The 138,609-nt window shown below is 43.7% G+C and overlaps 6 protein-coding genes across 8 annotated transcripts in view; 4 read left to right on the forward strand and 2 right to left on the reverse strand.

The window, feature by feature from the left end:
• Positions 1-1,730: 1,730 nt before the first annotated feature.
• gopc (golgi-associated PDZ and coiled-coil motif containing) lies at positions 1,731-19,034 on the reverse strand. Of its 2 annotated transcripts, XM_061241755.1 has the most exons (9): positions 18,430-19,034; positions 12,386-12,541; positions 11,145-11,168; positions 7,464-7,639; positions 6,695-6,860; positions 6,384-6,479; positions 6,125-6,289; positions 5,005-5,173; positions 1,731-4,522 (listed from the first exon to the last, which is right to left on the reverse strand). In XM_061241755.1, exons 1-9 carry the CDS (start codon positions 18,700-18,702, stop codon positions 4,404-4,406), a joined length of 1,344 nt encoding a protein of 447 aa, XP_061097739.1. In that variant the 5' UTR covers positions 18,703-19,034; the 3' UTR covers positions 1,731-4,403. The 2 variants fall into 2 exon arrangements, with proteins under 2 accessions (XP_061097739.1, XP_061097740.1); XM_061241756.1 differs by lacking the exon at positions 11,145-11,168 and having other exon boundaries at positions 18,430-19,024.
• Positions 18,163-23,435, forward strand: LOC133128339 (nephrocan-like). The gene is made up of 3 exons (XM_061241754.1): positions 18,163-20,322; positions 21,266-22,167; positions 22,737-23,435. The coding sequence occupies exons 1-3, from the start codon at positions 20,128-20,130 to the stop codon at positions 23,161-23,163; spliced, it is 1,524 nt and encodes a 507-aa protein (XP_061097738.1). The 5' UTR covers positions 18,163-20,127; the 3' UTR covers positions 23,164-23,435.
• Positions 23,436-23,767: 332 nt separating this feature from the next.
• nus1 (NUS1 dehydrodolichyl diphosphate synthase subunit) lies at positions 23,768-35,819 on the forward strand. Its single transcript, XM_061244008.1, has 5 exons — positions 23,768-24,310; positions 26,129-26,260; positions 28,411-28,563; positions 29,821-29,920; positions 31,515-35,819. Exons 1-5 carry the CDS (start codon positions 23,947-23,949, stop codon positions 31,603-31,605), a joined length of 840 nt encoding a protein of 279 aa, XP_061099992.1. The 5' UTR covers positions 23,768-23,946; the 3' UTR covers positions 31,606-35,819.
• An 8,417-nt stretch (positions 35,820-44,236) lies between these two features.
• On the forward strand, positions 44,237-113,451 carry slc35f1 (solute carrier family 35 member F1). Its single transcript, XM_061243678.1, has 8 exons — positions 44,237-44,644; positions 78,289-78,464; positions 91,707-91,834; positions 95,786-95,945; positions 97,060-97,216; positions 98,555-98,607; positions 103,003-103,157; positions 113,227-113,451. The coding sequence occupies exons 1-8, from the start codon at positions 44,514-44,516 to the stop codon at positions 113,449-113,451; spliced, it is 1,185 nt and encodes a 394-aa protein (XP_061099662.1). The 5' UTR covers positions 44,237-44,513.
• Positions 113,452-118,253: 4,802 nt separating this feature from the next.
• si:dkeyp-114g9.1 (uncharacterized protein LOC555399 homolog) lies at positions 118,254-129,755 on the forward strand. Its single transcript, XM_061241793.1, has 8 exons — positions 118,254-118,535; positions 118,872-119,151; positions 119,466-119,588; positions 121,218-121,475; positions 123,396-123,487; positions 124,992-125,173; positions 126,822-126,991; positions 128,689-129,755. The coding sequence occupies exons 1-8, from the start codon at positions 118,254-118,256 to the stop codon at positions 128,868-128,870; spliced, it is 1,569 nt and encodes a 522-aa protein (XP_061097777.1). The 3' UTR covers positions 128,871-129,755.
• A 2,514-nt stretch (positions 129,756-132,269) lies between these two features.
• Positions 132,270-138,609, reverse strand: part of cep85l (centrosomal protein 85, like) — a 70,219-nt gene continuing 63,879 nt past the window's right edge. For both annotated transcript variants that reach the window (XM_061241792.1, XM_061241791.1), the window contains exons 12-13: positions 137,214-137,397; positions 132,270-134,961 (exon numbers count right to left, since the gene is read on the reverse strand). In XM_061241792.1, the coding sequence (XP_061097776.1) occupies positions 134,798-134,961; positions 137,214-137,397 (348 nt within the window). In that variant the 3' untranslated portion in view covers positions 132,270-134,797. The remainder of the gene's footprint in view (positions 134,962-137,213; positions 137,398-138,609) is intronic.

Raw genomic sequence — 138,609 nt, forward strand, 5'->3', positions numbered from 1 at the left:
GCTCTCGCGGGGGGTGGGGGTGGGTTGTTGTTGGTGGTTTCGAGCGTGTTGGGAGTCCTGAAATTCCAGTCCCACTGGAGAGCGGAGCAGGAAGTCACATGACGGCAGCTTGTGTGCGCGCTGGAATGTGGCGGATCGGTGTCAGTCGAGGAGCAGCTGATTCCCCCGCCGCACTGCTGCCCGTGCTCACCAGGTCCTCCCGTCCAGTAGGGGCAGCAGAGAGGCGGCGCTGATGGCCTGTTGGTGAGGGAGAGTGTGAGGAGGGGGTCCTGCAGATGAAGGTGATTTGGCGGTCAGCTCGGCGACTGAAAGGAAATGCTCCTGGCGGCGGTGTGGCTAGAAGGTGTGAGATCCTGGCCATGGGGCGGGGATTGGTCTTGTACTGTTAACACGAAGGTGTGGAGCATTGTTTCCCAGCACACTTCCGCTTGCTCAGGTTTCAGCTGTCCCATTACACTGCTTACACACACACACACACACACACGCACACACACACCCCCACACTCACTCACTCACTCGCACATACACACACACACACCCACACACTCTCTCTCACAAGCACACACACCACCACACACTCTCTCTCACACAGGCACACACTCTGTCTCACTCCCGCACGCACAAACTCACACACAGTGCAGGAGAGCTGAAACTGGAGTCAGTTCTGTCAAATACAAAAGAGAAGGGTGGTCCATCCATCTTGAGTTTTAGGCTCCTGGCTATTCAGCTTTTCCCTCAGAATTCCATTCATGTCTCGTCTTGCTTTAACACCTCTCTGCCCTGTGTGCGAGTTCAAGGGTCCGTCTCACTTCTGCTTCAACAGAGATGTTCTATTGCTAATTACAGTCATCACAAAATTAAATCTGGAATATATCATTGTCAAAGGAGACCCATGTTCAATTGATGATAATTGTCCTTGGGATGGGTTTATCATATTCGGTAACTATAGCAACCATATGAAGAGATTTTACCTAAAAGAAAAACCCATTCCCCCTCATTTGAATGAGAATCTTAAATTTACAAACCGGGTTTAATGCAGTCTGTTATTGTTTTTTTAAGTGTAACAAGCCTAAAATAGAGGCTAATGTGGCTGGCGCTGGAAAATGTTATTCAGTTTTAAACACCCACCTAACATCTGAACAATATCAGTGAAACATTGAAAAAGACACATGGCAATAGATAAAGTTAATTTATAGCTGGCGTACTAAGTCTTACATTTTTGGTTCAACAACTTTCAGAAAGCTCGGTGTGTAAATGAGAAGTTTATACCGCCCCCTGCTGTCCATCTTAAAGTAATGCAACTAGGATGTCATTGCACTGAAATGTAGACATTGTAAACCGACGTCCACTGAAGCTAGAACTGTGGAAATGTTTTCACTTTTATTAAATGTATTAATCGGTCATTATTGATAAATATTAGGAAGTAAAGCCTTTTTTTAGTCGGAAACCTATAGCAGCTGGTACTTTCCATTGTTGATGAAAAGCTTTGCCCAAGCCTACTCCAGTCTCATTTGGCAGCCATTCACTTTAAACCCTCATGGAACAGAATCCATTTATAGGGTCAATAGATCCACATGACTTGTGATAAAATGCTCGAGGCACACAAAGACAAAGCAGGGGAGAGGAAGCTCTCAGAACAGGCAACTAGAATAGCTGATGAGTGCCATTTCACAGTTCATTTTCAGGACCATCAACCAACTGAATTTGACAAACTGAACTGACCCCTTGAGCGCCATGTGGGCAAATAAGTTTATTCAAATGTTACATGTTATACATTTACTACAGATGTCGGCTATATAAGACATTTATACCAAATCTCTCAGGTCCAAGAAATATTTTGTGACATAAACCAATGCAAGGATGAAAAGGAAAAAAAGCGCTCCCCGAAAATAGTAAAAACCATGTACAAAAAAGGGCCTCTCTTTTTCCTTCAAGCAACGGCACTTGCGACAGGCGGTTGACGTGAACATTTTCAGTAACATGCAGTGGCTGTGTTCTTTTGAGGGGTGGACCGCCCATTGACATACACCCGTTACAGAACGGAAGGAGTCTTTGGGCACACGGCCAAGCGAAGAGTTTCAAATAGTGATCGAAGCGCAATGAAAACAAAAAAGGGGGGACGGGGAAGTCCTCGGTTTTAACAGTCCCTTAACTTATTTAAAAACTAACACGCCGCCCTTCCAAGAAGAGGCATGACTGACGATTGTCAATACCACCAACTCGATCTCCTCAGTTGGGGTATGTCAAATTAAATTAAATAAAAAAACGCCAATACTGCATATAGATTTCAGTGATAATATTGGCAAGTAACCCATAGATATTTTATATTGGCTAGTAACAAATCAATTTCTACAGTTATATTTATAATAGGAGCTAAGACAGGAGCTTGCAGAAAGTTATAATTTGCAACAACCCTTAGTGCATAATTACTGACATGGTGTTTTATTGCTGTTCACTCGAGTTTCCATATTTTGTATGTAGATGACGCATTTTGGTTCATTACACAATTAAAGCTGTTCCATCGCCCCGATATGTCAATTACGTTTGAAGTTGAAACAGATACACAGTGTAAGCAGCTCAGACTTTTCATAATAGTCATCTTTGGAACCTGAAAAGCAGGAATACCTTTTTTTTTTTTTTTTTTTGCTAGACCGCCACAGTAACCAACAGAACTTCAAAGAAGACGTTAAGATGCGCTTCGACAGGCCTCGATAGCATGCTATAGCTGCGAGCGAAAAATAACAAATAGTAGATGAAAGTCAAGCAGATAGGAAGGTGAGATGTGTCAGCTCAGGCCCTGGATACCTTAAAGCGCAAAGTATCACAGAAAGTTTATGAAGTGTAAAATGAAGGGGGAAAAATTGGCATCTTCACATTATGGACCTATGTATAGCGTTCATCATATCTTCCTGACGATAAGTAAAACGAATTACATATTGTGGTTTCTTTTTTCCCTCATTGTAATTTCCGGTTTGGGGTGATCTTTACAGTTTTGTATATCTACACACGGCGTGGAAGGCATCTGTAGGAACTATACATAAATACTGCATCATACAGTTACCTTATTTTATATTTTCCAAGTTGAAAGGAGTATTTGTTTAGAGGGGGAATACAGTAAATTCCATAGCATGCACATAATCGAGCACAGAAACTTAAGACATCGTGTGTTGCGACACTCCACTTATATACTCGTTTTTTTAACACTTTTCTAAGTATCAGTAGCTAGGTTTGTAGTGATGCACACACAAAACGTCCGTCCTGTGCTGAAAAGTGCTCAGAAACCGGAATCACAGCTTTCATCTGCCTCTTCTCTCCGTACGTACAGTATGACCACTGCAACCACTGAAGGCAATAACGAAACCGTGGCCTCACCAGTCTAACAGCAATGCACTTTTCACTTTGGGTCACTCACTTTCCTTTCGTCGGTGACTGTGTGCCAAAAAGTTGCTAATGAAAGCAGTTGGGTGTTTGACCCCACCCTACGTTCTGAACCAAAATGAAGAACTATGTGCACTGCAGTTGAAGTTTGATAGAGGCCCATATATGTGAATTTAATTTTCATTATTTTAAATGAAATTGTATGTGCAATATCCCCCCCAAGCCCACAAACTGGGAAATGTCGGCATGAATATTACTATGTAACAAACTCTCCCTTTCTGTCCAAAGTGTGTTTATATAGAAGTTGCATAATGGCTTCCTTTTGTTTCACAGTACCCCGACTGCTGGAGAAACATTTTGAAGTCTGTAGATCCGTTTAGAGAATAAAGTAGCTTATAGGCCTATCGTATAAGGGATGAGCGTAAAAGGAGGAGAAACACCATCTCAGAAAGTCTACAATTACAGGCGCGTAGACTACCTTTAAAGTATGTACAATATCTATGAACGGATTAATTGTTGCTATCTTCCGTAAATATTTAATTAACAGCAGGGCTATGTAGGTGCACTGAGGTACGATGCAATCTGGCCACATGACGCCTGTTGGGTCAGTCACCACACACAGATGCTACGAACAGAGGGGAGGAAAACAAAACAAAACGATGTAAACCGTTCTGAGACCAGGCCTGGAGAATCCTCTTCACAGTTCCGTGGGCCGAATCAAGCGCTCCTCTTCCAGCGACTCGAACGCAATCCGCGATCTCCGGTTCCTCTCGACGCGGAAACAAAAGAGGACGGGACGTGAATTCGACAGAGTTCCAAGTGTGTTTCCACGGCAACTGAGTAACATCATTCTCCCCTCCCCCGTCCATATCCGCCATGCATCCTCCAGTGCTTTTCCGATGCGGTTGGTTGTCACGTAGTACAAAACACTCGTTTACTAGACACGTATAGTCTTTCACCTCAACCTCCCCCACCAAAACCCCACCCCCGCGATCTCCTCCGCTGTCCTCCGCCCGTCCGTCCGTCTAAGAGGAACTCTCCGCAGACTCAGACGCTTTCTGGGCGCCTTCTTCCGACAGTGTTTCGCTGGAGGCCCCGGTGTCGCCGTTCTCCACCGCTGCGATGGCCGCGTTTTTCTCCAGCGCTTCAGGAGGCAAGAGAAGAGCGTCGTTTACTCCAGTGTCCAAACCCAATCCGCACCCTTTTTAGCCCTTTGAACAGTGGACTTTTCAAATAATGTCTACAATTACCAGTATCCGCAGTAGAATGTTTAGTTAATAGCTTCCGATTACCAGCAGTGATTGTTACATCAGCATTAGGATTTTCAGATAAGAACATTCTACATTTCTCATCACGCATTTGTGAACTCACGCCATTTTAAGGGTTAAAATGGATTGGAGTGTACTTGTGAGAACTGCTACATCTCAAAGCTGAAAGCAAAACACTTTCTGGCATTATACCCATTAGTTACAGAACAGAAGCCAATTTGTTTAAACACAGCGTATTATTATTAGATGCTACACTAACAGATATTCCTGTGCATTTTACCACACCGTTATGGTTTAAATGTGGCGGGGTCAGGCTGTAAGAGCGCGTTCCCGCGTTGCTACGGAAACGGCCGCTCACCTTGTAGCACCTCCCCCCTGCCGTTGTTCCGGCTGGCCCCCGAGCCCTCCTCCAGCTCGTCCAGGTACAGGCGGTAACGATGACCGCTGTCATCCTCGTACTCCACGTTCTCATCATCAGAGTCCACCTCAGGGGCCACGTACACCACCTCAAACTCGATCTCTCCCCTCTGGAGGCACACAGCAGAACAGACCAATGGCTTCCCATCGCCCTCTTCACAACAAAGTGTGAAAACAATGGCTCTCTGCCAAGCTGTCAAATATCCAATGGGAAGACTGACACTCAGAGGCATAAGGCGACATGAATGTCAGGATTCAATTCACTTTACATACATTTTTGCTCTGAATAGTGTGATTGAATGTTGTAAACATGCTTTTCTGATAGACCTGGGTCAATTTGGTTTCAAGTACTTTTTTTTTGTGCTCAATTGATCTTGCCTGGTACTATTGAGCCAACCAAGAGGACCAGAAGTCAGGGTTTGAACTTTCCAATACACCAGACAAGCACAGTAAAGCATAGAAAAGTATTTTAATCCAAACCCAAGTCTGCTTTCTGATAACTGTAAAACTGACAGCATTTCATAGGTATAGTGTTATTGCCTTTGCTCCTAGGCTGATTACAATGGGTGGCATTTAGGCTTTCAGAATCGTAAAAAAAGGTCTTTGCTACATGGTTAGCTGTTAACACAGCATGATGTATTTAGCAATAATGCCCGCTCTCTGTCTTGACTTCCCCCAAAAGTCTGCATGACTCACACTAACACTCACAGTTCTCTTTCATTTAATCTGTCTGGACCAGCTGACAGGGAGTGAGTGTGTCTGCGTGTGTACGACAATTATTACAGTTATTTAGCTGACTTTTATCCAAAGTGACTTGGGGCCATTTGAAACCAGGGCGGTTGATTGGACTATGCAGGGGCCAATTCCCCCTGGAGCAATGTGGGGCTAAGGGTCTTGCTCAAGGGCTCAACAGCTGCATAGATCTTATTACAGAAACTCTGGGGGTTGAACCATCAACCTACCAGGTCCCAGTCAAGTACCTTTGCCACTACGCTACAGGCTGCCCCAGTAGTGCTTATGTGCACTCTGGTCCACCACCAGGTAGGCTGAACCCTCCTCACCTGCTGTGACAGGATGGTCACCGCTTCCTTGTGCTTGGCATCGCGCAGGTTGATGCTGTTGACGGCCAAGATGGCGTCGCCCACGTGAAGCCCGCCGCAGCGTTCGGCCGGCTGGGCGGGGTGGATCTCCGAGATCAGGATGGGCACCCCGTGCTCCTTCCCTCCCTGAACGTCCCAAAATGGAGGAGGACAAAGAAATGAAAAATCAACCACCAAAACAACGAAGAAAAGCCCATAGGCTGATTGAGGCTCAGCTCACCGTGATGGAAATGCCAAGTCCTTCGTGGTCCTCTTTAGCCAACACTACTTTTCGGATCGGGCCAACTCCCTGGGTCTTCTTCAAAGCGTCCGATTCCTGAACACGGGGAACATCACGAAGGCCTGCTTTTAATTCGCTGTACTGAGAAACTACCCACAAAGTCCATGAAATATGTCTACAGCTGGATTAGAAAGCCCAAGGTACTTTCCTTCCATCAGTATTCACTGAGGAAAGGAAAGTACCTTGGACAATTATAAAATGAATGGAATTAAGGTGACGAGGTCATAGAGAAGAAGAACGATCCCACGTACATGTCCCACTGGTGAGGGCAGGGGCTTCTTGGGGTCATTGCGCCCCCTGCAGGCTCGGATGACTGTCTTGTGGCGGTGGAGGTGGATCTCGGCTTCCAGTTGGTTCCAGAGTTTGTCGTGGGCGGGCCCCTTCATGTCGCGCCCGAGTAACTGGATCTGCTGAACTCTGAGTGTGATACCAGGGCAGAGATCAGTCAGTGTCAATTCTGAACATGCAATAGATTCCTGACGAGTAACTGACAAATTCTTGTCTTGTGATCAGCCCATGAAAACAAGTCATTGATTATTTTTCTCCTCGCACTTGCAACGTGAACTTCAATCAATGGTGCAAGGTGGGAATTTCTTTTCAAAATGCATCGTTGATGGATCATGCATTCTATGATCCATTATGGCTGGATTAAACAACACTAAAATAAGGACACAATGTGGATAACTAACAGACTAGATTACTAAACATTTTAAAAGAAACACCTATTTTCACAATAGAATCCTCATTTCGTACAAGATCAATGATACATACATCACCGAAAGCTTGAGGAACAGGAAGCGGCTGACTTTAAGCTAGGGTTCCTCCTGAGATTTCTTCACATTGGGCAGTTTTTTCTTGCCGCTGTTTGAGGGTTTTTCTCCCCACTGGGGAGTTTTTAAACCTCATGTACTTTATTTGCTATTCTGGGGTTCTGGCACGGTGTTAGCCCGTTTGGCCCTTCTGTTACTTGGTGACAGTCCTGTGTAAAAGAGCTACAGTAATAAAGCTGAAGTGCTGTACCTCCCGGCCAGCTCTTTGTCCAGGTATTTGGCGGCCAGTCGCGCTCCGTACACCTCGGCCTGGAGCACGGCGATGTGCCGGCGCAGAGCATCGTTCTCCTTCCTGTTCAGCCTCACCTCCGCCTCCAACTTCACCTCCTTTATCTTCTCCTTCTTATTGGCCTCCAGCTCCCTCTCCTGTCACACACACACACACACACAGGCACACACAGGCACACACAGGCACACACAGACACGCGCAGACACGCGCAGACACGCGCAGATACACACACACGCGCAGATACACACACACGCGCAGATACACACACACAGACACACGCGCACACACACGCAGACACACGCGCACACAGACACACACGCACACACAGACAGACACACAGACACACAGATACACAGACACACAGACAGACAGACACACACAGACAGACACACACAGACACACACAGACACACACAGACACACGCGCACACAGAAACTATGTCAGGGTCTGCTGAAAACAGGAACTCGAGCCCCAGCCTTCAGTGCCAGTCAGCCTGGGATCCCGTCACACACAGTGAGCCGAGCCCAGGCCTGGGACCCAGCGCTGTCAGAGGGGCTCATGGAGTCCCTTCACATCAGCGTTCGAGCAAATCCGTCTGACAGCGGCACCACAGGGGAGGGGAGAGAGCACGAGGGGGGGGGGGCGCTCGACACAATCCTACAAGGCCTGGATTAGATGCCGGGCGCAGGAGAAGATCTACTCAGATGCCGCAGGCAGACAAGGACAGTTAACCGTTTCTGCGTCAGGTCAAACCAATTACCCATGAGCGCACTGCAAAAAACGACAGCAGGCAGATGCGAGTTCATCCAAACAGCCCCAAAACCATGTCCACAATTAGCACTGACTTTCAGGCTTGTATACCTGCATTAGGATTTTCTGGACATGTCTAGTATATGTTTTCTCCATCAAAGAGGCAGGGCCACATCAAAGAGGCGCAGTTACTCCATCTTACCACTAGAGGCTGCGTCCAAATCAAAGGGGCAGGGGGACCGAAATCTGACTGGCCTCGTTTGCAGTTCGCGAGTGGGTAGCCGATGATTAACTCTGGTCCGATGGTTTCATCAGAACACGTTTATTTATTCTAGGGGCTACGTGGCTTGCACATACAAAGAAGAAAAGTACATGCACTGCCGTGATTCATCACTGCTACTGAGAAATGTGCACATTCAGCACACATACCGAGCTGAGAGCAGCGTGTCAGCTAATAGCACACACATTCCAGGCAAATATTGAACGTCTGCACATCAATTTCTTATGTAACCTGTAGCGCACTCGCTACATATCTTCTTGGTGTTCTGATGAAAACACGGTTCACAACGGTTAGCCAGTTCTGAATCACTCCACAATTACTACACTATTCATGGTATGTTCCCAGTGCTAGTATTGTTGCTGGTTATCTTTTTTTTTTTGCAATTGGACAAAACAGTTCTGCAGGCAGAAGCATGCAAACCCACACACAAACTGACTTTGAGGAGGAATATGAAAACAGCATGAACCCACGGAGATGTAATGACGACATTTATATATGAGCACGAACGCAATTTGGGAAAATTATGTAAACTATGTCTGAGGCTGCTGAACGGGTGCAGTCTGCAGTAAAAGCAGAAATGAAAGCTGGTCACAAGCACAGGCGGATTGACCTAGACTACATGTCTGCGCTTGGACGACGCCATTATCTGACTGTGACCCGCACTGAGACTGTGGTCTGCAGCGGCGCGACGCGATTGGCTGCTTCTTCCCGGCAGGGTCCGGGTGGGGTTACCGAGGGTTTTAAGTTACCGGCACATTAGCGTGCTCTCCACAATGCGCCAAACGCCTGCAGGTGGCTTCCCATTCAGCCCAGGTAAGCAACAGAGAGACTTGTCTCTGAGGGGAAGTGGCATACTTCCGTTACCGCACGCCCAACTGGCTGGGCGTTAGGCCAGGTGAGTGCAGTGGTCTGGGTGGAGGAGGATTATGGTGTGTCAAAGGCCTGCATGGCTTTAGAAAATGAACAAATATGGAAAACTGCATATGCATTAAAAATATATTATTTTATATAATAATAAATAAATATAGATAATAAAATTGCTAATTTGGATAATTTCCTGTGAACCCCCGCCCCGCCCCTCCCTCTATAAATAAATAATGTGGTTACATAACCAGTGAATTCCTTGCCTCCTTAACTACACACATACCATAACACAATCAGCTTAGAATTACTTACAACCCCAAGGTTGCTAGCCACCAACTGTCAACAACAAAGGGAAATGAAACTCCTTTTATGTGACTGGATGACTTGCATGTAGACGGCAAGCTACAGATTTTTATTATGAATAATGTTCACAACGCACTATCATCAAACTCCTGTCTCCACTTGGTCTCTTTGGTACCGCAGGGACAACGACGGAAATAGGTCCTTGACTTTTTCCTTTTATCCCTGACACTGCTTTTATATTTGTTTTATACAAGTGTATTGCACTTAATGTCAAATAAATCAAATCTCAAATGTAGACCAGACAGCAAACAGAAAACCATAAGAGCAAAGTGCTATGCTGTCGTCTTATGAAGCATAACCAGTTAGCAAGCTAAAAGAGCTAGCTTTTGTACCATTCTTGATCACACAGAAGCAGACTCTCCATAAACAGTAAAAACATGTTTTACATTACATATATTTGTTAGATGCTTTTATCCAAACAACGTACAATAAGTGCAAATCGAAGGTCATTAAACAACTACAGAACACAGGTCAGTTAAGAAAGATCAGTTATCCATGAACACCAAGTCTAGTTCACTTGGTAAATATAGGATGTGAGGTTTCAGTCCAAAGAGGAATTGTTTAGAGCAGCAATAGTGAGGAAATGATGGTATATTACCATACAAATAAATACAAATCTAAGCAAAAAGGCCTGACAAACTGCTTTGTAACCATCAAAAGCAAACTGCCCCAATATGACACCTAATCCAGCCTTGTCATGCAATGATGAACTCATACATTGGCCTATTGGCCATTCCTTGTGGATCACAGAATATTGAATCACCGAAAACCCAATCCTAGCTAACAGCAGTTGTTAGTATTCATAAGAGAATGATTTGTATGTACAGAGAAATAGAAAACCAGATGCAGCGAAGTGAAAATGGATGTGGGCAGTATTCTACGTAAGGGAGATCCGTCAGAAAAGCTTACGAGTTCCGGGGCATGCAAAAACTCTCTGAAGCTCTTCAGACAGAATTGGAGTGAACACTTCAAAGGGTTAACGCAGTACCTTTGATCAGCTTCCATCTATGTTGAATCCGACTCCAGTTTCACTTATTCCACCATACGCATTCTATTAAACACTATGTACATTTCTTACATACCATTTAATTTTTTTTTTTTTTTTAAGAAGATGAATTAACACATTTATGAGTGAATCAACAGTCTGCAATTATACCCAAGGATTTCAGGATTTACACTATTAGTGCTGCACTATTTCCCCAAAACTGCGAGACAAGGACAACAAGATGAGCGCTGGTTCTACTTCTACCCCATAATGCCCCCCCGGTCTTGCACACGGAGCAGTTAGAGACGTGAAGGGGGGGGGGGAGGGGTGCGGGTTTTCGGAAGCGGGGAGACGGGCAGGAGATGCACTGACTGAGACTCGGGGTGACACTCAGACTTACCATCTCCTCCACGGAAGGGACAGACTTAGGGCAGGAGAAAAAAAAAACAGATGGGTCCAAGGTTAGAAGGTGAGCACCGGAATTACAGCCAAGCAGAGGAACACCCAGTCGTTTACGTAGCACACGCCTTATTAAAGCTTATTATTACAGCTTGTTACAGCTCATTGCAACTCACGGCCCCGTATCTAATCACACTAAATGTAAGCCTAAATAAATAATAATATATCATTTGGATGAGCTGTCCAGTCAGAACAGTAATCCACTGAAATGTTTGTTTTAAGCTGGGAATGTTATCAGCCAGTTAGTGGTCAGTATTTGGAAATCAATTTGTGCGTCACAGCAAACATACTAACATGACAGCCATGACTGCATAATGTAATCAGGTTGTTTTATCTCGGTCACACATTTCCCTTTTCATTCTCTGGAAAATTCACCTTTGGACCAGAACACACACTGCCAAGAATAAAACTTGAGTCACAGCCAAATCCTGTTTATGTGTGGTCTCAAAAATAACTTCTGAAGGTGCAATTTTTCAGTAAGCCTAGTTATTATATTTAGATGTTAAAAAGTGTTGAGCGTTGCTAGGTAATACAAGAATACAAGAAAACATAATGCCACCCACCACTGTTCTCACCCAAGTGTTCTGCTAAAAGCAAAAACGAGCAAAGGGAAATGTTTGTTTAGCACAGATCCGTTTCCATTCGATACTAGCTGAAAAGATTGGTTTAGCATCTCAGGCTGGGATTAAGACAAAGAGAGTGGGCTTATTCCAATTGCTTATTTAATCCTTTCTTGTCTCCTTGTGCCTCTCCTGACCTGGAAATAAATCAAGGTCCACCATCTTTAAGGACTTTCCAAGTCGTTAAATGTTCCTTGCAAGGAGCAAGGGGCTAGGAGGTCCCCAAAGAATTCTCGAGCAAGGATTATTTTAATTTTTTTAATTTGCGGCATATAAATGATTGAGCTGTGGATCCACCTCTCCCTATCTGCTACGTCTATAATTGATGTGGCTTCATACCGTCTTTTGAAAGAGCAAGGACATTCCCTTATTTACATTCTCGATTTCTCCGTCCTTGCGTGCTATCCTTGCTGATGGGTGAAGTTCGGAGCTTTGGAAAGGACGCAAGTAAACAAAGCAAGGAGGTAAAAATAAGTGATTGGAAAGAGCCCAGACGGAGGTGTAGCTGAAATAAGAGAAGAAGAAGTGAGTGTGTGTGTGTGTGTGTGTGTGTGATGCTCACCAGTTTGGCCTTGATGGATCCAGAGTCGGCGTCTTGGCCGTGCAGCTGGAGTTGGACGGCGTGCAGCTGCAGCAGCTGATCGTGGACCTCCTTCTCCACCACCACCTTCTCCGCCTGCACATCCGTCAGCTCCGACTTCAGGTCCACCACCTGGGCCTGGGGCACACGCAAGTTCAAAGGTCAAAGGCTACTTCTGTGGCATTACACAAACCTTGTGATGCCTATTCTCGCTTTTATTATTATTATTTTTTTACACACTGCAGATGCACAAGCAATCACACACTGCCCATGTCACCGGAGGAGAACCTGTTCCACTAATTTGAGGAGATTAATGTGCCTCAAATTGCCATTCTCCGTCCTGTCGTATTAATATTTGATGCCTTGTACCTGCTGATGCCTCCACTGAGCACAGCCTTACCGTGTAGCCTTACTCTACCCAGAGACCCGGGAAAGTAGAAACTGTGATTTGAGTCGAATCATTGATTTATTGAGCTAGGTAGTAGCACTGGGCAGCCGCACTGCACGGCCTGATGGACTCCCACCCACACTGAGCTCAACATGGCCTCCAGCATGACTCATCAGTCTCCAGCTCCTCTCCGCCCGCAGCCTCTCATTCATGCCGTTTAAAATGAACGGAGGCAGAGGAGCGATCTCTCGGAATCGACAGGAAACGAGGATGCTACGCGGGGAAAATAAATAACTCGGGGGGGGGGGGGGGGGGATTTAGAGAACAATGGTGCGACTAAATGGAATTACGCCGTCCGTCAAACGGGATATTAAAAGGACATAATGCGCAGTTTTGGTCTGGCTCCCATTTTGAAGATATGACTCACTCCAATACTTTCATGGCTATGTCCCCTCCATCTCTCCCACAATCCCTATATCAGGAATCATCAAATCTGGCCTTCAAATCCAAATCCAGCCCTGGTTTTCTGTTCTCCCAGGTACTTAGCACTATGGATTTGCCAGACTGTCTTCACACCTGACTCCCAGGTAAAGGGAGGGTGGAAAAGCAGCAGTTCTCAGACCACCAGGATCATGATTTCATGATCCCTGCTTTATAATCCTCCTTCACATCCTGTTTCATCCCCTGATCCTTCTCCCCTCTCCATTCACACCCTTATTTGTTCAGGAAGTGGGAAGTTTTTCTGCAGTCGGATTACGTAATGCCTCACAAGGAGTCAAACTGTTGTGGAGTCAATAGTCATGTTAAAATACAAAGGCAGAACAGAGTTCCGATGCATGGGAACATCAGAAATATAGACCAAAATCACAGAAATGGTCTTCAGTCGAACTGGTAAACTAACCCTGTTTAATGTTGTTTCTCCTCAAGCTCAGCATTGTCTGACATTAGTTGACAATGACAGAAGTATGACTATAAGCCACTGAATAAACCGCTGGACTAATGCATAAAACATGCTTCTGACTACATTTCTCCCCACTCATTAGTTCTGAATGGCAGAGCACCCAACCAGTAGGTGCTGAAAAGACACACACCTGCGACCCAAATTCAGACAGTGCTGCATTGCCAAAATTCAAGCAACCCTAGAGTTAATAAATTCGTATTACACCAACAAGAGACAAAGCCAAATTCAGGCAAAGCCAAGAATTTTTGAAGTGTTTCAGGACAGTAGCCATGGAAGGACCCTGCAGCTCAGAGAACAGAGACCTGACAGACCTGCTTAATCTCAGCAAGCATGTGGATGGTACGCCTATTATCTTCCCACAACAATGACTACAGAGGAAGTGCAAGATGGCAATTTAGCACAGTGCCTAACGGTCCTTCCTGAAAACAGCAGAGTATGCTGCAGAACAGGACTGTGGGGGAGGGTCACCTTGTAGGACACCTTAGCCTCTCGACAACAGCTGAGACAACCTCCATCTGTTTAAAGGATAAGGGGCGCATTGAGCAACTCCAGCAGACGCAGCGTTTCCAGTTCAGCTGCTGGCCTGGGCCTCGCCCAAAAGGTGCATCTGCCAACTCGGGGAGCCTCCCTGACGTTGACGAGGAGGGGCGTCTGGCAGCCGGGGCACTCTCCCACAGGAAAGAACGCTTACGGCGAAGAAGTCTGAACTGCCGGGGCGCATTCCAAACAGTTGCCTCACTCTCCCTAACCCCCTCGTTAACCCTTTAAGGGGTGAGGTCACAGATATGTGATTAGGATGTTCATCACTGAACATTCGAACGTTGATGTAATCAACGTGTAAGGACTAGAACTCCATTGAACTGTTGGCTAAGCACACTGACAGCATTGCGCCATTTCACTTGCACCATTTTTCTTTGGTTCTTCCCAACGGCTTTTTGAATGCAAACGGACCGGTCTGAAGGGACGAGATTAACCCCACTGATAAAGCTCCATTAGCACTGTGCATTAGAATAGGATGCATCTTTTGCCAGGGCCCCACGGAGCACATTACCGCGGCGGACCCCTGGGGAGGGGAGGAACGGAGAAGGGTCTGGCAACAACTGACGCGCCAAATGCTCCAACCCGTAGCGTAGGGGTGTGGGACAGCTGGAAGCGGGGGTGCCCCGGGTACGAGCCCCGCGACAGGCACACAGTAACAGGGGCGCTCTCTCATATCCACCATGTAGTAAATAGTTTCGGGAGCTGCACTGGTAACTCTAAGGTTGCTATGATTCTCTGCCCTCGAGCAAGGTACTTAACCTCAATTGCTTCAGTAAATATCCACCCATATAAATGGATTGTATATTAAAGTCCAATTCTGTGCAAGTTGCTATGTAAGATAAATAATAAATGCGAAGGTGTACCCTAATATCAATGAAACAGCAATCAGTACAGAGCATTCCGTGAAGCGTAGCCGTTTTGCAGACATTTTTACTTTACTCATTTGTTTGCACACTGGATTTCAATTTCCACTGCCACAATCACTGGTCGGTGAAAAAGACCACCCCATGTGTGTCTGTGTGTCTGTCTGTTAGGAGATAACCGCAAATTGCACGAAATGACTTGGCCGGCAACAGTTACAATTAACTCCAAGGAAGGATCAAGCCTCCATTTTAAGTCTACAGCGTAATTCACAAGGCATTCTTGCGCGATGCCCGAGGGAGATCCATTCATCTCAAACTGCCATTTAACAAGACTGCCTGTTAATGGGTGCTGACAGCAAGCGTTCTCTGGAATGCCCTTTAATTAAGAAAGATACCAAATGATTACATCAATATTTCAGCTTGCGTCTGCAATACGGAGTAACTGCGTCCCGGAGAACCGGCTCATCCCTGCCGCTCACAGACCGCGAGGACTGTGTGGCGAGCACTCTGCCGGCGAAGGCATCTTCCGAGTCTGTTGTTGTGGTGAGACAGCCTGCCTCTTTCACTCGGGTGTTGGCCTCCAGCCCAGGAATGTTCCTGAGGAGCTCAGGTGAGGGAGGAGGTGCGCCACCTCCAGGCTGAGGAGGTGCTTTCGCTCACCCCTTCACGGCGACAGTCCGACGAGCTCGGCTGGTTCAGCTGCCTCCCGACGCCTGCGAGGGGTTTCATCTCACAACAGCAGCGCAGGGTCCAAGCTTTCATAGCGACGGTCGCTGCAACAAGCGAGCAGTTGCTGCGCTCGTAAATGACACGGTGCGCTACTGTTCAGAAGCCATTTTGTCCGTGGCTCGCTTTCACATGCGCACGGGCGCGCTAGCACCTGTTATTTCGTCGCATATGTCAAAAGTCACCCCGAGTCTATGTGTGAGAAATCACAAGCCGTGGAGCGGCACACAAGCTCTGTACAGACTGCCGTCTGTGTAGTATCGCCTTGGCAAAGTTATTTGGGAAAATTAACATAATGCCATCTATTGAAAAAGAGCGTTCATTTTCTTTCAATAATGGAGTCATTCAGAAGGTTTTTTTTCTGTTCAATACTTCTGAGAGGAGATGAAGAAACCAGTCAAAAATACAAAAGGTTATTATTTCCCTCTTTATTTTTAGGGGTTGGTGACATTTGTGTGTACTGCAATCATTCCAAAGACATCTGGCCTTGTGCTACAGGCCTCAAGTTTGAAACCAAGGTCTATAGTGATAGCACCCTCTTTTACACTATTGCACAAAAGCAAAATGGGAAAGCAAAGTTTCCATATACATAAAAGAAGCAGATGAGCATATACTCATAAAGAAAACTTGGAACACATTTAATTTGTATAAGTAAATATTTCAACTTTCTTATCATTAAGCAGAGTCCAGAGAGCTTCAAAGTCAGCATTGCTTGTGGGTTTGGCTGGGTGAACTGATCAATAAAAAATAAATAATTAATAAAATAGTTTCAGAAGACAATGACTGCATTTTGAACCTGATATTTTAACTTAATTTAACCAAACGACAGCATCGGTGGCACTTGTTCATGTAGGCTATATTGCCTCATCATATTGTACATAATCCTAGTTTATCTGTCAAAACTGACAATCTTGTTTGAAGGCATTATCGGCCAAGAACGATCTGTGAACCCTACTGACTGTGCAGATTTACCGACACTGCCCACATCATGTGAAACGCGTAATTTTCCCATAAACATGCGAGTGTCCGCACAGGTCAGGGTGGCCGTGTAGCATAGCTAACGGTTAAGAAACTAGGGACTAACTCAAAAGTCTTATGTTCCAATTCCTAACTGGGCTGCTGTTGTTGTACCCTTGGGCAAGAAACTTAAGAAAGTTTAAGAAAAAGCTTGTATGTTCGAATATCAGGTGTGTAAGCCGCTCTGCTAAATGCTCAAATGTAGCTAATGCACTGCAAAGCACTGTTTCAGGGAATAGAACGGTTGGGGATGCATACTCCTGGCCTCCAATTTAAGGAAATGACCGCTCATTTATCATCAAGCGAAGATTTATTATATCGCCTATTCAAATATAACCTTATAAATATTGTTCCGTGAATAGTAAAAAGCTAAAACCTATATTTTAGATCTGCACAATGCTTACTATTTTACTTGTTTTAGGGACTGTGGCATCCAGGTCTAATGTAAGCAGTATATTACTTGCAGGTAAGGACATAGCCTAAGTGCACTGCAGTCAGACTCCAGCTCATCTACTGAAAGTGAGATTAGAACATGAAAAAATAATAATAATGTGTACTCTGAAAGTGGCAGAAGCACTCGGTTAAATTTTAGGTATAAGTTTTAGCATCTAATCTAATGTAATCATGAGCATCTAATAAAATAATCATAATGGCAATTATGATTATTCTTTAATGCAGTTCCTATATGCCGCAAAATGGCAGACAGTAGTACAGGCAACTAAGTGCTTCGATGTGGTATTGATTACTGTGTTACTGCCACTCTTACCAGGAATGGAAAGGCCTAGTTTGCTGTGTCAACAATACCCATTGACCAAGAGCACACCATCACTGCTGGTTTCATGGCACATGCGGGTATCAACTGTCCATAGATATCCATTACTAACTTAGTTTAACAAGTGAGCTGTAGACACTCAAGTCTGACACTCAAGTTCCACTACGACAGGTATGGTGTGTGGGTGTGTGTGAGACAGAGAGAGACAGAGTGAGTGAGTGATAAATAATAAGGGTAGCTACCAACATTCGTTTCCAATATATCGAAATTACATGTAACCTTGTCGCTGCATATATGAATGTCTAACGTTAGATGGACTGCTAAGACACTTACTAACAACATATAGTTATAGGTGCTCGGAGCTAGCTCAAAGCTGTAATGTTATACCTAACGCTCACGTAGCGCTAATGTCCACCCTGGCAAGCAAACTTTCAAGTTCCTGAATAGCTTATTTAGTCACGTCGCACTCACACACAGACAGGAAGAGATCTGTCAACGTGGAGCCTCGCTAGCTATATTGATTGTTGATTATCTGACATTGGCTGCTGCCGTACTATTGATTAGCGAGTAATGTTAGCTAGCTAGCTAACAAGTAAACATTTTATCTAATAAGGCTGCCTAATGCCTACTCTATCAATCTAGCAAGCGAAAAATAAAATCTATCTGGTCAAGTAATATGATATTTGATGACCTGTACAGTTAAAATTTTCGCGCTGATTTTACACTTAACGCAAATACAGAAAAATATTTGGGGCTCACCTCTAATTTGTGGTTAAGTTGGAAGATGGTTTGCGCTTTGTGGCAAAGCTGGGCAAAACAGGAGCTAAGACTTGTCATCTTTTGTCGGCCCTCATATGTGATGTCTGCTTGATCTGGGTCGATCTCACCAAGTAATAAATCCACGTCCACGAATGCCTTGTCAAACTCCTTCTCCAGAACCTCCAGCCATCGAAACATCGACATCCCAGTGCCAGAGCCGACGAGAGCCGTTCCCTGGGCAGCAGGAGAGACACCGCCGGCCGAAGCAGACATTTCAGACCGCGCAAGCAACCCGCTTTGCTACTTGTCAGATTACGACAGCGCTTGTTTCCCGATATTCTTTGTAAGCTAGCTACTTTTGTAATTCGGTAGCTTTTTCAGTTAAATAGAAGTGGGCACTTTAAAGGCCTGTTAGCGTTTGACAACGAGATCTATTTTTGAGATTCTGCCTTCGGCTTTCTGCGGACCAGGAAATTGGAAATCGGAGACTCCGGGATTGCAGACATCGACTACCACTGCCTGCCACACAGCTGGGCCCTTGTAGGCAAAAAGCAGCCGAGTGCGGAATTAATCGATCGAGAGGTGTCAAAACAAACCAAAGATTTCCTGCCATTGCATTGTCTTGCAATGGTGTTTTGCATTCTTCTTATTTGTGTAGGCCTACTCCTTTCCATTTGAGATAGAAAGAATAGACCTTCTTTAAAAATATTCCGTGCAAGTTTCCCCTTCCTATTTTTTCATGTGGACTCCTCCCTATGTCGGAACTCTGCTTCCTGGCAGGCATATTTTATTTTATAACAAGCTGAATGCAGACAGGTTGAACACAAATGATTGCCAATACATTTAGCTACATTTGTTCAATGAAAACATCTCATGATTATGAATTGTAGTTACGATTAAGATGTGCAGGCTTACTTGACTTTAACAATGTAATTTTACACTGAAAAATCATAAAATGATAGGACATGAACTATTGCCACTTTATAGTTTTACTGTTATATGTAGTATATAGAGGGACATAATATATTTTAATATATGCTGAAGTTCATAGCTTAAAAACAATGAAGATTTTGTTTTTTCCTGTTTGAATATGATAAATATAAGAGGCTGATGTGTTTATTTAGTTTGGTTAGTCTTCTACCACTGATATGTTGAGGCCTCTATCCACTCTTCCATGAGGTTAACTGAGACACTGGACCTCCCTTTGGTCCTTCTTCTGGAAGTTTATACCAATAAAGATGAGAAAATACTAGATACATAGAATACCTGGGTGAACCAAGGTTATCAACTTCCAGTAGACAATTGAAGGGCTGGTAATTCATCCACCTCAATATATTACGTTTGAAGTCATGGTGAAGTTAGTAATTTTAATCTAAAAAAAAACAAAACCAAAAAGACAGCACTTAAAGGACCTCCTTTATTGTTGAACTTAAGAGACAGCCAAGTATTGACAGGCAGAGGAAATTGCATTTGTTAAACAGAATGGGCAGTAAATTGTTTATCAGCAAGTTTCTCACGTCCACAAACAGAAGGGCAATCTATTACTATTTGTCAGTTCCTTGTCAGTGTCAAATGTTGTTTTTACGCAAGATAAAATCTCTGCCATTGTTCCAAACTTTGCAAAGAAAACCCACTCTCACCAACTAAGCAGACCTATTTAAGCGCCGGAGTCAATGCCTGACTTGCAGGAATTTCACAATGTGGTTTCTCTTGCTTTTAATTGGTGTATTAATGCAACCTTATGGCTACATTTGCAGCAATTCATGTCCAAAGAAATGTGTCTGTGAATATGCAAAATCAGTGCAGTGTTTCAGGGTGCAAGCTGTTCCTTCCGGAATTCCAAAAGATGCAAGGAAACTCAACTTGGGATACAACCATATCAAGGAGCTGAAGGTAAGGGCAAGGGCAGATAGGCTTTCTGTGGATCTATTGTGCAAATTAAGGCTGTTGCATTTACTGCAGGTTAAGTCACTTCAACTATACTATTACTTTTTTCTTAAAATAAATGTAATCTATGCAACTAAAAGTATTGATTTATAAGTTATGTGTTTTCATATTTGAAGTAATTTAAATATCGTGGAAAACCATGAAATGTACATATACCAAAATATAAATTGGTATATGTATAAGTTAAAGCACATTTCAGGTATCATGCAGATATCAATACAATGTTATTATTAATCCTGAGGTTTCACTATTCTGGATTAAATTAATTGATAGTGGGGATACGAATATAGTATTTTTCTGTATTTCCATTTCTCCCTTCTTGGAGAGTGTAGTTAAGATGAATCGTTAGATGACTGAAGAACTGTCATAAGCACAGAAGTTATTTATTTTTATTTTATTTTAAAATAATTATTTTATTTATACATTTAATTGTTTGGGGAGTGAGGGGGGGGGGGGGGGGGGGCATGTATTTGTCTATCTAAAATGCAGCCTAATCATGTTTAATTCATATGTGCATTTCAACCTGAATGTTATAAAATGCTATATGTTCTCAAAAGCCCTACAAATATACTAGCTAAGTAGCATAGATGTTAAGGCTTCCTCTGTTGTAAATTCTAATGGCCTGACATAAATATGCATGTGAAGACACATTTAAATCTATGTGCAATATATGAACTGCAAAAATATATACCTATTGTTTTATACTTGGATATTCTTTTAAATTATTGCACTACTGTGTTTGCACAAGATATCAGATCAGTCTGATATAAGATATTAGAGGTAACTTTCACAATGGTAGCTTGCAAAACTCGGCATTTATCACTCATTGCATATACGTATCATCTCTAACTATGGATTTGCTGCATAATGACTTCTTTGTGCATTTCAGACCAGGGATTTCCATGGTCTGAAGGGGCTGGAGGAAGTGATAGCGCCCTCCTGTGGAGTAGAGGTGGTAGAGGCCGGGGCATTCAGGGCCCAGGGGAGCATGAGAAGCCTGGAGCTACAGAAGAACAAGCTGAAACATGTGCCGCGTGGTCTTCCCCACAGTTTGGAGACTCTTAAACTGGCCAACAACCGGATCCAAGGCCTCCAGGAGTCTGCCTTTGAGGGCCTGAAACAGCTACGGGTACTGGACCTGCAGAACAACCTGATAACCAACCTGCGAGCCAGCGCTCTCTCCCCCCTCATAAAACTTGAGTACCTAAATCTGGATGGCAATAACATTGAGAATGTGCAGGGCTCTCTCAAACTGGCTCACCTGAACCTGCTGAGCCTGGCCAACAACAAGATTCCCTCTCTGTCTTCGGCCTTCTTCGCCTTGCTGCGGTCCCTGGCCACGGTGCGGCTGATGGGGAACGTCCTCGTCAGAGTCCCGCACGATCTCCCCCTGGCGCTGTCCTCCTTGAACCTGGACAGAAACCAGATACGTTCGCTGAGGAATCGGGAACTGGGCCACCTCCGCCACCTCGCTGCCCTCTCCGTGTCCCATAACAAGCTGGTGTCCGTGGACGGGGGCCTGCGTCTGCCCAACCTGACGGTTCTGGAGCTGTCGGGGAACCACCTCCGGACGCTGCCCAGCAGGGTGACCCCACGGCTGGAGAAACTGGACTGCGGGCAGAACTCCATCCAGGAGATCACCTATCAGCAACTCTCTGGGATGAGGCAGCTGAGGCACCTGTTCCTGGAGAACAACTCCATCCAACACTTTGAGGCCAACGCACTGAAGAACTGCATCCACCTCACCGACCTAGCCTTGGAGCAGAACCTCCTTCCAGCTATTCCAGATGGGTATGGGGAGCATAATTGCACTTACGATTCTCTTCACGTTGCAGTTGCTGAAAGTAGCAGTTGATTATATTGGATGTGAAATGAGAAGTTGAGTTTAATAGAATTTTAAGGGGAGGAATGTAAACTGCAGTGGGCTCACTAAAATCTCTGAAAGATGTTACAGTGCTCATGTATCATTCTAATTATGTACGGTCCAAGCAGAACCATATTCATACGATGAGTTTGCAGAGCTCTGAAAACTCATCTCAGTCTGCTTTTCAGGGCAGAGGAGGTGCGTGCATATGTGTGTGTGTGCATGTGTGTGTGTGTGTGTGTGTGTGTGTGTGTGTGTGTGTTTAAAGACAATATACCATGTTTTTAAACATTTATAAGCTTGTATCTTTTGTTAGAGAGAGGGGGGGGAATGTTGGAATGAGAAAATAAATAGATCCATGTCCTTCAAATAAGGCTGTTCTCCCTCTAAACCCGAGAAAGCTACATGGGCCAGCTAGAATTAAACAGTTTAAACGTGATTTAGTTTGTTTATTTTATGTTTGTTTGTTTGTGTGTTTGTTTCTTTACTACCCCAGTCTCCCTGAAACGTTGGTTCGTCTGGATTTGAAAGGGAACCGCATCGAAACGATCCGCGAGCAGGAGCTGATGTCTCTCAAGCGCCTCCAAGTGTTGAATCTCCGCAACAACAAGTTGTCCTCCCTTAGCCTGTCCGCAATGGAGCTGTTGCCAAGGCTGAGAAAGGTCTACTTGGATGGGAATCCCTGGAACTGTAGCTGTGAAATTATTCGGGTTAAGAGGAGACTTCTAGCCAGGAGGGTGGAGATTCGCACCGAATTGTGCAATGAGCCGATTCGTGCGCCAGGAGACGACTGGCGCGCGTTTCTCAGGGAGCAGGATAAGTGCGAAGAGTATATCCGGGAAACGGTTCTGGAGAATCAAGAAAAGAGCACTGTACAAATTGATCAAACAGACAATGAGGAATACTATGACTATGACTCTTAGCATATTACATGCATATTAAATATAGTCCTTTTAACAGTCTGTTGTATGTTTACATTTTTTTTTGTCATGGAATAATAAACAATTAAGTTTGGTTGTGAGCTGTGTAAGACGAAATGTTTTGCTGACCACATAGGATATACACAAGAAGCTCCATTGCGGTCCATAATCACAACGATCATTTTTCAGTTATTTCTACTTAATATACTGTTAAAATTGTTGTTTTATGTTTTTGCCATTTTCTGTAATGGCTCTTTTTAATCTACCTCTTCTTGTCTAATGTCTTAACAATTCCTAACATTAAATGATTTGTTGTTCATTATTTCTTCTGACTATCATTGATTTTTAAAACTCTTCATCCTTTGATGAGTTCCTTTGTTCCCCGTCACAACTACGGAGTAGGGAGTTTGTATAATTTCATCCACGGCAAGGAGTAATGTCATAACATCCCTGTTCTGAATTGGTTAATATTGTCTTCAATTTCTACACTAACACGGGCTGTCCTCCAGATGGCGACAATTCTGAACTGTATTTTCCTGCTAGCTCTGCCCCCTCTACGCACTTGGGCAGTACAACCTATCACCGAGCTCCATGTAATCATGTTAGTTCAAAGTTTAAAGGTAAGAAGGACGAAAAATGGCAGCCGGCAAACTGAGGTGTTGGCAGTGAATTGAATGGCTTATCCTCGAGTATATTTAGCTGCTAGCGCCCGTCTCTTTAAAAATTGGAATGCGGCATTGTGCGAATTCGTGATATATAAGAGTTTTTTGATTTAAGGAAGACTGTATGATGGCACTGGTGTACGAGTTCGTTTGGCGGATTTTGCATGCCCTCCTGCATCTACAACGAGTGCTCATCTCCTGGTTCCGAATCCGCCTGTGGAACTGGCGTCTCTGGAAGCGGGCTGTGGCGGCTCTGCTGGTGCCACTGGCGCTTGGTTTTCAGAACCACAAAAAACTAGGCACGTCTGCGGGCAAGCGGGGTCTCCGCCGAGTACGGTGGGGAGCAGACGGGAAATCTCTAGAGAAATTGCCGCTGCATGTCGGCTTGCTGATAGTGGAGGAGGAACTGCACTACACGGACATCGCCAACCTGGTCGTCTGGTGCATGGCCGTGGGAATCTCTTATGTTAGTGTTTACGATAATCAAGGTAAGCGCGATCACTGCGTTTAGGCGATATCTATTTGACCTGCATGCGATCCATATATTAAGACAGTTGTAGCATACTACTGTGGAAGTTGAAACTGAGCAGGAGGAAGTGCTGTCTGATGCGTATTAATTTGCAACATGCAGTCATGTGAGCTATAGCTAGAGCGGTACCCCTAATTCGATAAATAACACCAAGACGTTGAGTGATTAGTTAGCTACAGTATAACGCTCACTTTCATCGGCATCACAGGTTAAGAGTTATGTTTGTTTGGGGGCTACCAGTTAGCATATCTACTACAGTATTATTTCCTAGCCACTGGTTTATTTTTACCATATAAATCCCCATATATTTCACGGTCTGATCGTGGTTTTTAGCAAATTGCTAATCTTCGAAATTATGTATCACACAAGCTATGGTAATTAACTCTTGAACATGACTATTTTGTCTGATATCAGCAACCAGTGAAACTTGTCACTCCCGCCCCATAGTTAATTTTATAGCTAATAATTCAGCCTGTCCTACCAGATCCACCTTACTATCCGCTGTGATATATGGGTACGAACAAGGTGGTGTTATTGTATCGGTGCTGCGGGGGTCTTCCCGTCTGTACAATGCATAATTGGATCAGTAATTGGGATTATGAACGCAGGTGACCGTGTCCTCAGCCTTTCGCCTTTCACAAATGTAATACATCTTTAGGGTTAGGACACTCCAGGAATAGAGTTGCTTCCCGCTAAGTCTTCCTAGTCAAATGCCTTTGAATTTCGTGTCAGTAAGCATACGATGGCGTATCCGTTTCTGTTATACAATCCCACTATACCTCTCATGTTGAGACAATGAGTCCCCGGTGTTCCAATAGGTTTTCCATCCATCCAATCCTAAGTGTATTTTCTGTCCTTCAGAGATTTCATACTGTTCTGCTGTTGGACTGTTGTGTAAAATATGCCTGAAAGCATATGTAAAACTGTTTCCTCTACAAAAAAATACTAAATTCAATTGTTAAACTTATTTCTTAGGGTTTTGTGTAAAACTGTACTCTGAGACTGAGTATAATTTCTGTTGAAAAGTTGGTAGTTGGTAACCTTTGTGGAGAATTTCCCAATCTTATGAGGAAATGAGCTCAACGGACTGCGTGCTTTTAATGAAATCTGTGTTCTCCATACCATGTTAACTACATTGGTACAGTCTTTGCTACTTTTTAAAGTAGCATTGCAACATCTTCAAAGACCAGAAAATCACTGCTGAAAAAGGGTGTGAGTGCTTATGGAGAGCTGGGTCTGACACATAGACAGTCACAGCAGTGCATGTGTGAATTATTCACTCGGGACACGTATTTAAATTAAACTTCAGTTCCAAATTTGGGGGATGACTCATGTCTGGTGTGGGCAATTATACTTTAAAAAATATATAACTTTTTACAGAAAGATGCAAGTGCATCAGGTGATCAAATGACGTTGTACTTCACTCTGGGCAAGTCGGCCAAATTAACAAAAAAATCTTAATTTATGCAACATGTATGTATATAAACATAACTAATATGAAATATGCATTTAAAATGTTCTTGAGGTGGAGGAGTCATTGGCTGGGGATGGAATAAATCCTTAAAGAAACTTGCTGTCTGTCAGAGTTCAAGAGATTTTATTCAGATATATTCAAATGTATTCAAATTTGTGATGAAATGCAAACTCTCCTCAGTGGAACTCCAGGGCTGTTCGATCCCTACCTGCTTGATGTCTGCCTTTATTCCTGGCTCTTTTAAAGTCTGTCGTTTGCACTCCTGACGTGAATTACAGTCCAGAACGTCTGTGTTTTGCCAAGGTATCTTCAGAAGAAACAACTCCAGATTGATGGACGAAATCCTCAAGCAGCAACAGGATCTTCTGGGTCTTGACAGCACCAAGCACCCCGTTGAGTTTTTGAACAACAGAAATGAGAAACAAGACCATCAAGGTGGGTGGAGACATTACCCTCTGTGAAAGTAACATTACCTGCATGGTAAATGTTGTTGCTTTTGTGAGATAGCAGTACCTGGGGATATAACTCGGAGTGCGTTGCAGGTTGAGCCATTCAAACTATTACAAGAACCATTATAGAGTGGAAACCACCCACAGGTGGCTATACTAACCTGTTTCTAGTAAAACCTGGCAGGGCTCAGGCTACTTCACATTGGGAGTGGGATTTCCATCCCTGTACTTGACATTAGGTTGTACTCCCTGCTTGTGGGGCTTTCTGCCAAGTGTACGTATGTGAGCTCCAGTGGCCAGTGTCTCCAGAGGCAGGTTGAAGTAAATAAAGTCTCCAGTTGGGGGAGGTTTAAAGTAGCTTCTCTACTGTTTGAAAATGCGACCCTGCCCTGAAAGTGCTGCTACTCTACTGATCTAGTTTTTGCGGGTATTCCACAAAGCAGGATTACATCGTTCGCTTGAGTAAAACCTGGTGTGGCTTTTAAAAATATGTTTTATTATAACTTTAGTCCATGTTCCATGTTTATGAGGGTTATCAGGTTGAGCAATTATCCAGCTAACTCCTTAATCATGCTCACGATTGGCCTTCAGCTTTTTTGTGTTATGAATGGGGTTGGCCGCTCCAGTGTGGAACAGTTTACAGGATAGACTGAATTCACAACATCGCTCTAGTCAGGGGGCTTAGGTGGTTACCGAAAGGTTGGAGGTCATAGGAATGAGGCTTTTGAACAGGGATTTGAAGACTAGCGCTTCGAGGCTGCTTCTCCTATCAGTTGTGAAGCTTGTTTATCGGTTGTGAAGCTCTTGGCATACTGGTGGTCAAGAGATTTCATGTTTACCAGTTGGAGGGAGCCATCAACTGTTATTACATTAGTTTACAGTTATTTAGTTGACGCTTTTATCCAAAGCGATTTACTGTTGTTTAGACTAAGCAGAGGATGGTCCCCCTTGGAGTAATGTGGGGTTAAGTGCCTTGCTCAAGGGCCAAACAGCTGTGCAGATCTTATTGTGGCTACACCGGGACTTGAACCACCAACCTTCCGGGTACCTTAGCCACTAGGCAACAGGCTATTGAACACTGGCTAATTCGAATGGACTGTCGTCGGTTACTGTGGTCGGTTACAGTGTAGAGTCCGCCAGTGTGTTTGTTCATGTTAAAGACTGACAGCACATGTTAGGCTCCTCACAGGCTTGCTGGAGCCTGACGTTCATGAGCAAGAGGAACCTGTTGAGGTAGTTCAGACGTCTTGCACAAACTCCCTGGGAGTCTTCCCCTAGAGCCAAAACCGTCCATATCTCACTGGGCGGAGACGCCTAGAGGGAGTATATCGGTCGGACTGGCCTGGGAATTTTCAGGGATCTGTGTGGAGGAGTCTGTTGGAGGGAACAGGGTTGTCTGATCCTCACTTTGTGTCAAAGCAATGTGGTTACATCATCTGCTTGAGAATGTAATGCATGGAAATTACACATGTTGATCGGCGTTAGCGGCCCACTCTGAAATTTTGGTTGCTAGTAAAATGGTAATTGCTTACAAACAGCGAAAAGAAAAATATGTTAATTTAAAAAATACTGAGAGTCAACAGCACTATACAGCCAAATACCAGTATTGTTGGTCCTTTTCAAGGTGTTTCACATCCGTTTCTCCGGTTGTGCATATGCTATGTCACATGACCAGCCATGCTTAGTTTTTTCGACCCTGTGAAGGCAGTCCACGCGGGTTAATTAAGGAGCGCCGCGCGTTCTTACAAGTCGTCGGCATTTGAAGGCCTCTGACTAGCGCCTTGAGCGAATGAATGTTTCGAACAGCTCGCACACTCCGGGGCGTATGGACGAACAATGAGCACGAAGCCATGGCGGTCTCCTGTCTGTCATTAAGCATAAACAATCGGTTGCCCTGCGGATGTTTTCAATTCCGTATCTCCGGTGGTTTTTATCATTGGCACACACATCCAAGGAGCCCAGCAAATATTGTGCCAGTATCTCATTGTTGTTCGCCATTCTGTGTCTCTTGTCAGTTGCTGGAGTTGGAGCATTTTTTAATTAAAATTTTCTGGAGACCCTCTCTGGTGCAGATGATGATGACCAGAGGGCACAGGCAGTGGTTGACAGAGCTGTGTTATTGTCCCCTCCTGTCAGTGCTGTCGTGCCAGCCGGTGGTGAAGGCCTTGTCTCCCGACGACGGGAGGCCCAGCATCGTGAGGGCCGCCCAGGAGCTCTGCAAAGCCGTGGAGCAGAAGGAGAGGAGGGCCAAAGACATAGACGTCCACATGCTGGACTCCTTACTCAGGGGTAAGCCTCCCCAGCCTCCTGATATTCATCATCTCTGTCTGTTATTACATTACATTACTGGCATTTGACAGACGCTCTTATCCAGAGCGACGTACAGTTGATTAGACTAAGCAGGAGACAATCCTCCCCTGGAGCAATGCAGGGTTAAGGGCCTTGCTCAAGGGCCCAACGGCTGTGTGGATCTTATTGTGGCTACACCGGGATTTGAACCACCGACTTTGCGTGTCCCAGTCATTTACCTTAACCACTACGCTACACTACTGTTTTTCAGTATGTCTCGTATTGGGGAACATACCATTATGTTGCTTGTGTAGTAATTCCAAACGACCGTTTCATATTCAGTTTAATGTGCACAGTAAACAATAGCATTTAGCATCGTTAAAAATGTTTTTTTTCCAATTGTGTTATTCTGACCACAGTTATGACTCTCACGCTGCATGTTGGAGAGAGAGAGCAGTGCAATAAAATGGCTTCTTTCTATATCTTTTATTTTTTATTTTTTATGTGAAGTGCTAGATAAAGCCTGCTTTTAAGGTCACACTGAAACTTTCTTAAAAGACTTTAAGGCAGTGGTGTGTGATTAAAAGTCTCAGGTAATGAGAACTGAAGTCAGTTCTGTGCCAGATCGCTCGAGAACCACTAAACTCTTGTCAGGAGTCTTGGGTCCACCCCAGCCTGCACCAGAATTAATCACCCCGTAATGCGCATTAAAGTCCCAGGCTTCAGATCAAATATTTAGAAGGCCCCGTAAATCAAATCGATGCATTTGCAGAGCACTAATCTGAATATAACATCTCCCCTGCCGTTCAGATCAGCAGATTTCTCCTTCAAGGGTACGGCGAGGTAATATTGGAGATGGCAGTGGAATTATCCGTGCTTCTTGCAGGAAAATGTCTTTTTATGTACAGGTGTATAAACGCAGATTTTTTCTGGCGGCGTCTTCACCGGTAATGAGGGAAAGTGTCTAGTTTGTTTTCTTGCTTTCTCGGTGATATGCCCAGATGCCGCTGAACTGAGATAGAGAAGCTTCTGATCTTGCAGATTTAAAATTTCATTTAAAAATGGATGCATAGGAGCCTGCAATCAAAAGGATGTTTTCAGGGAGAAAAAGTAGTAATATGTAGTTTACTTCACAGCTTTCACTTTTCACTGAATAAATGTACAGTTTGTGCAGTTTATAAAAGTGCAATATTTATGGCTGAAATCATGTTACAATGCATTGTGGGAATTGTGGTTTTTGATGCTGTGTTCATACAGACTCGGTACACATACCGGACCCAGACCTTGTGCTGAAGTTTGGTCCAGTGGAGAGCACCTTGGGTTTTCTCCCGTGGCATATTCGGCTGTCTGAGTTCATGTGAGTCCACCTCCTCACCCCCCCCCCCCCGCTTTCCCAGAATTCCCTATTTAAACGAAGCTGCATCCCCAAACGCAGGCATGCACTATTGCAGGATCGGCTTTGCTCCAACGCGTTATTGCTTTATTTATTTCAGTCAGCCGCTTGCGCTGCTTGCATTTCTCACATGCATTTAAGAGGCCACACAAGTAATGCTGCTCTAGAGCTGGGCTCAAAAGCACAAGGGCACTGACCTACCTGAGGATAAACACAAACACACTTGATCTTCATTCCTGGCCCTGGAGAGCGGCAGGTTCTGCTGTTTTCACATTAATATCAGCAACCATTTCAGACCCAGAAAACCAGGTGAGGGCAGTTAACTGTGTAATCGACTGCTTTAATTGATCAATGAAGTGCCAAATAGCAACAAGAACCAGCAGGGTCTGCAGCTCTCCAGGACGGGGAGTGAAGATGGCCGCTTTAGGCAGTGAGGCTGTGTCTTCACTGCTTCATGCAGCAGCCAAAAGGCAAAAGACACAGTGTATATTGTCCTGTGCAGGGCACCATTGTTTAATATCATGGAAAACAGCTGCACTGACAGTCCGTTCTTTGAATCAGATGGCTCTGTAACATCCGTTAAACATGGGGGAATTCCCCACGGTCAGTGTAGCCTCCAGCTAGCTTGGGGAAGGAGGTCTGCCACTGGAGCTTGGCGGCAGGGAATGTGGGAATGCGTGCGTGTCCGCGCGTATGTGTGCGTGTGTGTCCATGGGCGATACATATGCATGTGATCAGTCATCCACATTTATATGCCCATATGTCTATCTGACAGTCTTATCTGTAGTTCACCTGCTTCGGGGAGAGACTGGGACAGAATGACAATGAGTCCTTTCTCCTTCTGCTCTGCCACCTGCCCTGAATGGCGTGTGAGTGTGTGCGTGCATGCGTGTACACGTGCACCTGTGCGTGTATCATCTCAGTTCATCTGTGTAGAATGTCTATGGCTCCAAATGATGGCGCATGTCTGAACCAGCATTTATGGTTACGGCTGTTTAGTGAGAATAATTGGTTACCACAGACACCAGAGTAGCTACACTGGCTCTCCAGGCCTGGTGACCCCTGTTTCTGTGCGATTACCCAATCACCCCCCGGTCCTTAAATGGAAGAGATGTGTAAGAGCTGAGAACAGTGTAGTGATCAGCTCCCCACAGTCCTATTCCGAAATACACGATTGGCCCACACATTGGCTTTTGGGCATTTCAAATTCGGAAAGAAAAAACTGCAGCCAAAAAACAGTTGAAATGTGCACGCGCCGAGTGGTCGGTATATAAATTATTCAGTTGTTGACATTATTGAAACTCGTTCCTCATATGACCACTAGAGGGCAGTGTCCAGCTAGTCGCACGTAGGCCGTTTCCAGGTTGCATCCTTTATCTCTTATAGCCAGGGAAGCGGATGAATTCACTCCAGGGTCACAGAGAGGGCAGGCGGGGTGAGGTGCCCGTGCAGCAGTGGTGGGAACACTGCGTTGTGCGGCATTTTAAACCGACGAACCTTCCCCCCCCCCCCCCCCCCCCACGCTGACGACCCCCCTGTCTTCTCTCTTTCCCTTCAGCTCCTTGCCTTCTCACACGGACGTCTCCTACGAGGACTTTTTCAGCGCCCTCCAGCGCTACTCTTCCTGCGAACAGAGGCAGGGGAAGTGAGAGCCTCTCTATGTTTACAAGCAACCAAGAACAAGCGCCTGCTGCCGCCCCCCGGTCCCCAAAACATCCCTCGGCCCTACCCCAACCTGTGTTTAATTTCAGCTCCTCAAAAAGAACGCAAGTGACGTCTCCGCCCCCCCACCCCAACCTCCCACCCTGTCAGAGCCCAGGTAACTGCCAACGAGGACGCCCACCTGCTGAAGGTTGAGAGACTTAGGTGACCAGGCCCCTGCCTGTTTAGAAAGCAGCAGCTTGAACGTACCTGAAATGACTTTATGGGATCTGCTGTATGCCCTTAACACGTTTTTGTGTCTGTCTGTAATTTAAGCAAAATGGTATTCAAAAGATCAAAATCCTATTTAAAAAAAAAAAAAAAAAAAACTAAAAAAAAGTCTCTGAACATAACGGTTTGTCGGAGAATGACACTTATCTGTCACATTAAAATAACACATCTGTCCGTGTCTGTCTGTCAAGACGGATCAAGTAAGCGCTGTGTAGAGCATCTATTTAGATAATTCTCAGTGGCCTGTGAGTCGATTCTGAATGTGGATATTTCTAGCATACACATCAATGTTTTTGTGTGGAAGTGGATGTGAGCTGATCTGTTCTGATCTGCCCAGCTTACCCAAAACATTCTCACCATGTTGCTGCCATGTAGTGGCAATGTTATAACCTTCACCAAACATTCCAGTAATGCTGTGAGAACATTTTGTGTTGGCTGGGGGTATTCTGCATGCATAGGATGCACTGTGAAATCGCAAGGTTGTGCAGTCATTCAGAGTGAGAGTAATACTGTGTCCTTATGTGTGTCTGTCTCTGTGTGCATGCGCATCTCCCCAGCCAGCGAGCTGCACCAATCTCCACTAAATCCTGGGACTCTAATCTAGAAGGCATCAAAATGGTTCCGTCCATGACATTTTCCACTACGCCCGTTTGAAATTATTAGAAACGCTGAAGGAATTTGCACAGGCAAAAGAGCTTAATATTAACAGATGTCAACTCCGGAATTTGTCTTTTTACAGCTTATAGGAGAGGGACATTACATTTCCAAATGGTTTAAGATAATTTCCATCAGATTTTCATTTAACATACGCTTAAAATTGGGTTGAATTATATTTGTATTTGATTACCAAAAAAATATTGCACTCAAACTGCATGATATTTCCATTGTTCGCTATATCTCAGTTTCAAGGCTCTAATTTCGGCTGCTAATTTCCAGTGTAGACGCTGGTTAATATGAGTCAGGATGTTATCTTTACGAGCTTCGCTCCTCCCGCTCCCTGTCGACGGTAATCAGTGCGAACATCCAATAAATGTTACTGGTGCCTCTACTGGCCAAAAACTGCTAATTGAGTTTAGATGGAACTCGTTTATGGTCTTTTTCATGTGAACATTGTTGTTTGTATTTCTGTGCCTACGGTGAGGGGAATTGACTGTATACAGTATTTTGCATTGCCATAAAATTGGGGATGTCAGCAGAAGTTTGCTTTGTGTTGTGCTCTGAATGCCCATCTATTTTGCAGTTTTATCAGTGGTCACATCTATGGCACCATAGCACTTAATCCTGGCTTGGCAATAAATGTGTACGTTTTATTGTGTCTTTTTAGTACTTGAAATCGGAAGCTCCTGGAAAAGTTAGCTTTTTTTAATGGCTAAGAAATGTATCATACCACGTGAAAGGACAGCAGAGTTTGGAGTTATTTAAAGCGTTGAACGGACCTCCTACAGCACGGGCTTGATGCTCCTTAGCCATCGGAAAAGGAGCGGTAATGCACTGTAATTGGCTCAGATCTGCAGGTGGGTCGTTTCTCCGTCCTGCATTTTCTACCAGAGGCTCCATGGGAGTGCCGTTCCTATTCACCGGCAATTTATTTATCGACGGCGATGAGAACGTTTCCCCGTTGCGCAACTGTCCAAGTACGGCTGAACCACCATCTGCAAATTGCCCGAACGACTGTGCCGCAAATAGTTTAATTTGACTCGAATTGAAAGCGTTCATCTGTTAAGACGTTTTCCCCCACACACAGTCCTGCTAGTTTGAACAGTTTACGACCGAAAATTTCATACATGCGTTTAAGTATTCAGCTCTCTGCTGATCAAAACTCCAGTTCTGTTAAAAGGCTGCAATATTCCCCATGTAGTGTATTTCTGGATTTAACATGACAAATTATGCAAAAGTAATGATAAATTGATATTTGTGGATTATGACTGTTGGTGTTGTTAAGAAATGCTGTTAGGAGGTCCTTTTATGCAGTGTGGGCTTGAATGATTTTACACACACAGCTCTCCTGACTGCTACACTACCATGGACAGAAGCTGCTTTACAGTTTGTTTGAGTTGTGCATCCTGTAATATAACTGCTTTTAATGCTGTAATATAATCAGTCCAACCACAACCTGTAATAACGCTGCTTTTCATAGATACCACAGATGAGTGTCATCATTTGGTAACCAAGCGAAACTGAGCCAAAGTCTTATTCAATTAAGCATATTGATGTGTTACTGCAGACCCCAGATATACCTGATCAATAGTTCAAATTGTGGCAGGATAGTTGTGATTAAACTTCCTATAGATTCATGTTATTAATTGTAATTCAAGGTCAGTACTGCATGAGACCCTAAAATCTCTGATGTTGGTACGTATTTCCAGTGAAGAGGTCCCTTGAATCTTCTAGCAGGAAAGATTTGTGTAAAATCTCAGTAAGCTGTTTCCATTTCATAAAGAACTTTTGATCTGCAAGGATTTTGTCAGCTCTAAGCTCCTTAGAAAATTTATTAGCACTGAGCATTTTGTCTGATTTTGAATGAATGTGGCATTTAAACTCTGACAGCCGTGGTTACGACTTTAGAAGATTATTCTGCATTACCATGAGCTCAGGTTAGACCAAACGGATCCCCATCTCCCCAAACTCATACACGCACGCACACACGCACGCACAGCCATTTTAGAAGATGATGACATTTCGGCTTTTCATGAGGAAAATGCAGCCTGGGGATTTTTTGTTTTTTGCTGAATGAGACTTCAGTCACATTTCTCTAATGACATAATGTTGGAAGAGTTTCTATTTCGAGGCATTGCCTCATATGCGTGATCTGTTTGCTACAGCTGGGTTCTGCAGACGTTCAGATGACCGGCTGTAGCTGACTTCACACATTTCCGAGGTAAAATGCTGTCATCAGATCTAAAAATAAGAAGAAAACGAGATATTTAATAGGTGCAAAAAATTTTTTTTTAAAGACACAAAACCGCTTTGTGATTGAGGACATGTTTTTCACTCTTGGCTTGGTTTAGGTGGAAAAAAAAAAAACAAGAAGATGCCAAATAAGTGAAGCCCTCAAATACATGCTGGGAAATGTCCTTGGCATCAGATGTGTATTACAGACTGAATAATCGTTCCCTTTTTTTATTTGATTCATTTTAAAAGACCATGATTTCTTTTATTTATTCATTTTTCTTCATAGCTGCAGATTTAGAGTGTACCGCATTATTCCATTTACACTTTTGTTACACTGTTGTTATCGCATGAAGCACTGAGACCTTTCTGCTCTTCACAGGAGTTAAGAACCCAGCCACCACTCAGCCCTCACAATTTAGCTACAAGCTGGTACATAAATTGTAAATAAAGGATGCAAGCACATTACGCAACGAAGATAATAGATGGGGCATGCTCAAATCTCGCGCTCGAGGCCGGCAGTACTGCTGGTTCTCATTTTTGCCCTCTAAGCAGGACTGATTTAAACCAGAGACACGAGGGGAGCGGAATCGCTAGCAAATCAGTGGCATTAATCGATCGTTTAACTATCTGGTAGGAAAAATATATTTTTAATACGGCTGGCCTCGAGGGCCCAATGTGAGTATCCCTGTAATAGATAATGAAGATGTTCTATTGTGAGATGCTCTCTCTTCACTGGGAATGTCTGCCCTTGATTCGAGTCTCGGCGTTGTGGGAGATAGCCGCGTAGCTCTCGTTCGCTTCAATCTAGTCAGCGGTGCCAAAACCAATGTCAGAATGGGGACGTCGCGTTGTGAATGTGTCTCTTTTTGTCTAGTGCTGACCCTGCAAACCCTGGCAAACCTGATGTTCATTTGTGTCCAACTGTAAATAATGTGTAGAAGGGTTTTTAAACTAAATTGAAGAGTCGACTCTATACGAATACCTGTGTACCTATTTTAAATGAACATGCTGATTAAAATGGGGAAAGAAATAGCTAAAACTCCTGTCTCCCTGTCTCTTTGTAACACCTTCAAGGTCATTAAAAAAGAAAGCTATGTGTGGGCCACTTTCAACCCTACTGTATCTGGGAATTAAAGTAAACTTTTGACCATTTTAATATGTTTGTTTTTGTTTTTCCGTAAGTTGAAGCTGAAGCCGCTCTTCAGCGTGCAGCCCATGGGAGCACAGCCTCCCACACTCCACTCAAACTGCAGATCCTTCAGTTACCTTTGTGTTTTTCCGCTCTGCATTTCAGTCTCATTGAAATAGTCTGAACAGCTGTAGAACCCTACCTAACAAAAATCCCTGGCCTTATCTGCAGCCCCTCCCCCCCCCCCCCCCCACACACGCACACGCTTTCTATCACAGTATAACACCCCACGGTTGACCCCCACAGAGTAGTTCAGGCAAGATGATTGGATTCCCCACTGACAAATGATCCAGAAGATGCTGTAGATTGGCTCACTTCTCCTTCTCTCACTCACTCGCTTGCTTGAAAAGATAAGGACTCGGATCTATCACAGAAGAAAGAGAAGGCAAAGAAGAGAGAGACACCATGTTGAAGTAAAGAGACAGACTAGGAAAAGAATGCATGATTTGTGCTTATAAATCTGCACATACCTCTCTCGTTCGACTAGAACCAAAACAAGAAACATGAGATGACAATAAATGTATGATAATTAAGCTCTTGTTCTCAATACAATATAACCCACCGGTTGATCTTTGCTCCAGTATTGCCAGTTTAACAGTGAGAAGCATGGGGAATTCCACCCCTTGGCATTTCCAGAGTTTATTCTTTATTATTTGTTAATAAAGAAAAATGGGAAATTTAAGCAACCCAAAACAAAAAGTAATTACTAAAATTGCACATGAAGCAATCTATTCCACAACTCCAAAGTCAATAGAAGACCTCTATTGATCATCTCATTCATAAACTGGTGTAAATGCTTTGCCAATGCTACTGTAATGCATGCAAATAAAGCCTCTTTATTATTGAGATATCAGATATCTCCATGTGCAAGAAAACAGACCATCAGATTCCTTTGCTTGGGGGCAGCTGTGTGGGATTGTTTCGCAAGTTATGGAGGATTTAAATCTTTTTTGAGAAACTTATCTTACAACGAGGCGTACAATAACGTCTTCACCTAGATGAAACTTCTGCCTGATTGTGTCATGCTATCTGCGGTTAGATAAGAAGTCCAAGCAAAGGCTGTTAAATATTCTGTTTGTTTTTAGCTGTTAGAGAGATTATGAGTTGATGGATGTCAGTTCAAATGCATGTCTCAAGATGACAGTTTGATACTAGTCTTGTCAATGTGTGACACACTGGTAAGTGACAGCAGCATTTTGTAATATCCAGGGGCATTACAAATGAATGTGTAAATGCTCAAAAGTCTATGTGACAATATTAGACCTTGAAAATAAATATTAAAAATGTTTTCCAGTGGATTACTTCAATAAGCAATTCTGTGGTTAGAAAGGCACAGTGCTGTTATGAAGCAAAGGAGGACTGACGCCGCTAAAACAAGCTCCCGCAATTCTCACCGTTTTAATGACACGGATGTTTGTCTATTTATAGAGCTGTAGAATCAGGCCTTTTTTAAAGTGGGTATTTGTCTCAGCAAGCTGAGCAGTAGGAGACGCGTGTGACGGCACCGAGCATCTCTCGACAAACAAGATAAATGCTGCTGTGATGTATCACTACGCTACACAGAAGCAGAAACTGGAAATGGAGTTTGGCTCTCGCCCATAGCTTTTCAGTCATGGGTAGCAACTACTGACATTGACGGATAATCTCAAAGCATCTTTATTTGCTGCAGTAATGATATCTTATACCCCCATCCAAGATTAAATATGAACAACAAAAAAGAAAGAAGAAATAAATCAATGACTCAGTTCTATTTTTATTCAGGTTTGCTCGCATGGTGTGATTAAGTTATAGCATACAGGGAAAGCAACCATGAATGATATCCACAATAATAAAATAATTGATTCTCCTTCCATTGCATGGCTGTGCTGATCATATTACAGCCATACCGCCATGCACCCTTCTCTTGCCAAATGGATGAAGTTAAGCAGGTGTGGGCTTGGTTAGTACTTGGGTGGGAGACCTGTGAGTGATGGGGACACTGCAGCGGAGGACCCTGTGTTCTGGTTGTGATGTTAAACTGAGGCCCTGACTCACTGTGGCCATTAATGATCCCATGACCCTCTTCACAAGAGTAGGGGGATCCCTCGTGCCCTGGCTAAATTCCCAACCTCGCTCTTTCAACCTGCCACATAATCATCCCCTTATTTAATTGGCTCAAAACGTTTTTTATCTCCCTCTCCACCTCAGCTGATGAGTGGTGAGAATTCTGCCGCAAAATGGCTGCTGTTGCATCACCCAGGTGGGTGCTACACATTGGTGGTGGTTGCAGCGAGTTTCCCCCTCAACACTGTAAAACCATTTGAGTGTGAGAAAAGCGCTATATAAATGCAACTATCTATCTGTGATGGCTTTAGCCCATTTCAATGACTTCACCTTCAATAGTGTGTTTGGTAATTAGCTGAGCCTTTGACAGTAAAGCAGCCACATCTACAAGTTAAATGAAGTCTTGTTATTTTACCTCTTTTTTCAATTATTGTTAACTGCTCATCTCCATTGCACAACGCAAACACAAACACAAATGTGCATGTATGCATGCATGTACACAATGCACATACACAGACACTGATGTATGTACGTGCGCACATACACAAACACACACACACACACACACACACACTCACACCTGCCTCATAGTTTGGCTGAATAACAAACTTCAGCAAGAAGATAATTGCTGTTGTGGTACGGCAGTTTCAAAGCTCTATAGTGCAATTTCTTCCATCTGGTAGGATGGCTACCTGAACAGAGAGAGGTCCGCAATAACAAGCAAGTATACAGTAAGAGGGGACATTTGCCGGCACACAAAATTAATAACATTGTTATATAATTAAATACAGTAATAGGAACACTGCAAAAGCTGGCAACAGGGGCCTGTTCCACAAAGCAGGATTACTGAGTTAGCCAGATAACTGCACACACCCCCAAATCTGGAACAGGCACTGAAGCTAAAAGAGTGCAGTTATCTGGCTAACTCAGTATTCCTGCTGTGTAGAATAGGCTTCATTATGAGAATGACTATATACATTTGTAAGAAATCAAATAAATAAACAGCATTATGATACATTTTAATAATACATTTTATTTGAGAAGCCCTTTTCTCACACTCAAATTATAGGATGCAGCAGCTGGATATGAAAATATGAGGTAATCGTATCCACATGAGAATTAATGAGAGTGCCATACTTGAGCAACAACCTGAATACTGAATTAAGGGAAGCTGAGCACCTGAACACTACATTAATTGTTGTACAATTTCTGATCACTTAATCAGAGAGAACACAGTGGCTGCGCGCAGAATATGTGGATTATATTCACTGAACACTAATATAGAGATACACGGAGGAATCGGTTGGTTCCTGTCCCAGAACAAAGACATGCTAAAATTGCTGTTCCTGGGCATGGGGGACTATACCCACTGGCAAGTGCACGAGCGGTACAAACGATAGAGGAAGTAGAGAGATGGGAACAGCTATAGGTTCATAAATACCTTCCGAGAAAGCCTGTACGTATGCAGCAGTTCTGAGCGGAACGAAACGTGTGACCCCCCTTCAACTACAGACCTGGCGCTGAGACCAGCGACGTCTCTACCACGCCGCCACAGACAGCCAACGTGGGCCACAAACACCACTCCTCTTCCAGCTCAACTGTTTCCATGACAACTCAGAAAGGTGACAGAGGGGAACGTGTGTTTCTCTACAGAAATGTCACGCCGATCGAAACGCGGCATCTGCTCGAGCCCCACGTCCTCTTTCTCGTCACCTTGAGCCATGGTTTAATGAGAGGCTGTTGTTGTCGGACAGAAAACCAAACATTTGCGATGCGCTTGAGGTGAACAGCACTAGTCATAGAGCAGATTTCAATGAATGGAGGGAAACGCTCAATTACATGATGTGCGCTGAAGGGCTTAACCACAAGTGACTCTTATTACGGTATGATCTGGAAAACCTTGCGAGAAATCGCTGAAATTGCCTGTGATTTGTACGAGAACGGCTGTTGGGGGTATTCAAATGAGTCCCTTCACCATTAGCACGTATTCTTCTTAAAACAAAAGTGAAAGCACGCCTGAGCAGAACTTTGGACAAATCGCGTCTCTCGTCGTTTCTGGCTCCGGCTGTTGAGACTGGGGGCTGAGTGCAAGGTGCCGTTTCCCACCCGGAGGCAGTCGCGCTTTACGGCGCGGTGTGTGCCCGGACCCAGCACATCCGAGAGCTGACGGAGCGTGGAGGAGGGAGCAGCCGTTACGCTTCTGAGCACAACCATCTACTCTTCACCAGGAACGATTCCCTTTTCAAAATACGACAAACGTCTCTCCGTGGAAACGCGATGAGCGGGTTATTTGCGCAGATTAGGGACTATAGGAAATGGACAATTAAGATACAGTCGGTAGCCTTTTGTCTGAGAGAATAACGCCTGACAGACATTCATTTTAATAAGGAGACAGAGATGGATCGCTTCAGTGGACAATAGTCCTGATTTTGATCTTCAGTGGGAAATCTCCTGATATCTCTCACTTAATTAAAGCTCACACATAAATCTTTTATAACAATTTTGAAAAGATTTCCTCTATGGGCTAGCAATCACCTGCAAATAATGACTCTACACACAGTTATAAACTCTGCCTAGACCCCTGAGTGGTGTATCCAGCTGGGTTACTTCCTCTTAAGCAATGCATGTTCAAATTTAGACCCACCTCTGTCCATGTAGGGTTATATAATTGGACGTGGAGCTGTATGATTGCACATTAATCCATTTTACTGCAGGGCTGCACTGGTTACTGTCTGCAAAGGGAGCATATGCTGACTGCAGGGGCTGCTTGACCAGAGGCAGAATGCATCCCTCTGTCCTGGACAGTGGTGCTGTATGTGGTTGGATGAATCCAAAAAATGGCAGGTGGTCCAACGTGAGATCTTTGCATGGAGCCCAAAATCCGTGGTTGCACTCCTTGATTGCAATGAGTGTGCAGGAAAAGGGGCAAATGTTTTGCTAGGTATGCCCCCCAACATCCCAATGCATACAGTTGGTACAGGTTTGTAGAACCATTACATTACAATACAGTTTAGCTGATGCTCTTCATCAAAAGTGGATACAGCAATGTGGTGTTAAGGGCCTTGCTGAAGGGCCCAATAGCTGTGTGGATTTTATCATGGCTACACCAGGGCTTGAACTACCAACCTTCCAGGTCCCAGTCAAAGACCATAGCCACTAGACTACAGTTTAGTTCTGGGCTGAGGTCATGGACATCAATCTCCCTGGAAGTGGACTGAGGAATCTGAAAAGGGGGAAATGATGGGAGATCAAAGAAGTGAGGAGGTGTTTGCTGCACGGACTGTCTGCTGAACTAGGAGCACATTGTCTAGAGCACTGGTTACCAACCTTGTTCCTGGAGATCGACTGTCCTGTAGGTTTTCACTCCAACCCTGATTTGGCATACCTGACTGGCCAAATTAGCAGCTCATCAGCATCTTCAGCTGTTGAATTAGGTGTGCTTTGTTAGGGGTGGAGTGAAAACCTATAAGATCGTATATCTGTTTTAGAGTGTGACTGTTAAACTGTCCCAAACGTCAGGTAATCAACCTATCTAGCTATAAACTTGAAAATTGAACACCTGACAAAGTACCCTTGCTATATCATCCCAGTTGTCTGACCTGGAGTGAGTTGGACCTGCCATTTGGCAGTAGAAATGAATGCATACTGTTTTGAGCACATCCACTGCCAGGGAGAACATCATTATGCAGACTGTGCTGCTCTCAACGTCTACTTTTGAAATCGCAGTGATTCGTTTTGATGAGGCGTTTAAAAGTGCATCTTATTTTTGCACCACTCTCGGGACTGGGATCGATTCCCGTGCTGGGAAGGGCCAGATAAATCCACCCAATTGTCTTTTCAGTCCCGACACAAAGCCCCGTTCTGCCTGCACTCTGGCCTCTCACGAGTATCGGCGGCTCAAGGCCACCGCGGCTCGCAGTGCGCAGAGCTTCGCCTTTATCTTCGTGAAAAGCAATCTGTTCTCGGCTAATTTTGTGACTTGTCGTCTACCGCATTCACCACTGACCACGTCTGTTCTGGAAATCTGCGGACACTAATAAGTCGTACAAAGGGCTCATTGCTTTGGGTGAATGTCGTGATGCCGGCTCGGAATATTCTGGAATGTCTTTCCATTCACAGCACAATCATTTTAATGCAGAATCACCACCGAGGGACACTGATAGATGAGTGAGAGCGGCGCTGTTTGAGTATGTGGTTGAATAGCCCCAGGGTATATCGCAACTGTAAAATATGTACTTTGTGCTAAATTGTTGGCCATATTTCCTTCTGTAATTTCAGCTTGACAACTTTAACATGCAATAACGCAACCAACCACTTTCCCGAATTCTTCAAAAACTTCTTAGCAACTGCAATGATTTCACATGCTGAAATGTAGTTTTCCTCACATAATTCTAGACTCAGTTTTCTTGCCCTAACGACACAACACAAATTATTATTTAATGAAGGGAATACAATGCTGATTCATTTCAGATACATTGGAATATGAAGATGTGTGAGGGTAAGGGAGATCTTGTTTCAAAACTGATTAGAACCACTGCTGCCATCAACAGTTAAACTTCGGACAATTTGGAGCTAGCGGTTGCTAAGCGATGCGGTTCGGATGAAATGGTGCAGGGTTGCATGTGACAGGCCAATGCCCCCCGAATATCAGACAGAGCTATTCAGCTGTGAGAGCAGCATAGACAGGTAGACTCAGACACTCTCATACAGTGCAATATGTTTCCTGCTCCAAAACTATGAAAAAAAGAGAAAAACTCGATTTCATGATTTTGCTGAAAACGAAAAGTATTCATGTTGCCTCTATTCAAGAGAATTCCCCTTTCAATACCATGGTTAAATACACAGTATTTACAGATAGCAGTTTAAATCAAGAGAATACTGTAGTCTGTGGACCACTTTGATCCAAATGCATAATGGATCCATATGACAGAACACAGAGTCTTGCTTGAAAAGCAATCATGAAATTGAGTAGCATTGACTTGTTAACACGTGTTGATGTGCTCAAACAGTGATATCAACTGCTAGACTGTAAGGAGATATAATTGCATTTACAACTCAAGACAGCTCATTTCAAAGGCCTGATGAAGGGTATGATTCTATTTAGAATAATTTATACAAATTTGAATGTAACATTAAACGCTATTTCAACAAGCGTCCTCTCCCCAAAGATAGATAAACTACGTCTGTATACGATCATAATATAGTACCTATCTATTTTAATCATATAATAGACTATCCCTGCTGAATATTCCACGTTTCTAAGATGGTTTAAAATAGTTTAGGCTGTGTTTTCAACACTTACTAACTGGTCATAGCTGATCTGTGGCTGGTCAAAACTGGTCTTTTATTGGACAAAGCTAGTCAAAGCTGGACAAAGCTGGTAGAGAAGGCTGGCAGACTAGCTGACTATATAGGCTGTTCAGCTGATGAACAGCTGCATGGTTGACCAGCTAAGGCTGATTTAAGATGTAATTTTTAGCTGGGTTATAACTTAACTTGGTACTTCCCTAAAGCAACACTTCAGATTCACATTTATTTGCTCATGTGAAAAGAAATAGAGAAATAAAATGAATTTATCTCCAACTTCTCTAACATTTAATCTACTCATCCTACATTTCTTATTAAAGCCTTTTATGTCTTCTATAAAAAAATATTGCTTTTCAGTAACTGTGTCAAAGTTGAAAAAATAGTAGCTGTGTGTGTGTGTGTGTGTGTGTGAGAGAGAGAGAGATAGATAGAGAGAGAGAGGGAGAGAGAGAAAGAGAGTGCTTTTATGTACATGTATATGCTTGTGTGCCTTTTGTATGCTGTCAGTGAATACCCATGAACCTCACTCCTAGACACCAGAACCATTCCCCTAATTCAACCCATAGAGCTGAGTGTTGGAAAACTACAAATAAATAATTAATACACTGATTTCTAAATCTGTGGACTTGAGCTAAACTTTGACCTCCAGTGCCTCTGATTTATTTGTTTATTTCATTCCATTTTTATGACCTCTGAAAAGCTCACTTTGTTCAGCCCTTTTTTTTTACACAAAGACGCACAATAATAATATATTTTTAATTGGACTGATTGATTCATGTTGAGGGAACTGTAATCTGTGAAAGAGGATGACATCAGCATATAGCCTACACCCAGACTAACTTTCGGGAAATACCGCCCTCTGTCGGATTCGCCAGGCAGCTGTCAGCAAAACCAAAACGCCTTCAAGCAATCACGGCAGTCCGGGGCAGACATTCAGAAAATGCACGTTGAAGGATCGGGAGATCCCTGCAAAGATCACCCCGCGAAACAGGTGCCCTGTGCATGAGCTTCGCGGACCCACCACCTTCAACCGAATCGTCTTCGTTTTCTCGGAGGAATCACTTTCCTCTCATCTACCTGGGAGCCATGGAGTGCTGAGGCTGTTGGCTGCAAAGCTGAGCATTCGGATCTAGCCCCCCAGCGGAGTATCTGACCCGTCCGTTCCTGCCTGAGCAGAATGCGCCCTGGTGTCTGATGTTTTATTTTACTCCAGCGATGATTCCCGAACACCAGAATCATGTTGTCACTACTATTGAAACCATTCCTCCCGAGACCATCACTGCATCGCCCACACTCCTGCAAAGGATAAAGAAAGTATTTAACAGGTAGGCTATGAGACGTGTTCCTTTGAATATTCCAGCGTTATGCTTTAATGATATCTGTGTAAGGAACAGGTGGCGAATTTATCGTTTCTGTCCTGCAATCCAAGATGCACTTTGGTGTCTGTGCGTCTGGGGGATTCATTAGAATTCATTTGAAAATGACCACTTTACGCAAGTTTAGGATGCAGGGCACGTTTATCAAAACGTCATCTTTAATCTACCGAAACACAACAGTGGGACAATATCTGGTAGTGTATTTCATTTTAAGACCACTGAAACTGTATTTTAGAATATTTCCGGCGCAGTTAATGTTGTTGAAACTGAACTTGTGATATAATTTGTCGTATGCACAATGGCCACTTTCGTATGCACACTTTCGTTTGACATCCCAATTTTTTGCCTATCCCCTTTCACTCCGAGCTGTCGGCTAGTTACGGGTAATGCGGATAATAATACATTGTTACAGATTAAAGTAATTGTATAATATTGCGATGTGGCACTGTGATAGGGTATAGAAAGGATGTCTCTGTTCGACGGTGCAATTATCGTATTCTACAGCAATTCTAGACGATGCTTAAATAATCCCATATTCCATGTCATCTATCTAATTTTCATGATCTAATCTCCAGACTGCTGCGTTAAATGAGACATGCAGACTATAGACTATAGCTAGACTAATTATTATTGTGTGGTAGCCTAGCTTTTTAACATAACTTAAATATATATTGTTGCGATAGACGAAGACGCGTCTTTTTCTATGGAAGATGCCTTTTAATGCCTTAATGATATGCTACCGAAGATCAAAGAATGTCCTGATTTGGTGGCTAGATTACACACTCCTGTCTTCATTGTTTCCATAAACTAAGAGGTCCTGATTTTGCCCGTGACTTGAGAGCGCTTACAAGCAGGCGCAGCCTACTTTCATTTGTTGTTGAAATATATTATTGAAAATAATAATAATAATGATAATAAACTTTCCTTTGTATTGTCAATACAGGACATATTCAGTAGCACGAGTTACAGCCTTGGTGCACGTAAACCCAACATTAGCTTGATCACATTCTGCTGCTGAACTGTCGAAAGAATGAACATGGAGAAATTCGCTGTGGCTTTGAAATAATATATTTAAAAATGGATTTGGCAAAATGATAATTGTTGCATTCACACCGCAGGCTTTTGCAGGTTGAATTGCATTGTGGTGATGGGGGAGAGGATGATGAGATTGTAGAGACGGAGCGGTGAAAAGACTCGCCAAAGCAATACACACCACGCCTCTTTTGTCTCTTGGTGTGTGTCCCTTTCAATCACGAGTTCGCTTTGTGGTCCCTTGGGTGTGACTTCAAGCATACATAAACCATATCAACTAACTATATGACAACCTGTTGGGCGGTTTCCGTAAATTCACGGCAGACTAATTTTTGACGTCAGGTTAATTCCACACAGTTCAACGTATAATTGACACCTTGAGCTATATGAAGCATTTATGCAAGTCGTGTGCGTCTGCATTGTTTTGATTGCAGATTACTTAGGGAAGATATGGTTGACAGTTTTAATAATTGAAATGTAGTAAAGCGGATAGCATTTAAAAAAAAAAATTATAACAAAATAATCGCTCCTGTTATATCTTGAATCCTGCACGAGCTGATGTGTTTTATGCAGAGAAACGGATACTGATTTGTGTGTGGGTGTTTGCGCATGCATGTCTGTGTGTGCATACATGCATATGTGCATCTGTGTGTGTATGCATGCATACATGTGTGTATTCGTGTGTGTGCATGTTTGTTCATGTCTATGTGTGTGCATGCATTCGTGTGTGTGAGAGTGTGTGTGAGCGTGAACTCCGTGGTTGTTTGTGTGTGTGTGAGCGTGAGCTCCATGGTTGTGTGTGTGTGTGTGTGTGTGAGCGTGAGCTCCATGGTTGTGTGTGTGTGTGTGAGCGTGAGCTCCATGGTTGTGTGTGTGTGTGTGTGTGAGCGTGAGCTCCATGGTTGTGTGTGTGTGTGTGAGTGTGAGCTCTGTGGTTGTGTGTGTGTGTGTGTGTTGTGTATGTGTGAGGGTGAGCTCTGTGGTTGTGTGAGTGAGTGTGTGTGTGTGTGTGTGTGTGAGAGAGAGAGCGTGGTTGTGTGGTATTTGGGGCCACACAGACTAGGCGCTGAAAGCCGCACTGCTTACGCAGACGTGGAAGGAGACAGCTGGCAGTCCGCGCTCCGGCTTTCTGCCATCTGCTGCCCCCTTTATCCCCAGAACAATGCCCCGCGAGGTATAATCTCGGGCTGGCCCGGATCGGGTGGCCCACTGGGAAGTTTCGACAGCCATTATTGTTGCGGAATGAGTGGGCTCAACCTTCCTTGTTTGAGAGCGAGGTCTTTTTTTGTCATTGGAACAGTTCCTAAGTGCAACCCTGGGGAGCTACTTCAGGATTACATGCCCCGTCTGAGGTAACTGTACATTTCTGCCCGGAGAGAAGAATACTGTGCGTTCTGGCTACAGCCAGGAACGCATGTATACAACACCAGATGTTCCTTTTCTTTGGAAAAAGTAGCAGACGCAGCGAAGAATCCACAGCAGCTTCAAAACAGAGAAATATCAGCCAGTATTCATGAGATTCATTCTGCTGTGTGAGCGAGTGCCGGGTGTTTTCCGCAGTCCACACATAGATGTGTCTTGTCATTTGAGGAAAGCGGGTTGCCAGGATGTCTGAAGCCATTGGGTCATACTGGGGCTCCAGCACTGTTTCTCTGGCATTCTTATATTGGGGGCCAGAGACTGCACAGTGCCCCCTCTGTTCCACCGTGCCTTGGACGAGAAAGACTGTGACTTCCCTTAGGTTATGCCCATGACATTTTTTTTTCTGTCAAACAGATGGAGGAAAGAAAGTGCCAAGTGCCATATTATATTGTGATAGGACACCAGACGGGAATTTTCACTGAAATCTGAAAATAGCGCATGTATAATTAACTAGTGAGTGCATGTGTGTGTGTATGTGTGTGTGTGTGTGTGTGCCAGCCTTTGTATGTGTGTGCACTGACATTCCGTGTATTTCATACACTTCTACTTGAATAGAATACATGCAACATATAATATATAATGCATACAATTCATATTGTAGCCATTTGTGGAATTTGTCACAACATTAGCGCTGGAGGTAAGAGCTTTGCTCATTCGTAAGAGCAGTTGTCTAGCAGTCGCAAGGTCGCTGGTTCGATCCCCCTCCCTGCGTGTGTCGAAGTGTTCCTGAGCAAGATACGAAACTCCCAATAACTCCTGATGACAAGCTGGTCGGTGCCTTACATGGCAGCCTGTTGCTGTTGGCGTGAATGTGTGAATGAGAGGCTTCAATTGTGATGCGCTTTGGATAAATGCACTCCATTTTCTCTTCCTAATTAACATTGAGAAAAATGTTACCTTTGATAAAAATCAGTGATAATCATGAATAGTGTTTTGAGACTTCATGGAACTCTTGCAACCAACTTAGAACAAGTTAAACCTCTTGACCAGAGAGCTGGAAAAGCTTTTTCTAATCTGTTAGATAAGGAGCAGTTGTTCCAGTTGTAATGCAGTTCTGTGGTCCAGGGGTTTAAACTTGAGGTTTCAACTCCTGTATTGGCTGCAAGGGGTTTGTTTCTCATGGCATTGAACATCTTTGGTAATCCTCATGATGGAATTGTTTATAGGTTTTACCATAGATTACTCAATCGTTTATTTATTGTAAGCGTTTCTCATAAGCAACAGCTGGCAAAGTAGCAAACTTTATTCTGTGACTATTATTGTTTCATCTTGAAGAATGGGAGCTATTACTCCGATTATTGGTTGGTACTACTGAACAATATGTTGTGTCTTAACTGATTATTTTTTAACAGCAGTAAATTGTGAAATATGTGTATATAGTTTATGGACAACAATGACTGTAAAGGAATTTCTCCAAAGAATGAAACCAGTCTTTTAAAGGGTCATCACATTTTTCCTCGGGACACAAATTAATCTGCCGATACCGGAACAAGTACATTGTTTAATGGTTAACAGAGGCCACATCCAGCTCACTGAAGCTTTCTTCCTGAGTCATCTTGCAAAGTATTTTTTTTTTGCCCCCTTTTGACTTTTAAGATGTATGACTCAGTCTTTTCCGTGGCCATAAAACTGGACCATCACTGTAATGACCTTACTTAAAATACCGGATGGACAGAAGCTGTTCTCTCACAGTCTTACACTGGATCCTTCATATCCTCTCTGCATGCGTGTATGTCAGGTACATTCTGCACTGGATAAAAGCTATTTCTGCTTTCAGCTCTTAAATGCAGATAAGGTGAACGTTGTACGGGGAAGTCAACCATTAAGATGTCCAGTCCAGGATAGTGTCGTTTCTGAAAATGGCTTGTTTTACAGGCCCGTGGGTGTCTCACAAAGATAAGTTGTTCACATTTGCCATGATGGAACATTAAGTATGTTGGACAGTTTCCCGTTTTCATCGTCTGAGGAACTGAATGGATAGATTTTGGAAGAGAACTCTTCCTGGGTTTCTTGTTAGCTGAACTCAAAGAAAAAAAGAATGCATCATTGGATTTAGCCTACTTAATACAATGATGTACAGTGGTTCTGTGGTTGCACACAATATTATTAAGCATGTTATTTCAATTGATTATGTACTTGTACAAGCACTTAATCAGTTGAAGTCACATATACTTAATAATATTGCGTGCAACCACTGCCCAAATTGTATTAAGTAAATCCAACTATTTCTTTGTGGGTGTGATAAGAGCATTACAAGGGGAAATATTTTCAAGATATACAGTTTGTAGATTGGTTTAAAACCTAGGAACTTTTATTGCTGAAATTAGGTTGTTTTAGTTCCAAAATAGTGCACAGCATGGAGAGAGTGACACAACTGATATATTAGAATCGATTCCAGTGAACATCTATTGCAGTCAAATAATTGAATTAGAATTTAATCACAGAGTCTTACTCGTCCCTTCCTGGTATAGCCAGCTAACTATTCAACGTTTGCATCAGGTAAGTGAAACGTCATAATCGCTCCTCTTATAAACGCATGCTGCCTCGGCTCTTTTAGCGAACCATTATTAGCATTAGCGGATTCTTCTGCCAGGCAACAGGGAAATAATGCCTGGAATTTAGGGGGCTCATTGAGAAGAAGTGTAGGCCGGGAGCAGGGCTGCGCCATTGTGCTGGGGCATCCAAGCCATTCACCAGGCCAGGAAAACTTCCTGGGTCTCGCTGCGCAACTTTGTCCCAGTTTTCTTCCAGCACCGCGGCTGTCCTCCGCCCACATTTGAAAAGCGGGGTTGAACGCCTGGGTGTGAAACGAGTGAATTCTCCTGTGGTTTAGGTAAAGGTTCTTATCGCATGGGCTGGGCGGTAAGGCACGACGCGCATTTCTGATGAGGCGGCGACTAACAGCGCACGCGAAAAGAACAGTAGAGAAAGCCTCATAAATCACACAGGGCGCACGTGAACCGTGACGATTATCCCTGACATGTTGAGTAAAAAAAAAAAAAAAAAAAGTACAATTACTTTTACAAATCCTGACATTTTACAGTCGCAATTATTTTCAAAATGAATTTGCTGGCGAGCATTTACATTCTTGTTTTGTTGGCATTTATACAATTTTAAAAGGTCCCTCTTTTGTATTGTAAGGTGCTGTCACTGTTACATACAGAGTAGTAATACAATGAACCTTTGTCGTACCCTGATGAGGCCATTTAGTGCTGGTTAACGATTAAACATTATTCATAATAATAATTTAATAAAACGCTTGGTTAACCGGAGTATGCAACCTTCATTTCTTTAAAAGTTAAGGTAAAAGGTACTTATAACTTAAGCTTATAGTAAAATGGCAGTTGGAGTTTAACCATGGAAAAAACGTTTAATGGCTTTATAACTAGGACTCTTACATTTTTTGTTTTTGTAACCTATTGAAATCTGTCTTTGTTGCTGAATACAAAGCAATGTAAATTAGCTTAGATTAAGGTGTGGTTCACATAAAGATAGGCAATGAAGCACAAACCAATTATTGTGCTTAGTAAATGAATTTGACTCAATAACTTCCACCATCAGCAAGGTCAACCACTAATCATCTGTTACTGGTAAACATTCACATGTAATTTGCAGCCTATTCCGAGTATTGATGAATAAAGAAAGTCTTTCTGAGCTGAACTCCTGCCTATTGGCTGCACCCTACTTTCTCGGTCCATTCACTCAGGCTGTGCCTGCATACTGTACATCAGGGCTGCACAACAAGGGCAGATCCATTTCAGGATTTTGTGCCAACTTCTGCTCTTATTTATTGAATTAGCTCCATCGTAGAGGTGGAAAGACCAGGGGTCAGAAGGCAAAAGTCCTTCCACCAATGAACTCTGCCAGCTGATTTCACTGATTAGTTCTACCTCCTGGAGGATGAACTGTGCCAATTAGCAAATCCAGACGCTTGGAATTAAATACTGGCAATGACTTTCCGAACCTGGGCTTTCCACCTCTGCTCAGTTGTAGCTTGATCTGAACTTTGTATAAACAGCAGGTACGGCTGCAGATTGCAAGTGTACCCTAAAGATTGTACTGTACTCAAGTGCTGCAGTGAGCCAGCGAAGTTTATAGAGCTGTCAGAAAAGGAAAACGAAGGTAATTGGTTGGAACAAAAAACCAGCGAGCAGACCCGCCCTCCGGGTCTGGAGCAACCCTGCTCCGCTGTCCCTTTAACCCCATTAATCAAGTTTTGTGTTCGGATTTAAGATGGCAGTATTTTATCTGTAATCTGTGTTTGTTCAGGGGTGGAGAAATGCGTACAGTACATCAAACAGTTGATGATATTGTAAGCAGAATTGTTTCCTTTGGTAGAAAGCTTCATTTTAACATAGTACAAACTCATATTTTGGTAACACGAGTAATTTGTTTTGTTAATTATTCAAATCCACAACATCTGTGTTATTGGAAATGTATTCGATGAGTAATTTCATTAACAATGAGTGCAAGAACGTGTGCATTACAAAAATAAAATTTGCTTTATATGCAAATACCAAGCTGCTATCTTCGGTCTCCCTGCAGAGCAACTAATTTTGTGTAAAGTCCTTATCTGCAGGGCAGAAAACTGTGTATTCATAACAATTGTTTTCCAGATTTCCGGAATATATGCAGCTTCTTTCACAATCTCAGTGCTTTACAGAGCGGGCATGAAGCTTGTCTGAGCCACCAGCGACGTATAGACCCACAAAGTTTACCCCAGCTTTGGGGCCATTCAGACATAAAGAATGTTTGTGGATCCCAAAATTCCCACCACCCCTCCCGACCCCCTGCTGGATTATCATTTCCCCTGAAGGTCACGCAGCAAGGGCAGTGTGTTACCCAGAAAAATTATGGCATGCAAATTTTTGATTGCAGCTTCAATCCTGATTGCATTACCCAGTGCAAATTCAGATCATGCTAGACTCCTTCCCGGGAATATATGCATAATCAAGAACCAGACTCACTGATCCGATGGCTTACTGAGGGTGATTTCTTGGCTTGACTGGTCTCTGAAAACCCATCGGTTTATTGTACAGCAGTAAAGAAGAAAAATGAAAATGCTTTGGTGAGTTCTACAAATGTTGTTGAAATTACCCTGCACTGGAATAGCATGTTTAGCCCTGCTTTATCTGTGTGGTCTGTAGGTACTGAGAATGAACAGGAGCGATACAGATCACTGATACGACATATTTTTGTGATTACAGCAATGGCCAAGAATAATAATGCATCCATCCGTGATATATCATGGGAGAGTTATTGCACAACATTCAAAAATGATTTCGCTACATATGCCCGAAGGGTGCAGGGTGCCACCTGGCCATAAAGCATTCTCACCGAAAACGGGGTGTAAATAAGAAACTGTCACGGGAGTATATTATCAGTATGAGCAGAGGGTTTGCCGTTCCCCGGCGACAGCCAGCTATTATCACGGTGACCTAACCTGCTCTGGCCTTGGGTTGTCACTGATTAGGGCTGTGAAGAGTGGGCAAGCTAGTCACACAACCTTCTGCTCTGCTATGCAAGGAGATGGTCAAGTTTACCATGCAACAGGCAACAGGACCTGGTACTGTAAGTGAATACAGACAGAAATTACTGTTCAAAATGTTACCTTGGAAATTCAATGACACTGTGAAACCCAGTGAAAGTGTTTGGTTGAGCCATAAACTAACCAGTCTCATAGACCCTAAGGCCCAATAACATTCCAATCACTTATTTTATCCGTCTTGCCGTTCCTTGTCTCCTTGCTGCTGGACTGACCAGGAAATCGGTCTACCATATGTAAAATGGTAAATGGTTGGCATTTATATAGCACCTTTATCCAAAGTGCTGTACGATTGATGCTTCTTATTCACCCATTCATACACAAACTCACACACCGACGGCAACTGGCTGCCATGCAAGGAGCCGACTAGCTCGTCAGGAGCATTTGAGGGTTAGATGTCTTGCTCAGGGACACTTCGACACAGCCCGGGCGGGGGATCGGACCGGCAACCCTCCGACTGCCAGAAGACTGTTCTTACTGCCTGAGCCATATTGCCCCCATGTAAGCACATTTGCACCCCTTAAATGCTCCTTGAAGGAGCTACTGTAGGAGCGTGGATCTGGGAGATCCCAGGAGGATTCTTGAGCAAGGAAGCATGAGTGCGTCCTTTTTTCAGAACATGTGACATACTGTAATGAGCAGTATCCAACTCTGCCCATCTGCCCCATCCGTACCATAGCGTAGCCATCTGACATGGCTTCAAACTGATGCTTGAAAGAGCATCCTGGCCTAATAAACGTTTCCTTGATTCCTCCTAGCTCGCCTCCTTCCCTCGCTTCATTTCCTTGCCTCCTCCGATGCATGGAGCTAGGAGCATGGAAAGCAGGCAAGAAAGGGAAGCAAGGAGATAAAGTTAAGAGATTGGAAAGAACCTTTGGTGTGTGTTTACCACCTTTAGCACTTTTCTTGGAGGGCTTTTCCCCCCAGATATTGTAACAGGTATTACACAGTTTAAATATGTATGTTAAATATAATTGCAATGAGGCAAAACTGATCTGATCTTTCTTTCAGAGCCTATTGCCATATCCTGATAAAATAATGAAGGAACCAAACTGAGGCTTAGTGTGCATTGTCTCATCATAGAGATGGTCAACACGCAGAGAGACCATCATCATTAACCTGTTCTGTTTCTTTGTGCCTCAGCATCTAATTGGCATAGATACGCCATGTGTTCTACAGTAGTTGTTGGACATCTAGACCGGACCGGATATTGCCTTCTAGAGTAGGCAATCCCACTGTGTTTATATGTTAATACCAGTGATTAGGCCTTGTGAATAGCTCTGACACTAAGATAATTGGTTAATGTCTGGCATCAGTTAACAACACTAATGACACCAAATTGTGCTTATTTCTAACAGTCTGAAGCCTGTGCTTCATTCTGCTTTTAGTACTCATTCCTGCACTGTTAAGAAGCATTCTTCAAGCAACATATTTGTGCCTAGCCCAGGTAACATTTGATGAAGTGTTTTACATCTTGCTTTTCCGTATGTTCCAAAGCAGGTTGTTTTTTAATGGAGCTCAGGATAGGACATTTTGTCGATTCAAGATATGACTCCCTGTCTACTGGCAGCATTCCTGTCTCTGATGTCTAGTTGCTTAGAGATAATGGAAATATTACACCGGGAAGGTGGCATTTTCACGTCTTGTAGAAATGTTGTTGAGATAAATCTGAAAAATAATATTGGCAGGATATTTGATGCTGGCTTTCCCCAATGTTTGTAGCCTGGTTATATTCATAGTCTGGGTAGTAGTGGGGTCTGTGAGGCTGACTCGATTAAAGATTAGAAGGAGAGCGAGAGAACATTATCGCAGCTTTAGCTTTAATTAAAATGCCTGGATCACTTGCTCCTTTCCTGCTGTGGAAATCACACGCTATTACTGATGCAGGCAAACTTCCCTGCAAAGAGCTTGGGTCTTGTCTGGGTCTTTTTGACCTCACCCAATGTAAAATACAAATATCCTTATGAAGGTACCCTCAAAAGGGGGGATAAAACTACTACTTGCACAGATCCTGTAGCAGTGGTTTGGCAATAAGGATCAACTCATTGTCAGTGATGTGGATAGACACATTTACAGCGTGTGTTGTAAAAGGTGCCTTACATATGAACATCTTTAGATTCAATGATTTACATTCTGTAGCTACCAGAACAACAATGACAAGGAGGAAACATACAATGGGAAGTTTCCATAGTGATAAATGGACCCTACCGAGACCGTATTTTTACACTCAGTTAAACACTACAATATCTGTTCCATAACATTACATTGTAAGTAGGTTGATGACAGATTACACAAGTTGTAATTTAAATCATATGAAGCGAAATGCTTTCGACAGTGGTTGGGACATCATGGCAAATGAGGATGAGTTTGAGGAGGCGTTGCAGGCTAGCAAGGGTGCTGCGATGCTGGTGGGTATAAAGATTACCTATTGATGTAAATTAAATTAAATTCCTTTAAATAGAATAGAACAAAATTGTATTAAAAAAAAATAGCAATACCATGTTGAATAACAGCTAAAAGTAGCCTACACAAGTTTATTGTGTAACCAGCCAATCCATCAGTGTTCTCTGAACCAGTGTGGACAGTTTTGGTCATTTTCCAGGCGTAAGTGAATTAATCACTCAATCAAATGTTATTTATGAAGTGCATTTTTACAAAACACAATGCACTTCACAGCTGTACCCTGGCCTAAACCCCCATAAAGCAAGCTGAAGGCAGCATTGGCAGGGCTGGCTGGCACATAGGAATAATCCTTGGGAAGAAGCAGTCTCAGCGGTGGGAGCCTATCGTCCTGGCTGGCTCGGAGCGTGGGTTCACAGGGGACAAGCATAGCCAAGTCAATTTCCAGTCTGCCTAATCAGTTTGAGACTGGTTGGATGGAGGCATCTAGCAGCCAGAACAGTGGCGACCTTTAGGATGTTCATAACTTCCGCTGCCATTAAGGGGAGGAATGTGGAATTTGGATGGTTGTACAGATGTCCCAGGATGGCAGGGAGCCAGATTTTAGTCGGACAGAGAATCCATGCTCTTGTTCTTCACAGGGCAGAGAAAGAGCAGGAAGCATTTTCACAGAACCAGGGCATTGACGAGTGGGTGGGGGACAAGCCTCCACATTGTCTACTCTCCACTGTGTCTTCCTCTTTTAACAGATTTCTAAGCATCTTAGTGGACTTAATGCTTAATCTAGATGAGAAAGAAATACATAATGTGATTCTTGAAAAATGTGCTGCATCAATTCTCCAACTACAATTGGTTGTTTGAATGTTCTAGTTGTTCGAGAGTTAGGGCATGGACTGGCAGAGTTTTAGTTAGGCTTGTGCATGTCTGTTTCCCTTGCTGTACAGGTCCGTGGTGCCTTATACAGACGCTCCCAGAATGCCTTTGGTGCTTGACGTCTCCTGAGCTGTGATTTGTAACAGAAACAAAATTTTTACCCACTGAGGAAGCAGAAGGATGACATGGCTCTCTCATGTCTTTCTTTCTTCTTCGACACCGTGGGGACGAGCAGCCAGTTTCGACACGCAGGGAGAGCGAGCAGATGGCTTCCGGGTGATTCCGCCCGGTCTCCTTGGGGACCTGCGTGATTTGGGCTGTCCCCGCTGAACGCCGCCTGGGCCCCTCACCCGTGATGGATTGGGACGCTGTCGACGAATGTGCGGGTTGAGTCCTTACCGGCTGTATCTAATTAGCTTGGCGCGGTCCCCTTAAACTGTGCGATTATTCTCACATGATTAGCTTTCTCTTAGCCTGGCGCTCTCGATAAAGTGACTCCCCGCACCTCTCTCCGGCTAATGAGGTCGGGTCTTAACGAAGTAGGTCAGTGTCTCGGAGCAGCCAGAATGGGCGCGCACCATTCCCTGGGAAACAGAGCGAAAATAGCTCTCTCAGGAACAGCGAGAGAGAGAGAGAGAGAGAGAGAGAGAGAGAGAATAAGAGGAGTGAGAATGAAGGTGGGAGAGAAGAGAGAATGAGAGGAGAGAGACTGAGTGAGAGGGTGGGAGAGAAAGAGAGAGGGAATGAGAGAAAGAGCAGTACATTATCTTCACTGCCGTCCTCATCTCAATAAGGACTTGTTCCATCGAAGCTTCCCCACACAGAGTTAATGAATAGTGGTGTTTGTGAAGAAGTGATTCCCCCCAAAACACTCCCGCTCTCCTCCAAGGGTCCTGAATGCAGGAAGGGGAGAACAAAGAGGGATTCTGTGGCCGATGTGATGAGATCACACATTGGATGCACTATCTCTGTCCGAACTGGTTATTACAGTGCTGTGGTTTCTGCAGGGTTTGAGCTGAAGCATGAGAGTTTAAATCAGTCAGTCAGTCATTCAGTCAAGAGACAGACTCACGAAAAGAAAAAAAACAGAAGTCTACTTATTGAATGAACATAGTGTAATCAACATCATCATCATCTTCATCATCTCCACAGTCACCTTTGTTACACATTGTTAACACTGAAAGGGGCCCATAACATTTTTAAGATGTAAATGATAATTATATCATGTTTTATCTTTCTGAAATTTCAACCCTCGCTCGCAACCTGTACTTTGAAATTCATGTTATCATTACATGAACTAGTATTATTATTTGATTCTGGTTCAGATGGAAGTGGGCTGTTCAGTTGAATCCAATGCATTCACATTGACACTAATGTGGGTATTCTTGCTAGGCACTGTCCCTGTTAACCAAATGGCCATAGTCGGTATATATGTATGAGGAAGGCTTGGAGGCTAAGCCTTCCTTAATTCATAAAAAATTGGTATGAGTATTGATTGACGAATGGGCGCTTGGGTTTGGCAGAAGAGTCAAGAAGAAGTGTTGCACATCCATATGCAAATGAGATAAATGACATAGTCTATAGAGGCTATAGTTGGCGGGTGTACCTGGTGGCTCTTCTTTTGTGGTATTTTCTTGAAGCATTCTCATCTGGTTTGTCCTTGTGGTATTTTATGGATCCTATGGATGTACATGGTCTCTGTGGTTCAGAGGAACCTCCCTCTCTTCCTGTCAATATCACCAACTGTACCCCAGCGGTGGTCAGGGTTCAACAGCAGGTGACTTTAAAGAAATAAGTACAAGTGTCTTAATGAAAGAGCCACTGGGTAACTGTGTGTGACCTACAGTATGAGGTGTGGATTCTATTTAATTCCATTTTATTGTTTTATGTGAATTGCAGTTTGAATTTGATGTATTATCCACCAATGCAGTTGAACTGAACAACGGTACAATGGCCCCACACCTGGGGCCACGTCTAGATCCAAAACCATCACACCCCGCTTAGACTTCGTGATTGGACGAAGGAACACCATCCTATTAATAATTAACATGAAAAGGCTCTTATAGTTCTGTATGCATTTGCTACCTTGACAGCACATAGCATTGAGTCCGACAGATGCTTGTAAGTGCCCGGTGAAGTAAGTAATATCGATCGAATATCGCAGCGCGGTCCAAATGGACCTTGACGGGTATATTTTCTTGTCTTTATTCAGTCACTTTTGCTTGTACTGTAGGTATGTACGCGAGGCGGCCGATTCTTCGCGGTCAGCGCATTGCTTGTTGTCAAAGCACTTCTCTGTACGTTTGTCTCGCAGGTCGATGTCGGAGGTCGTTTCTGTTTGAGAGCTGGCGTGTCTGCATTCATTAGTGTAAAAAGCAGAATAAGGGGGGAGGGCATACGGACCACCAGATGAAGATTGACTATCTCAAATGCTCTCCCGTTGGTAGCTGCTCAGCTGCCGATGTCTTCAAAACGGTACGCACCTTCCATTAGCACCAACGGCACTGCATGTGTCCTTTTAATGAGCCATTACAGACTCAAGCTGGATTATGAACCATGACATATTCAGCCGTTTGTCAACTGCGTGTATCTACGATATCTCAGGAGCGCTTAGCCTTCCTGAGTTTGAAGTATAAGCCAGGTTCCTTATAATTCTCCTGAGAAAATACTGTATATAGTTCCTGAATTAGGGTGTGAAGGTGGATTGCAAAAATAAAAAAGTTTTTCTTTTTACCCTGCACGATACTGCCCACATTGCAATTGTAACTTATGAAAAAGTGATTTTGGAGGCCACCACTGGGGACAGAAGTATAGACAGTGATATGCACAGCAGCTCACCGTGCTGAAAAAAACAGATCAAGCTAGGTTTTGAAACAGGTGTTAGATGGTTGACCAGCTACCAGCTCAGAAAAGCTACCAGCACTGGACAGTTTGACCAGCTCTTACCCAGGTAGACCAGCTTTATGACTAGCTTGGCCATGCTGGTTGACCAGCTCATACCCAGCTAGACCAGCTTTATGACTAGCGTGGCCATGCTGGTTGACCAGCTCATACCCAGCTAGACTAGCTTGACCAGCTCAATTTCAAAGCTGGCATAGCTGGATTTTACAGCAGGGCGGAGCGCGTGTGGATTAAATAAGCATCTTCTCCTAAAGCTGGGGAGAAGATGAAGGGGTCTCCTTGAGGCTGACGCAGCACAGGGCCGGCACCGTCTGACAGGAGCAGGGAGAGTTGCAGCAGGGGAGCGATGCTGTTAAGACTGATCTTCAGCCGCTCTGGCTGGAGGATACCGAGCCAGGAGCAGGCTAATCGCGTTACGCTGACAATGGAAGGGGAATATGGAGGGGCCTTTAGTATGGAGAGCGGCGGAGAGGACCACTCTAAAATCTTACTCCGCAAGGACGAACGAGACGAGAATGCTTCAAGAAAAACGTGGAGCGTTGTTATGGGAAATTGTAAATCTAGACAGAAGTTGCTGTTTATGCTAAAGGCATCCAATGTGTTTCTATGAGAAAATATAATCAAGGGAAAATTGCTTGGCTTGACATACAGTGCCTTTGTTGATCGACCTTGTAAAGGCTTTTGAGTTGATGTAGGCTGTTCTTTGTACAGCTAACAATACACATTCAACAGGTTTGCCCTTCAGGTGCCATGTTTGTGGGATTAAAACATCCACATTTCTGAAAGATGCATCAAGATATTATTAAGGACTAAAATAATTAAAAACCATTTAGGTCAATTTATGTGAGTTGAATGTCAGTACCGTTTCATTTTATTTTAACTGAAACAAACATTAGTGAAGCACTAAATGTACGACCTGTAATCAATTAACGTAATAAAATAATTATTTTCTTTCAGTATTCCATAAATAATGAGTATTTTCTATGCCTAATTGTTTACCATTGTTACACTAGTTTGCTTGAGCAAAGAAGAGGCATTACCAACCAGACTGGTATTGCTGTTTGCATGATTGCAGTAGCCTTCAGTGTATGGACTTTTGAAGAAACAGTCCTTTCTTATGATGGAAGAATATGCCTTTCTGTTGAATATAGTACCGAACATTGCCAGCAATGGAAAAAGTCATATTTTGAATTATAATTTTAATGTTTGAATAGTAAATGCAATGTAACTGTAAAACAAACTGCAAACTGTAAAGCAATGAGCAGTCCTTTAGGTGTGTGGAAAGATTTTTTACATTTGAAAATGGTTATTAAATTATTGATATGCTCACAGGGACCATTCAGTGTGGCCTTTCAGTAGGCCAAAGTGTAGTAGTGTAATGGTTAGGGAACAGGGCAACAAAGGTTGTGGGTTTAACTGCTGCTGAGGAGATTCCCTTCAGCGAGGCACTTAACCCGAACCGCTTGAGTAAAAAGAATCCAACAGAATAAGCGGATTGTATTGTATGCAAAAAATTGCATACAATACATACATGTTAGCTGCACTGTCGAGCACTGAAAAGTATCTGAATCCAAAACAATTGCATATTTGACCCAGGTCTGCTTGTATGTGCACAATGTGGTGCTGTGGGATCTTCTTGCGCACAAGAGTCTCAGAATATCAAGAGGGAAGTGCATTAACAAATGACAACAATTGGTTTATTCAAGATAGGCCTTTAGTATGGAGTATACAAGTTTATTCATTTGGCAGGAAGTGGAACTGAAGTCTGGACAACAAGCCAGCTTCAAAACTTGTTTACTGCATGGCTGTGGAGAGCAGGCCAGCTTCAGAACTTGTTTACTGTGTGGCTGTGTGTGCCCAACTGGATGGGAGGACATGTTTGCAGCACTCATGGGAACAGTTTGCCTTGGCAGATGCTGTGCTGTTGGTTTTTAATGGTGACAGATTCTTTTGTTGGGTGACAGATTAAAACCCCTTGTTTACTGTCCCTTTCTTTAGGGACGCACTGCTGTTTTACTGTGACAGTCGATGCTGGTTGATGTCTCTCTCTTACCCAAGGAACGCAGGCGTGTAGATGCGGAAAGATAAAAGTGACAAACAGGATAAGGTTTTTATACCAGAAAACAATTATCTATTTGTTTTTAGTTTTTTTTTTGCGGTGGGTGGATGGTTTTATTGACTTAAGCCTCACAAAAATGGCCTGAAAATCTTTTGGAAGAATCAATGCAGACGATAGCGTAGGCGTAAACCTACAGTAAGGTGATTCATTCTTTCACACAATGTGCAGTATGCTTAGAGGATTTCTGACAGCACTAACCTCTTTACCTTAACATATGTAACTAAATGTTGACACATTTGGAATAGCAGTACAGTTTTTGGAACGAGCAACATTGGATGTCAGGAGCTTTGTCAAATATTTTTTTTAAATGTCGGATAATCCTCGACATTAAGGATAACATTGTGGGCTGCCTTGTACAACCATGCTTCACCATGCTTACTGTAAGTCACAGATGTGGGTGCAGTATTAGAGGGCTGCCAGCTGAACTGCTTTGGGCTGAGCTCCCCTTGATTAACTATGGGTACATCTGATTCTTCACAACCTCTCTGCAAGGACATAGATCTCATTTCAACTTAGGGGTAGACAATACATTTTCTTCGGCAGGGACCGATTGATGTTTTCAAAATAATTGATTTCCATTTGTGAAGACGGTTAGGGGAGGGAATTGGAACAATCCCCACCATTACTGCTCAGTGGTTGAGTCTGCTTGGGTGATGTAAATAATTTAGTTAATTTAGTTATGACTTGGACCTATGGTAGCCAGATTGTGAATGCTAGCTTTTTCCCTCTACAAGGGTGATCATCACCAATTCTGTTGAGTCTCAGCTTTCACTATAAATTAAAACTTCCTGTGCCGATTTCCTTTGAACTAAAACTAGATTGTTTTTGTTTTTTTGGAGAAGAAAACAGGAGGTGCTTAACTGAGTGATGCCCCTACATTCTTAATTTCATTCTGAGGTCAGAGAGTTCTTGTATAATATTGTATAAATCAGCTCTGTAAAGCATATTTGTATTGTATTGTTATTATTTATGTATTTACTTGGCGGGCATCCTCAGTCACAATGAAAGTTACAGTGCAGAATGATAATATCTAATGAACAGGAACTGTATTTCATATATTATATACTCTTAGTGAGCCCTTTATTCGGTACACCTATCTAGTACCCACTTTTCGTAGCACCCCGCAACAGCCTGAATTATTTGCGTCATTCAACAAGCTGCTACAAACATTCCTTCCCACCAAACATTTTGATGTTGGGTAGATCCAACGTTGATCATGGTATTACGTCGACCAGTGGGGCAGAAATGTTTTTTGACATTGGTAATTCAATGAGTAGAAAACACTATCGTAAGTTGAAAAGTGGTTGCATCATGACTTGACGTCGATCAGCCTTGTAGCCACCTAGCAGGTCGACAAATTGTTTGGGGACTTCCTGGCTGTTCCCAGTGCTCTGCATATCAACACCCAGGTCCCTCCCTAGTGCCCCTGCAGACTCCCAGCGATCTCCCAGTAGGAAATGCTTGGTTAGGTGCCTGGTTTGCATTCCCTGTTGTTACAGCACAAGCTGCAGACACATATTCCTCATTTACACTGGGCTCCAGCTCTGCTGCAGCCTGCTGGCCCTGGGAAGGTCAGCCAATGAAGAGGGAATGAAGAATGCTCTGCTGTGCTGCCATATGTATGTGTGTCCATACAGTACATGAGAGTACACAGAAAAGCACATTGATGTGTGGCACTCTCTCACTCCCCCCCTCTCTCTCTCTGGCTCACAGTCTCTCTATCTCTGTTTCTCACAGTATCTCTCCCTCTTTCGCTTTCACTCTCTTCTTACTCTGTCAATTTCTTCTCTCCCATCCTCTCTCTCTCTGTGTCTCTCCTCCTATTCTATCTCTTTCTTCTCTCCCTTGCTCTCTTTCTCTCTGGCTTATCTTCTGCCTCTCTGTTCTTCACAGCATCTCTCTTTCCCCCCCTCTCATTCTCTCCCTCTCCCTCTTTCTCTCTCCCTTTCTCTCTTTGGCTCTCCTGTCTCTATCTCTTTCTCACAGCAGCTCTCCCTCTCTCTCTTTCTCTCCTTCTGTTTCTCTGTTCTCCCCCTCTCTCATTTTCTCCCTCTCTCTCTATTTATCTCTTTCTCTCTCTCTCTCTCTGGCTCACCTTCTGTCTGTTTCTGTCCCTCCCTTACTCCTCTCTGTGTCACTCCTGTCTCCTGATGCCACTCTCTAGTGGACAAGCGGAAGGCAGCAATGGCCAATCAGGTGAGACCGACCGGATGGAAGAGCAACTGTCAGATATCCCTCCAGTTCCCATCAGAGTCCCCCTCTCCGGGTACGAAAGGCCTCTGTCACAGGAGCGGATTCAGTGAAGCCAAAAAGATGTCAGAACAGAGGTTCAGTCTGGTGTGGCCATGATGATCCTTGTCAGATTTATTCTAGTCCTTTACACAATCCTGAATCCTATTATGTCTCACCTTTCATATAAAACATCTCCCTTTCATATTGTTCTGTTTAGCGGTTCATGCATTAGGCCAAACGACATCCTTCTAAAATCCGAGGAATTACAACCGTCATACTTTTCCATCGGAGAGGTCCAGTATTGTTCATTTGAAATATTTATGAAGGCAAAGTGCAGGAGTGGCTTTTATTACAATGTGGGGTGATACTCTTTATTTATAGACTGGGGTGATTTGATATTGTATTCATAAAGCACTGTCAGATATGCCTTTCTGCTGCAGAATCTGCCTGAAAGAATGATTATGAGCAAGGCCATGCAGATACCTTTTCAGGAGCAGGTCCTCAAAGTGAGAAAAAGGCTCACCAACCCATAACAACTCTTTTCTGACACCTAGTTATTGTACAGAATATATTTTACCAAAATTAATGAATGAAAATTAATGACAATAAACATAATGGGCAATTTCACAGTAACCAAAATTACAACTGCAGGATATTTGAGTGGTAAAGTCCAACCCAGCTACATAAGAGACATAATGCCTTTATAACCCTCAGGAGGAAATAACTCCTCTATTATGTACGTAGCTGTATTGGGCTTTACCACCAAAATATCCAGCAAAGGGGCACATTGTGCACTTGGGGCAATAGGGGCAGGTGCTTGGGCTCCCAGATCTACCCCCTCTGCACGTGCCTGATTATGAGGGAGCTTCCCCGGTGGAATGAGTGACATTGTCTTGTGTCGGATGAGTGAAAAAGAGGGACGGCGAATGGGGAGGTTGGGTGAACCCTCCACAGCCCTGTGTGTCTCTCAGACGCTCCTTTCCTGGGCAGCTGGAGGCTCTTGTCCTGTTTGCTAAATGCGTCTCTGGGCCACAGGTCAAGGCCGTGTCCCAGTCAATGAAAAAAAAACCCACCGACCTCTGACACGATCGGTGGTTTGAACCGCAGCCTTGAGTGGGTGACACTTTTGATCTGAGAGAGCTTAGCGGCAGGCTTCCCTGATAATAGAGTGTGTGCTGCTATTGGTTTTAATGAGCCCGCAGTTTAAATACTGCGGTTCTGGCTTTACAATGCATTTATTCATAAGGCCGTGGAAAGGATGTCTTCAGGTGAACACCCCGTCTCTCTACCCCCATGGTAATGCTGCGTATACTGTTCCAATGCTGAGACATTCTCCCTCATGTCTACCTCAAACTTTTAGTTACTTAGATTTGAATTTAGGCCCAATTTAACCTTGAAATTTAGTTGAGAATCTCAACCTCAAACTCCATTCTTTGCATGTGTGTGTAGCAGTTTCACATGCCATTTCATTGAAAGTGATTCAGCTCATTTTTTTCAAGTAAATATGATTTATTTGGTATTAAGTCACACTATATTTACATATTATCAATACACCCAAAAAATACTATCAATAAACACGCAATACCTCAACCGTTGACAGGTGTTTATAACAATGCTATTAATACATTATTAATTGATGTACATGTGTTAATAACAATGTTATTAATACTTTATTAATTGATGCACATAACCATGTTGCATCATCATTATGGCTTCCACAGCTGATGATGTGATTATTCTCTCATTTGGAATCAATAAACTGATTCCAATTAAATCAACTTGACAATACCATCTACAGTATTTTGTCTTATTATTTTTTGTTAGCTATAATTCACTATATCAATAATACACTTTACATATGCTAGTATATTTACTTGGTGGACAAATTGTACCAGAGAGCAATGTATTGAGATGCATGGTGCGCAATTAATGTGTTTCCAGAGTTCTCCCCCCTCACCGTCGTGACAACTGCCGGCTCATTTATCCCATCAGCTCACGTGGCAGGGTCTAATGGCGCAGGGATTTAATGATGCAATACCAATGTTCCACAGGGCTCAAATAAAAAGAGCGAATGCTGGATGTGATGTTGTGTGGAGGTGATATTAGGTAGCAGCCATCATCTAATCACATTAACTGATTACTGCAATGCAATAAATGCATGCATTAAAAAAAGATTTAGCGGGCTGTTTCAGCGTGTGCAGCCCTGTGATGGAGTCGTTCACGTTCCCTAATCTGCAATCAATGCCTATGTCCAGGCATGCATGAATAGACAGTAATGTCTTATCTCGCTGATACTCATTATGGCTGTAAACTGGGAATAGCAGCAGTGAGCGACTTGATTTATTTCCTAACCATTGGCGCGTGCTGCTTTTGTGTCCCCCGAAATCAATGCGCGCGGTTAATCAAAAAGCAAATTGCGATGCGTTTGTGTGAATTCGGACATTTTGACTTCAAAATGGCTTCAAGACAGAGCTCGCCTCGTGATCAATACCTGGCTTGTTTCAGTGGGATTCTGACTGCTCAAATGGCTCTTATTAGCAGGTACTGAAAGGCTACTTAGGAACGGCCCGTTGAAATGACCCCTGTCATGCACATGAGACAGTGCCAGTCAGTGAAACAACCAGATAAGCACTCTCATGGTTTGCTGATGGTGATTTTGAAAAGAAGGCGCACTACAGTGTTTAAGTATATGCAGCAAGCGCTTAACAGCTAATTATTCTTCAGTTAATACCTCCGGTGTACAATTGCCGTTGTGTAGCCTCATTTTTAAAGTTTAAACTATTGTTTATGCAATATCTTTTATTATTGTTGTCCAGTGCTTAAAAATAATTGTGGTGTGCCTCATAACCACTGAAGCTTTAATTTTAGCACCAGATCCCTGATATTACTGTTCTTTTGTTGTCATGTTAGGTAACCCTTTATTTTGCAGCCCGTTATTTACCTAGTATTTACTGGGTAAATACAGGTTCTTATGTTATTATTAGGTAACTATTTTGATTTTGGAGGTAAGTACAGTAAGCACCATGAGACAAACTCGTTAAGTACTATGAAAATACAGCCCATTTCATAGTACTTACCTTTGGAATAAAAATAGTTACCTAATAACTACACATACAGAAAGCTGGTATTTACCCAGTATATACTAGGTAACTACTGGGCTGTAAAATAAAGATGTTTTTCTTTATAAACGCATTATCCGTGTTGTTCCGCCATACGCACACTGTAGGAATAAATGATAGTCCTCACATGAGTGGTATTCAGATGAAGAGTTCTCTCAGGTAGGCCTAACATGCTCTGCCCCAATCCTTAGGGAACTGGGCTGGGTGCACTAAATTCGCATGAAAAAGTAGCTCAGTCAAGGGGCAGATTTGTTCACTTAAGGGGAATAATTGCCTAAATGGTTCCGAGACCTCGGAAATGTCTCTCCCTCTCTCTCTTTCTGTCTCATTCTCTCTCCCCCTTCCTCTTTCTGCCTCTCTTATTCTCTCTCCCTCCTCAGTCTCTCTCTTTCTTTCTCTCTCTGTCTCTCTCTCCCCCTTCCTCTCTTAGCCTCTCTTATTCTCTCTCCCTCCTCTGTCTCTCTCTCTCTTCCTCTCTCTGCCTCTCTCATTCTTTTCCCTTCCTCGGTCTCTTTCTCTCTCTCTCTCATTCTCTCTCCTTCCTCGGTCTCTCTCTCTCTTCCTCTCTCTTTCTGTGCCTCTATCTCTCTCTTACTCTTACTTTCTCTTCAGTAAATTTAAGAGGAAAAATGTCCAGTCAGGCAAAAACAAATCCACAGAGTTCAAGTGGCTGACATAATATCAAAATGCTAATGCTGAGCTAACACAAGTTGCTGTAGCAGTTTTTTCTTCTTGAAAACTTTTTTGGGTTTGATGGCATTTTGTACAAAAAAATGACAGTCTCATCTTCGGTAAGTGAAATTCTCTCTTTCTCTCCCTAAAACACACATATAGCTACATATGAGTCCATATCAGACCAGTTGGGACCATATTCACTTGATTTAACACTGAATATAATTTATTATGTATCATCATATATTTTCAAAAAGCTGCCAGCTGGTTTTTAGGTGATGCAGCATTCTCTCTGGGAACATTATATTATAAAACATTTGCACAGTTTGAAGACCACCCTCCATCGCAGCCACCGATCAGAGCGATACTTTATGCCTGACAACTTGACAAGGTCATTAAATCAGCACCGGTCGTGTCATTAAGATCCAGCGAGGGCACTATTAAAGCAATTTGCCAGAACTGTGACAAATTAAAGATAACAGTAGGTTTGCTCTTTATCTTTTTAAGCCCAGACTGGCAACCTGAAACGGCACAAGTCTGTGGAAGTCATTGACTGAGAGACGACGTTAGCTGCTGGGCATTAGCTCATAATGAACTGCTACAGCTACTCCACACGCATACTTAACGCAGACGGCATTGTGCTCAATCGCATGCATGTCAGTGACTACAAAGGGGGAGCGTTCCTTTGACAGAAATGGCCACTAGCTCATTGTTCATTGTATAGGACTCCATACCTGCTGTGTCACAGAGACCAACAGAGTCCGAGTTGGGGTTGATATGAGGGGGATCAAACGTTCCTGAGCTCCAAACAAGAGCTGGTTATTTGGAAGAGGAAGTCATAAAATGGTTTTAAAACACAACAAATTGACTTGAAAGCTGGGTGTTTTTGCCTATGTTGAAGATCTTAAAGAACATACCAAATAATTAATATTTATTTATACCTGTATAGTCCAATTGTTGTCAATTTAGGTTCCTTCAGTTTTTTCACAAACTTCTACATTATTCTAGGATCCTTAGGATTTTAAATTTATTTTAGAAAGATCTTTAAAGATCTTAAATCTTGAGTTTTACACGAGATTTCTGCCTGGTCATAGTGATTTTTGTTTCCAGACATGCACCATATGATAAACTGCAAAGCAAGGAGATTTGAACAGTAGGGAGAGCTGAGGCAGAATTGTTTGAAAAAATTAGCAGATTGGCTTCACTGCATCCAAATTCTCTATGGAAACCTAAGTGCTCTATGGACATTCCTTATAATTATGCTCGGAATTAATTGGCGTCACAGGGTGCCTGGATTAAAATCCTTTCTTCTTGCTGAATTCAATTTGTGGTCTCTTAATCCCCAACAAATTTGGCAAATGAGGAGTGTATTTTCCAACATGTGGCCAAAAGCTTGATCAGGAATAGAGATGGGAGACCCCACAATGAGCCAATGTCGGACCTCATTTTGTAGTTGAAGAAATTTTGTGTTTAAAGATGTAAATCCTTATCATGAACTGAATAATTCTCTATGACTTATCTCTCAAGCAAGCTCATTGTGTGTGAAGCTTTATTTGAGAGTTTTGGGGGAGGGTGCGGCATATAGTCACTCATTTACAGTTAATCCTCCCGTTCAGTGGCGCGAGGAGCAGTAATGATAGATCATAAATTCAGATTCTTTCATTTTATGTGTGCTCAAAACATTAAACAGTAAAGCTAGTAAAGTTTATTCGATCCATAAATCATACTGATTTAATTGTGCTTTAAAGCTGTTGTTTGCATTTCGAAGGCAGACAGGGTCAGTATATTATTGTATGAAATTAAAAGCATTTGTTCTACCCTGTTTTGATTGGCCGGAGTGCTAGTTGCACTCCCTGCTGTAACATCCAGCTACGACCAGCTTGAAATTACCAGCTACCAGCTGTTTCAAAACCTAGCTTGAGCTGTTTTGTTTCTCAGCAGGGCTGCGCTGGTTAGTGTGGTTATCACACTGAGCTGTTGTTAGCTTGAGCAGGGCTGCGCTGGTTAGCGTGGTTATCATACTGAGCTGTAATTAGCTTGAGCTGGGCTACGCTGGTTAGCGTGGTTATCACACTGAGCTGCTGTTTCTCAGCAGGGCTGCACTGGTTAGTGTGGTTATCACACTGCGCTGCTGTTTCTCAGCAGGGCTGCGCTGGTTAGCGTGGTTATCACATTGAGCTGCTGTTTCTCAGCAGGGCTGCTCTGGTTCGCGTGGTTATCACACTGAGCTGCTGTTTCTCAGCAGTGCTGCACTGGTTAGCGTGGTTATCACATTGAGCTGCTGTTTCTCAGCAGGGCTGTGCTGGTTAGCGTGGTTATCACACTGAGCTGCTGTTTCTCAGCAGGGCTGCGCTGGTTAGCGTGGTTATCACATTGAGCTGCTGTTTCTCAGCAGGGCTGCGCTGGTTAGCGTGGTTATCACACTGAGCTGCTGTTTCTCAGCAGGGCTGCGCTGGTTAGTGTGGTTATCACATTGAGCTGCTGTTTCTCAGCAGGGCTGCGCTGGTTAGCGTGGTTATCACACTGAGCTGCTGTTTCTCAGCAGGGCTGCGCTGGTTAGCGTGGTTATCACACTGAGCTGCTGTTTCTCAGCAGGGCTGCGCTGGTTAGTGTGGTTATCACACTGAGCTGCTGTTTCTCAGCAGGGCTGCGCTGGTTAGCGTGGCTGCCCCGTCTGGTCAGTTGAGGTATAGCCAGGGAAGCAGGAGCTTGAACTGTCTCAACCCGAACACCTCCACCAAAATCGGCCGGGAACCAGGACACTGAGGCAGGGGTCACCAACACAATCAGGCCCTTGTTTATTGGAGTCATTATCTGTTTAAATAATCCCTTCTCCTGCTGGGTATCCCACTGTGTCCTGGGATACTGGAAGGGCTGCTACGTTGCTCCCCAAAGCTGAACAGATGGCTTATTGGGGCTTGGCGCAATGATGTATCTGCCTGCAGGAGCACGCAGGGCTAGGAGACTGCTAGAGACCACCGAAGGGAAGGGGGGTGCAGTTTCAGTAATATGATATGTTTTCTATGCCATTTATCCATTCATTATGCATGTCCACCGAGCCTGTTGTTGCTCCGAGAGATTTGTCTGTGAAGCCCACACACAAGTAGGCCAGTGGGCTTTCATAGCAAGAGACCCATGAAGCCATTGTTTATATGCCCCCAGTTGCATTTTTCATTTTTCCACATGTATTTTACTGCGAAGTCTCTTGCCCGTGGCTGAAATGTAGACACTCTTGAGGAGGACACTGCTCAGTGGCGGGAGGAGGGGGGGGGGGGGGGGGGGGGGGTGGTGTTTGCTGGTGTGGGGAGGCATCAATGTTTAATGCGAGCGTGTGTGAGCGGGAACAAGCAGCCAAGGTCCGCTGCTCCTCGCTTAACTGTCTCGGGCGCACGTCCGACTCATTGCGGATTCCAGTCACCGCACCTCGCCCGTCTGCTGCAGACATGTCGCCCGGACATATTAGGACCGTAGGAAACAAATCACCAAATCGCATGACAAAATCAGGCTAAATTATGAGAGCATGTCAAGGCCAAAAGTGATTAAAATGCAGCCGGCGATATTCACTGAGGTAGCAGGGATGAGGTTGAAATGGTGGACTGGCCGTCTCAAACCCTGTTCCTGGCAGCTCTCTTTATGTAGCTGGAGTCAAGCTCGGCGTGTCTGCAGGGGAGGAATCACTCTCTTTCAGCCTGAAATGTGAATGAAATTAGCCCTTGATGTATATTTACTTCTGAAAGACAGGGTGGGTGGGTGGCTGGTGGGGAGGGGGTCTTTTGTAGGTCGTCCCGCTGATTTCTATCGATTCGGACTGGAGTAATTTGGGGGAAAATGCTGTTTGATTGTGCTCACGGACGGGCCCGTCGAGCCCCCCGAAGAGAAGAGGCCATACGATCTGAATGAAGAAAATCAATCCTTGTAAACATTCTGTCCTTAGCCTCAGCTCTCCCCTAGAAACCCCCCCCCCCCCATCTCAAGCACCATCATCTAGCACAGTAATGAAGATTTGTAGGCTTATTCGAGACCGGACAGAAGGCGTGGGAATCCAATTACGGGGGAAATCATTTAAAAATGTTCATTTCTTCTCAACATTTTGCCTGTGAAGATTCCTGTTTTAAAGCAAGGGGGTCATTGTCTCTCCTGGATACCTGGGTTAAGCTGATGTGGTTACAGTACGTGGCTCCATGAGAACTCAAGTGGACTGTTCAAGGTCAATTCTGAAAATCTGCTTTCAGTTCTCCTCAGATCTTATTAAGTTTCTGACACATAATGACATTCAAAACATTTCTTTGGAAATACGAGAAGAAAAAAAAACGTATGCCTTGTAAGAAATACGTAGGAAGGCCTGACATTTGTCCTTCCGTTTTGGTAATTTGTGAATATGTGGTTCAATGTTCCCTGTTTGTGATTCATGGTTTTATGGAAAGGTCAGTGATGATAACATAAAACATTGAAAAGAATTCCAATTACATTTCAGACAGAATCTAATTTATTTTCCCTTAGGTTAGGTATTAAAGATCAAGAATGTTAAGCAAAATCGACTCTTATCTCTTTCTTACTTCTTGCTGCTTCCAAAAGTTAATTAACCCTCAGGACTGCAGGACTCAGCCCAAAAAAAAGAGAAAAACAGTTGTTAATAGCTATGGATGGCATTTATTAATTATCTCACTTTAGATAATGGAATGTACCTATGTTATTTTATGTTGGAATGTATTTGTACAATTACACAATATCAATAAACCCATTAAGGTAAGGGTAAGGTGGTAGTATCCCACTACGTACTTGGGTGAGGGAGATCTACTGTCCTGTTGGTTTTCACTCTAACCTCAGCAAAACACATCTCATTCAACAGCTAAAGATCCTGTAGAGCTGCTAATTAGTCTAATTAGGTGTGCCAAATTTGGGTTACAATGAAAACCAACGGGACGGCAGATCTCCAGGAACAGGGTTGGTGACCAATGATCTGACTATGTCCGTCCGCACAGGTGGTACATTATTGGCTGAAGCCTCGCCCTGGGATGGTAGGGCTTCATTCGGTCAGGATGGCAGCCTTTCATCCCACACCAGTGACCTCCCTCTGTTGACCGGGCGCCTATGAGTCAGCCTGTTAGGCTGTTAGGCTGCACGTGAAATGTCCACAGCTCATGTCTGCATACGCATGACTGGCCTGACGTGTGCTCTGGAGAGAGAGCCTGTTTGAGCTCTTCTGACTGGGCATTCCAGACAAGGGAGTAAAGGCATAAAAATAAAAAAAGTTGAACAACCCCCCCCCCCTCACCCCCACCCCAAACAAAAAAAAAAAAAAAAAAAAAAACAGCAGGAATTTTGAAATTACAAATCTTCCATGTTTGATCTTGCATCATCTCTGCACAGTTTTCTGGCTTCAAGAGACCAGTACAAACAGCTATGATAGAAGAATAAAGTGTATGGGTGGCAGTCTAACTGCAATGCACAGGCACTCGCTCACTGTGTGGAATAATATCAGGTCTTCCAACAGCTAGGTGATTCTTTGTTGCAAAATAGATAGGCATGTCTGATGTTGAACTTTGTGACTGTGGTTTTCATTTGCCTGTTAAATTTCAGTTTACCATTGAATAAATAATTTTACGTGGTTGTTTGCATTTATTTTCTGTCTACAAAAGGGCATGATCGATTTCCTTTGTCATTTTTCCATTAAGAAGCACTTGTAAATACCGCTTTTGGATTTTTCTGAGAAGCTCACTGCTGAGAAAACAGTTTAGCTGGTTGCTGGTTGATCAGTTCAGACCGGCTCCCAGCTTGACATTGTTTGACCAGCTCAAGTTATGTTTTTGACATTCAAGCTGGCATAGTTTGGTTTTACAGCAGGGCTGGGGTCTCCTATAAACAAAGTGCTTCCCTCCCATTATTTAGAATAGAAAATCTCCAGGAAAATACGAAACCCAAATTTAGAACTACAACCCCCTTTATTCAGAGTTGTGAAGCCCAACCCTGCCCATGTTTCCCACCAATCACCTGCTCTGACTCCCTGTTGTCCTTCATCCTGCCGGCGTGCGTGCCCTTGAAGAGTTTCCTCTCTGCGCCGTCCCCAGGCGCGGGGAGTGACAAACCCACCGGAGAAGCTGTTAATAACACGGCGGGGGTGCCGAGGGGGGGGGTTTACTGCCCCGGGCGTTCGCGACGAGAGGCGGAAATCTCCCGTGGAAATCGAGCGAAACAAAGAGAATCTGCAACGTGCGGCGGTGAAAGCCTCATACCTCTCGATCTCTCAGAGGTGCACTTTCCCCTTAACTCTGAGTAATGTGTTCTAATTAAGTAAGGCCATTCATGTGCAACGCTCTTGATTTTGACTGTGCTGGAATGGTGCGTACGGATGTGTACGTAGGCGTAGCATGATCGCTAATGCCTTTGGATTATGAGCCCCAGTGCTCTGTTCTGGAATCTTCCCCTTACCCACCTGATGTGATACCTCATTCATGACAGCTGCAAGAGTCGCGGTGTTGTCGCACGCCAGAACTGCTTTGTACTAGAAACTGCGGGATGGATGGGCCGGTGGGTTGATCCTTGGTTGAAATTAGCAGAGCTCAGAGTTTGAGTCCGATTAATTAGATTATTATTAAAGTCAAGTAACTTCCTGTACAGTTTGTGGGTCGCTGTTTGACTGTAATGGAATGCGACTCCGTTTTAACCCAGTCCAAATGACCTCTAGGGGTGACGGCTGCTGTGGTGTGTGTGGGATATGGAGGTGGAATCGGGGTGTGAAAGAGCTGTTGTTGAAACGGGGATTTTTTGCGAATGGCCTTCCCTTGTGCGAGGCTTAGATTTAACTTAGATGTCGACCTTTTTATACGACGTCCTCTAAACCTTTAAATGGATCCTTTTTGTTGAAGCAATATGTATGAGCGCCAAAAGAAAAATGATCATACATTACATCATAAGTATAGTTTCCTAAGAGGAAAGCATGCAAAGATTAGTTTCCATCTAAATGCAAATTTTCCGAGTCTCTCAGTCTTGTTATACCAGCTCATGAATATATGTACACGTAGAATATGGCGCATAACAGCTTTGGGCTTCTCAATTTACCATATCTTGACCTCTGATACTGTATAAATGTGCGTGCGTTAGTGATAGGCATTCTGAGCATTTGTTGTGCAAGAGAGGAGAGGGGGCGGAGAGATCAGGGTCACATCAGTGAGAGCCTGTGTGAGCCAATGCAGTGATACGCTGTCTCATCCCTACAAACCATCGCTGGGCCTAATTGCGCACCGGGATGTTTCCATTACACGCGGAGATTGCCGTGCGCCGTCTGTGTATTGCGAATGCTTCTCCCCGACGTCGCACCACTGTTGCTGTTCTTTTTCATTCTTCTTCTTCAGAAATGTGATTTATGATGCTCTTTTCTGTTCGTGCGCGGAGATGTCACGCTCAAGGAGTAGAACGTGGAATGAATGTGCCGCTGTGGTCTCACGCTCTCGGATATTCCTCCATCTTCAAACCCGGCCCGTGTATTCTGTAATTCGCTGTGGATTTTTAAAAATGCGCCGTGTGATATTCAGATGCATACTAGCTTCACATCCTCATTAAACAGTGAATTGTTATCTGCACGGATAGCTCTATTAAAATCAATATTTCATCTGTTAGGCATTATAGTGTGCCAAGCACCTGCTGGGCATGCTTCAAGCAATCTAGCAGGGTTTTCAGTGTCTCATTGTTCATTCTCTATGGTCTGTTCGAGTGTTTGAGCACTCCTGCCCACTCATAAAGTACTATACTGTAATTGTAACTTAGTTCATACATTACTCCACATACTGTAGATGCTGTTATGGAGGATCATATAATATATATATAGTATAATTTGTTATTTACTTAGACACTTATCAAGCAATATATGGTTAAGGGCCTTGCTCAAGGACCCAACAGCTGCATGGATCTCATCGTGGCTACGCTGGGGTTTGAACCACCACCCTTTTGGGCCCCAGTCATGTGTGTTAGCTACTAGGCCACAGGCTGCCCCATATGATTCCTGTCTGAACTGAAATTTTCATTTGGACACTAATACGTATCTGTGCATTCACAGATTAAAAACAAACAAGACGTTACTTTGCTGAAATCTGCATTAGTTTAGCTAATGGCATGCAAATAAGGGTGTCTGATGGCTTATGTGCAGTAGAATGCTTTACAGTATCAAATAAATCCTTCTGGTTGTTTGGCCTTTAATGTGCAGCTCAAATAAGGAAAACAGGATCAATGCCAATGTGGAAACACAACAGGAAACACAAACAAGATCAAATTGCCTTGTGTTTTCAGCACATTTCTGTTAGGTTTGGTTTGTATATGCTATTACTGAAGGGGGACCATAATCAGACAGACGATCTTTGTACAAGTCTATTTGAAGCCTAATTGTATGGCTGTATAGGGGCTGGATTATAATTAGGGCTGTGAAATATGTGTTTACCAGGGTGATTATTGGTGCCACTTTATTGGTGTGGAAGATAATATGGTTCTGGTAATTACAGACACTGCTTGCTGCTAGAGACTGGGACGCTAACAGTTACGGTTCGTAATTAAAACAGCTTCTCCATCTTGTGAAGAGACTGCAATGGATAGAAAGCGCCTAAACTACAGGGAATCAGCTCTATTATCTGATAATGCTGTTATCATGGTCTTACCCATCACTTATAATTTGCAGTGGCAATAATGACCCTGAAAAGTAATTTCACTTCAATTAATGCCAGGCAAGAACAGGAAGTTCATATGCATTTTATGTACTGCGTTATATTTCTTGGCAAAAAACCCCCAATATCTTTATTCATTTGTATTGTTTGAAGTGATTAATTTCAATAGCTATAGTTTACAGAGCTATTTACTCTATAGTTTACTGGTCAAATCTAAATGTAATGTCTGGTATGTACAAATGAGAGGTGTAAATTTCAGAAATATTTCTCAAGAAATTTCTTATTAAATTACATGGACTGAATAAATTTGTACTTTCGTCTTGCGTGTGTGGGAAGGGTGGAGGTCACAACCAAAGATTTCTTTCTCGTTCTAATGGTCTGTCTGCTTGGAAACAAAAATAGGTCGTCCTTCTACTCCTGCTGTTTATGCATGGCTTATCTCCACAGAGAGGGTTTAATCATTTAGAAGTTTGAGGTTACAAAGCACTCCTTCATATCCTGTCTTTTGACCACTTGACATCATTATGAGGTTCAGTTCCGTAGCGTATTGTGCATTTGTGCCATGGAGAGAGTATGCAGTAACAGCACTTCAGACAGTTGGTTTTTGCGTGGCATTGGTTAATGGGATTTTAATTGAAATATGTGAGTAATTACAGTTTGTTTATGCTCGTATGAGATTACCTCAGCCATTTGGCTGTGTTTTATGTGCGCGTGCAAATGTGTACATGTGTGAGAAACAAAAAATGCACAGTGCATCTTATACACGAAAGCAGGGGGTGTGCCAGTAATTTGTGGTTTTGAGAAGCATATTGCAACTTAATTTAATGTTTCATAGGTTAGTTTTGAATTGAGTCTACCACTCTTGCACTTGCACAGTCTCTCTTGGGCCTATTCTTCCCCCCTGTAGGAACTTACTGCACTTTGATCCCTGATCATTGCATTTGTGTTTTCATAAGTCGCTCTGGATAAGAGAAAAATGTTAGTAATGAAATATAACGTATTTGTGCATGTATACTGTTGCCTTGCAGTATTTTATGTGTGTGTGAATGTTTGTGTGTATGTGTGCAGGTATCAGTATATTTATTTTGTGAGCTCTGTGGTTGTGTGGAATTTGGGGCCACACAGACGAGGCACTGTCTATGTGTATGTGACATATGCAGTTGTGACTGCCCATATTCCCATTCATGTATATTGTATGTACTGGTTTAAAGAGTCTTTGAGGGCTCTGGTTGGTATGCACACTGAGCAGAGAGGCCTGGTCCTGGCTTCTCATCACTGTGCAGTATGACAGCTCATTCGCCTCCTTGCATTCCCACCTCATTTCCTTCCCCGATGAATCTGACAACACCTTCGCCCCTCGCGCCCCGGCAGACACCACGAGTCAGACTCTCCCGCGATCAACCGCATCGGGGGGCTGGAGGGAGTTCTCCGGCCAGTCCCTGCCGACCCGCGCACAGGATCTCAGACAGGAAGCCCAGACAGCGGCAGCAGGAAGCCGTATCGCCCCCTCACCACCTGTGGAAGAATGGAGAGAAGTCAGGCAGCTTATCACAATGCGTGGAGGATGGTATTCATCACAAGCTTTCCAGATATAAATGGTTTTCAGACAGAGAGTTTGTGCAGGACAGTGACTGATTGTGAGAGCTTTTGAAGAGTTCAGGAGCTCAGGTTGTGTACGTGCGAGGGAAAGGGACATCTGCTCTTCTTTTATTTATTTATTTTTAGATATTTTTTAGGCCTTTTTCAGCTTTATTGGACAGTATATAGTATAGAGAGACAGGAAGAATGGGAGCGAGAGAGAGGGGAAGACATGCGACAAATGTCGGACGGTCGGATTCGAACCACCGACGTCGCAGCTCGCAATGAGCATGCGGTGAGTGCTCTACAGGCTGCGCCACCGAGACACCCCGACATCTGCTCTTCTGTCTGATCTATTCCAACCGTTGGGTTCTCTCATGCAAAGGAACCCACTAACTGAGATAATATAAGGTATACTTTATTCAACTCTGCATTTGACCCATCCTATTGACTTAGGAGCAGTGGGCAACAACTCCAGGGACCAACTCCAGTTCTGAGGCCTGTGCCTTGGTCAAGGGCCATGGCAGGAGTATACCTAACCTGGCATACATGTCGTTCGTTGCGGGAGGAAACCGACATACTCAATGAAGCCCACAGGAAATGACTCCCTGTGCTGTATACTTTATCTCTGTGATAATGATTTGCTGTATTTGTGCTGTAGTCACACTGTGATAGACTTCCTGTCTGTACCATAACTGACCATGAAATTAGAGAAAAAATGGAAGTCCATTACAACCCTGCTGAAAAAAGCAGCTCAAGGTAAGTTTGAAACAGCTGGTAGCTGGTTGACCAGTTCAGACCAGCTCCATACTCAACATGGTTTGACCAGCTCAAGTTATGTTTTGAAACAGATGGTAGCTGGCCGGTTCAAGCTGGTCATAGCTGGATTTTACACCAGGGAACACAGCTATAGAAGATCATTTTTGTCCGGTTTACTGCTAACGACTGCACTGCAACTGTGCTGTAATGGCGCGGCTGTCCCAGGGCCGTTTCCCTGATAAAGCTGTGCCACATTTTAACTGTTCCTCTGTCACTCTCCTTCTCCGTAGGGAGCTGCTCCTCACTCTCGCCTTGGGGCAGGTCCTGTCGCTGCTCATCTGCGGAATCGGCCTGACGAGCAAGTACCTGGCAGACGATTTCCACGCCAACACCCCCGTCTTTCAGAGCTTTCTCAACTACATCCTGCTGTTCCTTGTCTACACCACCACGCTAGCAGTGAGACAAGGTAGGAACACTATTCACAAAGGCCAGGCTGGGAGTTATAGCCTCAGGGCTGCCAGCAAGCACCCTCTCAACCCAGTGTATGAAATATATCTAACGTTTTGTGTTCTCTCCCTCCCCAGTGGAAGAATATGAAATATATAGTACGCTTCTAGCCCCAAACGGCAGCTGGTGTACAAATGCACTGCTTCTGAAATATTTACGCAGTACAAACTAGTGAGTTTCTGGGTTTTAGGTGACTGTTTTATATTATACAATAAAAGACCGATGGCATACTGGATTTTGGCTGACTGTTTCATATTATACAATAAAGTACTGATGCCATCTGTCCTGAATGAGTTTCAGTTGCCTCAAAAATGCTACTTTGGTACACTTGAATGGAAGTCCTTCAATAAATTTGAATGTTCACATACCTTTACCTTATAATGATGATTGATCGTACAAGGGGGATTGAGGAAGCCAAATTAATGAGCCAATGGTATTTTCTGGGTCTACGACTGACCTTGTGGAGATGACAAAGCATGCAGCTTTTTAAAATCTGGCTCCCGGGTGGTGTATCCTGCTAAAGCTCCAGTCCTTGATATCATGACAAGCCCCACGGTCCGGAAATTAATCCCAAGTCCCGACCATACCCTTGACAGCTGTTTCTGGGATTCTCATGGGACAAAGAACGGTTGCCATTGTGTCACCTAGGGAGGGAAGATCTTGGTCAGCAGGGTTTACCTGATTTCATCACACAGAAGCGAATCCTTCAGCCAATCAGACACCTGCAGTCTGTAGTCACCAGCTGCGTGTGACATGTACTCCTCACATGTAGAAGCATGCATGCTGGTCTGCACTCCTCAGCACTGATGGAGTGCATTGGCATGGGGTGAGTTTAAACTATTGGCTGGGCATTTGGTCAATTTGTTCCGGTATCAAAGAAGAATGTCTAGAGCGAACATCAGGTTACAATGAGGAAAGTTTTGGAATGTATTGCATTATTCCCTAAGAGAAAGGATACAGTAAACAAAGTCAAAAATGGACAAACTACATACAGTGTTGAAGTGTAAAATAAAGAGATCCAGTGAGCATGATGGATGAGTCTCTCTGCGCAGTGTAGGTGAGTAGCTGTAAGATTACTTTAGCTGAATGATCCTGGCCAGTGTTGGGTGGAGGAAATATTACACAGTTTAGTGAAGTGGAGTGGACTGTACTCTTTTGAGGAACTGAATAGCTGACTCCACAGGAAGAGTCTTTCCGATCTCATAAGAGGTTGTCTGATGGGTGATTCCCTTATGGAAATGGAATACAAATGTTATAAATATGTGGACATATGTGGAAAATATGATAAATTAATATGCAATGCATTGCTGCATAGTAAAGTGGCAATCATTGGTATATTTGCCAATATATTATGAAGTGTTGGGATATATAGACAATATATTTATTTCAGTATATTTCACAATATACTCCAGTTCCATAAGGGCTCCGTCATCTTAAAGCCACGGTGTTCAGTCGTGGGAATGAGGGAAAGGGGAGGGGAGGACACAGAGCATGCTCTTCCGTACTTTCCCTCAGCTACATCGCTGACTTCAAACATGAACCTCCAGAGACAACGCTGCGGCAGACACAAGTCAAAAATAAGAACCTGCAGTTTATAAACGTGGCTGTCGGCTGCTTCAAACCGAAGTTTCGCACGACACAAACGTGAAACCTGTCTCATCTGACAGGTCTTTCTGAGAGTTTCTGGGAAAGAGGGCTATTCTTGACTGGCCTGTGGGGGCCCTCAAGGGCCTGGTGCGGTCTGTCGGTAATCAGTCCTCACAAGTGCCTGATGTCCTTGCACCTCTCCTCTTGAAGATGGCTGTTACTTTTGCTAAAAGTATCAAAAAGTACTGGACGAGTCATGTACCAATCATGACAATAGCCAACCTTTTCTCCCGTTTACTGGTTCCTGCGCCTAGTCAATGGATAATTATGGTCATTAATCTTTTGGTGCCAGCCTATCCAACAACAGATTATTGGCAATGACAAGTAACCACTTCTGTAATGGGAAGTTGCGTAAGTTACAAGTTACATAACAGATATTTTTTATTCATGCAGTCAATATGCTCCATGGTAAATTAATCATTTTTAAAGTGATGGAAGCTTTGTGTTTTTGTTGAGCTGTGCTTTCTGAGATTATGCTAACTGTGTCTGAGAATTCCTAAACAGCTTCCACAATAATGTTTTATTTATTTTTCAGTTGTAAATATAGAGTGTTTTATGAGCTGATTATGAATTAAGGGTGAATCTCAGCTGTTTAGAATATGTATATCGTCATGCTACATGTTCATGTGCATTTGTTCTGTGCATGTCTTTGTACAAAAACATTGATATTATCCAGCTTTTTTTTCTTGCAATGATAAACATTCTTCAGCGATACACCAGTGTTTAGATTACATTTAGGAATAGGTGTTATATATTTGTTAACTCAATGTGTCATTTTGTGGCTGACCTATATATTTTGGTATATGTTTTAAAAAACACAGACAAGACAGTTTTTTTTGTTGCTAAAATGCAAGCTGGTGATGTTAGCAGGGAAGTGAGCTCGTTATTTCGAAGCAAGCTGTTCGGTCTCAGACAGTGTTGTGTTCGCCAAAAACGCTCCTCTTGTTCCGCTCGCCGTGTCTAAAGCTTGTTGCTCTGGAGCTGTGGTGAGCACGGACGTGTGCAAATTAAACGATGATGGATTGTTCGGAGTCCTGGACTGTCAGGCGGACCTTAATCAAGCTGTACCAGCCCAGAACCAAGTGTCCGAGAAGGGACTCTGTTATTTGCTCTCTGGCTCACATTTCTTTTTGGTTTCATTACATTCTGCAGGAAAAGCAATTGGGCATTTAAATGGGCATAAGCAATTTGTGTATTCTTTATTTTCTTACATATAGGCATTTAAACCTGGGAACACACTACTATTACTTTTAATTGGTTTTGTAAAAATGTTGTGTTATCTATTAGCAAATCAAGCCATTGATTCAATAGGAATTGAATGGATCCCTTCTCTTTGCCCCGATTGCCTTAATTAAACTGTGAAATTAAGTCACGGCTTTCCAGGTTCTTCCCAATTCTCTGTGGGGTGTCTTTAACCCCCTCGTCCAGCTCGGATTTCGTTTAAACTCTGGCAGTACTGAATTGGGGTCGCTGGAATAGTGTCAGGGGGACCCTGAGGCATCTTGGAGAACTGCACAAAAAATCCAATATTCCAAGTTATTAATTACTCCTGATTTTATTCAAAAGGCTGATGGGAATGTTTCAGGCAGCATACCAGTGTCCTGCCTCAAATTATTAAGTGAGTTATACGACAGCATTTACTGAATAATAGGATTGAACAGCAATGGGGGATGATAACTGCAGATATTTAGAGAGCATTTTGGCATGGCTAAAATAATTGGTATACAATAAAAAACAGACAAAAAAACAAGTGAAATGTTTGAATGCTGCATTTTGGATCATGCTGTGAGCCGTCCTGCGCAGAAGGTTCTGGATCGTGACCAGTTTTGATGGTTACGCGGAGGCGAAAGCACCCAGCGCAGGGGTGTGCGCTGAATGGCGCGGTCGCTCGATCGGCACGGTGCTGAAAACGCTCTCCCACGGGGGTCGTCTGCTCTAGCGTGCAGAGTACGCGGAGGGAAACGGCATGAACGTGGCCTCTATCAAACCGCCCCATCTGCTTCTCAGAAGCTGGCAGGCCGTCTGTCCTCTGACACAACAACCGCTCCCGGCATATGGCCGCCTCAGCTCCAGCATTGTCTGGGAAATCAAAGACAAGAGGAACTTGTTGCCAGCATTCTTTTGACCAATCTGTCAGAGCCTATACGGGGTGTGTGTGTGTGTGTGTGTGTGTGTGTGGATGGGGGCCGAATCTGCCAGGTGGAACAGTTCCAACAGGAGTTGGACAGACCGTGGTAATGGTCACAGTCGCTGAAGTCTGGAAACAGTGGTGAACGTAAAACATGCGAAGCGATGCCGTGTCTGTTTCTGTTACCGGGACCCATCTGTGCTGAGTGAGACCTTGTGAGGCAGTCTGCTGCTTCGCTTTTTTTAACAGTCTCCCCCAGTTGTGCCTCTCGAGTCCCTGGTGTACAACAAACGCCCACGTAGAAAGAGAGCTTTGCGGCAGAAGTGTGTTCCTTCCTCTGAAGCACTCAGTGTCAAAAGCAGACTTCTCTTCCACATCGCAAGCCACACAGTGCTACAGGAGAGCTAACAACAGATGATTGTCACATATCTCCCTGACAAAAGAACTGGTGCACTGGGCCTTCCGAAGGGGCTAACACTGTACTCAAAGTTCCTGGCCAACTTAAATCACCTTGTCCTGTCAGGAAGAAGCCAATTATGTCTCACCACTGTTGACTCCCTGTTATGGTCAGCTAATAGCATAGCCTAGGCAACTCAAGCAATGTCTCCAGGTTATTTTGTTGTACCCAGCATGCTCTTGGGGTGCTGATTATGTTCCTTTTCATGCCCATCGAGGCTGATTTACCTGTCTCTTAGTTGCCAGCGGTGTCTGCATCATTTATTTCTGTAAGCAAGATGTCTTTGAGATTAAAATATATCTTACAAGACAGATCTGGAAAAGGGATAAGACGCCTGTCAGAAGAGAAGAGATTGCAAGCAAGCCTCTTTTGTAATTGCGAAACATGTGGCACTAATATACTTTTTCACATAAAGCATATTGATGTTTATTACACCTGTACGGAAGGCTCTTCCAAGTGCTTGTGAATTAATTTCTTATGAGTGATTTGTCAGAGTATTTATCCTGTTTGGACCTGCTTCCTTGGAGACCAGAATTGACTTTGCTGAAATGTGTTTGCAGTTTTGTCAACATGTATTGAATAGCTGAATAACAATAATGTTGTTGCTGTTATCTCCCTCAAATAGTATGCTAAGATTGCGCAGAAATTATGTGTTCAAAATATTTTTCAATGGGTCGGAGCATTAAGATCCTTAAAGTAATTGTGCAATGCAGTTGAGTGAGTCAGTTTCAAGTCAACAATTACCCACTGACAACCTCTATAATTATCCCCCCTTTGACTAATTTCACAGATGCTGTCTTGTCCAACTAAGTACACTTCTAATACAGCATATATGCCCAAAACAAGGTAAAACTGGGCACTCAATTAAATGCACCAGCACACAATACACTGTTATATCATCTTCTTGTAAAGAACTGAATTGAACTGAACTGAACTGAACTTTTTCCCCTCATTTTTATTGGATGCAGTGCATTTCAGCACTATTCATTTTGACCTTTTTGACTGAACTCAAATGTGTCTGAACGCTGCGGTCCTGCCAGTTTGAGAGGTCCCACTGCAGCCAGTTCCTGTTCGTTCTGCAGAGGAACTGCCACACACAAGTCTCTTCTCTTTATTATCTTTTCCGTATCCTCTCTCTAGAGCTGCGGGTACATTGTAAGGTCAATGCCTTTGTCCGTGATTGCTTCTGAAAGCTTTTTTTTTATTTTTTATTACTTTCTAAAAGCAGGCCCAGGACAGTCAGGTCTATTGACCTCGGCTTATTATTTCGGTTCTCTGTTGTGCCTGAGGTTTTTTTTTCTCTCTTCCTCCTCTGGTGGCCGCGACGGTGTAGAAACACCGCACACTGACCGGCGTCCACTTGTCCACAGTCGAGAATCGAGTCCTGCAGGCGGGTAATCAATAATGCAGCACCGACGGGGAGACATAAACTGCGCTCAGACTCCCTCGTCTCTTCTGTGTACAGAAGGTGGCCCCGGCCGCAGCGGAGAGTGGCTCCGGAGCGATAATAAACCTTTTCAAAATGGACGGGCTTAATATGAATAACGAGCTGCGTGCCGACCTCATTGTCCTGCACGGGCCCTGAGAATGCCAGGTGGGGATTCATGGAGGATTGCGTGAAGTGCAGTTTGCCGGACCTGCTGACAGACTCCTCCAGACTGCATGTTAGCAAAACGCACTTTGGGGGAAAAGTGATTGTGTGATAAAATGGACCGAAATAGGGGCTGTGCTCAGAAAGCTTTTGTTCGTTTTTTTCAATCTCGCACTTTTCTTCCGGAGTCCTGTTTAGCATTATCTTAAAGCACTCTGTCGTCGCTGTCCGAATAACGCTGTCCATTGAGACAAATTGCTCTCAGCGTTGCGGAGGTTTCAGAAATCTTCTCATAATAGCCTGCCAGAGCACTAAAACGCATTTTCCCTGGTGTCTTTGCACTATCAATACAAGGTAATACATAATTGCTTGAAGTGGGTGAGCAGCTGTGATAATCCTCTCATTATTTATGCATTTGGCTTTTATCCAGAGTGACTAATACATTCTGTATGTCTGTTTCTACAGCTTTGTTTTGTCTAATGCATTTCAGGTGAAGCACCGAATATATATATATATTGTACCATGTGCCTCCAGTCTTTAGTGCTGCCAAAATTCCCTTGCTACAAATATGTGGTATGATGCGGTGGGGAATGCTATCCATGCTGAAAAAAACAGCTCAAGCTAGGTTTTGAAACAGCCGGTAGCTTGTTGAGCAGTTCAGACCAGGTCCACACTCAACATGGTTTGACCAGCTCAAGCTATGTTTTGAAACAGCTCGTAGCTGCCAATTTCAAGCTGGGTTTTACAGCAGGGAAGGAGACTGTATTTGCGGTCAGGGTCCCTGTTAGCCAGCAGAGGGAGGCTTGACTATACAGCCCAGGCCAGAAAACAGCCTCTGGCACTGACCCGCCGTGGGTTATGTGAGTGTTTTATATACCCGCATGTGTTTGAACAGTGATTGAGTGTGTTTACCTACCTGGCACCGAGCAGAGTGTTGATTAAGTGGGGCTCCAGTGTTTGAAACGATGTTGTGGGCAGGTCGAGCTTTCCAGCGGCCCGAGAATCCTAGTGCTTTCGCGGCACCCGAGACTTCCCGGGACGATAAATCACCGGCTTTCACGCTTTTCGACAAAAACTCCTTAACCTTGGACGACATGGAAGTTTCAGAGCGAACAGGCCCCAAATCGATGTTGATTTCCACGCGACGTGCTCTTTAGTTTTTTTTGTTTTTTCTTCTCCCGGTTAAACTTCCTTTCCGATAAAAGCCCCGGCCCTAAAGCAATAACTCGTCTGCCAAATTAAAAAGGATGGGGAAGGTTCTTAATTAGCGGGAGAGATAACCCTGCCTGCCACGGTAGATCTGATAAAGGTTCCCGTAGAAACATTATTCCTACTAGCCCGGTCCCTGGCCACCACTTCAGGGTAGAGTTCTTGATTAGACGTGTTAGGATGGATGCCGTGTTTGTCTCCTGCCTTTTCCCACAGCCGGTCTCTTCTCTGCTAACACATCGTCAACCTGCCATCCATTTCACCTTCACTTTACCTACAGTACAGGTTGTCCCACTCATTTATTCTGCTTTAATTCAGTCATCTTCCTCCTGTGTCACCTTCCTGTAGCATTTCATAAGGGGAAACAGCTAGAAACATACGGTTGTGGTGTGTGTGTGTGTGTGTGTACAATATACAGTATGACATTTAATGTATTAGTATAATATTTTCACAAGAATATATTTCAATGGGACAAATATGTCAAAACGACACATTGAGAATAACGGCCGTATATAGTAGCTGCAAATTTACATTCTTGACAGCAAGTAACTAAAGTCTCATGAACAAAATGGCTTTTTTGTACCTGTCCTCTGAACTATAATTTCCTGACTGATGGGTGATTGCACCGAGTCACTTATGGATCTGGAAAAGCCTTGCGTCAGATAAAATGTTGAAACTTGAGGAGTCTATTCTTGCAGCACGACTAATTGTCGGTACATGGAATCTCAGATGGGTGTCAGGGGAGCTGTGCTACAGTAACTGCCATTTGCACTCGGCCTAAGAAAAAATAGGCTATTGTTCCACCTATTCCTGTCTTATTAATAGGTGCTACATTTTATGCTGCTTAGCCTTGTTAAAATGTCACATTCTTTACCCAGGTTGTGAGCTGAAATTACTCGTGCCAGGACCAACAGCCGCATCTGCAGTTTCATAACTATGACAGGCAGTTAGAGAGGTCATCCACCTAGTTAACATGCTCAGGCTCTTTTTGAACCTCAGGATTTTTTTTCTCTCTCGTGGCTGTATTTCCATGCTGGTGTTGCAGCGTCAATTGTGGGCAAACCTGAGAAACCTTGGTCTAAAAAAAGAAGGAAGGAGGAGGGAGAAGAAACAACCCATCTCTAAAATCCGGCTATGACCATCTTGAAATTACCAGCTATCAGCTGTTTCAGCTTGAGCTGGTCAAACCATGTTGAGTATGGAGCAGGTCTGAACTGGTTAACCTGCTACCAGGTTCCATTCACAGGACTAGGTACTCTGTAGTGTATCTGTGTTGTAATCTAAAGTGTGATAAGCTTACAGAAGTGCTATCTTATCACAAACTGAAGTACTTCTGCATTTGTTTTACTGTTTAATTGCATACATTGGCTAGGATTCAGTTGAAAGTTGACCTTAACTAAGACTAACAATTCAAAGCAAGATTTTCTTTTCACATACACCATTTGATCACTCACACAAATTCACCAAACTGGGTCCTTGCACAAAACGTGTCATGCTTGCATCTACTTGTAAGTCCAAGTTAAATGCACATTTTGATTGAATAACAGGATCTTCTTATAGTGTTGGTTGCAACAAGTCAGGGCAAGGATGATTATCAGGCCTTTTCAGGATGATATTTGCTGGGATATGGGTAGTGATATATCTACCCATAATAATGTCTCCTTAGGAGGCGGGGGTGTGGTGACTCACTGTTGCTCTAGCAATTGAGAGCCAATTAATGCCTTTGTGATTTATAGGTGCGTTGTTTCATGTCCCGAAATGGCAGTTACTGTATATTGGACTGTGAAGCTTTCATTTCCTTGTCAAACTCCTTGGAAGCCATCATTATTTGTAGTGTAGCAGAGAGGTTCAAACGTGTGTCGTTGGGTAAGTATTTTTTAATGAGAGATGATTTCCTTCAAAACATCTGCTAGTTGTGTCCATAATTCAAACGGAAATGATTATTTTTCAGTACCTAATAGTCTGTGACAAATGAACTCTTTTAAAGAAAAATGTTGTTAATCTGTTAATTAAATATATCAAAATTGCCTTGGCAGGGAGCCTTTTACCATTTAATGAAAAATCTCTTCAGGATATACAGACCAATTAAACATATCACAGTTCATTGGCTGTATGTGTAAAAATATAACAGAAAAGTAGAAATACAACATCCAGAAGGAGCCACCAGGGCATGTTCAAATTAAGCTATGTTCCTGTGCATTGACTTGCTCTATGGTCACCAGTGACCATGCCAGTGTTGAATGAGATCAGATGTTCTGTTGAGGCAAAACATAACTGGACATAGTATCATATGGGGAAGGAGGATTCAGTAGACATGATATACTTAACTGCGCAATCCAAAAGGCAGTTCCTCTGGTACAGGGCTGCCCATCCCTATTCCTGGAGATCTACTGTCCTGTAGGTTTTCACTCCATCCCTAAGGCACACCTCATTCAACAGCTAGAGATCTCGTTCAGCTGCTAAGAATAGTAGAAGAATAGGGTGTGCCAAATTAGGTTTACAGTGAAAACTTACAGGATGGTAGATCTCCAAGAACAGGTTTGGGCAACCCTGCTCTGGTAGATCGAGTGCCTGTATTTTGCCAGGACCAGTTGTGTTCTCGTAAAAAAACCAGCCAGTAATTCCAAACAGGAAACTCAGTAACACCCAGATCATACACATCCTAATTTCACAATGTGTTTTGTTTCATAATGTCTTATGCTATAAAGTCCTATTTTTGAAAATTCTTGTCCCTGCCCCTTTTTCCTGTTTGCTGTCCCAATTTCAATCGTGTCCTGCCCTGAGTGCAAACGTACTGCCTGTCCCGTGTGTCCCTAGCTACACCCTAGCTGACAAGTGTAATGCCAGTTTGTCAGATAGAATTATAATGCAGTATAACAGTTCTCATAAAAAATAGAGCCGTTAGTCCAGCCCGTCTCCGTTTAATGAAATGGCTGTAGATTTTACAATCCTTGTCCTCTGTCTGAAGTGTGCTCAGTGAATAATTAAGTCTGGCTTCCCCCCCCCCTGCTACTTGTAAATTGCATCGCACATCAGGTTGCTCTGTGGGGTTTTTTTTGTTGTTGAAACCAATTATTTATTCCCAGCGAGAGCGATTGTCCATCTTTCAAGTGCTATGCAGTTTTGAGCTGTGTTTTTGTCGCTAAACGTACCGCAAAATGTCTTATATTGAGGAAGGAAATATTATCTATGATTTTTCCGTTTCTCAGCTTGAAGAATTATGAAATTCTACATGGGGGAAACAAACAAAAAGCTGTGTTTTGAGCTTCCAAGCTTATAAACACATTTTTTTTTCACAGACTGTGGGGAGTTACACAGAAATGGTTTTCTTGGTTTTTGTCATGTTAATTACTTCCACCATACTAAATTGCTCTTCGTATTGAGATGCAATGTGAGCCTTGCAGGAGCATTATAGAGCTATGTAAAAATTATTGGAACCACTGATGCACCAAAGTTGAGCACCATGAATGTACAATATAAATATGTGATATTTTTAAATGGATACAGAATTCAAAAATGTTGGTCCCTTATTGGACAAAAATGAATCTGACTGTTTAAGTGTGCTACAGGAAACTGCTCATTTAAAAGTGATAGACGAATCTGCCTCTTTAAGAGTGATACATGAATCGGCCCCTTTAAGAGTGCTACAGGAATCTGCCTCTTTAAGAGTGATACATGAATTGGCCCCTTTAAGAGTGCTACAGGAATCTGCCCCGCCAACTCGTCACTACAGGAAACTGCCCCTTTAAGAGTGCTACAAGAATCTGCCCCTTTAAGAGTGCTACAGGAAACTGCTCCTTTAAGAGTGCTACAAGAATCTGCCCCTTTAAGAGCGCTACAGGAAACTGCTCCTTTAAGAGTGATACAAGAATCTGCTGCTTTAAGAGTGCTACAGGAAACTTCTCCTTTAAGAGTGCTACAAGAATCTGCCCCTTTAAGAGTGCTACAAGAATCTGCCCCTTTAAGAGTGCTACAATAATCTGCCTCTTTAAGAGTGACACAGAAACCTGCCCCTTTAAGAGTGCTACACAAGTGCCAGACAACTTCTACATTTTAATTTTGCTGCACAGCTCTGCAGATCTCTGAAGATCCTTTGAAAAGCTCAGATAATTGGAGCAGAAATAAGCCCCTCTATTATAATACTTGTGAAACTTAATTTTCAGAGAGAGGTGTGCATTAACCTTCCTCTCAAGCTGATTAGAACAAGACAGAAAGGAGCAAGGGCCAAGAGGATATGCAACATTAATAATGTGTACCACCTGCTGTTATTTGTTGCAAGTTTAGATGAGAGGCAGCCAAAGTAATTACGTTGAATTTAATAAATTAGTTTGGGCAGAACAGGTTTTGTATCTGATACATTGTGCAACTGGCCAGCTAGTCACTTTGAAATAAATTTGATTTATAGTATAAATGTTTTGATGGTATATACACTCAGTGACCACTTTATTATGTATACCTATACACAAGCTCATTAATGCAAGGATCTAATCAGCCAGTCATGTGGATTCAGACATGGGCAAGAAATTCTGTTGTTGTTCAAACCAAACATCAGAATGGGGAAGAAATATGATCCACTGTAATTGACTTTGTTGGTGTCAGACAGGGTGGTTTGAGTATCTCAGAAACTGCTGATCTGGGATTTCTCATGCCTCTAGAGTTTAGAGGGAATGGTGTGGAAAAAAACCTCATATACATCGGACTGTTCTCTGTATTTGAATTCACTAACAGATCCATGGTGCAATGATCATTTGAAAATCCCCAAAGATCCAAGCCTAATATATTCTGTTTGTGAGAATATAAAAAATTGTACTCAAAAAGAAGCTCATAATCTTAGAAGATTATCAACCACCCACACAAGCTGAGCACAATGAATCGTGTTCACAAGACATTCATTTATGGTGCAGTTTAGTACAATTCACATTCGTGGCCAGATGTGAACATGCAAATTCATGTACAGCAATATTACAGTGCCTTCAGAAAGGTTTCCCTCCCCTGAAATATTAAAGCATTTAAATTTATGAGTCTTCTCAGGTCTCCTTGAGCTTTGCACATTTTGATTTTAGAGTTTTTGCTCATTCCTTCATGTAAATTTGGTCCAAATCTAGCGAGATGGTCAGCATCAGTGGACAGCCATTTTCATGACATAACGCAGACTGTCAATGGGATTTAAATCTTGCCTTTGGCTGGGCCCTAATGACCTTCTTGTCATTCCTTGGTGTAAAATCCAGGTATGACCATCTTCAAATTACCAGCTACCAAAACATAGTTTGAGCAGGTAGAGTATGGTGCTGGTCTGAACTAGCCAACCAGCTACCACCTGTTTCAAAGCAGTGTTGCTTTTGGGGCCATTGTCCCTTTTGGAAAATGAAACTTTGCCCTAAGAGCAAATCTCTTGTAGACTGAAGCAGGTTCAACTCAAAATAAATTTGCCTCCATCGATCTTGTCCTTGATGGCGACAGTCTTCTGCTGAAAAGCAACCACAAGGCATGATGTTGCACCACCAGGCTTGAGGACAGGGATAGTGTTGCCCCGGTGATGGATTGTGTTTCTATTGTTCCAATCATAGCACTTTGCTTTCAGGCCAAAGAGATAATTTTAGTCTCATCAGACCACAAAATCTTCTTCCAGAAGGTCCCAACTCAATCTGGCAAACTTAATGTTGACATAGCAGAACTTCATGTTTGCCTATCTCAGAAGTGGCTTCCACTCAGCCACTCTCCTAAAGAGGCAAAATCTGTAAAGTGTTGAAAATTTTGGACAGTTTCTCCCGTCTCACACAGTGAGCAGAGTAACTCTGCCAGTGCTGTAGCTGGCCCGTTAATCACTTGTCTGACAGTTGCCCATCCCTTCCTGTTGCTCAGTTTAGTAGTGCTGAACATGGTAGTTTCAGGAGTGTGCTATATGTATAACCTTTTCATTAACTTTAAAAACATTTATTAACCTTCTCCAGCTTTTTGCTTCCTCACAACTTCACCTTGAATTGATAATCAATGTGGTGAGGAGGGGGATACTACCTGGCACTTTAGGTACACACTATATCTCTCGCATTTCCTCTGAACGTTTTATAGACAATGCTTTATTTTCTGTGCTACTGCATTAGGGTGCAGAACGGAAAGGAAGGACATCCAAAAGTGAGAGTTATATCTATGCCTGCTGTCTCTCAAACAGGAGAGGAGAATCTTCTGGCAATATTGAAGAGAAGATGGTGGAAGTACATGATCCTGGGATTGATAGATATAGAAGCAAACTACCTGGTAATCAAAGCATACCAGTACACCACACTGACCAGTGTGCAGGTGAGTCAAAGTGTGTGTGTGTGCGCCCCTGGTTATGAGTTGCACTTTATTGTACATCGCTCTGGATAAGAGTGTCTGCCAAATGTAGTGTGCTTGTATGTGTTTGTGTGCGTCTGTCTGGCGATTTCAGAGTTCACAGCTAATGTTTAAGCCGGCCTAAGCCAAACCCTTTGGGTTCCATTAGGTTCCCATCAGGTATTCGCTCTATAGTTATCACCGTCATTACCCTGGTCTGTGCACCAGATCATCGATGTGTTTTGCATGATGAGTTTTGATAGATAGTCACGCAGTGAATGCTAATGCGGGAGAGCCACATAAATAGAAATTTCAATCATGCCCGTGTCCTTTTCAGCACATTACTCCGATGGCCTTGCTCGGAGCTGTCCTAAAAGCATTTGTTTGGCTGAGGGAGGAGACATAAATGATTATCTGAGACTTGTGTGGAGAGGCCGATTGATTTTCCTCTCTTTATTTTCCTAATCTGGCCCGAATCTGCCGGTTCTCAGACCCCCCGGTGCACGGCGGGGAATTGAAATCAATTCCGCGGACCTTCTGGCCTCTGAGATTTGAGGAGACGGGCAGTAGTCTGGCATTTCGGGCCCAGTGATGAATCACCTCTGGCTCCCCCAGGCCCGAGTCTGGCCAGGACTGCTGACGAACGCTACGAACGCCTTTCATGTCCGAAGGGCTCGCTCACGACCCCTATTACTGTGAGACCGGTTAGGTAATCATGTTTGTAGCACTGAGCTCATTGTGAGACACACAAAGGACGACATAATACTACTTAAATAAATATCCACACTATACGACAGCCAGGGACATGTTGAATACGTCTCTGAACTTGTTTCTTTCAGACCAGCTGGGCACTAGTGATGAACACACATAGCAGGTTAGTCAGTATCCATGTTGACCTCAAGGCTAAGTTACACAAAGCCCTGCCATTCCGTTCACAGACCGGAAACAGCCCTGAAGCGACAGCCTTCAGCAAAAAAAAAAAAACAACACGCTCTCATACAAATGCCGCTCAAACAATACGTAATACTACACAGACCTTCATCAACAGGCCTTCTGATAGTTGGAATTCTCCTGGACAGCTGCGGTGGAGGCGCACTGACTCAGAGAATGTAGGCGTAGGCGTTTTGTGTACGGATACACACAGGAATACCGTTGGAAAAGAAACCCCAAACTGCTGCTCCGCCAGCTGCCGTAGCTCCTCGCGGCAGGTAACAGATGGAATGTCAGAGCCCGTCTCGGTCAGACGCGTCTCTCGTCGTCTGGTGTCACCCGAGATTTCGGAGGCGTTGCTTCAAGCACGGGAGTCCGTGACAGGGTACTTCAGAGGAGCAATGAGAGCTGATCCCGGCCAATTGCGCCACGTTGCTTTATGTCCGTTTGCCTTGGCACGGCTCGCTCGGCTACCTCGGTCTGATTGGAGCGGAAACCATAGGGGTCCGGTTAGGTTTTTACCGGCTTCAGCTCACTAGGTTTTGCTGACCCCAGGGCTCTGGCGAGTTATCAGAGCCTGGTCATCGGACAGACTGCTGATGACATCAGCTAACCGTTTGGGTTGTGATGCAGCTACCATAGGATAATATGGCATGGAACAAAGAAGCTAAAAATCCTGCATATCTGTTTTTTTTAAAGACCCAGAGCCTTTATCTTCAATTTAAAGTGCCCATAAACTACAGGATAAGGGTGCATGCTTACTGTTTATCGTAAACACTTATAAACAGATGAGCACTAAAATTACCATTTGATGTAAAGTCTGTCATATCTAAACACAAGAGCTGGAGGTCTGATACAGTGTGTATTTACAGATTCATTCTGATTGGCTGCCCCACCGACACAGTTGCCTTGGTTAGAATGGAAATGGAATGGAGCTATTGTGGAAGAAACGTGCTCTCTGGATAGCTAATACCAAGTACCACTGGAATTGACACTGTCCCAGGATAATATGGTCTAAATGCAATAGAATAGGCTAATATCAGTATTTGTTTCCCCTGGTTCCTGATATGTGTGTTTTCGAAAAATGATTTTGATTGTTCTGGAACTAATTAAAAATGTCCTATGAAAGAATTATACGTTTTCACCAGAAATCACCCCGACGAAGGCACATCTTGCCGAACCGTTGGTATTAAACACAAGCAAAGGAGAAACCTGGGGTCTGCGACTCTCATTTTGTTTAGTAATTGCTCTGTTTTTCAGCACCTGTGTGTTTGTGTGCGCCATTCTGTGTGTAAATAACTCATTAAAAATGTGAAATGAAGAATAATTTCAGAAGGTCATTCAGTCTCATGTCAGAGGAATATTGACGCTTCATAAAAGTTTAAAAAGTGCTTTAAGCTCAGCACTTTGTTGTAGTTAGGCAGTGAGTTAAATTAAGATGAGGTATAAATATTATCGACCCGCTTCCACTCCGTTACATTAAAGTATGCGGTCGCAATCTGCGCGAGAGTACGTTTTTAACTTTAATGGCTTTTCTCTTTACCTTTTCCACACATGTTCAGCAGGAAAACGCTTCTTAACATTTCTTTAATATGAGCTTATAACAAGTCAAGATAATGGCTCATCAATATTAATAACCGGGTATGAAGAGCTGTGCATAAAGTGCACTGGAAAAGATTTTCCCATTTAACCAGGATGATTAGTCGTTATGAATGGTCATGGCACCTGGCACAGCTCCAGGTTTTCGGCCAGAGGGAGGGCAGGAGAGCTGAAACGTTGTACCTGCATTAGCTCAGAGTATGAAAGGACGTCGCATAGATCCGACTCACAGCCGAATGTCGTCCATTTAGCCAAGCTTCTGGGGAGAAATGAATAAATCAATGTGGGGAAAAAAAGAGGTGTATTTACATTTAGATTTGTTTTGCAAGAAAGAGTCCTGAGAAAACACGATAACCCACATTTTCATTCCCGGCCTCGTCTCCCTTCTCCGAACCACTGGCTGCTAAATTGCCGCTGTCTGAGTTGCATTACTGATGTGCAAAACAAAATAAAAGTGTTTGTGTAAAAATGCTTATTTTTCACAAAAACCCTTGAGAAGGATTATGGAGTTGAGTTTTTTATTTTTGGAAAGACTTGCAGAAACCAGCAAATATATATCTTTTTGATTTTTCTGCGACTGTGTTCTCGCCATTACTTTCTGTAATGTTTCTGTGGAAGCTTGAGAAACAGCACTGTTCGAATGTACAAGTACGTTTCTCCTTCATCACGGCAACGGGAATGGATTTTGCAAGCCATCAACCCATCTTTGCTGCGCTTTCATCTCCGGGAAGTACCCTCTTTCTCCTGAATCTTGGGAACATCCGTTATTGAAGTGAATGCGACAGGAGTAAAGGCAGTCCAAATCTTTTCTTCAACACTTAGTTTTTTTTGTGTAATATCGGCGCACGGGGAGGCTCTTCCCAGGCTTTTCCTTGGGTCGATAAAAACCCCATTTTCTGCGCGGTGCATTTGGTGAACCCCAGGTGGTTCGCTAAGGGCCGCCATTAGGCACCAACAAGGCCCGGAAATGGAGGTCTGATGAGTCTCTGTGCGACGGTAAAACCCCTCCTTCCATCCCCCAGGAGTCCCCTCTGCGCGACAGTAAAAGCCCTCCCCTCATCCCCCACATGGCATCATTATTGTCCGCCCTGTGCGACAGTTAAACCCCTCCCCCATGTGGCATCCTTACTGTTCCTCTGCGTGCAACAGCTAAACCCCTCCCCCATCCCCCACGTGGCATCCTTACGGTTCCTCTGTCTGCGACACTTAAACCCCTCCCCCACTTGGTGTCCTCACGGTTCCTCTGTGCGTAACAGTAAAAACCCCTCCCCTCATCCCCCACGTGGCATCATTATTGTCCCCTCTGTGCGGCAGTTAAACCCCTCCCCCATCCCCCGTGCAGCATCCATACGGTTCCCCTGTTACCCAGACAGTGTCCTGACCTGCGGGCTCTCCTTCTCCCTGCAGCTGTTAGACTGTTTTGTCATCCCCGTGGTGCTGCTGCTGTCCTGGTTCTTCCTGCTGGTGAGGTACAAGGCCGTGCACTTTGTGGGCGTCGGGGTGTGTCTCCTGGGCATAGGCTGCATGGTGGGCGCTGACGTGCTGGTGGGCCGACAACAAGGCCTGGGTAAGTCCTCCTCGCTGGCCTGAACCACCCCGAAGGGACTATGCACAGGGCCTAAGCCTACCTCTGTCACTTACGCTTACCTAACCTACCTGTACATGCGTACCTCTAACTTAAAACGACTGTCTGTGCCGCACTCTCCCGGCTTGGTACGGGTTTTGGTTAAAGTTTGCCTTCAGTGGTTGTCCATGGTTTCAAATCCCCCTGCATGTGTTATAATACAAACACAGATGTACTGATTTTATTTACACTTTTATTTGATATCTAGATATGAAATATACTCCTGGAGTACAACTGTGCATCAGAAATGTAAAGGATGATAAATAGATATATTTTGTATCATTTTTTGGAAATGTGGCACAGAATATATCCAGTTATTAAACGTACAAAATGTTTAAATTGTTAATTGTACGTAAAAATAACACTTTCCTCCATACCCCTGATGCAGTACACTAACTCAGTCCACCATTATCACCATTATGCAGAAATTCTGTATGACATTATTTAAACATTATAGTTTTACTATTGTTAGTGTTTCGGAAAGAATGTGCATGTATAAGAATAGAAAAGGTAGTTTCACCAAACAGGAGAAAAATATCGGCCTGCATTCAGTGGGAGGACAGACATGGCAAAGCTTGTAACAAAGAAAAACATTGGCATCACAATGAAATGCTTTTCATGTGTATTTTCGCTGTCACACAAACTGTCAAACATTCAGTGTTTATCACAAAAAATGTAAATCTCACGAACCGCAAGAAGCTGTTTATATTTTCCAGTTGCTGTACTGTCACAACATAATAGTAGACTGACATGGGGCTTCCAAGCAAGCTGTTAAGTTTAAAGACATTGACAGTGTAAAGAGCTGCTTGCAAACTTTTAATGTAAGGTAAATGAAAAAGCGGATATACAAAGTGTTTCCATGACATCAGCAATACTTTCACAAATGTAATCTTTCTCTAAATCAATTAGTAGGAAACTAATTAAGAAGCATCTTATGAGAATGGCGTTTGGCTGAATGGTGGTTTAATAATAGAGCTGAGAGCTCTTTGCTTATTTTTCATTGATTACCTTCACAGAATGACGTTGTCATTTTCCCTCTTCCCTGGGCCTTGTCTAGGGGACCACAAACTCCTGGGCGACCTGCTGGTCCTGGCCGGAGCCACTCTGTATGGGATCTCCAACGTCTGTGAGGAGTTCATCGTCAAGAACCTCAGCAGGGTGGAGTTCCTGGGCATGATGGGACTTTTTGGCTCCTTCTTCAGCGGGATTCAGCTGTGAGTGCTCACAACCGAATAACCGCCAATAACCGCCAATAACTGACCTTTAGCACCCAACTACCATCAGCCCTTACAAAACAAATCACATGTTCAAAACCAACATGTTCATAAACCACAAGAGAACACCCAAAATGTGAAGAGTACACATGTGAACTATAAAAACGATCCCACTTGTAAGATGAGAGTGGAAAAAAGGTAACCTATGCTATTTCAAGTCACATTTAGTTCACATTCATATGTGAAAACACATGTAAAAATGTCGAGCTCACGTATGACATTTTATTTTCAGTTTTTTAAATTCATGTTTGAAAATGTATATTGTGATTTTCACATGTGAAAAGGCTAATTTAGTACAGTGGTCCTACCTGTACATCACTCTGCATTCACTGTGACTGCCTGTAAAATGTCAATGGCCGGGTGTACACATGTATATCAATCCATATATAGATTGATATAGAGAGTGAGAGAAATAATATAGATCCATGTACCTGTCATATTCATATACCACCTGTCTTTTCATTGTACGTCGCTCTGGATTAGAGCGTCTGCTAAATGCCTGTAATGTAATGTAATGTTAGATTTTGTGCCATCTTCTGTACTCAGTAGAGGAGGTTTTTAGCTCCCACATCACTTTTAGTTGCTACATGCTTTTTCTTCTTACCGGTAGCTTCATTTTGTAACATGGGGAGGAATCCAGATGAAAGCCGGTAATGAAAGGTTTCCACTGAATCCATTTAATCCCCTGTAATTTGCCCTCCCTTGTTTTATATGCAATGAATTAGACTAGCAGGCGGTAGGTACTGTATGCGGGAACCCAACACAGAGAGTGCAGTTTAGAGGGAGGGACAGAGATGATGCACTTGATGAATGAATGGAGAGTTTGTTTCTCCATCAGTGTGGTCACTCAAAACAAAAACAAAAACCAGTGACCCCAACTTCTCCCCACATACCATAACTTGAGAAAAACACAGGCCATAGCCATACAATGTTGACATTATTGATCTATGCATTTTAACTTTGCAATTTTTCTTTTGAATATGTTTTTTTTCAACCAATATGTCACACCGCACATACTGTGAATTGTGTCCTTGTTTTAAATGTCCGGGCCACTAGTCCTGTGTCATGGATGTACACTGGTGCCTAATGAGAAAGATAATGGAGTTTGGTAAAGTCCTGGCTGATCGTACTGAGCGGCCTAACAGGACACCTCTGTACATGGAGATGTCAACAGGCGAAACTTGTTGTTTCCGAGAAACAACTTTCTTTTTTGTTGTCAGTGATTGTGATGTTTACGCTCGCCGGTTTCCTGAGGAAACATTGCTTTTTCTGTCACAGAGCCATAATGGAACACAAGGAGCTGCTGAAGGTGGCGTGGGACTGGCAGATAGGTGAGATATTGTGATTTGCGCCTCCACACCGTGCGGTTTAGATCGGAAACAAAGGCAGCGGGGAGGCGAGGTAATGATTAAACATCGCCAGACTGAGACGGAATTGATTGCCCCGTCTTCTCGAGGCATAACCCCCCCCACCACCACCACCCCTGCCCAACCACTCCCAACCCCCTCCGTCCGTGTCAGATATACCTCCTGCAGTCGACCGGGCCTGAAGCAGCATCGTAATCAGACCTCACAGTCGACAGGACCAGAGCGAGGCCTCGGATCGACTGTGCGATAAGAGACGGATAGATGGGGGGCAGTGCAGTCGATAGTGCCCACAGTCTGCCCCACTGCCGCCCAGACAGGGGAGGGCAGCCACACCCAGAGCAAGTATCGACAACAACGTGATCGAAACGGCCCAGTCTTGTGATATGTCCTGTTGCAGAAGTACGTTTTTGTTTTGGTTCTTGTCTATTTCGGCTGGGCGCGTGTGCGTAACGGTTCCCGACAACAGCGGAGATGAGTCTCGGACGCCAGGGAATTGACAGGGTGGCGGCGTGTTGTGACAGGTCGCCGTGGCGACGCAAGCACACGCGTTGAAGCAGCAGCAGAGCGCGTCTCGAGTCCAGCCTTAAGTGGTATACCGCGACGAGGAAGTCGATAACAATCAGGTCAGCGTTTTGAAGCACCTCCGTTTACGAGTTCCCTGACAAGCCCTAGATTGGTTTCAGATGATGGCTCTGGCCTGGCTGAAGCCCCGGACTTGTGTAAGGTGTCCACAGGCCTGGTTACGGCTGGGGAGTTTTAAAGTTGTTGAAAATCGGACTCCCGTGGGAGGAGGAAAAGGAACATGTCGCGTTTTTGAAAAACACTCTCCCCCTTCCCCTCCCTCACCCTCTCTCACTGCAGAATTGAGTCTGGTACAAACATTTGCCCAATCCCGCATTAAAATGTGCTTTCCAATATCCACATCTCAATCTGGGTCAGATCGCCAGGCACGGACGTGACTTCGGTAAAGCGTCGATTTGTCTGGGCGTTGAATAACGTATTACACATTCCGTTTTCTCATATGCCGAATTGAGTTCCAGCCTAATCCTCTTACATGTTTCCAATTTAATTTTTGTTTCAAACTCTGCCGTCGTTCAAAACATCAGCAACGGGGTCCCATGAGCCACCTGCCACACTGTCATTAGCGGTTCTGGCCTGACTTACTGTATGGAGTGTGTGATCAGCTGTCAGTATTACCGCAGATAACACTGCGTGTGCCAGAGGGATGGAAATTCTCAGCCAACATTGAGTTGCCCTAGAAAACTAATGAGAGCTTGGTCATGTAAAATATATCATAAATTCGCAAAGAACCTTAAATAACATCCCAGTCATGTTTGGATCGCCACGGGCAACGGCATGATCCATTCGCTTTCATATTCTATATTATTCTTTCCGTGGACTCTTTTAACATGCGACAAAACCTTTTGATGAAACAACTGGCACGTTGCAAGGATGTGTGTGGAGGTTCTAGAAGACAAGCATACTCAGTCATATCAAGATATGCACATAGTACACATAGATATTAGTCTTGTAAAAACAATGCAAGTGTGTAACTTAAAACATTCCTGTGGTTTGTTTACAGTTACCTAATGAAAATGAATAAAAATCAATTCCAAGCTCCATTTCGGCAAAAGCTTTGATCTTTGTTCAGAAAGAATTTCGAGGTATATTTTAAGACTGTAGCTATTATTGCCAAGCACATATACGGAAACTTTTTGAATACTTATCTAACTGCAATCTGGGTCGATTAAATAAATATCTCAGAGAAATACTTTATCTAAGTTTATAATCAGGTGTGTTCGGACAGGTCTGATGTGACCAGACTGAAATGAGAAGCTTTAAATCAATCATCATCTTTTCTTTAGTTTCACAAGACAACCAAAAATTAGCAGACATTAATTAAGAAAAAATGTATAGTATGATCATAGGAATAATACTTTAGCTAAAGGTTAGCTATTCTGTTAATTCATTTGCACCCGTGGAAGAATCCGGTATTAAAATGAACTTGCAGCGTTCAATCAAGTCGTTAAATCCATCAGGTTAATTGCTAGTCTCCTATTCCTGGGCCATGTTTGTTTATATGTAACATATTTATTTTATTTTTTATACCAGATTCCCATGAGTATTTTACTTCTTCGTGTGCCCGTTAGCAAACCTACTGCTAACAGTTTGGTTATTTAAATGTAACAAGATAATTAGGCTTGCAGAGCAATTTCAAACAAAACATTGAACAGTAAACATTTTCAAGACAACAGCAGCTAATGATAGCCTAAGTGTTCAAAGAGTAAAATGCGATTGGTATGCGAGGATTTGAGCGCAATTCAGATTAAAAACATGCAAATTGTCAGTATTTGTATGGGGGGGGGGGATATTTTAGACAGATATTTTAGACAGATATGAGGATATTTGAGGTGGTAAATCAAGCGTGAATAGATGAAATTAAATAATGCAGCTGTAACAGCCGCGACACGCTGATGAAGGTAGAATGGCTTCGCGGAAGCCGTGTCCGATGACAAGAAGGAGACAAGGCATTTGTTTCCATTCAGGGTCTTGGGTCATTAGTCGCAAGTGTCCATCAATGATACTCAACGGGGACAAGAAAACAATAATTTGCTGTATAACGCTGTGAACGAATCTTCTGATTACTGGAATGGGGCCATTTACCCACACAATGACATGGCCTGTAACGACTCACCATAAATATAAAAAAGCAAATCAATAGGACCCTGATTGCATTTTAGTAAAACCGGCAAACGCGATAATAATTTGGGGGGGGGCATTTACATAGCCTATGAAAACAGAAACTTTACGGATAAGTGCGTACTGTTTACACTTTCCTCCCGAGTCGAATTATCGTTATCGCCATCTTTCCCTTGCTGTGTCATTTGAAGAAATGTAAAAAGACTTGCCCTTCCCCAGGGCTCTTTAATATGAATGCCCTCTGAATAAAGGAGCAGGTAATTTTATTACACAAGTGACAGTGAATCCAATTACAGTGCTGCTGGATGGGAGATTATCTGAAGATCCCTGCAAAACGACCTTCTTTCGTACGCGTCTGATTCTGGTTTCTTCAACACCGGGTTAACGGCACGCCTAGGATTTCAGCACCTCTCCCTTTTCACCTTTAAGGAATAGACAAAAGAATCCATTATAACTTCCCTGGAACTTTCACAGACGTCGCGAGACTCGCTTAGAAATACATTTAGCCGTTTTTCAACTTAATGTTTGGTGACGTGCGTAACATTTAGACAAGAATTAAAATGACATATAGAAAATTATTATAAAGAAGGCAAATGCAATAACACCTGGAGTTGTATTTTTACTTCAAAGACACAAACACTTGATGCAATGCTTCTATCTGACTAAATTTGTATGAAGTCACCTTGAATAAATGTAGTGCATCCATTTCTTTATTATTTACTTTATAATGGAATTTCTTGTAACTATTGCTTTGTCTTTGAACCCATCATTATCTACCAAATTGTTTATTTAGGTGGCCAAGTGTCCACACTTTCACAAATTAGGAGTGTATTGATTCACTTTAGGCTTTAATTTGTTCAGTTAGTTAAATAACTTTTTATGTAATTGGTAACAATATATCATGACAAGCACAACATGAACATGTTATTCCTCGTGGAATGCTTAGCTATTTCTGACATAATGTGGCTTAAGAGGGTAAATAATTCGTTGAACATGAAAAATGCCTAATTTAGAAAAATTAATGGACTGTTAATTTTGGAGATTATAGCAGTGGTTGGACCAAAAACCAGCATACACAGGGAGGCCCCAGGACAGAGGTTGGGAACCACTGCTCTACACGACAGAATGTGTACAGAGAGAGCATGAGAGAGCTTTGTAGTTCAGGCTTCCCTGGTTGATTAGGTGTGCTGGAATTCTCACATTCAGTGTCGCCTGTCAATAATCACTGACTCACAGGCAGAATCACATATTCACTTGCAGTGATCCTTGCACAGGTATTGGTGACACAGCATTGGTTTTAAGAGGATAATGTTCAGTGTTAAATAAACTACACGCAGTATGGTCCCGGTCGGACATATAACATGTGCTCTGCTAGAGTGGAATTAACACTGGGCATTTCACTGTGACTGGTAATGGCAGAGAGAGCTCCATGCTGGGGGGGGGGACAGTGGACACGGCTCCTTATGTTTGACGAAGAACAAAACGTGGCCAGTTGGTCAAACTAATGTTGACTCGAAGACTGTCTAGAGAATCCGCTGGAGTGTGTGTTTGCAGGCTGGAGTGTTCTGCCATCTTAATACACCTATAAAAGCCGCACTGACGTGTCCCCGGGCTAGGCTGTGTTTGCTCTGGTGTTTAACAGTCCGCTTCCTCCCGCAGGGTTCCTGTATATCGGATTCAGCGCCTGCATGTTCGGCCTGTATAGCTTCATGCCGGTGGTCATCAAGAGGACCAGCGCCACCGCGGTCAACCTGTCCCTGCTGACCGCTGACCTGTACAGCCTCTTCTGCGGTCTGTTCCTGTTCCAGTACAAGGTGAGCGCCCCTGCCCTTCCCTGGCCACGGACCTCCTCCTGTACTGCTGTGCTATCCCACGGTGCACTGCTCGTCAGCTGGTGTGACCTTCGACCAACTGTGGGCTCACAATTTTCCAACGGGATTTCCCAGAGAATTTCATCTCATAATGGGAGTCTTGGCTACATCTTCGCCACTTGGCTTCGCAGCCTTATTTCATTATTTTAAGTCTAGATTTAAAATCTAGTTACAAACATTATTACATATCCACAGACTGACCTTATTAAGAGTAGCGCAAGTGTAGAAAAACAACCGCTTTTTAACCTCACGTCCTACAAAACTGTGTTAACGGGTCTAATGCAGAAGCCGACGTTAAGCCAATTATTAGTCCCATCAAATTCTGACTGACTCATCCAATCCAGTGCCCCGAGGGTGACCACAAACACACTACCATCAACAAAAGCAGAACAGTTCTTCTTTTCATAATCCCCAAAAATAATTAGCAAAAATGGATGTCATTATCAGAGCTTAAAAAGCAGTTTATTCATCAACTACTAATTCTACTGTGTCCCTGTTGTTTCAGTTCATATACGGGCACTTTTCCCATTTTCTGCAAAGTTATTTTGTTATTATGCACAGCTGAAAGGATCGGTAGACTTTTCCTCTTCCTGTTGTGACCAGCTGTGTGCGCCCGTGGGCGAGTCAGCGAAGTGAAAAAGGTGAGGGCTGGAGCCTAGGGTGGCGTGCAGATGGCACCGCCCAAAGTAAAGCTAACCACCTTTCATTTCTGGATGCCGGCGTTGTTGTTAAAGGGGCCGGCCATTTTGTTATGCTCGACAATGGGAGAAAAAAAAAAAGAAAGCATTTTAATCTCGTTTTTTGGCTTTGAGTCGTGTAACTCAGATTACAGAGGGAGGGAGAGAGGGAGGAAAAGAGGAAGATTAAAATGGACGGCTTTTGAGTTTTTAATCTCGCCTCGGCGCTTACCGCCCTATCTGCTGTCGCCCTTTGTCCGCCTCGGTCGGTCTCCGGGTCTGCGGGCGCCGGGACAGACAATGCGGACGGGTTGTGATCGGTTACGATAAGGGCTGACACGCGGACACGCAGATCGGCTTTCACTCCCAGTAAATAAAGCTGCAGGCGCTCCAATGATGAGCGCTTTTTTTTACCGTGAACACCAGGACCAAGTGGCCAAAACTGGGCTTTTTTGAAAAAACGCTAATTTTCTGGTCTTGCTGAATGATGGTGCTCAATAGCACCACTGCAGTTGGCTCCAGTATAGGTCATTCAGACCCTTCAATGTAAAGTCAATGGTACAGTTGCGGTTAGAATAGAAAGTCCCTTTTTTTTCTCCTCTGAAGCTCCATAGGCCCTTCAATTTTGTAACGGTCGTACACAGTCTGGTTCGGTTGTACACAGTCTGGTTCCGGTTGTACAGTCTGGTTCGGTTGTACACAGTCTGGTTCCGGTTGTACAAACAGCACAGTCTGGCAGCGTATAGGTGAATGGTGGAGACCAAATGTTCTCATCTGTGTTGGACTCCCTGGGTTACCTGACCCTGGGTAAACGGCACACAAAGACACTGACAGAGTGTAACCAGAAATATGACAGGCTCTTTCAGAACAAGAACGCCATCGATCGGGTGTGTCCGCGAGGGGCCCGGCTTGGCCTTTTCGTGAACGGGGGGGAGAGGCGGACGTGAAGCTGAGGGGTGCCTTCTCCCCCCTTACCTCTCCTACCACCTCACTCCCCCGCCAACCACCCCCCCCCCCCCCCCCTACGGAGGTTGATCTTATTTAATGAGGCTCTCCGTACCGTCGAGGGAGCGACTGCTCGATACTATCGACCTGCATTATCACGCCTAAGGGCAGGCGCACTTCTAATGGCGGTGCCTCACGCAAAACTCATCCGCCCGCCACCCCCACCCGTCAAGGTCGTTTCACGCACGAGCCCGCGCGCCAGACGGCTCAAACACAAAAGCCTCGCCAACAGAAGCTCGCCGTACAGTCCAAGGTATTACACAATCAATGTGGAAAAAAGCCTCACCGCTGTTTTTAAACCGGGCCCACTTTGAGGAGAAATCAGTTGATGGAGGCACAGCTTTTTAATTGCCCTTTTCTCTCAAAGTCCTGCCTGTTAAAGCCCATTGATAGTAGCTACACCGCTTGACTGGAGTGTCTCACAGCTCAATAGATGTGATTAAACGAGATGTATTTTTTTTTGTTGAAGTTCTCTTGGTGATTGAAAAGGAGATACAGCTCAGTGGCGTATTTACACGAAATTAATAACTCGGAAGCGGTGTTGCGTTCACTGTCTGATGGCAAATACAATTTAAGGTTTAGTGTTTAGGTTGTAATTGCGTGTATAGCAACACATTAAAGCTATTTAATCAAGCGAGGCAGGCGTCATTTCGCTGTGGAGCCCAGGCAACAGGACACGCTCATAGACCTCCATTTGCATTCTGCTCCCAGCAAATCTGTGATCACTTACCTCAGATTTATACTCATATTACAGACCGCAGGAATAATGAATTATAATCCAGTATGTCTTGAGAAAACAATTTCATTGTCCTGCTCACATAAAGCCCTGCGATTATTTGCAGTACAACACGGTGCCACTAGAAATAAGCCGTGTCTGTCTGGATTCGAGCGGTATTACTAGCTTTCTGGCCATGAAATTAATGCGCAAACCATTTCTAATGCGATTATAATTCTTCTCTACCTATTCACATTTGTCCACTGGTGGCAAAATGCAACAGGGAGAAAAGAGTAATCTGCCTATGCACTCTTGCTTTTTTATCTGCTCCTCTGCACACTGTCTGGGCCCAGATATTTTCCCGGCACATACGTACTCTCAGGTCCTCTAAGGATCTGAATTCACAAATAACCCTCTCTGCCACAGGCAAAAACACCTGTCACCTCTGTTTCTGCAAAACGGTCAAAGCCATTTTTTAGTATAAGAATATGCGTAACATACATTCAGCAAAGGTGAATTCTCCTATCCATTGAAGGCCAAAGGCTTATTTTAAAGGCTTATGGGGCGCGTGCTCTGAATTGATATGGGCTGTGAAGGGCAGAGCTATTACAGGCTAGACAGACTGAACCACCTGAGGAGCAGGAAAAAGAGAAAATAAATATAAATCAACAAAAAGATATTCAGCAGTAGTGGCTTTTTTTCCTGATGGCTGACCCTCTTTTGGTGAACCTCTTCTTATATTTCTTTCTTTAGACTGAAAATGCTCACCAATGCTTTTAAGCAACATAAAAACGATGTCCAGAGGATTTCAAATGCTCTGCCATATTCTGTCATCTTGTCAAGAAGTCTTGAGACATGATTAATCTTTTAAAACATTTAAAGGTTCTTTCTACATTAGTGACCATTGGTACCAGAAGTCAGAGCCAGCATTCAATACTACCAAAACATATCCAGGCCGTCGTAGGACGGCCATTGGGATTCTAAGGGCAAGAACATCAATGCCCAGGTGCAAGGTGGCAATATCACACATAACAGGCTGGGTAGCCATGTGCCATCACCCTGCACACTAAATCAATACACGTGACGAAGCAGCTTATAGTAATAATAATAATCAACATCATCTTCATTGATTATTGACAGCTGTCTGAGTAGTCACTGCTATAGAAACAAGGTTCACTCCTTGAGTCTTTCTGCCTTACTCAAATAAAAATACTATCCGTTTGTGCACAGACACACACTCTGTAAATTTATCACATTTCCCTGGAACAGCTCAACATCGTTCCCCATTCAAACCCAACTGAGCCCCTCTAGTGAACCCAGTCTGGGCACAAATGGATACAATTTCATAACGGTTTAAATAAGAATATAATAGCGTTTCCAATGTTATTGCTCTGAGCTTTACACCCTACTCTGATTTAACTGTAGCTGTTAAAGGACATGCAGTATGCCTTTAGACTACACAGTTATTAGAGTGCGGCGGTGGCCAAAAATGAGTCATAAAAAACAGCCTTAGCCGTACGTCTGCTTCCGCACTGTTTATCGGTCACGGCAGGGACAGCCGACACGCAGTCTGCAGTCTGCGCGGTGGCCACGGTGTCACAAAGGAGAGCTCAGATGAGGATTATACCATAATTAGCGTTGCTTTGAAGGAAAGCCTCCAGCATTTCCCTGCTTTGACTCTAACTGTGTTTAGCGCTGCAGACAGTGGGGGTATAACAGAAAATATCGATACAAATACGGTTTTTATTTCACTCAGAAAGCTCTCAGGCTGGTGGGACTCAACCTGGAAATAGCTCAATAAAACTACAAAGATCGGTAAAAACGACAGCATCTTCCCGCATTTGTGCAATCCATTCTTCCTGCTGATAACTCCTGACGAGGCCAGTAGAATTGGTTTTGCGTTATCCGTTTGATTACAGCACTTACAGTAGCATGCTGCTCTAATACCGCACAGTGTTCGCAGGACTAGGGAGCGAGTCAGACAGTTCTTTGGTTCTTGTTGTCTTCGGTGATTAGCATCGTGGACAGGTTGCTTTAGCGAGGCGCCCATTGCACACCTGCTGCAGTGTCTTGGCCACAGTCCTGGGCGCTAACAGGACCAAGAGCGGTTCTCGATGATAAAAAGTTGGTATTTTAAAAAAGGCGTTTTCTGTCACGAAACTGATAAAGATGAAAATAAGTGTTACTGCATTGCAGTACACTGTCACTAGGCTGTGCAGCCATGGGCGAATGCATTACTTAATGGCTGCCAGTCCATATTCACTTGGACAAGCAGCAAGGTAAATGCCAGCATTTCTTTTCTCTAACAAAGCCAACGTCTGAAATGAAAAAAAGAGAAGAAATAGACTTCATTGTTCATGCACTTTCCCTTTCTAATCTGTGTTTTGCTGATTGTTGCTGTTGTTGGCCAAAATTCTCATTAAATGAGCACAATCATGTTCATGCTCGCCCTTGCTAAAAATAAATAAATATACATAATGCATTATGAACAGGGTACACATCTTGTTTCACATTTTAAATAATTTATTTTATGTACAAGGTTGTGTATGTGCAAGATCTAAGAGACTTACTCTCTCTCATAGCAGTTTCTGAACCTCCAGCTTTGTCTATCCTATTAGCCCCACACCGTACCATGCTCTTGTGAAATATATTACCAAAACCTTGGAGCCTACTTTCCTCCCTATAAAAAATGAAATGCTATAAATCCTTCTCTTTGTATGTTTTTTTTGGGGGTGGGAGAGGGAGTTCCGTGCTCTTAATGTGACTCTAGATTAGGATGTTATTTGGACAATTTTTTCCCATAAAATACAAAATCATTCTTTTATGATGTATACACAGGGCCTGTTGGCTTGGCACTGTCACACAAGGGAAAATGACTGCAGAGGGAGGCCTATTAACAAACGCATTCTCCAAGCTGCTTTCCCATTCGCTACTTGTGGAAAGTAGTCAGTTTTTGGCCCTTTCATTAGCAGACATCTTCTCAGAAACCAATACTGAAGAACTTGGCCAAGAGGTCATTATTAATCATATTTCATTGATGTTTTCATTTTGGAGAGTTGCCAACCACTCCTCCACCACCGGCCGTCCTTGGCTTTGGTGTTAAAAAAAGAAAAATGGACATAATATATTTTTTTAAAACTTCTCAGCCATGGAATAAAACATTCTCCATTCTCTTCCACGGTGGAGATTCACATGGAGGGCGGCAGGTTAAACAGAGCCTGGGCTAGCTCCGTGACAGGGAGTGTGAGCGCATTTGACCTTAGGCAGTGTGGACAGGGGTATTATTTCTGTTTACTTCAGCAGTTTGCTACTGTAGCGCCCGGCCTGCAAGGCAGGTCGACAGAAACCCAGCGCACAGACAACTGATTCAAATTTAACCGGATAGATTTATTACTCAGCCGTTTCCCCTGGTGTTTTCCCCAGTTGTGACTGCTTTCAAACACCCTACAAGTCACCCTGACGCTTTTTGAAGTAGTTCACTGACATGACTGGCATACAGTGCCCTTAGCACGGGATTCCTTTGGAGTATATACTATGTATATATGCCAGTCTAGCAGAAACCCTAACCATAGTGTAGACAAAAAAAATCTGAGATAAAATCTGCTCCAGGTTTGCTCTACAAGAGAACTGGAAGGAACTAGATTTTTTTTTTGTCAGCATCAAATTATGCAACAGTTCCTCGGCACTGTGTTATAAAAGGACTGAACGCAGCTGCGTAATGTTGGCACTTGGAGTTGGAAGCAAATCTGTTTTTACTACGGGGGAGATAATAGCTTTTTTATAGCCTCTATCCATATGCATTTTTGTTTTTTATTGACATTTTATGTACTCATATTCCATCTGTGTTCCAGTCAGAAAAAGTGAGAGAAAGGGGATTTTGCACCTGCTACTGTATCATTTTTAGCTAGCCATCGCAACTTGATACATGCAAATTAAGGTCTTGACACACGACCAAGCAGAATATCTTATTCTCCCTTCTTGTTTGATGCTTCTTTCATCAATTTTTTCTTTTTACAACAGCACCGTCTTGGTTCTCATTACTGTACGTGTTAATAAAAGCCATGACAGAGCCATCTGTCTAATTTGTTTCCTGTGGTCTACATTAATATCACTCTCAGGAGTATTTACTTTAAGAAAATTCTAAATTGAAACCCTGCAGACAAGATGCAGCAGCCATGCAATTATGCGAAGTGTCACCCTGGAGGGGGAATATCTGGCTGAAGTTGTAATCACTCATATTTCTATGGTGCAATGACATTTAATTTCCTCTTGCCAGATGACTGCGTCCCTGTCTGTTGAGATTTCCACCTGTCATTTGGCTGTGGTGGCTGTCCGTTTTGAGTGTGCAAAATAGCGGTATTGGTAACATGCAATTGGGAATAACATTTTCTCAGACACACAACAACAAAAACAAACGAAGCACGTCTTCCTCGCTTATTGCTGACCATTGGCCAACATGTTTTTTTTCTGCCACCCTCGTCTGTTCTTTATACTGGGCAAAGAGCTGGTAGTTTGTTGGGTTGGAGAAGAGGTGACTTTCTTGCCGACAATAAGAGCTAGCCGTGGACTCCTGGGATCCCGCTGAGAGTAAATAAAGCAGCAGAGTCCCAGGAGGAACAAGGCCTAATTAAACCCACCCCAGCCCCAGCTGAATGTGCCCAATTATATTCAGCCATTATGGACTTCTAGCCGTGGTCAGCTACCAACATACCCAAGGCCCAAATGCGTGGCTGCAGGGCCAAGTGTGTGTGTAGATAGGTGAAGCCGTTACAGATCGTCCTGGCTCGTGTTTTAACAGCAGGTACCAGGAGAGCCAAAGGCCTCGGATGCCCAACGCGGGGTGTCCGTCATGGGTAATGAAGCTTGTTCAGCCAGCCACTTCCCTGATGCATTTAGCTTTTTTCGCGGAGGGAAACGGAAGCAATGCAAGTTTTCTGGGAAAACAGATTTGCCTCCCTCTCAGAGGAGCGGGGCGGTGCTCCAGCGTGGTTTCTAGGGACGCCGTCTTACAGGTTCAGCGGACTGTGGCGGACCGCGCGGATAAGGCGAACAGAGCGTAATTAGCCGCGCTCGCCGCTCCCGTGGTTACGCGTGGATGGCGTGCGTATTGGCATCGGGGGCACGTAATTGGCGACGCTGCATTTATCATCGGGAACACGGCGTCGGGGCCAGCTAATGCCTGGAGGTATGCATCCACAGCGGGCTCCAAGGGGGAGCTTTGGCTCTGGAGACAATCGGCAGTGCCTGAGCGCGCCGGCACCAGGGGATAGGTCCCTGAGTGGTGGAGCTTCATGAATAATTGACTGAAAACGCAGAGGCGATATGCATTCGCTGCGAGTGGCAAGAGAATAATATAAAGGTGCGGAGGAAGCCCTTGTCCTTCGCGGATTCAAGGAAATACGGGCAGGGATGTCCGCCTCTGGGAGACGCTTGCGTTCGCAGAAAGGCAAGGATCTCTGTTTTTATCTGTGGAGGAAAGATCGCATCCACACTACGTCAGGATGGATTTATTCCAAAGCCATGTCTCAACTTGTGTGGTTGATTCAGCTGAATAAGCAATGGGTTTTCAGAAGGCAAGTGTCTCATTAGAGTGGATGCTATTGTTAGTTTCATCAGTGTTTAGACAAAAAAAGAACACAAGCAAATCTACCCGTGCAGTTCTGAGTCTCTGCGCTTGCAGTACCCACTGGCCGCCTTTCGTCACGCATCAAAAGACCCAATTTCCCCCTCGTTCGCGTCAAATCAAACAAGCAGCTGATTGGCACATGCCACCCAGCAGCACAAATGCTGTAAACGAATAAAAAGTTGTTTTGTGACACACTAGTCCCGGAGTTACAATGCACCGCCTTGCATCCAGGAACAAAAGGATTGCAGGAGCTTGGAGACTCTTGCCAGACTCTGTGTACTCCATTTTACGAGCAGCTGACAGGCTCAAACAGCAGCGCTGCTCGGCCGCCTCGCCCGTTGTCGCAGCTGTACGGCGAGGCCCGCTTTGCATTCGGTCGGATATTCTACCCGGTAGTTCTCTCCAGTCTGCCCGATAATGAAATCCGCTCTCTCCGCGCCTGAGATATTTCACGGGGGTTTGATAAATGCCGCAGACTTCATTACGATATTTCCGGAGGACATACCTGTCAGAACAGACTACGGGAGAACATTAGGCTTCGCAGACGGCGCGAAGTGACTCGACGGACTGAATGCGCTGGGAGAAGTGTCGGGCAAATGGATTGAGTGACAGGAGAAATCATGTAGCGACAAGTGTGAACAGGGCGGACAGTACAATAGATACGTGCTGTGCCCGACAGTCTCAGGATATTGGACAATGAACACTAGTGACAGTCTTTGGCATCCCTTACATGATATTCTGTGTATGGTGAGATACATGCATTGCTTTGCCATCTACAAACAAATGGGCTGTGCGTCTGTACTATTTATGCAGTTTCTCTGATGGCCACATACTGATGTTTGTTGGGTAGTGCAGTCTTGCCTACCCGTCGTGTTGAAAAAACCACCATGTCTTATGAAGGTACAACACCCTAAATTGGTGACTGTATTATTTCTGTAATTCTGTTCTGTAGGAATTCCATTGTGTAATGTCACATGAATATATCCATTCTAATGAATTTTGCCCAAATATGACTCAATACGTGGTGCAGTGGGTAGCACTGCCGCCTCACAGCAAGGAGGTCCTGGGTTCGAATCCCCGTCGGCCGGGGCCTCTCTGTGCGGCGTTTGCATGTTCCCCCCGTGTCTGCGTGGGTTTCCTCCGGGGACTACCACAGTCCAAAGACATGCAGATTAGGCTGATTGGAGAGTCTAAATTGCCCATAGGTATGAGTGTGTGAGTGAATGGTGTGTGTTCCCTGCAATGGACTGGCGACCTGTCCAGGGTGTATTCCTGCCTTTCGCCCAATGAATGCTGGGATAGGCTCCAGCCCCCCGCGACCCTGTTCAGGATAAGCAGGTTAGGATAATGAATGAATGAATGAATGAATGACTCAATACTTTTCCTTGGTGCTCCATTTTATCAGTACTCTGTCATATCACACTTTCAGCCAAATTTATTTCTGACACTTGGACCTTTTTTTAAATCACATTTTACATCTGATAGGAAGACTCACTTTCAAAAATGGTTTGGTAAAAGTATTTTTTCAGATCTGGAACGGAGTCATTTTTTTATTGAGACAGTTAATGATACCACAATGCCTCAAAGATTGCCGGCTTGATATTTCTCAGTAGGTAGCTTTAATAATTTTTTTTCCCACAAGAGATGACGATATTCTGCAATAAAGTTACATTGTGCAGACTGGCTGCTGTTGCTCACACTGCCTGATTTCTCCCAGCTGATCTACAGCTTCTTGTTACCCAGACCAAATTTAATCAAAGCTTATCCTTAACTTTGACTTGAAATTAAATGCAAGCATTAGCATTTGTTTTCATGATTGCGGAACTCCCAGATGGAACCTTCTTTGCAATCAAATTTGCAAGTCACATTTCAGGACCTACCGTTGATGGACTGTAGGCCCCACGCTTGATTAGTTTTGTGTGTGTGTGTGTGTGTGTGTGTTTGTTGTGGCTGTGATAATGACTAAAGCCGTGTGTCTCTGTCGTTCAGTTTTCAGGACTGTACCTCCTCTCGTTCTTCATCATCGTCCTCGGGCTGGTGTTGTACGCCTCGTCCTCCACCTATGTGGCCCAGGACCCTCGGGTCTACAAGCAGTTCCGCAACGCCGGGGGCCCCGCTACCGAAACGCCCACCGTGGGGCCCATGGAGCCCTCCGTCACCTACACCAGTCTGGGGCAGGAGGTGGAAGAGGAGCCCAGGATCAGGGTGGCCTGAGGATGGAGGATGGAGGATGGGGGGGGGAGGGGGGCAGGATAGGTGGAGCTGTGGGGGTGGGGCAGCACCTATGACATCACCCACTGTTCTGCCTGGCAACTGTAGAGAGGGAGATTCCAAGTAGCAAATGAGAAAGCGTACACTGTGATCACAAACTGTGAATAGCGACCAGTGACAATTTAAGATTTTTTAAAAATTCATACATATAAAATACTGTAAAATTATACACACACATACACAAACACACACACACACGCTCTGTCTCCTTCCCTCCTTCAACCTATGGTGTTTAAAAAGGTTTGTGGTGAATATGTATGTATGCAGATTCTATATTGTGATTATTTTTGTTCATATAGGCACACAACTTTTATTGAAGGTGATGCTTTGACAGTGAGCTGTTGCCCAGGACATTCGATCTGTACTATGATTTGTGTCCCACGTTGGTTTTAAATATTTTCTTACTAAAAATACAATTCCCTCACTGGAATCTCCAAAATCAGAAAACTGGCATATACTGTATAGTGGTTTGGCATCTCAGTGCCTTGCTTTGTATGGCTAGTTTGTATACAGATGCAGAAGGAATCATTATCATATTCTGGGTCGGTATAAACTGAGAATAATACATTCAAGGACACACTTTATCTCTGAATGTTGGACTTCATATTATCCTTTGATTTAGGTTTATTGATACAGTCCACACGCTGAAAAGCGAAAGTGGATGAGTTGTTTTGCAGTACATTTGTTTTAATACACAGTGCATAAAGAGTGCTTACTGTACAGCATACTGGCTTCATTATAGCAAAATCTGCCAACTGCAACTAGAAATATGTTAGAATAATTAGAATATTATGCAGCAATTTGACTCTTGTGTTTGGTTCACCAGCTCTAATAGGAGGAACCTAAGTGGAAGTAAATGAGTTTTCAATGTTATGCTGAATCTCACTCTTGAATTCGAGTGGAATTGATTGTATGTAAGAATTTTGGTTGGCTTTGTAGACACATAAAGCATTGTTCCTGCCTTATTCTCTGTAGAATTATGCGATTCACGGCCTCAAAACATTTTCCCCGAACGGCTTCAAGGTCTTTTCCTCTGTTCTGACTATGTATTTTGTTTTATTTAGATCAGTATTTGTGTTGTTAGTTCAGTGTGTCCCCTGAAATATCAATATCGATCTGACAAAAGAGAAAGTCTGTTTGTTCTGAAGGAACATGAGCACAGACTAGATGTGTGCTAACAGGGCAATGCTGGGTGGATATGGAACAGAATACAGGATTTGTTTTCCTCCTCAAAGGCATACCACATAAAAGACATAGACACAAAATCGACACTTTTGGAATATATTTTGAGTTGAAATACTCATAAATACCAGAAGAGCAGATACCTCAGCGAAGGCCTGTTTGAAAATGTTACTGCAGCCAAAATGAGTTTGGTTTGTCATTTCACATTTTCACAGTTGGTCTAAGTATAGGATCAAGACTTTGCAAGGGAATGCGCTGTCGCATACAAACTGATCGCTTATTCGCATTCCATACCCTGCTGAAAAAAACAACAGGTTTTGAATGCAGTTCAGACCAGCTCTATACTCAACATGGTTTGACCAGCTCAAGCTATGTTTTTAAACAGCTGGTAGCTGGTTATTTAGAAATGGTCATAGCTGGATTTTACACTCGGGCAGTCTGTTACTTCAACATAGTGTGATTGAACACTGACTCCGGCCTGACTTATTACCGATAGACTTTGCTTTGATTGCACAATAATTGACTGGCTCCACCTTGACTGACTTTACATTACATTATACATTATAGTCAATTGGCAGACCCTCTTATCCAGAGGTTGTGCCCTTTTTGTTGTTTTATTTCAGGATTCTAGTTTTTCGTCTTACAATTTTCTAATATGTAAATACTGCCTTGAAATGAATTCACTTCAGATCACACTCGGTAGATGACAACCTGCCAGTTTCCCCATCTCACTGTACAGTGTTTGCAATGAAGGCATTAAATAGGGAGAGACACAAGAAAAGTGTATTTATGCACCAATAAAAATAATCTAACTGTTTCAAGACATACATTTCTGTATGCCAGCATCTTCTGTAAACAGCTCTTCTGTAACCATAATGGCTGAATGTGTATTTTGACAAAGCAATTCCTTAGAAATACTGTTATTGCAAGTGGTAATGCAGAAACATATTATTCATGTTTGCTTCTCCATTCAAGTACGCTAACAGTGGCTACAGATAACTATAAATGGTGCCTATTTGATGCTACTGACTTATAGAGAACAAAGTATTTTGCTTGAGTGACTGTTAAAGGGAAAATAAGGAGAAAATCAGAAATAGTTCATGTTTCTTGAAAGGAGTCCTCCCTTTGTCCGTTATTATTCAGTCATGTGACAAAACTGGTTGACTGAAGCAACTACATATATGCATACACACATTTACAATGCAATTCTACTCTCACTAAGAATGAAAAAAGTTGAATTTACACTTATTAATTTGGATGGCAATGTTGTTAAAACTCGAAAATGTAGACAACAGTGTACAATTCACTCAGACGTTATGTTTTTCTGTATATTTATTTCCAGCATGAAAAGAATTGATTTTAAAAATACACTGGCCTATGTTAAAAATGGGTACCAAATGCACTGGATCACCATGAAACACTAACACACAGTACACACATCACATAACGGAAGCCTTTGAAACATGTTTTGTAATTTGTTGTTTGTACAGTACTACATTGTGTCCAGATAATATTTGGTGTGTAGTACACAGGCAGAATTGTGTTATGTGAGGTAGTCAATGTAACTCCATTTTCAACGTGATATTTTAAGGAATTAAAATGTCATATTGGAATAAACTGTGTATGCAATATGTCCAAGAATCTACATTTTAAAGAAAATGCTAACATAATTACGGGGGATACAAGTCACTATATGACAACAAATTATATGAATCACTTTACTTTTAAAAGAAAGCTTACTGTTAAGTGTGATGATGATTTGTAATATTAATATTTTGACAGCTGTGTAGATTGTAATTTATTTTGTTTGTTTAAACCATTTAGTTTAATTAAAATGTAGGAATGATTATACCCCATGGGTAAATCGATTTTGTTCATATAAAAATCCTTATAGAGCACACTGAAGAAAAAACTGTAAAAAGGAAAACAATACCAAAACCTGCACAGTTTCCATAAAGAAGAAAAAAATAATAATACCCTTTTTTGATATTTGCATGTTCTAAATGGATTGGCTGTGGCAATGTAATAATTGTACAATGTTTTCAAATAAATGCTTTATGAAACTAGAAGTGAGTGAGCTGGTGCGTTTATCGATTCTATGTATTATTATCATATCATGTTTTAGACCAGGGATGGGCAAGGCAGGCCATATCTGCTTTTACATTTCAGACCAATTTCTGCTCTTAATTATTTCATAAGCCCAATCATTTACATGATCCGTCATTTTTTAGCCACATTCCACGATATAAACAGCAGTTGATAAATGTTCTTGTCTTGCAGCACTTTTTTTATTGTGGTCTTGTTTCCGAGCGAATCGGTCATGGGGCATATGGTGAATTAGCTGATTGAGCCATTGCAACTTGTGGCAGCAAAATTCTCCATAAACACCGACCTTCCAGGAGTGAAGTTGCCCACCCCTGTTTTAGACAATGTGCATTTACTCAGTAATTTCTGTTTGCCAAAAATACCAGAAGAAATTAAACATAGATTTTATGGATGCACTTGTCCGACAGCAGACATTTTATAATTTGCAGCGAATACTCTTGCTGTGAATCTGCCCTTATCCAACAAAATGGTTGCTCAACAACTTGTTCAGGCCCTTGTCATTCCTGGCCAGGACTACTAGGTTGGCAGATGAGAGGACTGGGATCAGGCCACTGCAACTGGTCCATAATTCTTCGACCAGCCAGATTTACAAAATTGCCGTCCACTTTTGAACACTGTCCACTAGCTTCCAGTGGCTGCCTGATATCAGTTTAAATGTCTTACCCTGGCATGCCACGCTGCAAAAGGCACTGTCCCTTCACACCATACACCCTGACCAGACCTCTCCTTCCAGCATCCTCCCACTAACTGGCTGCTCAACCCCTTCAACTCCCAGTGCTCCCTTCTCACAGTCCTGACTCTCCTCTGTCCTTATCCCCTGAGGGTGGAACAGCCTGCCCCAGTCAGTCAGGAAGGCAGACTCAGTGGCTATTTTGTGTAAATGCTTCAGAAATCACCTTTTCCACAGGACATTTCAATGTTTATAATGAATATTTATGTCTTTTTTTTTTTTTTATCTCTCAGGCCTTGAGGCAAGCACCTTATTATGGCATTGTAACTGCCTCTAGCTGTTTACCATGTGAATTGTGAAATGCATTTTTAAAAAGTCACTTAAATAATCAATTTATACTACTGCACAATTACTTTATTTAAGCTAAATGCCTCGCTCAAAGGTAAACGTAACTGAACCCCATCTGATAGTTAAATCTTTGACGTTTGAGTAACAAGTCGAGTCCCCGAACCATTGTAGGCTACTATAAAGTAATTCTAGCATGACAAAATATTACCCAATGCATATCCAACCAACTGCAGGATACATTTGAAATCAATTCGAGTGATAGGCTACATTTATGAAAAAATTACTCACAGTTTGAATTAAAAAAAAATTAATGTTAAAACGTTAATTTAAATTAAAATAGAAGGGAGTTTTTATAAGGTTCACCCTGCCCTACAACAATTTGGTATGTTCCAAGGTGTTATACCTGATTCCGTAATGGGACCCATTAGCAGTCGTGGAAATGGCACTCGAAGGCGAAACCTGGAAGAGGGAGTTGCGAGAACAGTTTTCCTTGTTATCAGCATGCACGCTTCATGCTCAAGAAAACTATGAACCGACAGAAGCCGGTGCGCAGCTACAGGAGCATAGCGGTGAAAACAAGGGATTCTTACATTTGAGCGACGAGGTTCTCATTCTAATCTTTAAACGGCTAGACGCCTTCTCATTGCTGAGGGTTGGGAGCACATGTAGGACCTTGTTCCGAGTTTGTTCTTGCAACTCCCTATGGACAAGGCACTTCCAGGTAGGCCTAAGCGATTGCGATGTATGCACTGCAGTTTTTGTTTTTTTTCCTTGGAGATGTGAAACTGATCCGGTCTTCATAATCTTACGCATTGCATTTGAGTGGTGCCCTCGCGCCTTCTGAATTTATTTGATAGTTTTGAATGGAAATGTTTACATGTGGCGTTTTCGTTTGTCATCCTGCATTCAATTGAGTGTCTGATCAGGGTAAACATTTTCTACTTTGTGGTCTTCTCGACTGTTCTATGGAATTGCGTGCTGAATTTTTTTTATTTATCCATGTAGCGAATTAAGGGCATGCGATTTAGGCCGCTTGCTGATTTCGGTTTTCCGACAGGCGTCCTTCGGAGTTCCATTTGTTACAGCCACGTGCTCAGCCACAGCCAAAGATTGCTTTCGGCTTATTTTCATGTGGAAGACTCTCTACAGAAGCCTACGCTGCAACAGGTCACTACAGGAGAAGCTTTTCGCGGAGATTCCGCTTCCCCCGCACAAATACTGGACGCAGTGGTTGGTGTTGGAAGAAAGCGTCCCTCTGCCGTCTGTGACGCTTCCATGCAACGAGATCGCGATGTTGTGGGGAATAGAGGAAACCGATTTAGATGGGCAAAACCAAGGTGAGACCAGTTCCCCGTGAAAGCGATGCAAAAATTAACTGCGTCTTAACTTGGCATCTAAGCGCGCTCGGAGACGCTCGCTCTACCTTCATTGAAGGTTTACAAACATTCTTATGTTGAAAGAGAATACATTTCCTTCCAAGCTGCAAAAAGAAGAGAAAGTATCCCAGTCTCACATGTATAGCCTACCTTCACTGAGAACATACTTTTTTTTTTTTTTTTTTTTTTTTTTTTTTTTTTTTTGTAGTTTATGATCTGAGTGAAGCTTCTCACCGCTCTTCTCTCTCCCCAACCACTAACCCCCCACCAAGCAGAGAATAAGGATGAAGGCGATGTTTTGAAGTTCGAATGGAAAGACTTGCACAGAAGGGCCCTCGCGCATCACGGCAGTGAAACGGCGGTCTACCAGTACGTCCTCAACCGGAATGCTGTGCACGGTAGGCCATCATGGGTTTGATTTACTTTAGATTGGAACCGTTGGCCGCTTTTATATGGAGAAATTCGGACAGTTAAGCGTTTGACTGAGTTTTGACTTTCCTTCAGCTCTCCTTAACCGGGCATAATCATTCATCATAGATTTTATAGGACAGCTGTAACATAACCATAAAATTAGCGGAGAACATGCAGTGGCATTAATGCGGTGTGTGTGTTCTGTACGGTTTGTGTGAAGTTGATTTAGATGAGGATGTCTTGTACTACAGTTATCTACATGCACGTTGCTTGCTGCTGTAGAGATGGATTATATTGAGTGGAATGCTTGTTCCAGTTTGTAATTCAAGATCCATTTAAAGAGAAATATTATCTAGATATTGGGCCAAAGTGACTTATTTATATGCTATTGAGGGGCTGTGTTTGTATTTTCCTGTGCATCCTTCCCATTAAAGGAAAAATGTAGCTAACATTGTCCTGGATAACTGCTTGTAGACTTAGCTTACTATGCACGTTTCTGTTTCCGGGTAGGAAAATGTATAGGGGATACCATTAGTGTGTATTAAAAAAAATATATAAAAAATAAAAATAAATTCAGGTTATCCAATTTTTTGCGCTACTGAAGCCCTTCAGAGTATTTCTTGGGCTGCTGATCTTGAAATGAGAGCCTGACGTGGCTCATCTCGGCAGTGGACCCTCAGGATTATGTTGGATCCGTCCTCGCACTCTGCCTCGGAGCTGTCTTTCAGGGAGGACTGCAAGTCCAGGTCAACGAGGGCAATGTTTGTTGCTGCTTCCCCCTTACTCCTGATATAATTACTGAATTGGCTGTTTATTTTTGACTGGCGGACAATTGAACTGCAGGAAATGCTACCAATTCACATTTTTGGATTGGTCTGTATTTTTCCCTTTCATAACTGCTTTGTTGGTCCAGATTTGAGAAGTCCCTCTGATCATTTTACCAAATGAAGGCAATAAGAATAGAGAATTATAGTTTTGTGTGTCTTAATGAAGCTCATTTGTACATTCAAGGACTTCATTCAGAAATAATTTCTGGAAACCGTTTTGTAGATTGCTTTGCTCCGAACAATACACAGAACAGTTTTTCCTTGCCTAATTGCATTCAGTTTATTATCAGTTTGATATAAGACACTGCATCAAAATACCCTTGTTCATGTTCTACATGTATTGGGCTAAGCGGTGGCCAATCCTCCCTGGAGCAATGTGGGGTTGAGGGCCTTGTTCAAAGGCCCAATGGCTGCATCGATCTTAGTGGCTACACATCTGCTTGAACCACCAACCCAGTCAAGCACCTTGGCCTCTAGGCCAGTGGTCTTGACTCCTGGTCCAGGAGAGCCGCAGGGTGTGTTGGCTTTTGTTGTTACTCCGCTGCTTTCATTGATTAAACACTGATTACTTAACTCTAGTTTCTTGGGTTTGAATAGGTTGCTGCTTTTTGACCAGGAATGATTGCTGCACTAGGCTATAGGCCACTCCTAACTGCGCCAACTTACTCTATAATACTGCTTCCTGATGTACCCCCCCCCCCCCCCCCCCTAATCCTACTGTACTAGTATACACTGTCCCAGTACTGTTATATACTACCACAGGTCCTGTTCTTTCCTGCACCCTCTCAGACCACACAGAGCTGGAGACGCTGTACCGACAGTACAGCCAGTGTCGCTTCCAGTGGCTCTTCACCTACTGGCTGTTCCGCCAGCCCGCGCCCTTCGACCGGCAGCTGCGCTGCGTCTACCTGCAGTGGCGGAAGCACAGCAAGAGGAAGGTGGCGTCCTGGGGGGGCACTCTGTGCGACGTTCATTACCTGGCCACGCTGCACCCCGTCACCAGGGACTACTGGCGAGGGAAACTGGCCCATGGCGACGAGGCCGTGGGTGAGTGTCTGTTAAACGTGACCTCATCGACTCCCATAGTGTTGACCAGTCGGGTTTTAGCCGCTCGGCGCTGTAATATGCGGTGGACAGTCTAGCACGGCGCTGCTCAGCGCCACGTCCTGCGGGCCGCACTGTCTGTTGGCATTTGCTTCAACCGTGAGCTACACCACCGGTTGGCTTCTCTGAAGCAAGCGGGTAAAATAATTGGTGAAATCATGGTCAAAGTAAATGCCTGCAAACACTGCAGCCTGCAGGACGTGGAGTTGAGTAGCGCTGATCTAGTGGGTTGATCGTCCTAGCTACACAATGGCAGGGCTTTTAACAATCTATTTGTTTTTATTCTTCCCCAACCACCAAAAGGCAATATGTTTGTGCCGATGTGTTTGAAAGTACAGTATATCATGGGAGTAGTTGGAGCTTTTGTTTATTTCTCGCACTATTGCCTTTATTTCTCCACTCCTGTGGCTGTAAAATCTAAAAGGTGCTTGGACTCTGAAATGCAACATTTACTTGTTGGTTGGTTCGACTGGGTTTAGTTATGAAATGCTTTTTTTAAATGGTAGTCTTTATGCATGAAATTAATTGGTGGTGGCTGGGGACACACCGCCTTATGGCCCTTGGCGGCCCAGTAGGATCTTGTGACCCTGAGAGCGACACGCCGTCTCGTCTCAATTAGACCATTACTCCGAGGTGCCCAGGGCGCTGTATACACCAATCCCTACTAATGCCGAGTCTGGAGCAGCGAGCCAATTATGCTGCTCCTCGAGAGCCGGCCAAACTTGGCTTTTGGCAGGACCGGGTATCGAACCCCGGTCCTCGGTCCTCCAACTGCAAGTCCGCTGCATCTTAGCCTGTGGTGCCACCGCGGCTCCCAAACCACTGCTTTTTGGCAACTGCCACTTTCTTTTTTTAAACTGCTCCCACTTAATGCTTTGATGGGAATTAATGCAAATGTTGCCATTTTAATCGCTTGCTCCATGTATAAAAATATTAAATGAATGGTTAAGTGAGAATTGAACACATGGGACTCGTTTAAAAACAATGTTGCCGGAGGAAGGCCAGCCAGGTTAAAACATTGCTCACGGCTGTCTTCAGGCAGTGTTGGTACCAAAGGGGGGAGGAAAAAACTAAAAACTGTACTTGCATTGCGCAATGCTAATGCTAAAGGACATATAAATATTAATGCACCAACTCTGAGGAAATATAAAATTACCTTTTTTTTACATTTGTTTTCTTTCATGCACATTTGTATTCCTTTTTACTCATTGACCATCTTTTAGTGTGTGCGTGGTGTGCTGTAAGGTCGATTTTGAGGGAAAGTTTAAAATCAACTCTTTACACACTTTACAAAAAAAAAAAAAAAAAGCTGGAGTACTTCACAAAGCAGGATTATAGAGTTAACTGGATAACTGCATGGAGTTGAAAGGCAGGGGAGATTATTCGGTTGACAGACCGGGAGTGGGTTCAGAGCACACATGCTCCAGCTGTATGAAGCCTACACAGCCTGCGGTCTCTCTGCCTCACCACGAGGCTTCATGCTGATCCATATATCCTAAATCGCTGCTTCATCCCTGCTCCTGGTGTGCTGTGGGGCCTGCTGGTTCTCTTTTTGCCTTAATATCCACAATGAATTCAGGCCCAAAAAAACCAGGTGAGGTGACTTCCCTAATTGACTGCTTTAACAACACAAACCAGCAGAGCCTGGCCAATCAGGACCAGGGATGAAGGTCACTGTCCTAAATCATATCCGTGTATGGCTTTAAACCGGTTTCCCTTTTAAAGAAGGTCTAGAGCAATGGTAGTGCCCTAGTTCTAATTCTCGGGGCGTAGAGAGGGGCTGGACTCAAGTCCAGAGCCCCTTCTGACCGAGAGCCTGGTGCGGCCCTCCGCCTCTAAAAGTACCCTCCTCCTCCCTTTCAGGGATTCAGACGGTGGAGAACTACTTCTCCATGTGCAAGTCTCTGGTGTCGTGGATTCTGGGCCGTGACTGGGGCAGACTGAAGCGCAGGAAGGTACGCCTGACTGATTTCCGATACCGCCTGCCGCAAAACACCACGGCCTAACTGTGAACGTCAACGCTGCACTCCCTTGATTGGAGCATAAAATTGACTGATCTGTAGCATTTCTACATTTCTCTGTGCTGTACAGCCTGTAAACAGTGGGGAGTTCACTGTTGAAGACTGTTATTTTTGAACTCCTCTACTGAAATATTCTGCTTTCGACTGAAGTGAAATCTATTGAAGCTCTTCAAGAGATCTCACACTTAACACGATGGCATCTGTGGTTTCCCACGTGTCACTGAACATTGTAATGGTACAAACACTCATCTTGACAGGCTCACTGAGTTTACTTGGAAAAATATTTTAAGAAGCAGAATGAAGGATGGTTACATTCATTTTGCACCTAAAATTTAGTTGGTTTGATAGTATTTATGTGAATGATGGTATAGTGGTAATTGATTCTCATTCCTATGACACCCTTTTCTGATTCCAGTGTAGCATTTTGCATCTGCAGTTCAGTAGCTCAATGTGAACAATTAAACAAGACACTGTTTGAACTGTAAATGGGAAGCGCTCTCCCATGTAAGTGGACCCCTAAGTGGATTAGGGTCCCATCAATGCAAGTCCCACTTAATTACACCATGTGTGAGCAGTAACCGGCTGATTCTCTGAAAAGCAGCCCTGTATCATGTAGTGTAATGTATGTAAGGACATGAGGAATTTAGGTAATGCCATTGAGTGTGTTAAGATATCCTTTATGGGGTGAACCATTTTGGGTCTGGTCTGTTTGCTTCTGCTCATCTGGCAAAACTGCTTTGCAGCGTTCATATGGTAATACAATTACAGAGACTACCACAATCCACTAAATATAGAAGGTGTGAGCAGTCTAGCTTGCCTCCTGTTAATGCATCTCGCTGTATTTAACTTTTCACACTTGTGCTGTAACAACCTTGGTTTTCTGTGATTCTGTGCTTGCAAATAGAATGGAGTCTCTGAATAGACATGGTAGGTCGACTGTTGTGAAGGGAATTTAATGTACCAAACATGAACTCTACCCAAAGTATTTAACCATTTCTGAATGGGCTTTTTTGTTCAAGAAGGCTAACCTTGGCCCTAACCTGATTCACGCTGAAATAATTAATTTAAACATTTGTTGGGACTTTATTAAATGAAGAGACTGAACAGACTTTGGCTGTCAGTCACCTGGCCTTTACAAGTTTCTTGCCAAGAGTTGCATGCATGCCTATAAAAAGCACCTCTTCATGTATGTATTGAGATTTATCACATTAACGGGCAGGCTAGATTATTCCCTCCTTGGCATCCCACGGTTGCTGTAATGTGTGTGTGTGTGTATATATCTATATCAAAGCAGTGCTGTGTCTATTGGGTTAATGGTTTTATAGTGTCTGTATTAATGTACAACGAACCTTAACCTTGATTTAATGAGGTGATTCTTTGCACCAGATTTTAGGAACTGGCTCATTTCTGGTTGTGGTGACTGTCCTGGTGATTTCAGGTGTACGAGGACACCCTGGAGGGGGTCTACCGGCTGCTGAAGAGGGACATGCACAACGCGCTCATCGACCACGGCACCTTCTGGCAGGTCGCCAAGGTCCAAATGGCCCGCGTGTGCGCGCTGGAGGAAGTGGCCGCAAACTACGTCAACTGGAGAATCATCGAGACGCTGCCCTATTACAGGTGAACCGCCCGGAGGACGCCCGCGGCTGTCATCGCTCGAAGGCCGAGCGGTTTTTGATTTGACTTGGAAGAGAGCCAGGGAACAAGCCTTTGAGCTGCTTGATTTTGATCGCCGACGGCCTCTGGAAGGGGGGGGGGGGGGGTGTCAAAATCAATCCATTCTGTGACCTCCTGGCATTTCTAGAAGGTTCCCAGACCAAAAAAAAAATGGAAAAAATAAATAAAACCGCCACCGCTCAGATGCTCGTTCGCTTATGACGCGGAAATGAAATTCGCTAGCGAATGTTAGCCTCACAACGCTGGTAAAATGCGAGCTGCTCGATATAGAAAGCTTGTTTCTATATTGGCGGAGACCTTGAGCGAAGCTGCTGGTGCTCTGACAGGCCTTTGAAGCCCTGCGTGCGTGCGGAGTGAGGTGAGGACTGGGACACGGCTGCCGGCTTCAAACGGATCGCCTGTGGCGGGAACCTGGAGCAAGCCTCTGCTTCAGAGATCAGCCGACTCCATCAGAACCGGGCCTGGTAGCACCGGGCTGCCTGGTCCCGGCCAGGTTGAGCGTTTAGAAAATTTCTATTCGGTTAAGGTTTTTTAATTTTTTTTTTAATTTTTTGCTTGATCCCTTTGAGCACAAAAGCCCCTTGCTGGAAAATTCCCTTCACTATCCAATTGTATTACGGCTGTTCAGACTCTACAGGAAAAGAATGAGGCTAATCAAGAGCCAACCTGAAGCAGCAAGACTATGAATTTGTGCAAATGACATGGCTTTAAAATTTTTATTTATTTATTTAAAGCTCACTTCTTGGTCTTGCTTTGAGGTTGTAAAATAGTTCTCAAACTGCAACTGCCAAACTCTGGGGAGGTGTTGGTTGGTCCCCCCCCCTCAGTCCTCAAGCGTTGGGTTTACGTAAGGTAATCCCGCTAACAATCCTGGAAAAGTGGTACTACTGATGTTAGACAGGGAATTATTCAAGGCTGCAGAACGGTTGGTCTTAATGTTGAGTTATGGCCCTGTCATCACTAATCGGTCTGTGCAGCCTTTGCACCAGAGGACTGTAGTACGTGTGTAGGTGGTGCAGGCAGACTGCAGTCACTCGGCTGTCTGCTGAAGCCACTAGTGTAATGAGGAGAGGGGACGGACAGGGCTACTCTACTGACATCCCTCCTGGGTAAAATGACATCAACCAATTATCACCACCAGACCCCAAAACCGCTGGCCAGTCCGCATGGTCTGTGCATGAGAACAAGTGCTTTAGTAGGAAGTGCCGACAGACACAAAGTGTTTATTCTTTTAGTGAAGTGCCTTGTGCATCTGCCATTTGATGATCAATAATCCTGTACTTAAATTGGCATCCATGACTAAATGGCTTGGTTTGTCATCCTGAGGAATGATTGGAGGGTTTTCATTAGGATCTGATTTTGGCCCACAAAGGTGGTTGTATAAAAAGATGAACTATATTCAGAATAAACTTTCAGTTCAAATAATTAATTGACACCTTCTGGTGCTTTCTATATTTCCCATCTGTTGAATTTCCTTAGTGCGCCATTTTAGCTTTTTCTTGAAGTGAAAGTGATTTCACATTTTTGCAGACCAGCCCTGATTCCCAGTGTCTGAGGCCTGAAATCTTATTTCGTCTCATTTGTTTGTCAGGCTCTACCTTGTGTCGGGAAACACGGTCTACCTCGACCACGTGAAGAGCTTCCTGCATCGGAAGAGGCTGGTCCACAACTGGATCTGCCAGGAGGAGAACGCAGTGATCCGGCACCTTCTGTCAGACGAGCTGTACTCTCTGCTGGAGTACGACACCAAAATTTCCCAAGGTAACACCGCACTTCAACACCATTAAACGACACCACTATCACACTGCTTGCATGCATGACCATTGACTTCTGCAGGTGCTGAAAGAATGGCCATAAATGCAGATCGTTTCTGCTCAATTTCCACTACAGCCAATTAATATTCTGATTTCATTGACTCGCTCCATTAACAGGCTAATGTAGCACCTGGCTAAACAAAATGTCATTAATCTATCCGGCTAGCTCGTTGATGCGCTTATTAACATTAGCTAGCGGTTTTTCCTGAACCGTCGGTCATGCGTTGAACGATGCCGTTTTCGCTAACTCCTGCACATCTGCACTGCTTATCCCAATGGGGAACTAAAGCAGCTGCTACCGTGAGTACAGTGGAGCAGAATGAGTCATTTTAAACCTACGGTGTACACTTGAGCATTGTTATAATGTGCAGCCTGGTATCAAGTGCCTTCACGGGTCAGGTTCCTTTTGCAGTGTACATTTCGCCTCCCCCCTTGGAGTACAACCTACATTTTGTCGTTGTGCTCCAAGGGTTTGTGCTTTGTCCCCTTATTTACCCTTTGTTAAATGTATGCGGAATATACAGATTTAGACCTTGTGTTCATTGGATGCTACACATGCACCTACCAATAAAGATTACACGAGTCATTTGGCAGATGCTCTTATCCAGAGCGATGTTCAATAAAGTGCAAATCAGAACCAGGGACGAGTGCGTTTGAAGACCCTAGAGCAGGGGTGCACAACAAGGGCAGATCCGTTTCAGGATTTTGTGCCAACTTCTGGTCTTATGATTGAGTCAAATAATGATCTTATCTGACGTGTACGAGTACCGGCTACAGATGCAGTCTGCAAGTGTATCGTAACGATTTCACTGTCCTCAAGTACAGGCTCAAACCAGGGTCATTTATAGAGCTGTCGGCAAATGGAAAAACAAGGCAATTGGTTGGAACAAAAACCAGTACGCAGTCCAGCCCTCAAGGACTAGAGTTTTGTACTCCTGCCCTAGAGGAAAGCACAGTTCCAAGTCCTGGAGTGATCGCATGGATACCTTGTGGGGGTGAAATGGGCTGAGGTGGTTAGGGCTCAGAATAGCTGCACATTGATTTGTCTCCACTGGTTGCCCTGACATTGTTCCTCCAGTCCTGTCATCCATCACCTGCCATGTCGTGACGGGTGTCTGAAGCGGAGCCTGTTAAAACCTGCAAAGCTTCAAGTGTAATTTGTACGCAGCTGCGCCGTACCCGTCTTGCGTGCCCCAGGTCTCACCTCCGGCGCCCAGGTTCAACCGCCGACGGACGGACGCGTCTCGTAAAGGGCTTTCGTGGGGTGTGGATATCCAGATCCCCGCATCCCTTAAGACCCGGTTGCCTCTTCCCTCAGATCCTTTCATTCTCTCTCTGATCCTGAGCTTCTCTCCCGCTGTCGTTTTTTCTCGTGTGTGGATTAAACAATGTTCTGGCACAACTTAACCAGGGTGGACGAAAAAGAAAGGCCTTAATGCCCGTCTGCACCGAGAACGAGAACTATGGCTGTGAGCATCTACACGGATTACGTTCTATAAATGCCCGTTTTGAACGTGAAGCCTTGTAAATTAGGATTTTGATTGACTGTCAGTGTCTGTCACCATCCGCTTCATATTTTAAAACGAGATGTATAGTTCTGGTTCTTGTTGTGGAAAGGCCTTTACCCCTTCTCTTCGTCTGCAGAGTGCCTTCATGGAGAGACTCCGGTAGCCCAGCTGGGTCGTGTGATCTGGCTGTACCTGCACTCGGGCCAGCAGCCCTACATGGAAGCGGTGAAGGGGCTAGTGCTACAGTGTGCCCAGGCCAGCCTGGACTACCACACCTGCCTCACTTTCCCTGGCTGGTGCTCCCAGCCCGTCAGCTGAGGGTCCTACCTGGGCCCCCAACCGTGACACCCCAACCACTTTCACCCATTGGCCTGCTATAGAGCACCAGTATTCACAGAGGTGGAGTGCAAAATTTGAGGTGGGACTGCCACCCTGTGTCAGGGCTTTTAAATGTAGGGTCTGGACACACAGATGTATCCAATGTGGATTTATAACTTTTAAACAAATTTTTTTTTTTTTTTTTAAATGTACATTTTGTTTCCCTTTGTCAGCACTACAAATCCAAGCTGCTGCAATTTTTTTTGAAGGATTTTTTTTTAAAGGCTTTTTAAATATTTAAGCTTTTAGCTTTTGAATTGAATAGGAATGCAATTTATATTGAATTGTGTGATTAAGGCAAAAGGGCTTCCCCCTTATGTCAGTCGATCATGCTGCTGTTCATTTTGGAAGGATTTTTTGAGATTGGTTTTTAAATCCATTTTTAAGGTATTTAAGCTTTTGCTTTGATCAGGAATGAAATTCATATTGAATTGGGGGTTTTTGAATTTGCACTTAATCAAATGGGCATCTTGTATTGACCCATAACTTTGCAAATGCTTTGTAAATATTACTGCTTATCTGGAAATCTTTCAAAGGTATTTGTGTGTATTGGCTTGTCCAAATGTGTTCCTGCTTGTTCATAAGTGGATATTGAGCAATATTCTTTGCACATATTAGATGAGAACTGCTGACTGAAATGCAGAAGAACCTTAAATGCAAAAGTTAAGTAGATTAGAGTATGAAATGCTGTCAATATTTAAACAATTCATTATGACTTTGCATTACCCCTTCCATTTAGCATTCTTTGAAAGCAGTTGTCTAGGTCTAGAGTGTAATTGCACTAGACTCCACTGTATAATCAATAAATCACAATTCAAATTCAAAGGCTTGGTTTCCTGTATTTGTTAATGAATATGCCCAGTAGGTTTTATGTGGACAATTTAGGAGCACAAGTTTGTATGCATAAAGTCCTGAGAAATAGAATGTTTTATCCAGCCATTCAGAGTCTGAGAAAGATGGGTCGCTGAATTGGTTGATTTCTGCAGTTTGCTCGCATAGAATTTCCCCCTGCTGGTAATTTGGTAAGATTTTTGGTGTTTCCTCCCCAATCCTACATGAGTGAACGGCATCCATTTTGTATTTGTACTTGTGTGCTGCAGGTGGCCCGACACAGGGCTAAATTATGCAGTAAATGTGAATGAATTGCAAATTGAATTGGCTAATTATTGTAAAGGAATCCTAAATGAGCATGTCATTGAGTTTGGGGGAAGGGGGAGGAGGCTAGCCCCTAACTTTCAGGGATGAGTTTAAGGCAGAGTTCCTAACTCAATTTCAAGATGAAAGGGGTAATGCGGTTTGCTTGAAATGGTTATGAGGCTGCATTCAAAGTCCAGACTCGCTCCTGTCTAATTGAATCTTGTCCAAATCGTATTCTGGCACAGACAGGTTTATGGGAAGCCCATTGTCCCCTTTTTGGTTTCTGGCCCTCTCAGAGCCAGGGTGCACCTATGCCCTCTTCTGGGAGTGGTGATCCATACTACGCATTGTCTCTGTCCATCTACGGTTAGATGGCCCCTTTCACTGGGTCATAAGAGAAATGTAGTTGTCATTGGGAAGTTTTTAAATGCAACCAAGGTCGAGACAAATGTAGAATCTGTTTCATCATTGCCAATGCTCTCAAACCTTAAGGCCGAATGCTTCCCCGTTGTCTGACGTCTGAGATGCACGTGCAGTCTCATCCGTGTAACCTACCATACTGTCGGATTCTCCCCGGAGTCTTTCACTTCAGACTAGAAAATGAACTCTTTCCCCCCTCCCCAACCCCACTGACATTCCCTCTGAACACTGTCCAATTAGAAGTGACATATGAATTCTCTCTGAAACCGCAAGGGAGGGGAGACTGACATGGGAAAATGGGCAAACTCGACTACCGACTGCAAGCGCTTCCTTTTGAGTAATGATTCCGGAGGCTTCCCTTGGGTGGAGTGAGGACAGTTTTGAATTTTGGCAGTTACTCCGATAAACTGTCAGGAGGGATGTGCAGAGAAATGTTCTGTCAAGGGCTTGGCTCTTGTCGTAATGCTTAGTGGCACCACTGTCATTTTGGCATTTGCTTAATTGAATTAAAACTTCTGGGAAATGGGGTTGGGACTCTGAGCTACAGTTGGAGCCAAATGGCAGTTTGCTTGGACGGTGTTACAACGGGCGACCTGGGGTCTACATCACTAAGCACGATTACCCTGAGTTTACTGCTTTCTTCAGGGTAGTGGGCTCTTTCCAATCACTTCTCATCTTTTACTTGCTCCTGAACCGGAAATCTAACTAGGTCCGCCATCTTTAAGGACATTCCAACCCTGTAAATGTGCCTACTAGGGGCTAGAAGTGAACTCCCAATCTTTCCTTTTGAGCAAGAAAATGTCAGCCCACCCTTTGTGTAATTTTATTTATTTTTCTCTAACTGACATGGCTTTCGAACTGACATTTGAAGGAGCAAGGGCATTCAATTTGTCTAATTTGTAGTTTCATTTCCCAGTCTACTGTTCCTAGCCTCTCCCACAGGGTGGAGCTAGGGGTAAGAAAAGGAGAACTGAAGAATAAGGGACTGGAATGAGCCTGTAGTCTTGGGGCCTGCAGCCCAGTGCCTCAGTGCAGTGGCTTGGATCATGCCGTCTTCAGGATGAAGTGTGAAGCCATGGCCTGACTCGGTGTGGTCATTAAAAATACCTGGTTGAAATGGCACCCTGGGTGAACTCATCCTCCCACTCTTCTGCTGGCTGACTGTCCCTCGTTTCCTCAAACCTCCTCCATTCCTTGGGTCCTCGCTCTGAGAGAGGAGTCAAAGATGGGGTAGAGACTGGTGCTCTTTGTGAGAACTGCATCATTCCGATACAATATTTTATTTTGAATGGGAATCGATGGGAAGTTTTCTAACCTTGTCACAAGTGAACCATCTTGCAACTTAAGTTTTTGGAATTATGGATTCATAGTTCTTGTGTTCAAGAAAATGTTATGATAAAAATGCAAAGCAAGTACATTTTGAAAGAAAAGGATGTACCACACTATTTGGCCGACAGTGCAGTCTTTGCATATTTATGAAGTCGGTTTGTCAGTTCTTGGTCTTCTCAGATTGAATGACGTACAAATTTGTTTTGCTGCTGTTCTCGGTGCATTAAGTTCCCAGATGGACCAGCCTGATTAACATGTGGAAGAGGTCAGTGGTGAACGGCATTAGCAAGCTCTAATTTCCCCCTATCTTCATGTTCCTAGTTGATTAAAATGGCTGACACAAGACGGTATCCTTTTCTTGACATTTGTGAAAAGTTGCATTTCTACCAACTCATGACAACCAAATACTGCAAATGCCCTTATGTACATTATATTCATATAAAATGCTGAGAATTTGTATATAGAAAAATATTTTATTTGCCATATGTACAAATAAAAGCAAAAGAAACTCTTCAAATGGAAAAATACTAGTTGCAGTTAATACTTTTTTTTTTTTTAGAACAATGTATATAAATATACCTTTGGCATTCATAAAATCTAGCTGCAAAACTAAAAGCTTAAAATGGTATAAACCTTTGAGGAAAATCCTATGTACAGGAAAGCCAACCAGTGGCTGAGTCCACAGTGCACTGCAGGAGTGGGCCATGACAACCACACGCGTTTCCGTTGTCCAGGGTAGCAATAACTCCATGTCATTTATATAGCGCTTTTCTCACCAGGCTTCACATGCACATAACATGAAATAACCTTTACACCCCCATCTCCTGCTCGCTGTGTCTTGGTACATTCTTTGTAGATTCAAATTCAAAGGGATTACTAATGTTGGATATTCACCTGAGCAGATGTACTGTATGCAATGGCATATCAGTTATCTCTTGATGCTGTTATGGACCATTTTAGCCAATCTAGAGTGAAGGGGCGGGGGGGGAGAACCTGCCACATTTTGTCAAGGCACAGAGAGGGCATGCAACATGCCAGATATCTGTTTTTATGATGTAGTAGAGCTGGTAAATGTGATATTGCATAGTATTGTACACCCCATCGTAGTACACTATTTTTTTGCTAGCTAGATTTCCTACGTGATATTCCATCAGAAGCATCTGTATGATTCGGATTTGCACAACCATACATATGACCACCAGAAATAGAGATGTTCAGCTTATGGAGGAAAGTATGCATTTTCAGGGAAATGGAGAAGAGGTTTCCTGGTTGGTTAAATCCTTATTTCTAAATTACACCAAAATCATCTTTCATGGACACACAATGCGTGGGGTTGTCATAACTGAAACTCTTGAACGTTTCTTTCCCTTTATAAATAGACAAAGCAAGACAGGTTATTCCTATGGGGCAAGACTGCTGAAACGCCGGTTTACATTCCACACGGGCAGCGCAACGTCCAGGCTTCAGGTGGCCAACGACGCCCGTCTGACCTGGCGTACGGAGAAACGGACTCTCGGGGTGAATGAGGTCGTCTCTGAAGATTAAATATTTCACGGCTGGCTCCTCTCCAAGGGTAGAACGGCAAAGCCCCAGTCTGTTGTGCTTTTGGGGTTAGGGAACACGCCTCCCCTCATACTCACGGCCGTACGGGAAGGTTCTGCATTGCTCGGTGAAGACCAATACACAAGTCATAAAAAGTGATACACGATTACGGAAATAACCGTTTTTTGGGGGAACTCTCAAACAAAATATCATACATGGTATCCAATACTGCAGTATCCAAAAACTTTTTCATAGCCAGATTTTCTTTTAAGCTGCAGAACATAAACAAAAGGCTTGCCAAAGGAAATCAGCCAAGTAATTCTGTATTCTTAACTGAAGCAATTAATTGAAAAGTCATCTTTGGAAACCATTTGCAAGTGTTTTAGAAGTCATGCTAAAACTCAATGAATATAAAATTTTCCTGAATTGGTTTGACCTGTGAACATCTTGCACAAAGCCCCCTGAATCTCTTCTCACAGTTTATAAACTTGGATGCAATTTGTGGTAATGGTAATATTGCTTGACTTTGCTGCCGACACAGTTGGTTTGTGTTCAGTACAGCTGGTATACCAGAGGAAACGGGAGTGACTTCTTTCACAGGCATACTGGACTATTCTGGATCGGATTGTAGACACTAAGCTTAGTTCAGAACACAGGGTGCAGAGTCATGCTCACACCATATAAACATGAGTAACACTGAACCTGACGTCTTGAAAGGAGTGTAGGAGGGACAGACTCATGTCACTGGTTTTCTTGAGGTCGTTGCCCCGTTGCGGCGGGGTCCGCCCCCTGGTGACGTCGACCTGCGACTGTCACCCGCCAGGGGCACAAGCTCCGCCTCCCATATTTTGGTTCAGATCCTGAGGGCGACGGGGTCCGCCAGCAATGCGATAGAAAACAGGGACGGCGAATGTGTCGAATGAACGTTTCAACATCGTGAGGCACTTGGAAAAGCAGCTTTGAAAGCCTTTCTGTTTTGTTTTTTTTTGCACGGGCCAATGAGAATACGGGTGGAAGTGTGACGCACCCAGAGAACCTTTCCGGGCCTGGTTCTGACTGCAGTTTCCACGGAGACGCCCATGAGCGTCTGCGAGAGGGCCCGGAACATTACACGGTTTAAATAAAACAAGTTGGTTAAAAAAAACTGAAAAAACCTCTGGTGAAAACGAGACACAAATCAAAAGGTTATGGGTTAAAAACACCAAAAGGGGGGGAGGAGAACGAAAGGTTAACACTGAAACTCAAAAATAAGACGACGCTTCCGTGTAAACCGGATTCACAGCTTGGTCCTACATTCAGTAGTAAGGGAGGTTATTTCGGGTCAAACCGGCCCCCCTGTGCGAAGTCTCTGTACCTCTCCCCTCTCTTTCCGCTTCATTCCCTTTCTGTTTCGCCTTCCCTTCTTAATAAACGCCCTCGGGCGCGGGTTTGGGGAAGGGTCACTGCGTGATGCAGCTGTCGCCCATGTCCTGGGCGTAGCGGTCGGAGATGACGGTCCGCAGCTCCTCCACGTCCTTCCTCAGCTGCCGCACCTCCGCCAGCTTGGCCCGCAGGCCGTCCTCCTGCAGGGGGCGCTCTTTCTCCTCTCCCGAGCAGCTCATCGCTGTGGGGGGAGGGGGGGAGAGGCGGGAGGGGGGTCAGAGGTCACTCAGGAACCAGACCTATCCTACCTGCCTTCAGTTCTGCAGCCGGGCAGCCAGATGCTCGCTGCTGTGTCGATCAGTGTTTCAGATTAAACATCTACACAAGGGAATCTTCTGTAAATATGGCACTGTACAGCAATATATACAGCAAATATGTAATATGCAAATACACTTTAATTTATCTCTAAAAAATATACTGCAACATTTTAAAGTGGTAGAAATATGCAGTTATACAACTTAGTTTGTATATACATGTAAAATCTTCATAATAGATATTTAAATATATTGCAATACTGTATATTACAATTCTGTAACCAGAATGCAGCAAAGGAAGTGACTCAGGTCATCATGTACAAAAGTGGAAGCTATGTTTTCACTTACATATAAACACGTTCCCACATTGTTATTTATGATTATAATCAGAAGAACATCTCAATGGTAATAATAGCAAACATAATAATAATGATTTCCATTTTAATTAATCAAACATGAAAAGGGTTCATTTTGTGACAGACAAAAAAAATTGCATAGGATATATAAACATTCATTTATATGGACACATTTAACTTTTTCCCACTACATTTTGACAGAGAAGATAATCAGGGCGTTATTTTCAGAATCCCTTTCATGTTTTTGTCTGGTTTCACACATTATTTTCTTTCTGCTGTAGCACAATGAATTATGCATGGGTTTGGTAGGCTCAGGTAGGAGTGTAACTGGCTCTTCCCCCGGTTTAATGGGAATCCTGCTTCAGCCAGCAGTGTGACAGCAGAAGGGGACATTTCTAACAGAATCATCTCTCTCTATTGTGGAGGGAGACTGACAGCTCTTTTATCCGAGTGGAGCTGTGAAGAGTATGAATTTATTCCTTACTGATGCAGGGAGCTGACAGTGTCTGCACTGCTTCTGCCTGGGTGGGTCTGTTCTGCTCCAGTTCTAACCCTAACCTGAGCACTGGAGAGGGGAGAAGAGGGGAATCTGCCGGTGGCCATTTTAAATGCGGTTACAGGGAGCAGACAGTGGGCTCATTCCAATTTCTTATCTTTCTCATCTCTTCTTCTCTTCATTTCTCGCTCTTTTATCTACTGCTAGCTCCACCCATTGGGAGAAGCTAAGAAAAGTGGTAAGAAAAACAAATGAAGAAGGGGAAATGAAGAAAATGAGTTAGGCAAATGAAATGCCCTTGCTCCTTGTGGCAGATGGGGAGAGGTAAATCCACAGGTCAATTATTTATACGTCAAGGCTTTCGGGGGAAAAAAACATCCACAAAAAGATGCGATGTTTTCTTGCTCAAAGGAAAGATTGGGAGGTCCTAAAAATAAGAGCTTAGAACGAGCCCAATGTCTGCACAGCTTTTGTCATAGTGGGCTGTTCTGCTCCAGCCCTAACCTGAGCACTGGAGAGAGGATACAAGAAGAGACTCTGCCTCGGACAGTTGTAAAATGGCCAACAGCAATGTGCTCTGTGCTCTGTGCTGGACAGAGAGAGGGCGGTCTGAACAGTACTGTTAGTGGGAGGTGTGATCAATCCAGTAGGAAAATGTTGGCTTTCAAGATCAAAGCGTGCATAATCACTGTCAATATTATCATAAAACTAAGAATAAGCTTTGCAGTAGATGCTGTAGGCTTGTCTGATTCCTTTAAAAAGGAAAGCCTCAGATCCCAGGCAGTGGACATTTCTTATTTTATTTAAGATTTATTTAAGCAGGGCCTGTCTGAGTTTCTTACCGAGTTTCTCTATTTAAGCAGAGCCTGTCTGAAGCAGTCTCCCTTTTAGTAGTGTGTGTGTGTGTGTGTGTGTGTGTGTGTGTGTGCGCACGCGCTAGTGCGAGTGAGTACGCACGCAAGGCCATCGTTTTCTGCACAGCATGGTGTGGTGCTTCTGTATGCTGTTTGTAGATGGCGTGGTGTGTGGTGTTTCCAGACAGTGCGGAGTGTAGAGACATTGTGTGGGCAGCCTGTAGCCTAGCAGTTAAGGTACTGTACATGACTGGAACCCAGATGTTTAGTGGTTCGAGCCCTGTTGTAGCCACGATAGGATCTGCACAGCTTGTGGGCCCTTGAGCAAGGCCCTTAACCCCACATTGCTCCAGGGGGGATTGTCCCCTGCTTAGTCTAATCAACTGTAAGTTGCTTTGGAGGAAATATTATTATGAGGAAACGCGCTCTGTTGGACAGTGCGTTGCAGGCTCTGTGAGGAGGGTGCTACTCACACTTGATGCCCAGCAAGAGGGCAAGGTTGGGCTCCTTGCCCTGGGCCCTCTGGGTCAGGATGCTGCAGAGTGCCTTCAGGTCCAGCAGGCACAGGGACATCTCCTTCAGCAGGGGCCCCACTTCGGCCCCGGAGACCACCGGGGCCTGCTGCAGCACCTCCTCCCCCTCTACCTGTCTTTGGTTCTGTGGGCGGAGACACACACACACTCTCTCAGAGACCACCACTGGAACATCACGTTGTATAACCCCCGCTCTGAAATCACATGATGTTTTCTGGAGCTTTCTCAGCTCCACAGTATCCTCATCAAAGCCTTGACCTTGGAATTGTAAGGTTCTATCTTTTGAAAGGAGAAGTGACCTCATATATAGAGCATTTTGTCATACTTTTAAACAGTATTTTTGTGTAAAACTTCACCCATATGTTTAGTGCATTATAAACATTACGACACTTGCAAATTTTTGTCAAAAAAATATTTAAGGTTTCAAAATGGCAGCACCATCCTTGGATGAGGGCCACACCGACATGAGCACAAGCCTGACTACCGCATAGGCCAACAAAGGCCAAATTTGGTGGGGGACCCAAAATTATTAATATTTTTTTTCAACATATTACGTATAGCCTGGCTCATATTTCACATACAGTGCCATGAAAAAGTATTTGCCCCATCCTAATTTCCTCTATTACTGCATATTTGTCACACTGAATGTTTCAGATCATTCAGTAAAATGTAATATTCGACGAAGGGAACTGGAGTAAACACGAAACATATATTTTTAAATGAGCACTTCATTGATTTTATGAAGAAATCACCCCTGTGAAAAAGTAATTGCGCCCTTAAACGTAATAACTGTTGTGGTCACGGCACTGTAATGAGTTCTGCCATATTGCTCAGCTCCAGTGTGTCCTCACAAAATGTCGACATCATCCACGTCTAAAGCGAGGGAAATTTTGTTTGAAATTCCCACGCTACTGTCACTATGCATTTGCAACAATGAACACTTTTCTGAGCATCTATTACCAGTAACAAGGAGCCATTTGTGCTACACATTGTGTAAGAAGCTTTCTGTATTTAACTTGGCAGGGTCAACCAGCCATCGTTTTGAGCTGTAAGGCGAACATCATTTTTAGATGAAACCATGTGAACCTCTCGGGACCCGAGCTGAAGCCAAGACAGCTGTGGATATTCTGAGCCTTGTGTGTGTGTGTGTGTGTGTGTGTGTGTGCCTGTGTGCCTGTGTGTGCTTGTTTGTGTGTGTGTGCCTGTGCCTGTGCGCGTGTGTGTGTGTGTGTGTGTGTGTGTGTGTGTCTGTGTGTGCGTGTGCGTGTGCGTGTGCTTGTTTGTGTATTCCTCCATCTCACTATATCTGCTTGACAGGTAGGCTGGCTTATTTATT

This window comes from Conger conger, chromosome 5 (genome assembly GCF_963514075.1).
Source record: "Conger conger chromosome 5, fConCon1.1, whole genome shotgun sequence".
In the NCBI taxonomy this organism is placed as follows: Eukaryota; Metazoa; Chordata; class Actinopteri; order Anguilliformes; family Congridae; genus Conger; species Conger conger.

What these genes read in the sequence shown, in the direction of transcription:
- gopc (XM_061241755.1), bottom strand. Translation starts at nt 18,702, where the DNA reads ATGTCTGCTTCGGCCGGCGGTGTCTCTCCTGCTGCCCAGGGAACGGCT. An exon ending in TGCCCTCACCAGTGGGACAT is followed by an intron (nt 6,480 to 6,694) that starts GTACGTGGGATC and finishes CCCCGTGTTCAG; the next exon opens with GAATCGGACGCTTTGAAGAA. An exon ending in TGACCATCCTGTCACAGCAG is followed by an intron (nt 5,174 to 6,124) that starts GTGAGGAGGGTT and finishes GTGTGCCTCCAG; the next exon opens with AGGGGAGAGATCGAGTTTGA.
- LOC133128339 (XM_061241754.1), top strand. Translation starts at nt 20,128, where the DNA reads ATGTGGTTTCTCTTGCTTTTAATTGGTGTATTAATGCAACCTTATGGC. An exon ending in ACCATATCAAGGAGCTGAAG is followed by an intron (nt 20,323 to 21,265) that starts GTAAGGGCAAGG and finishes TGTGCATTTCAG; the next exon opens with ACCAGGGATTTCCATGGTCT. An exon ending in CTTCCAGCTATTCCAGATGG is followed by an intron (nt 22,168 to 22,736) that starts GTATGGGGAGCA and finishes TTACTACCCCAG; the next exon opens with TCTCCCTGAAACGTTGGTTC.
- nus1 (XM_061244008.1), top strand. Translation starts at nt 23,947, where the DNA reads ATGATGGCACTGGTGTACGAGTTCGTTTGGCGGATTTTGCATGCCCTC. An exon ending in TAGTGTTTACGATAATCAAG is followed by an intron (nt 24,311 to 26,128) that starts GTAAGCGCGATC and finishes TGTTTTGCCAAG; the next exon opens with GTATCTTCAGAAGAAACAAC. An exon ending in TGAGAAACAAGACCATCAAG is followed by an intron (nt 26,261 to 28,410) that starts GTGGGTGGAGAC and finishes CCCTCCTGTCAG; the next exon opens with TGCTGTCGTGCCAGCCGGTG.
- slc35f1 (XM_061243678.1), top strand. Translation starts at nt 44,514, where the DNA reads ATGTTTTATTTTACTCCAGCGATGATTCCCGAACACCAGAATCATGTT. An exon ending in ATAAAGAAAGTATTTAACAG is followed by an intron (nt 44,645 to 78,288) that starts GTAGGCTATGAG and finishes CCTTCTCCGTAG; the next exon opens with GGAGCTGCTCCTCACTCTCG. An exon ending in TTCTTCAGCGGGATTCAGCT is followed by an intron (nt 97,217 to 98,554) that starts GTGAGTGCTCAC and finishes TTTCTGTCACAG; the next exon opens with AGCCATAATGGAACACAAGG.
- si:dkeyp-114g9.1 (XM_061241793.1), top strand. Translation starts at nt 118,254, where the DNA reads ATGGCACTCGAAGGCGAAACCTGGAAGAGGGAGTTGCGAGAACAGTTT. An exon ending in GCAGACTGAAGCGCAGGAAG is followed by an intron (nt 123,488 to 124,991) that starts GTACGCCTGACT and finishes TGGTGATTTCAG; the next exon opens with GTGTACGAGGACACCCTGGA. An exon ending in GAGACGCTGCCCTATTACAG is followed by an intron (nt 125,174 to 126,821) that starts GTGAACCGCCCG and finishes TTTGTTTGTCAG; the next exon opens with GCTCTACCTTGTGTCGGGAA.